This window comes from Tauraco erythrolophus, chromosome 28, assembly GCF_009769465.1.
Source record: "Tauraco erythrolophus isolate bTauEry1 chromosome 28, bTauEry1.pri, whole genome shotgun sequence".
In the NCBI taxonomy this organism is placed as follows: domain Eukaryota; kingdom Metazoa; phylum Chordata; class Aves; order Musophagiformes; family Musophagidae; genus Tauraco; species Tauraco erythrolophus.
This window is the reverse complement of record NC_141492.1, coordinates 680808-818641: the sequence shown is the minus strand read 5'-3', so window position 1 is coordinate 818641 and position 137834 is coordinate 680808. Positions and strand designations below refer to the sequence as shown.

Genomic DNA, 137834 nt, shown 5'->3' with positions numbered 1-137834 from the left:
CGAGGCTTTGCCAGGGTGTGGGTCAAACTGGGGCTGCCCCAATGCTTGCAGCGTCCCCTCCCCATACTGCAGTAGGATGAGGTTGGCATCAACCAAGGGAATGCCACTGATCCTGAGCTGAGTTGCACTTGTCAGAGACACTGCATCTGTGACCCCGATCCTGCCATGCCCCGGGACTCACTTCGGTCTTTCTTTTGTGGCCCAAAGCCCTAAGCAAAGAGTGCTGAGCAAAACCCCGCAGCTGCCGTCTCCCACTGCTCCTGGAGACTCACCTGCCTGCGCCAACGGGGCCGGACCGCCGTGGCAATAGTGGCCATCGTCCCCTGTTGCTGTCACCCAACACCTCTGATGCCCATGGTGCACCTGGGCTGTTCTGCACCCGCAGCAAATCCAAGCAAACCCTGGATGGAGCGAGAGCATCCCCGCAGACATGGGGACGAGGTGTCACCCCTCACCCTCCCCCAGCCTTAGCCCACATGGGACACCGAGAAGCTGGCCCGGGTGGCAAAGCTTCCACCCTGCCCAGCCTTGCCCCCACGGCGCCATCCCCCAGCCCAGCTGCGCTTGTGGTCGCTGGCTGCCATCGCGGAGTTGGCACTGCTGAGCATCGTGCACTCGGGCTCCGCGGTGCGGGTGGGGAGGTGTCCCCGCGCCCCCGATTCGTGGCGCTGAGCCCTCGCCGTGCTCACCCCGCACCTGCTTGGGGCTGCACGGCCAGAATCCGTGCCACGCAGAGCAGGGCACGGCGACGGCCCGGGCTGGCAGCGGGGCTGAGCGCGGGGCCGAGCCGCTTTGCTCCCACGGCCGCGAGCGGCTGTGGTTTCCCCGAAGATGCGGCTCTGTCCTTACAAGGTGATGCGCTGCTCCGGGCAGGGTGACGCGGCCGCCCTCCCCGCTCTGTCGGCAGTCCTGGGGCTTTCGGTGTGTTTAGGGGTTGGCTTTTTTTTTTTTTTTCTGATGTTTGGGAGGACAAAAATACCCCACACAGCTTCTTTCTTCCTTTTTTTTTGTGCTGCCGTGCACAAGGGGCCCCGTCCAGCCATGACTCAACGCCCCATGCTTCTGCATTTCCCAGAAAAGCCCCTCTCTTCCTGCCTTTCAGCTGCTCTTTCCCCTCCCCTGCTGTCAGGTGGGCCAAAAATAGGACATTGAGGGTTTGGGGTACACTGACACTGCTCTGGCACCAACCTCCACCTCCCCAGCTCCTGCCCGGGGGTGCTGGGGGCTCATCCCCATCCTGCTGCTGTGTCATTTCCAGGCACAGTTCCCGGCTTTTCCATTCCCCTGCCCACCCCCAGCTGACCCGGGGATGCTGCAGGCAGGGGCCAAGGGAGGTGGAGTGGCCGAGGAAAGGCAGGAGCCAGCAGTTTCTCCCCTCTCTGTGCCTCAGTTTCCCTGGTTGTAAAATGGAGATGGGCTTCTGCTGCAAAATTCATGAATGGAGTGTGGGCAGCTGAGGACAGAGAGGCTGTGAGGTGCTGGAAATGATGCTTTTGGAGCCGATCCTCAGCTGGAGTAAGGCCGCAGGCACAAAGCCAGGGAGCTGAGCCCTGCTCCTGCTGTGCCCTGCACCGGTCACACTGGAGGTGCCACACCAGGGCTGGGGAGTGAAGCACTGAGACCCAGTGGCTGGGAGATCACCAAGCCATGACAGTGTCTCTGCCTGCATCCAAGCTGGAAATCTTTGAGGTATTCCTCATGCAGCTTCCAGGGAGAGGCAGGGACCCCCCGACCACCTTCCTGCCCTTGCTCACACTGACACTGCCTCCCGACCCGGGGAGTGGGGCAGGAAGGGACAGTGGGACGTGGGAAAGGATGCACGGACCTTAACGTGCCACTCAGACCTACATCGGGCCGGTGCTCATCTCCGTCAACCCCTTCAAGCAGATGCCGTATTTCACCGACCGGGAGATCGAGCTGTACCAGGGGGCGGTGAGGCTGCTGCGTGCCAGGGGGTTTTTTTGGGTTTAATTGGGTGCAAAACACCTCGGGGGGTGTCCCATGAGTGTCCCCTTGGGGTTGCCGCAGAGGTCAGTGTTTCCAAACATATCGATGGAGAGTCAGTAATGAGTCTCGGGAGCAAATCTACATTCCTGGGAAATCCAGCTCATAAATACACCCCGAAGCGACCCAAACATGGTAAAATTCAGCCTGAGCGACCAGCTCTGCCACAGTGAGCTTCCCGAGGAGGGGGGAGAGTCGAAAAATCATCTGACCTGCTGCTGCCAATGAGCTCATGTTTGTGGCAAGAGGCTAATTCCCCATCGCCGCCGTGTGCTGCTGCCTCCGGCAACAAGCGGGCAGAGTTACGGGGATTCGGGGAGGGGGCTCAGGGCGGGGGGGCTCATGGCTGCTCTGTGCTCAGCGCTGCTGTCCTCGTCCCCGGTTTAGGCTCAGTATGAAAATCCCCCCCATATCTACGCCCTGACCGACAACATGTACCGCAACATGATGATCGATGGGGAGAACCAGTGCGTCATCATCAGGTAGGGGGTACACGGGGCACAGTCGGGGACCTCATGCCACCAGTGTGGGGCCGGCTGCCCCCGTCACTCCTTCTCCCCACACCCCGGGGACATCCTGGCTAAACACAGCAGCTGGGCAAGGGGCAGCTGAAGCCCAGCGGTGGATCCTGGGGGACCCAGAGCATGGGGGTGGCTGGAGGGACCCCGACATCCTGGGCCATGAGCACCAGCCAGGGCAGGGATGGAGCCTTGTGCAACGTGCTTTTCCGGCTGAGTGTTGCAAAGGACATGGTCAGGATGTGGGGCAAGGCTGGAGACTTCCCCTTGAGGCTCCCAAGTCTCCCTCCTCCCCTCCAAAATCCAGCAACAAGAAACTCAACATCTCCTCCGGGAGCAGGTCCTCACTCAGCCTTGCTCCGACCCCGCTTATAGCCCAGAGCAGCCCCGTCCCCAGCATTAGCGCTGCCACACAGCAGGAGGGGGACCCCAGCCCCTGTCACCTGCCATCACCCCCCAACCCTGCTCCAGCAGCCCACCCCGAAGCAGCCAGGACGAGTGATGGGTGAAGCCGTTTCACATCTCCTCTGCTTTGCCGTTTGCGCAGCGGAGAAAGCGGGGCCGGGAAAACGGTGGCAGCGAAATACATCATGGGCTACATCTCCAAAGTGTCCGGGGGTGGCGAGAAAGTGCAGGTATGGCTAACCCCCACCCCACAGCCCCTCATGGCATCACCTCCCGACCCAACCATGCCCCACCGCCCCGGCCCCCCGCTCCCTCTGTCCGATGGCGGCGCACGGAGCAGCCCCAGCTCCGAGGCTGGGGACACACAAAGCCCCGGCTCTGTCCCCAGCCCCAAGGCAGGGCTGCTGCAGTGGGACGCAGGTGGTGGCCACCCCTGCTCAGCCCTCTCTCCTCCTCTGCCCCCAGCACGTGAAGGACATCATCCTGCAGTCCAACCCGCTGCTGGAAGCGTTTGGGAACGCCAAAACCGTCCGGAACAACAACTCCAGCCGTTTTGTAAGTCTCCAGGGCAGGTGTAGAGGGTCCAGGATCCGTCCCAGCAATGGTCCTGGCGTGGTGGGAGAAGGGGGAGGGAAGCCAGGGCCGGGGGGAGCAAGGAGTCCCACCAGCCGGCGGCTCTGAGCGGGAGCTGTGCCGGGGCAGGGGAAGTACTTCGAGATCCAGTTCAGCCGGGGTGGTGAGCCTGACGGGGGCAAGATCTCCAACTTCCTGCTGGAGAAGTCACGGGTGGTGAGCCAGAACGAGTGCGAGAGGAATTTCCACATCTACTACCAGGTACGGGGGGGCATGGGGCCGGCCGGGCTGCTGCAGGGGCCAGGGGCCGGGTGACCACAGCCCCATTTCTCTCCCAGCTCATTGAAGGGGCATCCCAAGAGCAGCGGCAGAACCTGGGAATCATGAGCCCGGACTATTACTACTACCTGAACCAGTCGGACACTTACCAGGTGGAGGGCACAGATGACCGCAGCGACTTCCATGAAACTATGGTGAGTGCCCAAGGGAGGGGGTCCCCAAGGCCACCTGCAGCTGGGTGGGGGCTGACGGGCCCCCCCGCGCCCCCAGAACGCCATGCAGGTCATTGGCATCCGCGGCGAGGACCAGCAGCTGGTGCTACAGATCGTGGCAGGGATCCTCCATCTGGGAAACATCAGCTTTCGGGAAGAAGGCAACTACGCTCGGGTGGAAAATGCTGACTGTGAGTGGCTGACCCCCCCCTGCTCCAGGGGGGTGAGCAGGGATGCTTGCGGAGACCCTTGGCCAGTTTGGATGAGGCCCTGAGCAACCTGATCTAGTTGGAGATATCCCTGTTCCTTGCAGGGGGGTTGGACTAGATGACCTTTGAATGTCCCTTCCAGCCCTAACCATTCTATGATTCTATGATTCTATGATTCTATGAATTGCAAACTGCCCGTAGCACAAATCCCTCGGCAGAGGAGAGAGGAACCATCAGCGTCTTCCCCACATCAGACATGGGGAAACTGAGGCAGCAAGCAAATGGCACAACCAGAGCTTAATTAGCAAGGGGAAAGATGCCAGGAGTGGCTTGCTGTGATTTAGCAGAGGGAGGACCGTGTCCCACGGCCCCGGTCACTGCACCGCCGTTGTCCCTTGCACTCAGATGGGGGGTCTGGCAACGGCTGCAGGCAGCGCGCCGGGGGCGTTCGGGGAGCAGGCAGCATTGATCACCCACCCTACTCCCTGCCTCTGCCCAGCCCTGGCCTTCCCTGCCTACCTGCTGGGCATCGACCAGGACCGCCTCAACGAGAAGGTCACCAGCAGGAAAATGGACAGCAAGTGGGGCGGCCGCTCCGAGTCCATCACCGTCACCCTCAACGTGGAGCAGGCGGCTTACACCCGGGACGCCCTGGCCAAGGGGCTCTACGCGCGCGTCTTCGACTTCCTGGTGGAGGTGCGTGGTCCTGGCGGGCTGCGCCGCGGGCGGCCGTGGGGCGGAGGGGATGGTCGCCATCCGCTCCCGCGTGCAGGCGGCTCTGCTGCCGTACACCCGCCGTGAAGGTGGCTCGTCCCATCTCTCCTGCAGTCTATCAACCGGGCTATGCAGAAGCCGTACGAGGAGTACAGCATCGGGGTGCTGGACATCTACGGCTTTGAAATATTCCAGGTATGTGTTGCTTTGGGATAGGAGACCAGCTGGAAAATGGCCTTCCCTGCTTCTGCAGCCAGAAAGGTGACTGGAGCCGATAGCGGTCCATGGCCTCAAGAAGGGTCCCTGGAGCAGCACGCAAAGGCTCTGCTGTTTGGGGTCCCCTCCGAGGCAGTGAGAGGAGTAGAAGCCGACTGAGCCCCATCTTCTCTTCCATCTTTTGTCTTTTCGCAGAAAAATGGCTTTGAGCAATTCTGCATTAATTTTGTGAACGAGAAGCTGCAGCAGATCTTCATAGAGCTGACCCTGAAGGCAGAGCAGGTATGGGGGGGTGCTGGATTGGGGGAGGCCTGGCACCAGTGCCCCGATTCCTGCACACCCATCACCAGCCAGTCCCGGTGCCATGGCTGGAGAAAGGGTGGGCTGCAGCAGCTCCCACGGGTCCTGGGTCCATCCAGCTGTCTCTGCGCTTCCCCAGGAGGAATATGTGCAGGAGGGGATCAAGTGGACCCAGATCCAGTACTTCAATAACAAGGTGGTGTGCGACCTGATAGAGAACAAGCTGGTGAGTGGGGGTCCCCTCCTCCAGCGGAGGGTCTCCTGGGGACACAAGGCACTCAGGGAGGGGGTGTTGGATGGACTGGGTGCTGTCCAGAAGCTGGTCCTGCCGGGGAGCATCCCTGGGAGAGCAGCAGCTCGGCATCCTTAACCTAAGCTACGGTTCAGCACAAAGCAGCTTTGACCAGTGCAGGGCACCTGGGCACAGCCAGGTGCAGGATTAGGCCTTTGGGCACCCATGGCTTCGCTATCCCCCTCCAGAACCCCCCGGGGATCATGAGCGTCCTGGACGATGTCTGTGCCACCATGCATGCCACCGGTGAGGGCGCAGACCAGACCCTGCTGCAGAAGCTGCAGGCGGCCGTGGGCACCCACGAGCACTTCAACAGCTGGAGCTCGGGCTTCGTCATCCACCACTACGCAGGCAAGGTATGGCACCGCGCACCCGGCACCGCGCACCCTGCACCCCACACACCGCACTGTGCACCCTGCACCCCACACCATGCACCCTGCACCCCGCACCTCCCACCCTGCACCCCAACACCACGCACCCTGCACCGCACACCCACATCCCGCACCTCCCACCCCGCATCCTGCACCCCACACCGTGCACCACACACCCCGCGCCCCACGCCCCGCACCCCGCACCCCACGGCCCTGGCCGCAGCGGCACGGGGCTGAGTTCTCCCCCTGCCCCCAGGTCTCCTACGACGTGAGCGGCTTCTGCGAGCGCAACCGGGACGTGCTCTTCACCGACTTGATCGAGCTCATGCAGAGCAGCGAACAGTGAGTCCCAGCAGCGCTGCGGTCCCGGGGCCAGCCCGGAAGGGCTGGGGCAGAGGGCAGCATCCTCAACATCCAGACCATAAAGCTTTGCTGGTCCTGCCCCTGCCCAAGCCACAGCTCGGGGTGCTCAGCGTCCTGCATCGCCCCGCGGGCGCCAGCAGCCAAGCTGGGTGAGCCTGGCAGCTCTCACCCACGGACTGTCACCTGCCTTTCAGCTCTTTCATCCGGATGCTTTTCCCAGAAAAGCTCGATTCTGACAAAAAGGGACGACCAACCACTGCGGGCTCCAAAATCAAGGTACGTCCCGGAGGCTGCAGGACGGTAGGTGCCCCTGGGGCAGCAGCAGGGTGATGGGCTCCCACCAACACCTTTAATGCTACAGAAGTCGGTCCTTGCGACAGAAACAGGCCAACGACCTGGTGAACACGCTAATGAAGTGCACCCCACACTACATCCGCTGCATCAAGCCCAATGAGACCAAGAAGCCGCGGGACTGGGAGGAGAGCAGGTAACGGAGGACCCTCGCCATGTATCAGGGAGCCCACAGAGCCTGGGGAACAGGACCCAATGATGGACATGTGGCCAGGACCGGCTTTCCTCCAAAAACTGCACCCCTGGGCTGGTCCCTCTGTGCTGTCCACAGACCCAGAGGAGCACGAGGCGGGTGCTGAGGAGCGTGCGGGGACACCCGTGGTCCTCTACATGCTCCGTCTGAGCCCCAAGAGGCTCTCACACAGCCAAGGGCATCCCCGTGCAAAGCAATGGCCAAAGGGCCGGGGCACGTCCCCCACCGACCTGCCGTCCCACACCAAGCGTGTCCCACACCGAGCGTGTCCCTCCCGGCTCCGCAGGGTGAAGCACCAAGTCGAGTACCTGGGGCTGAAGGAGAACATCCGGGTGCGCCGGGCGGGATTCGCCTACCGCCGCCTCTTCCACAAATTCCTGCAACGGTGAGCGACCACCGGCTCGGGGGGACGGCGGGTCCCCGCAGCCCGGCCGCAACTCACGGCCCCTCTCCCCGCAGCTACGCCATCCTCACCCCCGAGACGTGGCCGTCCTGGCGCGGGGACGAGCGCCAAGGGGTGCAGCACTTGCTGTGCTCCGTCAACATGGACCCAGACCAGTACCAGATGGGTCGGAGCAAGGTGTTTGTCAAGAACCCCGAGTCGGTAGGTGCCCCAGCTCTGCCCCTCGCCCCATGGGACGCAGCCGAGCACCGCTTTGGGCAGCGCTGGGGAGGGTGTGGGGTGCCGATGTGCGAGAGAAGCCATGCAGCAAGGGGGCTGGGGGACGCCCCGCCAGCCGCGCTCAGGACCCCGTGTGTCCCCCAGCTCTTCCTCCTCGAAGAGATGCGGGAGAGAAAATTCGACAGCTTTGCCCGGGTGATCCAGAAGGCCTGGCGCCGGCACATCGCTGTCCGGAAGTACGAGCAGATGCGGGAGGAGGGTAAGGCTGAGCAAGGACGGGGACACTGCCACCCCGGCACCCCTTTTGGGGTGCCCTTTGCTGGGGACGGCCCAGCTGCCAGAGCGGCAGCAGAGTGGCAACCCGGCTCCAAATTGCGGCGTTAAGATGGGGGATGAGGAGGTACCGGGTCACAAGATGCCCGAGGTGCACACCTTAAAGGAGTGCATGAATTTCCTGCTCCGATTTCCAGCCCTGCCAGGGGCTGCAGGGCAGAAACCGGCACCTCTCGCTGTCTCGCTCTGCATTTCACTGCCTGCCCCGAGGTGGAGAGGAGCAGCTGAGAGTCAGCACTTGCAGCGGGTGGGAAAGGCCGGCGGTCACCACCGGACCCCATCGCACATGTTCTCCCACCCTGCCAAGCGTGCAGCGAAATATCAAGGGGAAAAGCCCAGAAAGCAGCTGGGTCCCTCTCTCCCTCCCACAGCATCCCACAGGGTTTTTGGGGGCGATTAATGGCTTTCAAAGCCAGCCAAGCTCAAGCAGCTCAGATTCCTTCTGTGGCACAAAACGAGCCCCACTTCGTGCTGCCGCAGCCCGTGCGATGGCTCCCGCGGCTCCCGCAGCCGCTTTGGGAGGGCAGGGAGGGGCCGCGGGCTGAGCCACCGGCAGGCACGGAGCCCTGCCTGACCGGCGTCGCTTCGGGGTCCAACGCAGCCTCCAACATCCTCTACAACTTCAAAGAGCGGAGGAGGAACAGCATCAACAGGAATTTCGTGGGCGATTACCTGGGCATGGATGAGCGGCCGGAGCTGCGCCAGTTCCTGGCCAAGCGGGAGCGGATCGACTTCGCCGACTCCGTCACTAAGTACGACCGGAGGTTCAAGGTAGGCAGACCTGCCCTGGGCTTGGGACAGGCCAAGCCATGGGTCACGGTGGCTACCCTTGGGTGGGATGCATGTTGCGGGGCTTGTGCCCCCCTGCAAACACCCCCCACCCCCTGCATCTGCCCTTTCCCAGCCCATCAAGCGGGACTTCATCCTCACCCCCAAGTACTTCTACCTGATCGGGCGGGAGAAGGTGAAGAAAGGTCCCGAGAAGGGGCAGATCAAGGAGGTGCTCAAGAAGAAGGTGGAGCTCCAGGCGGTGAGCGGCGTCTCGCTGAGGTGCGTCCCTTAGCACGGGCTCCTCGGGGGGTCCCTGTGGTCGGGCTTCACCCATCAGCCCCACCAGCCTCTCCACCCACCGGTGCCCCCAGGCCCCTCGCCCATGGAGGCAGCAGGGCACGGGGCCATGGAGCTCCCAGCTGCCCCCCACTGACACACCTCACCGGGGTTGCTCCCTCAGCACCAGGCAGGATGACTTCTTCATCCTTCACGAGAACAATGCCGACAATTTCTTGGAGTCCATCTTCAAGACAGAGCTGATCAGCCTGCTGTGCAAACGCTACGAGGAGCTCACCCATGCCAAGCTGCAGCTCTCCTTCAAGGACACGTAAGGGTGGGGGCTGGGAGAGGTGACAAAGGACAACAGGATCCTGTCACCGTGGCCTCACGGCCTCTCTCCCCCCTAGACTACAGTTTCGGGTGAAGAAGGAGGGCTGGGGCGGTGGTGGCACCCGCAACATCACCTTCGTCAGAGGACAGGGCGACGTGGCCACCCTCAAAGCCGGAGGCAAAACCCTTACAGTCAGCATCGGGGATGGGCTCCCCAGGAATGCCAGTGAGTGCCGGGCTGTGGTGGGGGTGAGGGGGGGACAGGAACGCCGGGATGGTGGGGCACAACTGCAGGACTGAGAACACCGCTGGGAGCCAGCGTGTGCCCTGGCCCTGCGAGGTTCACCCAGGAGGAAACTGCTTCTGCTCGGGCGATGGGGCAGCATGGAGCGTTTTAGGGAAAAACTGTGGGGACAGTCCCCCCCCAGCCAGCTCTGAGGACTGTCACCTAACGGGGGGGGCTCGTGTCCCCCCAGAGCCCACAAGAAAAGGGATGACGCAGAGCAGAGGGGGCAGCAGGTGTCCAGCGCCCTCCCGAAGTGCCCCGCCGGCACCCAGAGGTGAGGAGGGCAGTGCCAAGGGGGGTGCTGGGGAGGGGGTCCCCAGCCTGGACCCAGCCAGCACTGCGCTCTTGGGGGGTGCAGGCTGAGCGTGGGCCCCTGTAATGTACCACCCCCGGGGCGGGGGGGGCTTTCCAGGTGCCTGCAGGAACGGGGCACCCCAGTTCCCACGCAGCGATGGCGGGGCTCAGCGGGCCACCTACACGGTGCCCCAGAAGCAGGCACGGGGGCCACCAGCCGCGGTGCTTCCCTCCCGAAATGCCAGCCGCCAGCTGAAGACGCGACCCCCATCCAAGCAGAACATGGATTTCCTCAACGTGCCTGACCAAGGGGTTGCTGGGTAGGTCCTGCCCGATCCCCCCCTCCATTCTCCCATCCCACCGTGCTGGTCCCAGGGGATGCTCGTTTCCTTCTCAGCAGCTCGACTGCCCAACCGAGCCACAGCTCGAGCAGGTCCGGGCTATCCAACCTTGCTGGTAGGACAACACCTCCCAGGCTCTTGCACATCCCAGTTCTCCCAGTCCGTGCCCTGGGAGGACCCACCTGAGCCGCAGGCACAGACCATCCCATCGGTGGGGGAGAGCAGGGAGGGAAGGAGGGTGCAGAGCATCCCGTGTCCTCCCGCCCTCCCCGGTGCGAACGCCGTTCCTCCCCGGTCCTGCAGCATGCAGCGCCGGCAAAGCCTGAGCCAGCGGCCGCCACCAGCCAGGCGCCCCAAGCCGCAGCCCACGGCGGCCGTGCCGCGCTGCCAGGCGCTCTACCAGTACATCGGGCAGGACACGGATGAGCTCAGCTTCAACGTGGGGGACATCATTGACATCCTGCTGGAAGGTACCACCGGGCTCCTGCCCTGCCCAGCTTCTCCCTGCCGTGTCCCGCGGCAGCACCGTGCCTGATCCGGCTCTTTTTCTGCCCCCCCTTCCCAGATATCTCCGGCTGGTGGAAAGGCCGGCTGCACGGCAAGGAAGGGCTTTTCCCTGGGAACTACGTGCAGAAGATCTGAGTTGGGTGCAGCAGCCGCGTGGCCAGAGGTGAGGAGGGGGTCACCGTCCTCCCACCGCGCTTCCGTCAAGGCTGAGCCGAAGGGACTGGTGGCGGCTCCGCGGCGGTTCTCCACCGATGCTGGTGATGAGGGAGCACTTCCTCACGAGCCCCCAGCCTGTGCTGGCTGCCGGGCTGTGCCAGTGCCAACCACCGAATCCCGCAGCTGCTTTAGATGGTGGCCTCTGCAGCAAGGACTGGCCCTGTGCTGCTTGTTCAGGGACTGGAACTGCTCTGTCGATGCTGGTGTATAAATAGGATTATTGTCAATAATTATGGTAAACGAGCAGACTCAACGAACCTGAGTCTGACTCAAAAATTGATCCTGGAGTTTGCATTTCACCCTGGTGCTCGCCCGTGGCTCCTGCTGGCCCCATGGCAAAGAGCCCTGCACCCCCATGACCCCACGTGGAGACGTGGGCAGAGGCACAACGAAGGCAGCTCTGGTCCCCCCACCTTGAACCCTCCAGAAGATGCTGAATTCAGAAACCCGACGCCTCCAAGAACTCAGCTCTGGTGTCTACACATCCCGGCACGGCTCCGGACCGCTCGGCATGGCCGGGAGCTGCTGGGCCAGCGGCGACAGGACAACGGGGCGCAGCAGGATCAGGGTGCCGTGGCCTTTCCCTCGTTTCCCGCAGGAAAAGCTGCGAGGACCACCTGGCCAAAGCCCACCAAGCTGTGGCAGCTTTTCCTGGCGGGGGTCAAAGGGCTGCTGGGGCCCTCCCTGGTTTGCCAGGTTGGGGGTGGGGGGGCTCGCCCATGGGGTGCCAGGGCCAACGCACAGGGTGGAAACCACCATCCTCAGCTGCACCAGCTCTGGGCTTCAGGGGACCCCCTCTGCCCCGACCCTGAGACAGGTGAAGCTGCGTTGGGGGGCGTTGGGGGGGGGTGACTGAGCCCATCCCGGCTTGTTCTGGGAGGTTTGCAGCAGGGAGAGGGACGGACGGTGCCGACATGTCAGGCCTTGTCCCTGCCTGCCCCCCCTCCCGCTCCCCGCTCCCCGCACCGAGCCCTGCGCCAGGCGGCGGAGGAAGTGACGACAGCCGCTCCCGTGGGGCCCTGCCTCAGCCTCGCGTCCCAGCCCTCCTCTTCCTCCTTCCTGCAGCCCCCCCCGGGCCTGCCCCCCGCCCCCCCAGCAAGCAGATCCCCTGCCCCAGAGATGGGGGGTCTGTAGGGGGGTTCAGGGGACCCTGTTTCCTCCAGGGTGGGGGCGGCACACGGCAGGAGGCTGCTGGGATGTGGAGTCCTCCCCAGCCCCACGCTGCAGAAGGTGGTTGGGGTGGTTGGGCCACCCCCTCACGGGCTTTTACCCCCCTCCCCGCAGTTCTTGGGGTGATTTTTCCTGTAAATCACAGATTTTTAAGAGTCCTTGCACTGCGGAGCCTGGGGGGGAGGCAAACAGACAGAACCTCTGTTTCGATTTTAATGAAAAAAATAGGCTTTGGAAACTCTGGGGGTTTAGGAAATTCCTTTCTGCACCTTCCAGCCCTTCCTTGGGGCTGGGCGGGGGGAGCAGCACCCTGGCAGTGGGTGGGGGGAGCAGCACCCTGGCAGTGGGTGGGGGGAGCAGCACCCTGGCAGTGGGTGCTGCGCAAGTGGGATGTTCCCACGCAGCCCTGCGAGTGAGTGGGAGCTGGGCCCCCTCAGGCACTTACTGGGGGGCTCTGAGGAGCTCCGGGTGCTCCAAGGGGCTCCATTTTTTTTGAGGGGCTTGGGGGTCTCTGAGGGGCTCCAGTTGCTCTGAGGGTCCTGGGAGGCTCCAAGGGGTTTGGGCTGCATTTAGGGGCCAGGCATGATCTGATGGGCTCGGGATGCTCCGTGGAGTCCAGGATGCTCCAAGGAACTTGGGGTGCTCAGAGGGCCCTGGGGTGCCTTAAGGGGTGCAGGGCGCTCCGAGGGGTTTGGGGAGCTCCAAAAGGCTCGGGGTGCCCGGGAACGCTCTACGGGCTCCAGGGCTTCCCAAGGGTCTCGGGTTGCTCCGAGGACCCCAGGACACCCCGAAGGCACCAGGATGCTTTGAGGGCCCCTGGGATGATGTGGGGACCCTGGGGTGCTCGGCGGACCCCGGGATGCTCCAAGGGCCCGGGATGCTCCGCAGGCCCCCGGGATGCTCCAGCCGCCGCAGGCGCTGGGGTGCGGAGCGCTCCTGCGAAAACACCCGGGAAAAACCGCCGTGGCGAACCGAACCGGGCCGGGCCCCCACCCTGCGGCCCCCGCCCCCCCTTCCGCACCGCTCCTTCCTCCTCCGCCCCCCTCCTCCTCCTCCTCCCCCCCGCCCCCCCCGCTCTCGCGACAGCTCCGCGCAGAAAATGGCCCCGCGGCCGCGCCGCCGCTGATGCGCGCTCCGGGCGGCGCCGGCCCCGCCGCAGCCCCGGTACGTGCGGGGACGGGCCGGGCGGGCACCGGGGCGCGGCCCCGGCAGGGGGGGCACCGGCAGCGGGGGGTAGCGGAGGGGGTGCCGGGGCTTTGCCGGGAGCCGGGACGAGCTCCGGGGGCTGCGGGCGGCGGGAGCGGGGGGGCTCCGGGCAAAGCCCGTGGAGGGGCACCAGCCGTGGGACTGCTGCCCACGGGGGGCTCCAGGGTACGGGGGCCACTAGCCGTGGGGCGATTAGCCGTGGCGGGTGCTAGCCATGGCTGTGCTGCTGTCCGCAGGGGTTAGTAGCCATGGGTGTATTCCCCATGGGGGGCTGCTAGCCACAGAAACCACTAGCCATAGGGGTGCTGCCTATGGGGGGCTGCTAGCCACAGAAACCACTAGCCATAGGGGTGCTGCCTATGGGGGGCTGCTAGCCACAGAAACCACTAGCCATAGGGGTGCTGCCTATGGGGGGCTGCTAGCCACAGAAACCACTAGCCATAGGGGTGCTGCCTATGGGGGACTGCTGGCCATGGGGGTTGCTACCTGTGGGGCTAGTAGCACAGGGGCAGCTAGCCACGGGAGCTGTTAGCCCAGGTCTTTGCAGGCATGTGTGGTCCGTGGGAGCATTGGGACCCGCTTGGCCCCCCCACCCCCACTGCGCGAGCCGGGGTCTCCCCCCGGTCCCTTCGTCCTCCCGCACACGTGGGAGCCGCTTTGTTGCTGTCAGGGGCTGCGGCTGCTCCGCGGCTGGGAGCCAAGGGGCTCCCGCTCCTCGGCCATGGCGTGAACTTGACCGTGGTCAGGGCTGCTTGGTCAGAGGGCAGCTTTGTCCGGGCTTGGGGAGGAAGGGCCGTCCTCCCCAAATGGCTCCTGAAAGGAAAGAGGGATTTTTTTTTTTTTTTTTCCAGCTGATGTAGCCCTATGGATCAGCCGACCGTGGGCAGCCACGTAAAGGTGGGCACCAGGATGGTGCGGGGATGTGGGGAAGTGGCGGCACGGCTCTTACCCGGGCACGTGCCACCAGGGTCACCGATGGCTTGGAGCAAGGCCAGGGGATGGCAGGGACCCCCGGGCTGCCGAGGGCGGCTCTGCGGAGAAGGCCGAAAGAAGAGATGTTCCCCAAGGAACTGCCGAAGGGCCTCGGCCGAGCTGCCCCCATGTCTGCCCTGGGGACACGGCACAGCGGCTGTGTGCGAGATGGTGCCTGGGATGCCCACGGTGCCACTGGCAGCAGGTTCGGGGTGGGCTCTGCAGGGCTCTCCAGGCAGATTTTTCTGAAAAGTGGGAAGCCTGCCCTTGGAGTGAGGCAGAGGGGACAAACGTTGAGGCAACAGCTTTGCTCCAGCCCAAATTGGGATTAGGGCACCCAAGCTGTGGTGGCCATGGCAAAGCCCAGGGCGACAGAGATGCCTGGAGCATCTTCCCCCACTCCCCAGCTCTTGCAGGGCTCCCTGTGATGTCCGAAGGCACCAGGAGAATTTACGACGTGCGTTTTAATTTATGACGCGCGTTTTAACCCCGTGACCGGTGGCTGGAGCGTGCCGGGGCGGGCGGGGGGCTCGCCGCGCTGGCGGCAGCCGTGCTGCTGTCACTGCCTGGGCGTCCTCCCTCCGCGCGCTCGGCGCTCACCGATCACATGAGCCCCCTTGTTCGGAGCCTTTGTCTCTCATCTCCTACGCCGAGGAGCTGCGTTTCGGGAAGCCTCTGCAACCTCTGGCCCTAGACCAGGCAGAGATGCTCAAATGGGATTATTTGTCCCATTTATCCTCCCTGGGAGGATTGTGAAAGTCTTCTGTGCTTGACGATACGTATAAACCTCCTGGTTCATTTGAGGGAGATGAGCCGTATTAATTATTAACTGAATCAGCACCGGAGGCTGCTCTGGGTGACCGGCAGCTGCAAACCCTCCTGCTCACCCCCGTCACCGTCAGCCCCCTGAAAGGATTTTTCCAGGGTCTCCATTCACTGCCGGAGTGATCGAGTTTGGTGCCAGCAGGTTTTCAGGGAGACTGAACCTGCGGCAGGAAAACCCTGCGAAAAGCGATGCCAAATTTGCGGGGGACTTCAGGATTCGGATTTCCAGGGCAGGATTTGCACCGGCACCGGAGGAGTCACATCTCTGGTGGCCGTGCGGGGTCACTGGGGATGGGGCCGGTGGCGGGTCAGCAGCACCTGGGTTGGAGCATCGCGCTCAGGGTTGTGGAATGGAGGGTCCTGGAAATTAGAAGTGTTGGACGTCGTCCCACGGGAGGTGACAAATGACGGCAAAATGAGACAGGTGCCACCAGCTCCCCGAAAACCAGGGCCTGGGCCGAGCATACGGTGATGCTGCGGTGCTGCCATCACGTCCGCTGCCGAACGAGCACCCGCGTTGAACGGCTTGGCTCCAACGGGACGTTGGCGGGGCTGCGAGCCGGGCACAGGCACACTGGCTGCAATGTGCACCCACGTCTGCCTGCCCTCGCCGTATCTGCCCATTAGTATCTGCTCAAGAGGCGTTTTCCCAGCTTTTCCAGAGGAAAATCAGCTTAAAACTCATCTCTGGGGTACCACCTGCAACCAGGGAATGGAGAGCAGCATCCAAGAGGGAGAGGAGGGAGGTTTCAGCCCGAGCTGCGACATCCGAAGGCCCCACTGGGTTTGACCCTGGAGCACTGGGAGCTCTGCCCTGGGAGCCCTGGCCCTGCTGCGATGCTGTTGAGGAAGAATTCCCTGATTTCTTGAAAAAAAATCACCTGTTCTCCTGCCGAGCTGTTGGTGCAGTGAACGCAGGCGTCCTGCTCCCTCCTGGCCTCGTTGGAGGCTGTCGGAGACTGTCGGTGCCCAGGGGACCCTCGGCAGGCCCTGGGGACAGGCGGTGGCACCCAGGATTCCTCTGGAGTCGGTGTAACCAGCGAGGACCTGGGGCCCTTCACTGCAGTCTCGTGGGCTCACACTACCAGGAAACGCTCCGGCGGCACCGAAGCTCCGCGGCTTCATGACGGCCACCGAAAGGCGACGGTGCCACGCGGATGCTGCCCTGCCTCGACCCTTCGGACGCATTGTGTTCTCCCTCAAGACAAGAATTCCTGACGTTTTTTCCCCAGCGGAACTGCGTTTCCCCCTCCTGATACCCCAAGCCTCCACCGAAGCCGCCGCGAACTTTCTGCGCGGTGTTTCCCCCCGCCGCGCCGGCCGCTTCGCGCAGACCGAGCGCACCCACCCCTCCAGCCGGGGCTGAATTTCCCCTCCCGGGACACAATCAGCCCCAAACCTGCCCCAAACCCCCCGCTCTGGGGCTGACCCCCCCTCTCCAACCACTGCAGGTTCCATCCCGCAGCACCGGCAGAAGCCGTTGAGCTGAAAAAAAGAAAAAACAAACGAAAAAAAGCAACGCACCCTCCAAGCAAAGCCACAAGCCTGGGGGCAGCCAGAGAAATAATCCCGCACGGATTTGCCCCCCCATCCCGCTCTGATTTACTGCCCGGGGTGTTGCCCGGGCAGTGACAGCTGCTGAGCCCGCCTGTGCCGGGCTAAAGCCACGCCGCGTGTGGCTGGGAGCCGGGCTGGAGCGGAAAAGCTGGAAAAATGCCTCTTGAGCAGATGCTAACGGGGAGGTCCGGGGAGGGCAGGAGGGGTGGGATGGGTACGGATGCACCCCGTGGCACCCAGCGAGCCCGATCCCCAGGGAGATTCCCCAGGGACATTTGCTTTGGGAGTCGCTTTTGGGCTGCTCCACAGCCCCAGCACTGAGTAAAAACAAATTATTTTTTATTTTTAGTAATAGTGGTAGTATTGGTGGTGACATTATTATTATTATTATTATTATTATTATTATTATTATTATTATTATTATTATTATTATTATATTTTATTTTTAACTTTGGCGTTAAGACACTGTTGAGGAATTTCCCAAAGCGAAGGACTTTTTGGATGTCTTTTTGCTGGGAGTTACTGGTGGCTTTTGGCGTGCAGAAGCCTCGTGCCGAGACTCCGTGAGGCCAAGCCGATGGAATTTTGGGGACCATCTGCTGTAGCTTGTGTGAAGGAGCCGTCCCGGCAGCGTCGGGCCCTGCTGCCAGTGCTCCCAGTCACACGATGGGACCTGCTGCTCCTCTTGGCTGGAAAACCCCTCGAAACTGGGGGTGGGTGCATCCAGCGAGACCCCTGAGCCTGGCTGGGAGCAAGAGAGGCTGGAGCGGCTCCGTGATGCCGGCGTCGGCGGTGCCAGGGCTGCATCACCTTGGTGGGGTGGGGGGTCCTGTGGTTTGAGGGAGGGGCAGATTTTCTGCCATAGATGCCGTGGGCTGGACCTTATCCCAAGGCAAGAGTCTGGCCATGCGTGGGGCAGGCTGTGCCGGATGGCAGCTGGGGGGGGACACAACTTTTGGGGGATTTGTGGACCATCCCTGGTGTGGGAGAAGCAGGAAGGGATGGCAGTGGCTCTGGCTTCAGAGCCTGGCAGCTGCTCGCCACGGGGGGCGGGGCACACACAGAGCCCCTGGGGCAGAGGTGCCCCAAAGCCCCGTGAAACCGGGACCTCCTGCCAGCTTGGCCCTGGAGGTCCCTGAGTGGGAGGGTCGGTCTCACAGCCACGGGGCACCGAGGAGGAGAAGGAGGAGGAGGAGGAGGAGGAGGCTGTCGACATCACCCTGTGCTGGCGTTTAACCTCTCGTCCTTGCGCTCGGTGTAGCGTCGGCGGGAGAAGACGCCGCTGGCGGTGTGTGTCTCGCCTCGTGCCCACCACCGAGCAGGCCATGAAGACGGAGAAGGACGAGGCTGTGCCCACCTTCTCCCTGGGGGGTAAATACACTGGAGAGGGGGCAGGTGAGTCCTTCATGCCATGGGGAGGATGGAGGGAGACTCACAGAATTCTAGAATGGGTTGGGTTGGGTTGGAAGGGACCTTCATGATCATCTGCAGGGACACCTTCCACTAGACCAGGTTGCTCAAAACCTCATCCAACCCGGCTTTGAACATCTCCAGGGATGGGGCAGCCACAAGTTCTCTGTGAGGTCCCTTTGGCAGAATCCCACCCCAGAGGGGTGGCTGGGAGCACCCTGAGGGTGTGGGTGGGTGCACACACGTGTGCAGGTGGCATCACCCACCATGTTCAAGACACCAACAAGTTTTGCCTTCATCACCGGCAGCTTTTTCCAGAGTGAAGACCCTCCTGTCTCGAACCACCCTGGAGGGCTCCTGTCTCTCCAGCCCCTTCCAAGCCAGACCCCACCAGACCCCCCACAATTGCCTGAGCCCCTGCCTGTAATGGGGGGGGAGGAGGGCAAAGAGAGGGTGGTTTAGGCAGGGGCTGGGCGCTGCCCACTCTGCCCGTGGCACCCAGCGCCCGCAGCCTCATGGGCTCACCCGGCAGGTTGCAGCGAAGCGGCTCTGCCCGGCGGCCCGATGCCAGTGGCCGGGAGCGGAGGGACCCCGGGGCAGGACCTGCGACCGCTGAAGCGCAGAGCTGCGGCAGGTGAGCCGGGCCCCAGCCCTGCCCCGGGGGGTGGCAGCGCCGGGCAGGGCAGGGATGGAGCCAATGGATCTGTCTCCTTCCAGGGAAACACTACCCATGCTCGAGCTATGGCTGCAAACTGGCCTTCCCCAGCATGCAGGAGCTGATGGACCACCTGAAGGTCCACTACAGACCCACGCAGTCCCTCGAGGGTAAGGCCGGGGCTCCGGGGTGCCTTTGTTTTGGCTGGGAGGGTGGCAAAGCGAGGCTCGAAGCTCCGGCAGGGCAGGTGGTGCCCGATACCTCCGGGAGATGCTGGAGACCCACTGGTGGGGCTGCCCCCACCCCGGGGGTGCAGCGGGGCTGGTGCTGACTCTCTACCCCATTTCTTTGCTCAGGCAAAACCTTCCAGTGCCCCACGCTGGGGTGCACGGAGACCTTCCCCAGCATGCAGGACCTCATGGCGCACATGAAGGTGCACTACAAACCCAACCGCTACTTCAAGTGAGTCCCGCTGGTCCCCGTCTCCATCCCGTGCCACCCACCACCTCCCTGCAGACACCCGGGGGCATCGCGCAGCTCCCAAACAGCCCCGAGCACAGCGGCTCCCACCTTTGCAGAACCCCCCTACCCAAATCTCGGTGGCAGACCCCATGCTGTAGGGGAGGGGGTGGTGGCAGATGGTGCTGACGCCGCTTCCCTGGCCCCGCAGGTGCGAGAACTGCCTGCTGCGCTTCCGGACGCACCGCTCCCTCTTCAAGCACCTGCACGTCTGCTCCGACAGCACCAGCAGCCCCGCGCCGCCCCCCAAAGCCGACAAGCCCGTCCTGCCCGCTACCTCCGCCCCGGAGAAGGAGCCCCCGGCCAAGCCGCCCGAGGGGCTGCCCAAACTCCCGAGCGTTATCCAGCCCCTGGAGAAAGAAGCCATCGTCCCCGGCACGGACTCTGTCCCGGCGGCCCCCGCCGCGCTCCCCACCAGCCTCCCCGAGCTGCCCGGCTCGCTGGAGGCCGTGCCGCGGGTCTCGCCGGCCCCCCACCCCTTCCCGCTGCTGGAGCCCAGCCTTTTCGGGCCGTCGTCCTTGACTCGGTTCTCGGGGCCACCACCCCCTTCCTCGGTGGCGGGGCCGTTCCTGTCCTACGTGCACCCGTCGCCCTACAGCTTGCCCCAGCCCCCGGCGCAGCATCGCCTCCGGCCCTACGTGCCGGGCCACGGCCCCCCCGTCTCCAACGCCGTCTGGAAGAAAAGCCAAGGTGAGCGCGCGGGGCCGTTCGGGCAAACCTTCTTCTGCTCCCGCCTTCACCAGCAGCTCCCGGAGCAGGACCCGCCGTCGGCCAGCTGAGGATCCCCCCCCCTCCTCCCGGCCCCGCGTGGTGCCACCCTGGACCCCCTGCCAGCCCCGTCCCACCTCCGCCCTCTCCCCCCCCATCCCACTCGCAGGGATGCTCGATTGAAGAAAGCACCAGCAAGCACCGAGAAACAAGCTGCCAAATTTTCCCAGCCCTGCTGCTCCCCGGCGTGCTGGGGGTGCGAGGCGGGGGGGCCGGGCCAGGCCTACCCTCCAGCGTGTCCGTTCCCCCCCCAAGGGAGGGGAAGACCTAATGCTTGTCTTGCCCCTCGATTCCCTCCGCAGGTGTGAGTGTCAGCCCACTCCTCCCATGCTTTGGCTCAGGAGTGACTCCAGGTTAGTTTGGCACCTACTGGTGGGGGGCTGCTTTCTGTCACTGGGGGGGTGGGGGGTGGCAAGTGGGGAGGGGGCACAGGGGATGGGAAAGGCCCTACAGGGCACCACGATGCTCCCCAGAGAGCAGAGGGGGAGGGCGGGCGCCCTCATTTTTGGGAGTTGTATGGAGAGGGGATGCCGCCCAGGTAGGCTTGGAGATGGGGGGGGTCACCAGCTGTGCCCCCCCAGTGAAGCACCCAGCTGGGTTCCTCTGGCACTCAAGGGCGGAAGCAGCAGGAGAAGGAGCTGCAGCAGCTGTCTGGGAGCTCGAGTCCCCCCCTCCAGTCACCCCAGCCCCGATGCCAGGCTGGAAACCACTGGCCTTTGCTCCATGGGGTGCGGAGAGGCGATGGGCAAAGGGAGGTCAGGGCTTGGGGGGGGGGCACAGCCTCGCTCCCTTCTCCCACGTTTGGGGTTCCTCCCCCTTGGGACAGGGACCTCCGTGTATGTGGGGCTCAGAGCCGGGGGGGCTCCAGCCCCCGTAGCTCCAGCCGGTCTGAGCCCCACAGCACCCGGGGCCGCCCGCTCTGCACCCCGCGCTGCTGCTTCGCATGGCTCCCGCTGCCGGGTGGGGGGGGGCTCCTGGGCACAGCCCCCCCCGGCTTTGCGCTGGGCTTCCCTCCTCGCCCGTCCTTGCAGGGCACGCGTCCAACAGCCGCATCGTGTGGGAGCACACGCGGGGCCGCTACACCTGCACGCAGTGCCCCTACTCCACGGCCTCGCGGGAGGAGATGACCCTGCACATCGAGGACCACCGCAAGAACCCCCCGCCACCCCCTGGGCGCCTGGACACGGAGATGGGTACGGGCCCGGGGGGGCGATGGGACGGACCCCGACTGCTGGGATGCTCACAGGGAACGGGCTCAAAGTGCCCCGCACAGACACGTACCCCACTGCTGTGGGGCGGGGGGTGACCCAGCTGGGTGCTGGGCACCCGCTCCCCAGGCCACTGCCCACAGCAGTGCCCCTGGGGCGGGGGGAGCGTTTGCCCTCCCTGCACGCTCCGTGCTGGGTGCCAGCCCCCGCACCGCCTCCCACGGGAGTCGGGGTGCAAGGGGCTCGGCCACCATGCTGACAGCTCTCTTCCCTCTTCCTCCAGATTTTGGGGTGGGCCTCACCTCCTTCCACGCCAAGCTGACGCCGGAGATGGAGAACTCCCTGTACTCCCAGCTCTGAGGCTTCTGGCTCCCACGGGACTGCTCCTGCATCTCCCCATCCTTCCCCCCCCACCTCCCCGCAGCCGGGCGGGGGGCACCGCACAGCCCCGTGCCACTGCGCTGGGACAGGGACCCCTTCCTGGGTACCGGGGGCATTGTCCAGCCCCGGCACGGGGTGGCAAAAGGGCAGATTTATTTTTTTTCTTCTTGACTTTCTACCCTCCCTCTTATTTTTGGAAGTGGCACCCAGAACCCTGCATCTCTCTCTCCTAAAGGTTTCATTGTTTTGGCTCCGGGGGGAGCCCGGTAGGTTGCTCAGGAGTTAGTGGACATCTCTGGAATGAGGTCTCGGAATAATAAATGGGAATTGTACAGGAGCGGCGGCCAGGAGAGCCTCTGTCAGTCCCCGCGGCGGCTGGGGGCCATGGGGGAGCAGTGCCACCCTTAAGGATTCCCACCCCCCCCACCCAAAGGAGAGGGCAGATGGGGGTGCAGGGGGTGTGTGTCACATCCCAAACCATGAAGGGCTCCCCAGGTCCCGCTTTTCCCGTGCAGGTGCCAGCCTCATCCGAGTGAAGCGAAAAGTTTGCTCCAAACCGGTTTGAGTGCAGATGTGCCGCTGCATGCCGGTGCCTACACCACTGCGCTCGCCAGGCACCAGCTGCCGCTGGAGCAAGGGACAGGAGCACCAGCACCCCACTGCTCAGCACCCCGGGGTCAGGTGCTGCCACCAGCCCCAGGAGGGGACAGAAACCCCAGGGGAACATTCCCCCCCGCCCCAGCTCAGCCCTGGAGCTGCCCCTTTCCTAGAAACACCCCAAAGCCCCATGGGGGGGGGGGGTTGACCCTCCCACCTCCCCTGCCCAGCCCTGGAGCTGCCCCTTTCCTAGAAACACCCCAAAGCCCCATGGGGGGGGGGTTCACCCTCCCATCTCCCCTGCCCAGCCCTGCTTTCTGCTGGCAGCACGTGCACAACCTGCTGCAGGTACGCCAAGCAGGGGGGCTCAGGGCAGAGCCCCAGCACCCGCAGCTCTGCCCTGTGATGAGGGCTCAGGAGGGGACACGTGCCTTCCTCCCGCCGCAGCCCCCGCACGTGCCGGGCAAGGTCATGGACCACCACGGATCACTGCTGCCTGCAGCCCTGTGCTGGGCAGCCTTGCCACGCTGCCGTCGCCAACCCACCGGGGAGGGCTGAACGCTGGGGAGCCACTGGCAGCATCAGCCCTGGAGGAGGTTGATGAGGATGGAAAGAAACTGGGGGAAGCGGAGAGCTGGCTGGACAGAGTGAGGCACAGCTCCAGTGCTGCTGCCTCCACGCACGAGAGGGCTCCCCACTGCAGTGGGGCGGCCCCACAGGCACCTGTCTCGGTGGGGAGAGGGTGGCACTGGGGCACAGCAGCCCCCCGAGCTGGCAGCGGCCGCAGCACCGCTCTGCCTCCTGGCTCTGGTGCTCGCAGGGCCTGGGGCTGCCCCCACCTCCCCTGTCCAGCACAGGCCCCCCTGCCCCCCACCAGCCCTGAGCGGGGGGGACAGACACATGGAAGTGACAAGTCTGAAGCCCCTGGTCGCTGAGACCTGATGGAGCAGCAACTCGTTACAGAGCCAGGGCAGGACCACGCGGCCCCAGGAAGGTGAGGGACCCCTGCAGCCCCCAGCAAGGGGGAAGCACTGCAGCATCGAGCACAGCTTGGGTGCCCCCGGCCCCAGCAGGCACAGGCAGCTGCCCCGACCACCCCAGCACAGCCAGCAGTGGGGCTCCTCCTCCCTGGCATACCCCAACACCCAGCTTCCGCCTCCAGGGCAGGACGCCGATGCCCACCCTAAAACCCAGCAGCAGGACCCTTCCCCAACCTCGCCGACCCTGCGAGGGGCTGCACGGTCCCATGCAGGTCCTGCAGCCGCATTCATGGCGAGTCTCCTCTGCAGTGGTACAGTCTGTGCTGCTCCTCCACCCCACGCCAGAGCCCCCTCTCCGTCCCCATCCCCCCCACCCCTGACATGCCCCTATCAGCCCCCCCCAGCCCCGCTGCACTTACCGAGCATCCACCCAGCGAAGCTCAGAGCAAATCCAGGCCGTGCTGGGGGCACGGGGCAGTCACCACTCCGAGGAGAGATTCGACAAAAATCACCCCAAAACTTGGGCCCAGCATTCCTGAAGGTTGGCTGCAGCTCCGATGTTCTTACCGCGGAGGCAGCGACGAGGACGACGTTCATTGCAATGGATTTTTACAAACTGAAGTCTTTATTAAAAGTTTTATCCAAATTTTGTAACAAAAGATACAAAAGGGCTGGAGATCCTTATTTCTGGGACTAGTCTGACCAATCAAACCCTGACAGTTACTAGGCTAATATAAAATCCATACAATCTGCTAAAAATGCAGGGAAAAATTAGAAGTAACTGCTGCTCTGAAACTTCTTTTAAAAATTCCTTTAACATTTATAACTTACTCAGTTTGCATTTTACAGGACTAGTTCTTCTCCGAATGGTTACAGCTACTGTACAATGCAAGAGACAACAGCAAGAACAGCACAAAGCAACAGAAAACTCGGATGTGCTGCAACACACACCCCTCCTCTGAAGGAACCGCCGCGGGTCCGCGCCTCCGAGCGCCGGGTGCCGACACATCGCCCACAGCAGCCACCGGCCACGCCACAAAGTGCCAGTGCGTCTGCACCCGCCGAGAGCCCCAGCAGCAGGAGGACCAGCAGTTACTCCCGTCCCAGCACGGCTCTCCGGCACCCAGCACCGAGCAGTTACCACCCCTCTGGTGCCACAGGGCCAGTTCTCCCCAGAAGCGAACGGACGCGCCGGGTGAACACCTCCAGGTAGAGGAAGGGCGGGCGAGGGGCCAGAGACCCTCCGGCGGAGAGCTACACCTGCCTGACTCCCCCCCCCGAGCCTTCCTCCTTCCAGCCACCGCAGCGTCGGGGGGACACGTGCTCTGCAGCACCGTCTGCGTTCCCGCAGCTATCAACACGAGTGGGAGAGAACTGGATTTCTGATCAACGCGTTGCTCTCCATGCTGGAAAGGGAAAGAGGAGGAGGAGGAGGGAGGAGGAGGAGGAGGAGGAGAAGGAGGACGTGTGCACCAGGCTGGCGCTGAGGCAAGTGTCCCGAGCTGGTACTGGCTAGCAGAAGGACCCTGAGAATATACAGGCTAACACGGTCTCCCGGGGAACGCCGAGTTAGGTGCATCACAGTGATACTGGTTGAACGTGTTCTGTACAGTGCGAAATGGAGTTTGACGGGAGCGCAGTATCCCTGCGCCTGCTCTTTCCTACCTCGTCCTAAAGGCAGAGGCGGCTACGGGGGTGACGAGAAGCCTCATCACAGCACAGACACTCGCAGCCGCAAAAATCAAGGCTTACTTGGGCATCCAAGTGAAAGCCGTCAGGGGGCCACCGGGAAAAATATTCCAGTTTATAAAAAAAAAAAAATAGGAAAGCGAGTGCAGGGCTACTGCAAGGTGCATCGTCAGAGGTACCAGGTCTTGCGAGCAGCCAACCCCCACTCCCCAAGACCCCAGGCACCCCACATCCCCAGCACTAAAGTATCTTCAAGCATCTCCAGAGATCACATCACCGTTATTTCTGCTCAGAGACCTCAGTGATCATCCGCTTTGAGTCCGTTTAGATGAACCAGATTTGCACCCACTGCTCAAGATGGCTCAAGCGTCTTCGGAAAGCTGCTCTGAGGGCACGCGGAGAGCAACAAGCCTTCTTTGCTGGCAGGCAGGGTGGCGAGCTGGAGCTGTGGATCCAGTGTGGCAAGGCTGATTTCAGACACAAAAGATACCCTAGGAGGAAATTATTTTCTTTTTTTTTTTTTCTTTTTTTTTTTTTTTTTTTTTTGCAAACTGCTGCACAAACCACAGAACGGAGAAAGCCTTTGGTCATGAGATACTTGTGAGAAAGTGAGCCTTGTATGGAAGATTCCCCTGAATGCCTACAGTATTCTACATCTTAAAAAAATATATTGTTGACGCTGCAGCCATACAAAGGGAGGAGGAGTGGGAGACGGGGATTTACAGTCTCACATAGACACAACGGGGAGGTTAAGACAAGCACAGTCATAGTCTGTAAAACTGATTGGCTCGCTCGGATCAGTCATCCTCATCATCCTCTTCGTCTTCTGGATCTTCCTCTCCTTCATCCTCTAGATTTCGTTTTCTCTTTTCCCCTCGCGGAAGGTCTGCAAAAAGAGGCGAAGCGTGAAGCTGTGCTCAGTCTCGCGGAACAGCATTTGAACTGCGTCAGCCGCCGCGTGCTGGGGGACACGCACGGACCGGGCTGGCACCATTACGGAGCGGAGATCACGGCACTCCGAAAAGCCTCAACTAGCATGAGACATGAACTATTTTCTCCGCCCTCCAAGCATCCCACGTTTCAACGGCTGCTTGAAAACGGGCTCTTTTGTTGAGCGCCCCTAAAAACGTGGCATCTGCAGAATTCAGTCATTCTGATCAAGCTCATACAAGGTCCTGCCAAGTCAGGCCAGCCACTGGCTTCTGTCAACATTCATTCAGGCGTTTGTTACGACCAGGAGTCTGGACTCAACTCAAGCAGCTCAGGTCTATTCTCCCTACAGCTCAGAGGAGAGAGGAACGCGTCTCTCCAAAAGCATTTCCTCACGCACGCTGCCAACATGAGCTTCTGCGACAGAAGCCCTGCTCCTGCACGGACTCTCCGTTCAAGCTACTTAGAACTGCTTTTCTAGGCAATTTCTCTCTCTAATATTGGGCAGACTTGCCCGGTTTGGTGGGTACTAACAGGCGCTGAAGGCTGTTTCCCCACCACCACTGTGCGACCCCTTGTTTCTAATCGCTACTCAGTAGTCAACTTAGGCACAAGCAACAGCTTCGGTGGTGCCCGTAGGCAGAAACGCTGCACCTTCTACCCGGGAAAAGCTGCAGGCAACAACAGCACTGCACCAAAGCTGGGGAAGCTCCACAAAACCAGCAAATGCATGAGACCGTGGAGGCAGCTTTGCAAGCGCTTAGTCTGTTAGGATTCGACTCACCATCATCAGCTTCATCTTCTTCATCATCCTCACCATCTTCCTCCTCATCTTCCTCCTGGAGTCAAAACAAGACGCTTTGTTGCAAGAACTACAATCCCACGAGCAAGGTCTAATTCAACAGCAACATCTTCCCTCGCCTCCGCTTCCGCCCTACTCTAGGCTCGGGGTGGCAGGTATGAGCCGAGCAGGGAGAAGCTGTTGGTTCCTAAATAGCTTCTTGCAACCCTACGAAGGGGCTCTATGGCTTTCTCACTTGGCAGTGATCATGGGAAGTACAAAGTCTGAACTGGCAGACTCTGTGGACGAGTCAAAGGTGTACAGGAAAAGCCAGAGCGCACGGTGGCTCCTCTGATCTGCCCACAGAGAGACTTCTGTGACACGTGGTCAGATGGGTCACCAGATTAAGGGAGAGATGTTCGACCAAACATACCAACACGGCGCTGCAGATTGATACCGATGACAGAAAGCCTCACCTCATCATCTACTCCATCCTCCTCCTCTTCACCTTCCAGATCATCATCTTCATCTTCTTCATCATCAATGACTTCTTCATCCAAATCATCTTCCTCTTCATCATCATCCTCTTCCTCACCTTCTACCAAAAGAAAAGGGAGGTGTTACGGTTCTCAAACACTCGCTACTCCCAGACAACACGCTCACATCTCCAAACCCAGTGCTAGGTGAACAAGCGCGCACAAAGAGTGCCAGCAACAAGCCCCGTCGGTGTGCAGCAAGTCACCTCTTAGCAGCCTGCCAAAGGAGGGAGCAGGGTTGTCCAGATAGCCCCTACTTTAATGGCAAGGGATAATCACCATTTGTTTAGCAACATGACCATGCAGAAGGCGAAAAGGGGTTGTTCTCCAGCAAGAAAACCAAGAGGAGAAAATCCTCACCTTCCCCATTCTCATACTCGTCTTCCAGTCCATCCCCATCTGCTTCAGGGTCCGAGTCAGGGGCTTCCTGGTCATCAGCATCAAATCCATCTAGGTAGGTGAGCTGGGGCAGAAGGGTGAACACGCTCTCCCGGTAGTTGATGAGCATCGTCACCTCACAGTTGAAGAGGTCCAGACTATGCAGGTTTGGCAACTTTTTCTGCAAAGATCAATCCGTTAGATTATTCACGAGTTGACACTGTTTGAAGATCAGGCAGCCATCAGAGGACAGCTGGTTTGCTACCCAGATCTAGTACAGAAGTGTCTTTGCACGCATTATTTGCGCCACGTGCTCCTCAGATGGAGAGAAGTTATCCTCTTGCTAACTGTAGGCAAAGATTTCTTTTCAGCTCCCCTGTCTAGTTTCTCCTCCTTGGAGCCAGCTCCCTGTGAAACCGTTTGCAAATCTTACTCCCTTCTGAACGGGTGGGCAACAAGCACAAAAGTCCAGCCCCCCAGGCAGGAGGGATCACTGAGCCGGACTCGTCCTGCCCAAAACATCAGGCAAAATACCCGAGAGCACAACGCGGGGAGACCCGCAGGCTGCGCCTGCGTGCCCGTCGGCACAGCCACAGCAGCTCTCCCGCTCAGACCACCGCACCGTGCACCAGGTCAAGTGAAGGAGGACTAGAAGAGTTTCAATCTCTTTCTGGAGGGGATGGCGGGACCAGAAGCAACACCTAATGAGGCAAATGCCCCAAATCAGACCTTTCAGCCACAGAGCCAGAGCCTTCTTCAGCACAGCTCAGATGCAACGGGAACCCCCTGCAACATGTGCTGCGAGAGCACCCAGGGTGAGAGGGTCCCAGCCCAGCACAACTGGGCTGATGGAATGGACACCTTCACTGGTGTCCAAGCAACTCATCTCCATGACACCCCAGGTGCCACCTACCTCAAACTGCATCCGACCCATTAACGGTCCTTTCTTAGATGGACACTGAGCACTGCATCCACAGTATTACTCATCCAGCCCAATTCCATGCTTCTTTTAGCAACTGGCTGCTGGTTTTCCAGACAGAGGAGCCATTAACTATTAGCCCAGCCTCAAACTGGACCCACTCATCTGTTCCCATCAGAACCACGAACTGCTGTTGGAACAGTTACCAAGACATTGGACTTCTGCTGCACAGACACGCTCCCCCAAGGAAACAAAGTCATCCCTTAGATTTCAGCACAGCCTTCCACTCACCAAGGGCTCCAGGGTATTGATGTCTTTGATCTTGTTGCCACTTAGATTCAAGTGTGTCAGGTTAGGAGTTCTCTCTGCTAGAACTTCAAGGCCACCAGAAATCCTGTTATCACTCAGCTCCAGCTGCCAGGAGGGAATATCACACGGTCACAAAGTGTCTTGGCTTGCGACATGGTGAATAAAATTGCCCTTAGAACCGGACTACAATGGGCACCCAAGTTCCAGACCCTGTTCGTTAGGCCACGCCACAGAGCAGCACTTCAAATTTTCACTTGAAACACCTTTCCCGTGGTAACGCAGCACTCGCAGCCACCCCCGTACCGCAGGACACAGGGCTACATGCTCTAAAATCCAAACATTTCTGATGTTACTGAAGCTTCCGACAGTAGCACAACAGCAAAAGCAAGAGAGAAAGGATGCTAAACATATAATGAACTCAAAAGCATTTCATTGTATGCTAAAACACAGCCTCTCTCACTTGCTCAGACTGTAGGCTACAGAGAAAGCAAAAGCAAATGGCCTTTTCTGGCAAATACAGGAAAAAACTGTCACCGGGGCCAGGACGCCTCAGAGCAAGGACTGCTGGAGATGGGACTACTGGTCTGACTCACCTTCCGGAGTTTGTTGAGTTTGGGGAGATTGGAGACGGACAGCAAGTTGATGTTGATCATGCTGAGGAACTCCAAGTTCTCAAAATCTGAAGAGAGACCAACGATCTTCCCATCGTCCGAACGGCAGTTATCAAGAACCAGCTCCTTCACCTGCCAACAGAGACACCCAGCAGCTGTCATCACGCCCGGCTAAGCCTCACCTCGAGTCTGTCAAACTGACGTCAGGCGCAGCGACCGACACTTCAGAGCAGCAGGTGTGTCTGAAGGCCCTCTTTGCTCACATTTAAGGGACGCACAGGATCTTAAAGCCAAATAACTTTTGTGAGGGCGCAAGGCAAGAATCCCTCACGGGAGTTAGGACTTCACCCTTTAAGCAAAAGCCAAGCAACACGCAACCACTGCACCACTCCACACCCTGTAGCTCCAGCCAAGGTCCACCTTCTCCGCTAAGAAGCATTAAGGGGTTGAACTGTGAGGCTGCATCAAAACATTTCATGCACAAGGGATCAGAGAGCTTTCAGAGTCAGGCTTCGCTACCAAGAGGCCAAACAAGGTCATCTGGTTTTGTCCCCTTCAACGTTTTCCCCCACGCCACTGGGGGTGCTGGAAAACCTGCCTCCAGAGGATTCGTTTCCCTGTGACAGTCTCCTTGCAGGGGTGACACATCTGCCTAGGCAGGTCTCCAAGCAGATGAGCTCAACCTCAGGTTCGTAGGGCACAACCACTGATGACAACTTATATTTTGCCCAGCACAGACTACACACAGAGAAGCCATCGCTACCCCGTAATTCGGCACAAAAATCAACCCCCCCTGTGGCATCAGGACCATGAAGCACCAGCACAGAACTGCTCCCCCCCAAATACCTGGAGGGTAAACCTGCCTGGCATCCCCCTCTCCCCCAGAGCACAGCTCCAACTCCAGCTCTCACAGGCCACTTCCAAAACTTGCTTTTACCCAGCACGTACTTCACAGCAAGATACAAAAAAATCAGCCTTGGCCAGAAGGCTCGTGGTGCTCTCCAAATTCCTCCTTCGCAGCACTCCCATTTCACCTCTCTTGCTCAGATCAGCCAACTCTTAGGGAATCATTTTAAAATCACTTTGCCTTACTGCCAGCAGAGCTCCTGGGCTGCCGTGCCAGCTTTGCAACAGAAGCTCCCAACAAATTAACGCTTAAAAACGGCGTCGCGGGTCAGGGCTCCGCGCTGCGACGAGTTTTGTGGCCGAGCCCGTTTTGCTCCCAACACCCCGGACAAGCCTCCAACTCCCACGAGACTCCGTCCCCGCGGTGGGGGCGAAGCCGGCTCTCCGCCGCTGTCGTTTTGTGGGTGCGGGCACGGAGACGAGCCTGGACGTTCATCAGGTTATGAACCAACCTGGCGCGGAGCCCTGCCCTGGGTGGCGGCGCAAGGGCTGCAGCGGGACGCAGCAGCCAGAAGAGTTTCTTCCAGCAGCATCGCCGGCCGGCACCGGTCCCTCCGCAGCGCCAGCGGCTCGTGTTCCCGGTGGCACACCGGCAGACCGCCGCGGGCGCCTCCTCAGACCGTTCCCGTCCTGCAAGTCCCCCTGCCGCGCACGAAGCGTCTTTCGTCTCTCCCAACAGCGGCACTTCCAGCCCGTGTCCCCCACGCTCGGTTTTAAGCCGCCGCCCGCGGCCGAGACGCGGCGACCCGTCCCCGGGGCGAGTGACAGCCACCGGCTATCCCGGCGCGGGGCGGCGAGCGGGGCCGCCGGCCCGGCCCGGGCAAGGGGCGGCCGCCGCGCCAAGCCCTTCGGGAGGGTGGGAAGCGCCGGGCCCGGCCCGTGGCGGCCGGCGGAGGGGGGCGGGCAGCGCCGGGCGGGACGGGCTCACCGTGAGGCGGCGGGGCCAGGGCTCTTCGTGCCCGCTCCGCGCCCGCGCCCCGCTCCCCCGCGGGAGGCCCCGCTCGGGCCTCGCCCGGCCGCCACACTCGGGGCCCGCCCGGCGCCGAGGCGGCGCTGACAGCGCGACCCCCAGAGCCCCGCGGCGGGGGGAAGCCGCGGGCCCGGGCCGCCGCCCCCCGCCCACGGGCAGCCCGCGCCCCGGCGCGGCGCGCCGCAGCAGGCCCGGGCGGCCGCTAACATGGCCGAGCCGCCATGGCTGCGCGGAGCCGCGCCGGCCTCGCTCGGCGGCCCCGGCGCGGCAGAAGGCAGCGGGAGCCAGCGCGGCCCGGCCGCCCCCCGCCGCCCAACGCCCCCCGCCGCGGGGCCGGGACGCGACGGGACGGGCCGGGACCGGCCGCCGCCGCCCCGGGCCGGGCCCCGCCGCGCACGTGCGCGCCGCCATGCCGGGGCAGGGCGGGGGGGGGGGGAGGGGGGAGTGGGGCTTCCCGCCGCCGCGCTCAGCGCCCGCAACCGCCCCCGCCTCGAGTCCCCCCTCGCCGCGCCGGACCCCCGCGGGCCGCCACCCTCCCTCCCCCCGCCGCTGCCCCCGCAGCACGTGCCGGCCCGGTTCCCCTCCCGCCCCGCCGCACGCCCTGCGGCCGCGGTACCTCGCCCGGCTTCTTGTTGCGCAGCTCCAGCGTCAGCCGCTTCTTCATCTCCATCCTCCCGCCGCCCCGAGCCGAGCCCGCCGCGCCGCCCCGAGCTCCCCGCGCCGCGCCGCTCCGCGCCCACCGCCCCGCCCCGCCCCGCGCCGCGCGCGCCGCCGCCGCCCCGGCAGAGGAAGGCGCCAACGGCAACAAAGGCGGCGCGCGCCGCGCCCCCTGCCGGCCGCGCGCGCTGAGCCGGGCGGGGCCGCGCGCTGGGGGGGCCCCGGTGCCGTCCGCATCCCCGTGCCCATCCCCGTGCCCATCCCACCATCCCCGGGCACCACGTTCCCGTCTCCAGCGCCATGGTCCTGTCCTCAGAACCACATTCCCACCCCCAGCACCACGTTCCCATCTCCCAGCACCACATTCTCATCCCCAGTACCATATTCCCATCCTAAGCACCACATTCCCATCTCCCAGCACCACTTTCCCATCCCCAAACACCACATTTCCGTCTCCCAGCACCATGTTCCCATCTCCCAGCACCACATTCTCATCCCCAGTACCATATTCCCGTCCTCAAGCACCACGTTCCCATCTCCCAGCACCACTTTCCCATCCCCAAACACCACATTCCCATCTCCCAGCACCATGTTCCCATCTCCCAGCACCACACTCCCACCCCCAGCACCACGTTCCCATCTCCCAACACCACATTCCCACCCCCAGCACCACGTTCCCACCCCCAGCACCACATTCCCATCCCCGTGCCAGGCCTCCTCTGTCGGCCAGGGCTGAGGCTACGCCTGCCCGCGGTGCGGCAGCCGGGGCGGCGGATAAAGCCGGGGTGTTGGTCGGGCTTTCTGCTAACGGCAGGACGAGATAACGGCGGGAACTCCCTCATTACTGTGAGGGTTACAGTGATGTTTGTCCTTTCTCTCATCTGATGGGCAGCCTGCAGAGGCCGGCGGCTCGCCCTGCTCGCGGCTGTGCTCTGGATGAGCTGGGAATCCTGCCGTCATGAGGCGGACGAGGTGAGGGTCGGCAGGGTGGCTGCAGCCTGGGAGGTCCATGGCTGCAGGAGGGCCTGACCCAAGCAGTGCTGTCGGGCCCGGCTGCGCTTCCAGGGTGCAACGGAGCCGGTGGGACTCGCTGCACGGAGCTCGGGAAGGTCCCTCACTGGGACACGGTGCCCCGTCCCAGGGACCCCACAAAGGAGGAGGATCCCTGCAGGATGTGGACACTGTTACTGATGACTTCATTAAAAACGATCTTAAAAAATATCCAGAGAAATCTCTCTGATCGACGACCAAGCCTCCCAGCAAACAGGAACACGAGGGCTGGCAGGACCAGGCTCAGAGCCCCTCATTGTCCCCTTTGGCAGCAGGCCACTGGCTTGCCTTGTGTGGGAGGAAATGGCTCTCTGGTACATCGCGGTTAATTTTTGCCCGTTGGCTCTAACATGAACCTTGTTTTATGAGGAGCAGAAAAACGAAGCAGTGATGTTCCGCAGAAGGGTCTGAACTCCGAAGGGGCCAAACCCGGGGTGGGTTTTTTAAGAGCAGATAAGAGACATCTCCAGGGAGAAAAACTGCATTTAATGTTGGTGCATTTTTTGCATCTCTCTGATCTCCCTCGCTCCACAGCTCGGTTCCTCCAGCCCAGCCGCACGTCAGAGAGCTCCCAGTGCTAACAGGGCACTGTGCCAGCCATAGAATCATCGAATCATGGAATGGTTTGGGTTGGAAGGGACCTCAAAGATCATCCAGTTCCAACCCCTCCACTACACCAGGTTGCCCAAAGTCTCATCCAACCTGGCCTTGAACACTGCCAGGGATGGGGCAGCCACAGCTTCTCTGGGCAACCTGCTCCAGTGCCTCAGCACCCTCAGAGGGAAGAATTTCTTCCTTAGATCCCATCGAAATCTCCCCTCTTTCAGTTCAAAGCCATTGCCCCGTGTCCTGTCACTACACGCCCTTGTAAAAAGTCCCTCTCCAGCTTTCCTGTAGGCCCCCTTTAAGTACTGGAAGGCTCCTTGGTGTGCCCCTAAGGAGCTCCCCCTGAAACGCCCAGCACTGAGGCTGCGTGGAGGTGGGCAGGTGCTGGGGAGGACAAAGCGTGTTGGGGGGGCACTGGGCACTAGAGGAGCCAGGAGAGTGCCCACTGCCGGGATGGGCCTGGCTGTAAGGCCCAGAGCATCCTCTTCCTGCCCTGTCCGGGTTAATCACATCCCCACGGGTGAAGCAGCAAGTGGGTCATAAAATCATGGAATCATTTAGGTTGGAAAAGACCTTTGAGATCCTCGAGTCCAACCATAAGATCATTGAGTCCAACTGTAACCAGGTGTCTCCTTTGCAGGGTGAATCCAGGCTCCTCTGGCCCTTTTCACCTTCACCGGGACCTACTCGGGAGGGCAGAGCAGGTCGCAGCCTCCGAGGGGTCCCCGAATCTCTCCCCTCCGAGACACCCCCCCCCCCCCCAGCTGGCTACAGCAGCAGCTTCTGCGGGCTGCCCCTGGGCAGAGCAGCTGGGAGATGAGCCCAGCGGACCCCCCTTGCTGATCTGCATTTGTTTTAAGGTCTCTTTCATGTCCTCTTTGAGGCTCGTTTCCTGTTCTTTGTAGAAAACAATGCTTCCCCCCCTCCCTGCCCATCCCAGGGTGGCTTTATCTCCCCTCCCGTGGGCTGCCCTCCCTCGGGAGCTGGGCTTTATGTTTGCCTTAAAACACAAAACACCGCTCTGCTGGAACCGAGTTGATTTTAAAGCCGCGGCTGGTATTTGATGTCTGGTGGATGATGCATGTAAACCGATGTAGATTTTCTGTGTTGGGGCAGATCGACGTGGAGCCGGTAATTTACTGTGCGAGGGACACAACTGGAAGGCTGGACCCTAAAGCTGACCCGGGTTGAAAGTCAGGTCTGGAGCTTTTCACTCAAGCTGGAGCACAGATGCTCGGAATGATGTATTGTCCGACTGTTACACAACGCAATATTATCTGCTCGGTATCGCACTGCTTTTTAACTGCTTCATTCCTAGCCCAGTGCCTCCTGAGAGCGAATCCTATAAAAACACACCATTACTGCTGTCTGGGCCACAAGGACCTTCTCACCACGCTGTGCTTTCCTGTCCTCAGAACAGGGACAAGATTCCCCCAGATCTCCCGACAGCTATAGATCCTCAACAGCTGATCCTGCCGGGACATACTGGGATCCAGCCACCAAAGCAGCTGCAACAGCTTCTCCTGTGGGACCCAGGAGCTGCACAATCATAGAACCATAGAATGGTTTGGTTGGAAGAGATTTTAAAGGTCATCTAGTTCCAACCCCCCTGCCACGGGCGGGGACACCTTCCACTACACCAGGTTGCTCAAAGCCTCATCCAACCTGGCCTTGAACACTGCCAGGGATGGGGCAGCCACAACTTCTCTGGGCAAGCTGGTCCAGTGCCTCAGCACCCTCTGGGTGAAGAATTTCTTCCTTAGATCCCATCGAAATCGCCCCTCTCAATTTAAATCCATTGCCCCCGACAAGCCCCCAATGAGAGCTGGTCCCTGCATAGCTGAGCTGTTCCACCGAGGCGACTTGCTCCAGAGAGAATTTCTGGGGCAGTTTGGGGATATTCAGTGATCTCCTCTAGCTGAAGGATGTGACCAGGCGATTTCACTGCAGATTTACAAGCCAATAAGGCATCTGCTGCGGGACCAAAAAAACCAGTGCCCACATGCACCCCACCTACCCCTGAAGAGGAGGCGAATAAGGCTAACACAGTCCTCGGTAGCTTTTAGAAGACATTTCCATGATTTTTGTTTGTTTCGCTAGTGGAAACCGGGGATCTAAGACTTGCCGGGCCCGATGTGCTGGGCCCCCGGTGTCCTCCCCCTCCCTCGGCTTCCCGGCCGGCCCTGCCCCGCGGCTCTCCCGCTGCAGAGCGGCTCCGGTGCCGGCAGAGGGAAGCATCCCCCCGGCCATGGGCAGCGGCGGCCCCGGCAGCCCGGCCAAGGCCCCCCGGGGGCTGGAGCCCGGCCCTGAAGGGTCCGGGGGGGCCCGGTGGTGTGAAGGGGAGGTGGGAGCCGGAGCAAACGCTCTGCAGAAGAAGAGCCCGAGCGTGGCTGGAATCCCCGAGGTGCAGCCGGGCAAAGGGTGCTGATCTGGGGTAAAGCCAGTGCTGGTGCCTCCCGCCAGGCTCTGCACCTCTTATCCATAGAATCACAGAATCATAGAATGGTTAGGGCTGCAAGGGACCTTCAAAGGTCATCTAGTCCAACCCCCCTGCAAGGAACAGGGATATCTCCAACTAGATCAGGTTGCTCAGGGCCTCGTCCAACCTGGCCTTGAACGTCTCCAGGGATGGAGCATCCACCACCTCTCTGGGCAACCTGTTCCAGTGTTCTACAACTCTCATGGTAAAACATTTTTTCCTAATATCCAACCTGAATCTACCTCCCTCTATTTTAAAACCATTACCCCTTGTCCTATCACAACAGGCCCTCCTGAACAGCCTCTCCCCATCTTTCCTGTAGGCCCCCTTGAGGTACTGGAAGACCGCTATAAGGTCACCCCGGAGCCTCCTCTTCTCCAGGCTGAACAGCCCCAACTCTTTCAGCCTGTCCTCACAGGAAAGGTGCTCCAGCCCTCTTATCATCTTCGTGGCCCTCCTCTGGACCCTCTCCAACTGGTCCATGTCCTTCTTATGTTGGGGACTCCAGAACTGGACGCAGTACTCCAGGTGAGGTCTCACGAGGGCAGAGTAGAGGGGGAGAATCACCTCTCTCAACCTGCTGGCCACGCTCCTCTTGATGCAGCCCAGGACGTGGTTGGCCTTCTGGGCCGCAAGAGCACATTGCCGGCTCATATTGAGCTTCTCGTCCACCAGTACTCCCAAGTCCTTCTCCTCAGGGCTGCTCTCAATCCATTCTCCACCCAGTCTGTATTTGTGCCTGGGATTGCCACGACCCAGATGTAGGACCTTGCACTTGGCCTGGTTAAACTTCATGAGGTTGGTACGGGCCCACCTCTCCAGCCTGTCGAGGTCCCTCTGGATGGCATCCCTCCCTTCCAGCGTGTCGACGGCACCATGTGACCTCCAGGCGGCTTTTTGTATTTTTGGGCAAGACGAAGGTGTCCGAAGGCTTTGGACGCTGCCAGCCTCCCTCCAGGCACTTGGCAGAAGCGCCTGAAACAGTCGTTTTTTGGGGTCTCCAGAAAGACAGCAGGGAGGAGGAGGCACTTCCAGAAAGAGATGACCCGGGTTTGCCTCCGACCTGGACACCGTCCTTCCGAGAGCACGCAGGAGTAGTACCCAGGCAGAGAGGGAGGCATGGGGCTGGCACTCCAGTTCACACACAGGATTTCCCCAGTGTAGGACAAACTCATGATTCTCTCATATTTGCAGCGTTTCTCCTTTAACAGTGTGGTGGGGGTATCAGCCTGTCCCCCTTGAGCTTGCTGCACCGCAAGGGCCTTGGCAGGCTGTGCAGTTTGCGCCTTGATATTTTACCAGCCAGTCAGTGATTGAAAAAGAAAATTCAACCATTTTCCCTGGAATGTACCTGTCATGTCCTGCCCTTCATGACAGTCTGTACCTGGTTTGAAACACCCAGGCAGCACCCAGGCTCCTTTGGACTCCAATAGGGAAGCTGAGCCATGTAGCAGGGAAGGTATTTATCCACCATCACCCTGTAGAGAGCCAGTGCCCTTCAGACCAGCTTCTCCCAGCAAACACAGTGTCATTTCCATCACAATCACTGCCTTGGAAACACAGGGTGGGAATGGGCCCAGAGAGGTGGTAGATGCCTCACCCATGGAAACATTCAAGGTCAGGTTGGACGGGGCTCTGAGCAACCTGATCTAGTTGAAAATGTCCCTGCTGATTGCAGAGGGCTTGGATTAAGTGACATTTAAAGGTCCCTTCCCACCCAAATTATTCTATGATTCTACAGCCCCAAGGAGAACAGAGAGACACAGGAGGGATATAGCTCAGGTGAGATTTAGGGAGACAAGGCTGCCTTCGGCCAGGGGGGCACCATCCCCATGTCACTCCACACAAGGATTTATCACCTCCAAGCTGACCCAGCACCACCCAGGCTGTTTGCAATATTTGGTAAAAAAAGAAGGAGGGTGGTGGATAATTACTATTTTTACCAACTCTGCGATGTTTCCCAGCTCAGCTGGACCAAGCAATAACACCAGGAACTGTCATCACGACTATTGCTGCTTTGTGCTACCACAGGATTTTGGGTTCCCTGTAAAGGGGCCAACACCCAGAGAGACCGCAGAGAAAACCTGTCCCAAAGAGGTTACAAAAGGCATGAGACACAGTCAGGAAAGGGACTTCAGGTGCTTCAGGCCCCAAGATGCACCCCTGATGTTAGGGTTAAGTAATCATAGAATCATGGAATGGTTTGGGTTGGAAGGGACCTCAAAGATCATCCATGGGCAGGGACACCCTCCACTACACCAGGTTGCTCAAAGCCTCATCCAGCCTGGCCTTGAACACTTCCAGGGATGGGGCATCTACAACCTCCCTGGGCAACCTGGTCCAGTGCCTCACCACCCTCAGAGGGAAGAATTTCTTCCTTATATCCAATCTAAATCTCCCCTCTTTCAGTTTAAATCCATTGCCCCTTGTCCTGTCACTACACGCCCTTGTAAAAAGTCCCTCTCCAGCTTTCCTGTAGCCCCTTTAAGTACTGGGAGGCTGCAATAAGATCACCCCGGAGCCTTCTCTGCTCCAGGCTGAACAGCCCCAACTCTCCCAGCCTGTCTCCATAGCAGAGGTGCTCCAGCCCTCGCATCATCTTCATGGCCTCCTCTGGCCCCGCTCCAGCAGCTCCATGTCCTTCTGATGTTGGGGACTCCAGAGCTGAATGCAGTATTCCAGGTGGGGTCTCATGAGAGCAGACACAGTTTGACTCCAACATAGCTCTGAGGTGTAAAATCGGAGGTGTAAATCATCCTGTGTCTGCTGGGATGGACACCTCCAGGGGACCCCATGAAACACCTGTTGTCCCCCTCAAGAGCTGCAGCGGACACTTAGTCCAGAAGGACGACACACGCAAGCAAACAGGCACGAAGTCTGTGTGTAGGATTCCCAAATGCCGCCGCTCTTTGCTTCATACCTCAAAAATACAGGGTTGAAGCAATTCCTGCCTCCTCCTTCAGCACAGCACCAAGACCCACGACATCCCTGTCCCTGTACCATTTTCCTGCCACCTGGATCATGCTTCAACCCCCCCCAGTCTCAGCCAGCTGCTGGCATTTCTGTGCAGCATGAGCATCGATGGGTGAACCCCGAGGTCTTTCCTTTCTCTGGCGCTCAGCTCTGATCCAGCCAAATTTCCTGCCTCCAGGCTCAAAACCCCTGCCTCTCCACCTCTTTGTCTTGACTAGAGAATTCCTGTGAAGGGGTGGAGAAAATCAGGATTTCTCCCTTTATCACACTGCCGCTCAGTCAGAGCTGCACTTGCCCCTAATTTGCAAAGTTTGTGCTAATATTCTGGTTACTTGCAGGAGTAACATTGCAACAAGAGCATCACTGGATGAACTGGAGTTCATCCTCATCACCTCCACCATGCCAGAGCACGAGAGGGTTTGCTGTGCTCCGCTCACAGGCTGCGGTGAGATTTCAGGACATGAAGACAGGGTTTGGGAAACTCTGCTCTTTGGGAAACAGTCTCACGGGTGCCATGGGGAGAGGTGTGCTGCAGGCGGGATGGCTCCATCTCCCAGTTCCCATCCCAGTTTCCCAGTCTCAACAAGGCTGCGCTGGGGAGATAGGCAAGGACCTAGCCTGGAGGCTGGGTTCCCAGAGCAACCTCCTCCTCCATCACCAACCGTTGTGCAACCCTCTCGCCCTCCCTGCAAAGGGTGCTGGCAGAAACCCTCGCAAGCGGGTGCTGCTCGGGGTGCAACTGAGCTTGGGAACCAGCCCCGCACTGGCACCGGAGCACGGGAGAGCCTGCAGGCTCCCTGCTTCGCGCCACGCCGGATGGCACACGCTCCAGGCTCACACGTCCCGGCTGCGGCTGCGCGACGGCACAGCGTTGGCCCCTCACACGTCACACGTGCCTTTGGAGATGGGACGGGGTGGCCGGATCGGGCCGGAGGCAGGCAGGGCTGATTTTACACCTCGGAGCTGTTTTGGAGCCAAACTCAGCCCTGATGCAAGCAGGAAGTGAACTGCACCAACCTGGCGTTATTTTGGGCCCTTCGGATTTACCTCTTCATTTACCTAGCGAGTTGCCTGCAGGCTCAGGACTAGTTGGTTTTATTATTTAGAGATGGTTTTCGCTGCTCCCAAGGATAGCCAGAAATTAAAAAAGCAAAAACACAGTCAAGACGTAGGGAGTTACTAAACGAATAAAGGAAATGACTACGCTGGCGAGGGTGGCGTGGGATGGATGTTCAATGGAAAGCGCGTTCCCAACCAGCTTCTCCCCATCGGTCGGCCGTGTTTGGTGACCGCCAGCAGTGACCCTGCGGCAGCTTCTGAGAGAAGAGCAGCACACGCTTGCCAACAGATCAGGGCTGGCACAACCTGGAAAACAGCATCTGGAGCTTCCTATGGAGCGTGCACAGAGGGGCACCTGTCTTCAGGGGTGCATCCAGCTCCACGTTAAGGCCACCAAGCACAGGATCTGCAGAAGAGTGGTGTGGTCTTGATGTGAACGTGTTTTATTGTGCAGGCAGCTGCGCTCAGACCATCGCCTGGGCACGGGCACACACACAGAGGCTGTTAAATAGCTCGCAGGGGGACACAAGCATTGCTTGTTACTGTCGGGGTTGAGTCTGAATCACAAAGGATGCTCTCTGCTATGAGGGGATCTCATTGCTTTTGGAAATGAGAGGGAGGTTTGTACCAGGCAGTGGTTGCAGGGGGTGGAGAGAGTCTTCCTTCTGGTCTCAGAGCCCAGGCACCACACTGGGAATGAAGAGAGTGGGACATGGCCCCTGCTCACACTCCTGCCGGATCTGCTCTGTGGCCGCTGGTGGCATTTGTGTGCCCTTCTCAGGCTTTGCTATTTCAGGTGACTGACTCTTCCAAGAAGTTTATCTAGTGGTGCTTCTAAGTGTCACCATGTTCTCATTATAAGAACCCCTCTTGTCTGCCCATGAGGCACTCACACCAAATTTCTGTTTTCGAAACAATGCACAAAGGGAGACTGTGTTAAATATTAGTCTCCCTCTATTTTTGTAGGCAGACAGAGGTTTTGGAGCATCTGGGATGGGATGTGCTTCTTTGAACAGAGATGAGAAACTAGACATGGCACAGGGATATGCACTGGGAATGACTGGGGTGGGATGGGGAGGTAGCAGGGAGGTGCAGTAAAGGGCCCTGGAGGACAGGAGCAAGGAACAGCTACACGTTATTTCCTCCTCCAGAAGTGACCCAGCTGGAGGCCACCCAATGCAGCCATCAGGCAGCAAATAAGCAAAATGAGGAACTTTTTCACCCAGCACCTAATTAAACTGGACCTCGTTGCCACAGGATATGACCTCAAAAACTAACCTTTAAAAGCTTGAGATAAACATATGCAGGATTGGTCTGTTCTGACCAGTTAAACGTGATGGTCCAGGACCTCCAGCTAAGGAAGTATTAAGTCACTGACCACCAGAAGATGGGGCAGGATTCTTTCCTGCTTGCCTGCTTTCTTTATTCCTTCCAACAGACCAACACTGCTGCTGACAGGGTCAGCCAGGTCAGGCAAACCTGTGGTCTGCCTTCTTAAGCACTTACGGAGTTTTAACGAAGGCATTAATTCCTCGGGCTTTACCCCATCCTTCACCACGAACCAAGATGCAGCTTCTCCCTTCCTAAAATAGAGACAGCAGCTCCCGCTCTCTGCCCCAGGGGAGCAGAGAGAAAAGAGGGGCTGGGGGGTCTCCCCTTGCAGTACCCAGAGACGACCCTGGCTGAAGAAGCCTCTGGTTCCCAGAGCCTGTTGCGGACTCTGCGGCTCAGTCTCTCACAGACCTTGCACAAACCATCACTGGCTCCTCCTGCCAAGCTTTGCGCCACTCCGAGAAAGGATTGCAATGTTAGATAAACAGATCTACCTGGGCACGGAGCACTGCCAAGCTTCTGCCAGCTGTGATGTAAAGCTGCGGGCTCAGCCTAAGCAAAAAGGAACTTTCTCTTCATCACCTTCCATTTTCACACCTCTTCAGAGTCGAGATTCCTGCAAGTTAGAAAGGAGGCAAGCTTGCTAGATGCAGGGTTCTGGTTTGGCAAGAGGTGCCTCCCTGCTCGGTATCTGCTGAATTGGAAACCTTCAGGGACTCAAGGCAGCCCTTGCTGTGTCTGTGGCCCACGTCTAACTGGGAGAGCCCTGGTTGTGCTGTTACAGCACTGCTGACAATAAGGCGATTTTACTCTCTCCTGGTTTGGATAACAGATTTTCATCTACAGGGAAAGGAAAACGAGGGAAGTCCCCACTTAGCCCCTGCATGTCCAGCAGCTCCTGCCGAGTTACAGGAGCCGCAGTCTCTGCAGCGCACACACAACTCAGTAGAAGCAGCACATGACAGATGACAGCACTGGGAGAACTTCCTTTAATTATCACTGTTATTGTTGTTACAATTAGCAATTAAGGCATTTGTTTTAAACCTCTCTGTATTTCAAAACAAGCATGAGGTGGTCAGATTGGCAAAGACTATTGGGATAACTGGTATGGCATCCTGCCTGGAGTAAAGATAATAGAGTGCCTGGGTGATTGCTCAATGATGATAGATTGATAGGGAATTTCTCTTAGACCCTGACAGCAACCCTGTAGGGCCTGGCAAGGCTTGTGCTGGGCTGCTCTGGAGGCTGACTTGCACAAGTACCAGGGCCACGGTGTTGTCAAAAGCAGGTGTTTCAGACATTTGAGGCTTTAAAGCCACACCTCGTGTGGGGTGCAATCTGTCTCTGCTGTTGCTACTGATGCTTTTTGCTTGCCTGGAGCCCCTGCCCTACCTGGTGAAGAAACACAGCTATTTCCAGCTCTGCAGAGGTGACTAAGAACCAGTACATCGCTCCCGGTAGGCTACGCAGCAGCGATGGAGACGAATGCTTTCATTTGGCTGTGGAAAGCACATCCAGCTTCAGCATGCCTCCTGCTGCTGGTAGTATTTCTTCCAGACTGCAATTTGCTAAACAGCTTCCAAACCAAGCAGAGGACGTGATTCCTGCCCTGTGGAGCCATGAATGACAGGGATTATCTAACTATTCAGCGTTAGCAAGGCTCCCAGCTCACCTGCCTAGGTTTTTATACCTGGAAGCATGAAATTGAGCCCCGAAGCTAAAGACGTGTACCAAAAGCAAAGGAGCTGGCAGCAGGACGGAGCCTGTTCATGGTGCTTCAGGGCCTTCCTGGACACAGGCAGAGCATGGAAGCAGGGCACTGGTGAGCCAAAATGCCTGGGTTCCCTTCCCGACTCACTCACTGCCTTGCTGTGAGAAGGGAGCTAAGGCATGTCGTCTCCTTCCACCCCAGTGCTCTGACTCACGCTTGCTGAGCAAACAGCAGAGGGGATGTGGGATGCCAGCACTCCCACCTCACCTTCCCTGCCCCCGCTGTTTGTTACTGCCCCTTTGCCAACAGTCACAGCCTCACACCAGCCAAGGCAATAAAAAAAGACACGTGCCTCTGAGCCACAGTTTCTCCAAATGGGCTTTTTTAAAAAAATCCTTCATTATCAGCAATTCAGGTGGAAGCCTCCGAGATGCCATAGGACAAGGCAGGTAGGACCAGCCTCAGGTTAAGCCACTGGATTCTCCTAAGCTTGCCCATCAGAGTCCCCATATCCCTGTTTTGGTGGCACCAGCCGTGGAACTGCTTCCTCACCATGAGTTGTGAGTACACAGTTATAAAACACTCGCAGCTGGGCACTGAGGTTTCAGCTTGGCTCTTGTGAAAGCCTCTGCCCCTTCCACTGCCCGCTGTCAGCTGTTTGGTGCAATACCCTCGGACCCTGCAGCCTGTCCAAGGAGTGACAGACGAGCTGGGATGAGGCTTTGCAGGTTAAAGCATGTCCCGTATCACAAAATCTGGGACGTTGCCTGGGATGTGGGGTCTTGTAAGACAGCATCGGTCCCAGTGAGCAGGAAGGGAACCGCTAAGGGGGCAGGATGAGAAACAAACCTCGTCCATGAGGTTCCCTTGCAAACCCTGGTGCAGAAGAGACACATCTGAGCGAGCCAAGATGTCACATGTTAGAAGAAAGGCAGAGAGGATGCAGCAAGTCTTAGCAAGGAAGTGAGGACTTTGGGTGAAGCTTTGAGAGAAAGAAGTCTCAAGTACAGGAAGGATTAGGGGAGTCTCTCTACGTAACTCTCACATGAGACCCTGGGCACCCCCATCTTCCCAGCCCACTCCCATGCCAGCATGTTCAGCATCCCAGGCCCTTCTGACCACAGGCAGGAGAATGTAATCATTAAGAGGAGCTGGAAAGGAGGACTCACCAGGAAATCTGCCTCTCTCTTTACGACCTGAATGCTACTTATTGATGAATCAGGGAACCTGCAGATTTGTGACATCCTCAGCAGTAATTTATTCATTATGTGGCACAGGATGTATCGGCGATGCTTGGGTGCTTTGTTCATCTCAAGGATGCCAGAGGTTTTGGGATGGGAAAAACTCATTCTTTTCAAAGATGTTCATATAGGCCAGGCATCACGTGTCTGGGCAACGATCTGTTTTATTTTCAAATCCATCTCTGCCACCTTCTCTGGCCAACACTGTACCTCACCTGCCTCCCTTCACTGTGGGATGGGCAAGTCACCACTTGTTTCTCACCGAGATCCCCTGGGGAGCTGGGTACCTTCTTTCAGCATGTGCACTCAGCCTCCCATTCGCACGGTCCAGTCGGGAGTTGTAAGTGAATAAGAAGCAAATTCGGCCCAGACTTCCTCAACGCAAACCCCGCAGTGCAGCCACCCGGGCGGTGAGAGCAGCTCGCCGAGGATTGCCTCTGAGCTCCTGCTTCAAGTCGCATCGTCTGTCCTCGAAAGACACCCAGCCTTGACTTAGTCGCGTGTAACGGAGGCTCCACCGTGTTGTAACAGAAGCTGCTTCGGTGGTTAATTATCCTTTCATTTCAAAATGTGTGTGGATTTGTGAGGCTTTTGTAAGCCCCAGCATCTTTAGGAGGTGTTGCTCAGGTCTCCCAGGTACAGTCCTTTTAATAGAGTTATTAAAATAAACAGCTAAGCTTTCCAAAGAGCCATTCTCCAGGGCAAATCTGAAGTGCCACAGCAAAGGCTGCTGTCTGATCCTACTCTTCAGGGAGCACACGGGCAGGGACAGGGACACCTTGGATCTTGGTCTGACCCTGCCCTGTGATGCTGAATGTGGTGTCTCTCCTGCTCCAACAGGAAGAACCAACCAAACAATAAGCTTTTATGTTTGAGAAAGGAACATATTTCTTCTTTCCCCAGCCCTACGTGGAGGAAAAAATGTTGATTTGGGGGAAAAGTTTAATTGCTGCCAGTTTTCTTGACATCCTGAATGGGATTCAGGAGGAAAATGTTTGCAAAGCAGTCACCCTAAAGTGTCCTACTCAGCCAATTCTTTAACTAGATGACAAAGAAAACTAGCTAGAAGAAGTGTGACTTGATAACGAAATTATTTTTGATAATAAAGCAGTAGTTGGGGGAAAGTTGAAAAGTGGCTTGAATTTAACCCCTGGAAACGAAGCAGCATCAGCTGCCGTGTGCTCTTTGGTTCCAACTGTTTTCCCATTTTTAAACCAGCTCTGCAAAGGAGGCTGTATGGATCAGTCCCTCCCCTGGGAAGAACAGGGTTAGGATTGGGGTGTGTGCGCGTGCGCAGGTAACCTGCCTAGGGGCACACCGATGATTTCAGCCTGCATTTCTACCCACTCTTCCAACCTTTCCAGCTCACGCTTCTCTGCCCTCCCTCTCTGCCCCTGCCCATTTGGGTGCACAGATATAAACCCTCCAGCCAATATGTTTCCTCTGGGGGACTGGAAGGTTTGCCTGGAGGGTGCGCATGGCTCTTGTCTCATCCCAATGCTTTACCTAGGAACGGAGCAAGGGTATTTCCTGGCAGCTGTTCCCGGTGAGCTCACACCGTGGGCACTCCTTCTGAGCTAGAGCGGCAGGGCAGGTTACTGCTCCAGCTTTGCTGGAAACCTTGAAGATCCCGACACTTCACCTCACCGCGTGGAAGTAGTGCTGATCCGTCTCAAGGGAACACAGGTAAGCCAGCCAGGCCGGGATGAGAGGCAAGCAGCAAGCCAGCAGCCGCTGGGCACTCTGATCACTGCTTTGATTTTTCTGTTCCCTTTTGCTTCTTCTGTCTCATGTCTCCTCCATCCTTTCACCATCTCTCAACCGAGGTCTGTTCAGCTAGGAGATGGGATTTACCGTCTCCAGTCTGATTATTTTTTACCCTATGCAACCACTTGCGTTGCTCTAAAAGCATAACGCAGAGCACTGGGGATCAGGTGACGATCACCGTGCTGCCAAAGAGCACATGGAAATCCAAGATCATGAAGTGTCAGACCTCAAACCAATCTGCCTGCCATCTATTTTCTTTTTCTTCTGTAGCTGTGATCTCACCTGCTCTGGGGGAAGCAGCCAGGCTGGATTAAAGAGAGGGCATCGTTAACTTGCAATTGTAAAAGAATGGTGGAGGTTTATCCGCAAGTCAGCTTATCTGGTTGGAGCAGGAGGTTACAGAAGAGCTTGTTTATATTAGTGCTACACTCCTGTGTTTTCTCCCTTTGAACTTCTTCTTGGGAAGAGGAGCAGAGGAAGCTGTGGTAGCTTCACACCACTGCACACCTACAGTAACTGCTGAACTTGCTGGTATCATTCAGCTGACACTGGTGTAAACAGGGACTTGATCGTCCCTCTGCAAGAACGTGATCAACTGATGAGTGGTTTTAAGATAAACTTCCCTTCCCTGGGTTAGACTCAAAGCTGAGCAGATTTTCAAAGAAAAGAAAGCTCTGTTTTCCACCGGTGCCTCGGGTGCTCGGAGATGCTACTGAAGTGCTTGGTGCCACCTTGGTACCTGCTCATTCTGCAGAGCTAGAAAAGCACAGCCGGATGGGTTAGTTCAATGCTGCATCCAGGGACTTCTCTGCACAGCTCCAGGGAATTTCTGGGGCTTTTGCGCACCAAATGTCCAGCTGCTAGGGTTTGGATGGTGCTTCCAAACACACCTAAGGTTGGCACCCACCTATCAGTTTCTAAAATAGCTCCAAAGTCTCAAGGATCTAAAACGAAATATACCAAATAGGAAATTTGATCAGAACTTTTACTTTTTCAAATTAATAAAAGAGAGCAGAGAAATGATGCTCACACTGAGGATAGGAAAGTCTTTAGCATGGAGAAGAAAAACAGGCAAAGGGTTAGATTTTTCTTGAGAATCCCTCTTGTAACTGCAGCTTCTGCCATTGCCAGATGGAGAGCCCACTCGAGGTGTGAAGCTCTGATGCCATTCACTGGAAAACAAGGACAGAGCTTGCACAGGAGTGCAGTGAAAGTGAAATCACTGGCACTGAAGAGACACCTCCCAATGCCTTTGCTCTGTGTCCCCAGGACTTCAGTGATACCCAGGGTTTGTGCTCGTGCTCCAGGGCTGAGCTTGGATAAGGTGAGCTCCAGCCCTCAGGAAGGTGCTGAGAAACAACTAAGAGCAGAGCCAATGAGCAATAAACCCCATGGAGTTGTCCACTCCCAAAAGGTAGCTCACAGCCCACAAAGTACAGGGAAGTCCTCTTGGCAGAAAAATCTGAGTCATAAAGAAAGTGAAGAGAAGTGAGAAGACAGGGTGACAAGGACAAGGCTGAAATGGGGAAGCATCATGCGGCAACGACGACCCCTGATGAGAGATGGACAGGGCTGTGGTGACCATTCCCAGGCTCAGAGTTCAAGAACATTTCCTAGGGTGATTTGTCACTCCTGCGTTGTGGGGAGAGAGAGGAAACATTCTGCAATATGATGCATGCTGGGAGGAGGATGAATCTTTCATAGGAGGGTAAGGATGCTGTGCTTGAGCAGGCTGGTGCAACACAAGCACGCGTGTGTGCAAGGGGCAGGCAGGCAGAGCGTGCTTTTCCCCTTTCCCTTTGGGTGTGCAGCACGCTCCTTCCCTGGGTGCAAAACTAACCCACTCTTCTCCCTTTTGCAAAGGTGGCCTAACGATGCCGAGCATCTTTTCCTACCAGAGTGCTGAGGTCGACTGGTGTGAAGGCAACTTTGAGCGCTCAACGGTCATCGCAGAGTACTACAACACCGTGAGTGCGGGCACTTCCGAAGGGCAGGCTGGGGCGTGAAGGCAGCCAGCTCCAGGCACCCAGGAGCTGCTTTTAGGAGACGAGCCGGGACAACCTTATTTTCTCTCCTCCTGCTCACTCCTGCTCACTCCTTGAACTTCCTGGTGTTGGAGGGTGTTGGTATGGGGAACGTTTTCGGAGCTTCAAGTAAATCATGGGACTTTTATTGCTTACAACAGCCAGTTGCTCACAAAACGAGCTGGGGTCAGGGGTACTTCTGGCATGTGTGGGGCTGAGTTCCCAGTGAGAAAACCCTGGCGATGCTCCTTAGCCCAGATCTGTGAGATCCTGTTATACCAGTCCTGCAGCTCTCCTGCCAACTGGGCTAAGTCCCACACAGGGCTCATATACTCCAGCTAAACGTACAGGAGTGGCAAAATGAGAGACAGCACTTGCATGAACCATGTCGGGCAGGTTGGGAATCCGGAACTCAAGCCAGAGGAGAGCTGATGCAGGAGCCAGTTTCACCTCCTATGATCCTTTATAATTCCGACTTCATCCAGCGCCAGTCCCTTGAATACAGCCTCCTGGCTTAAGCGTGGCTGGAAGCATCCCTGTCTCTGCAGAGGACTCGGTAGATAACCAGTCTCTGCAAGTGTGTCCTTCTGCCTCGCCGCAATTACAGGCTAGCAGGGGTGTGAGGCATGCGGATTTACAGCCTTCCAAAGGCTGTGTTTACAACTTTTAGCAATCACCATCTAACACTAGAAGTTCTTGTTCTCATGGAAATGTCTCTTCCTCTTTTTTAAAAGCATTTCCTGCTTTTAATAAATTGCCTATAATAACGATAATTCCCTCACCAGGGTTCCGCAGCTCCCAAGCTCTAATTGCCCAGCCAGGGTCTCAGAGGAGGAATGCTCAGGCTGTATATAGTCACTTCTCTGTGAGACAGTCAACAAACAACGATCTGCCAGTCCAGACCAAATCCTTCTTCCCCTGCCATCCAGCTGAATGTGTTGTGCTGTTGCCCGTTTGCTGGCGCTGCATCCCTGTCGGACGGGCTGAGAGCTGCAGAGCACGGCATGACGAGCAAGGAGGTAAAGAACTCACTTCTGCTCACACCAGCATTTCAAATGTGGCTGGAGATGCTGAAGGCCTCTGCGTTTTGGAGTGTCACTGGCAACACTGCAGAGGGGCTCGTTTCCACAAAGAGCAGGAAGTCTGAAAGTTATGTTTTTAATTAGAATTCATTCTGGGAGATAAATGTGCCTAACCTCCCAGTTTAGTCCATAGGCAGCACATTTCAAAGGTGTCTTTGGAGCTGAGACTTCATTTTCAGAAGGATCCTGATTTACACCCAGACTGTCACAGTGGCTCGGCATCCTTAACACACCAACAAGTAGCTCAGGAGTTCTCCAAAAGCACTTACGCATCTGACTTCTCTGCGGCACACTGCTAGGCACCCGTTGGTGTGCCCAGGTGCATAACTCTCTTTCTTAGGACCCAAAGCCCTCTAATTCCCTCAAAACATTAACTCTTAGCTGCCTAGGTTACTTTGTGGCACAGGTTTCTGAACTATGTAGCTATTCCTGAAAATCTTACCCAGGTGCCTAGTTCCAGACCGAGGTCCCTACTAGCCACAGCCATCTCCCATGTTTCCATATCAGGCCACCTTCGAGGCACTGAGCTTGTCTGGATGAATTCGGTGAGGTAGGACCGAGACACAGCTTTCCTCCAGGAGAGGAAAACTTCTCCAATGCACATTTCCACACAGATGCAAACTAGCGCGAGACTGAGGAACACAGAGAGACGTGGCCAGAGCAAACCCTCCAGGATTTTTTCCAGTGATTAAACCAGCCCTTGTTCCTCTCTATATGTGAACACAGGGCAACCCTCTCCCAGCAGAGAAAGTGAGTTTTTTGGTCCCCGCACTGATCTCCTTGCCAGGCTTGCTTTTACCCATCCATGGAGGTCAGCAGAGCGCCTGTGCAGGCGCAGGGTACCACTTCTGCAGTTTCTGCCTTAAGATTCGATTCCCATTTAGAGAAAGCAGCAGCGACCTGAACCTGCCTTGACAGCTGTCTGTGTCAGGGCTGGCATGTGATCTCCTGCCCAAACAAGGGGAGACAAAAGAGCAAGCCCTCCTAAAAACTGCTGCTGTCTAAGCATCTGACCACAGCCCCAAAGGCTGCACCACCAGGGCCAGACCTTGTAAAAAAGAGTGGGCAGGAGCAATGTTTACATGGGCATCACCCCTTCCTCAGTCTGCACAAGCTGGTCAGCATTGCCTGACCTTCACCCGGCAGCACTGGGGAGCCCTCTTCATGCTCTGGGCTCTCTCACAGGGTTAGGCTCCTTGTGATGTGCTCTAAAGGGGGGACTATAGTAACCGGACCAGACTGAGATGTCTAGCTGTCCCTGCTGGCTGGCAGCATGCTGCAGATCCAGCTGGGGCTCAGACACTATCTCAGATGCAATCCAAACAGCCTGCATCTCCTTCTCTTCTCCCCTTTATTCATTTGCTCCCCATGTTCACGTTGCTTCGTCCCTGCAGCAAGCTTTATGGGCCTTATCTCACTGGCCTGCTCTCAGATAATTATATTACTATCGACTTCAGTGTCAGTTTGCCAGAGTTTTAGACTAGCTGGGAATCCCGCCAGCTCCTGCCCAAGACTCCTGCTCCACTAAATCAGCAGGGCTTCCTAATGGAGCATCCTCTTCAACATCTTCTTCCTAACACTGCCTGAGGCTCAGGCAGGGTAGTTTTGTGCCAGTAGCAGCAATGTGCTACTGAGAATTGCTCTGTGCCAGCTGCACTCTCCTCAGGTCTGCTTGGGTTGGCTGCTTTTTATTAGAAATAAGCACCAAGGGTATGAGCAAGGAATGTAAACAGTATCTTTAAGTACCTAATAATACATGGCGGCTCGTGATGGGATGCAGTTCAGCAACAAAGCGCTGACTATTTATAGTGACTCAGTGACCCAGAAATTTATTGTCTTCTGGCTGTTCGTAGGAGAACAGTATTGTTCTACATGAGGGTCATCAGTCAGGGACTTGCCTTTCTACCCTCATTTTTTTCCTGAAATGACTGATCCAGGATGCTGGTAACGACAGCCAGACCCTCAGCAGTCTCTCTGGCAAAGCAGCGGGAGCTCTGACACTACTGTAAATCCAGAGCTCCCAGATGCTTCACAGATTGGTGGAGATAAGCTCAGCTGCAGGTGCAAATTACCCAGACATGCCCAGAGAAGTGCTCACAGTCAGAGTGTGTCAGAGCTGTGGCGTGTGCCCCAGTCCTCCGCACGGGCTCGGTAACCCTGCGGCATCACAGACCCATCGCTCTCTTGTCTGCCCAGAAAGTCCAGCACAGGAGTAGTGCAGCTCCTCCCCTGGCACTCTGCTAACACTAGACAAACAGCCGTTTCCTGCCCCAAAGCACTGGCATGACACTGTGATGTCAGGACACACAGCCACATCTGCTGCACAAATCTGGCCATTAGGAACTAGCTATACAGGTCTGGAGAGCCTCTGAGGTATTCGCTTCTGTCTCTGGCCCCGTGGGCTCTTCTGTCAGCTACAGCTGGTTCGTTCGCTGGCCTTGGAGTGAACGGATGCACTGCAATGAGTCTTGCAGAAACCCCCTTTCACTGCAGAAAACGCCTATCCTGAGTAAGGACCAGCACATGCCTTGGCAGCTATTGCACCGTTGCCATGCTCACGGAGCCCGGCACAGCTCTGCAAATCAGCATCTCCTGTCCCGATCCGTATCACAGGCTTGTTCTCACCCCATCATGGATGGAGATGCAAACAGGTTCACTGCAGGTCTCTCTCTCCATCTTAGGTTGCAAAATGCTGAGTTGCACAAACTCTGGTGCCTTTCCCATGATCCCGCTAATGCACCAGGATTAGGGCCACGTTGCTGATCCCAGTCTCACTTTTCTTCTAGGGAAAGAAGTAAACTCCAGTATAGGCAGGCTCGGCTTAGGCCCCTGGCGCAATAACTCACACTTGTTAGGAAGCGGGACATTGATGTGACCACAGGACTGAGTCACTCTCACAGGTCAATTCACACCTCCATCACTACACTCCTATCTCCCTGGCACCCAGGGCAGAGGGGGCTGGTGTCTCCTGACCAGTATGACCCAGCTAGGTATAAGTAGAAGCTATGCTGGGGGTATTCAGCGTGAGTCCAATAGACTCTGGAAAAACTTCCTAATGGGAGTACTGGGAGCAAAACCCTCCTAACCACATTTGAGATGAAGCTTGCCACATCTTAAAGGGAAGACACAAGACAGCACTTGCAACTCAGGGCTCGGATCTGATGAGCGATGACGAGCCTGTGTCCCCCGCAGCCGTGCCTTTGTAGCGGCTCTCCCCTGAGTTTGGCTGCTCTGCAAGGAATCAGTCTATTTTTTCGACCCTGTTGGCACAGTTCCCTGGATTATCCCTCCCCTCTGATATCTGATCTTGCACATCTCGTACTGAATTAATGAAGTGATAACACTGCTATCAGGTAACGAATCGCACTGTTGCAATGTCCACTGCAGCAGGGATTCGGCTCTCTCCATACGCAATCCCAGCCTCCTGTGTTTCCTCCCTTCCATGTGCATGCTGGCACTCGCATGCTGCTGCCATTTCTGGAAGCATTTTCTCTCTTCTTGCTATTCCTGCCTGCCTTCCAAAAGCCTCTTGAACCATTTCACAGGAAAAAAAAGTGTTTGCGACACAGTCGTTACTTTAACGCATGGCTTTGTTTCTCGATCGTTTCCAAACAGTTTGACCTCAAGTGTGCAAGTGGGACCAGCACTTCTCTTTTCATAGCTGGTTTGGGAACAGGCCTGGATTTGGCTCTAAGCACCTATAGAAAACCAATACACTTGGCCAGAGAATTGCTGTTAATGGGAGCATCAGCTTGTTTCCTGAAAGCCTTAGTGAAATTCAGGATTAATCTCCAGGTGTTAAAGGGAATAGAGACCTTACATTAAGGGTGAATTGTGTTTCCCTCTGGAATATGGGAGGGTGTGTTTCATACACATGACAACATCCCTGTGATTTGCAGCCCTGTTACCATAAACTCAGATCCCACTGGACATCACAGGCCATGTGTCGATTTTGCAGTTTACCTGGTGCATGTAAGGGCTGCTGAGGGGTGAGACTCCAGCTGTGGAGGTCAGATTCCAGGCGTGGGGTCTGGGTCAGCATCTAGCTGGAAGATGAAAGGAAAAGGCTTGTTAGGGTGAGATAAAAGTCACCCAGTGGCTTGCCAAATGGCATTTGGCAGATGGCTGTGCCCTGCTCTTCCCAAAGAGCTATCTGGCAGGTAAAATGTGACGCCATGGTCCCAACCTTTCATAACCAAGAAAGATTTTCCCTGGGGAGGCTTTGCTTCCCCATGATATCCCTTTACTGAGTTTGCAAATCAGGTGGAAAAGCCAGGGTAAGAACCCATAAAGGGTAAGGATTACTTCAAACTTCATGGGCCCATAGCAGCAGGGTAGAGTGGGCCTGATCCAGCAGGCAGGTCCAGGCTTTGGGCACTCGCTGCTCCTCCCCAGCTCCCATGTTTTGCCCATCAGCATCTGCCATTCCCTGAAGCGCTGGCACCTTCCAATACCCCAGGCAGCAGCAACAGGCTGAGCCCCAGAACCATCCCCTCCTCCTCAGACAAATCGAAGTCTGTCAGTGGAGCAATTTGGCAGAGTTGGAAATCAGGGCAGAATAATTTTGCTGCCTTCATTTTCTAGGTATGTATAAAGGAGGTTTATGACTTCATGTAATTACTGGTGTCCAGAACACCTTCCCCCACCCCACCCCAGGCCAAGTGGATTTCCACATGACACTACAGGATGTCACCTCAGTCCTGTTCCCACTTACCAACATCCTGCTTGTCCTGCTGCTCTCCACTGCACCCGCTCCCCAGTTAGCAATGGTTTTCCCGACTGTGGCTTGCTGCAGTGGCCTGGCTCCTCACACTCACCCAGCCCCTCGCAGGGGGCTGCTGGCTGGCCGAAGGGGCGGAAGCCATCCACGGAGTTTTTGGCAGGTCTGGGTTGACAGGAGAGGGAGACAGCTGCAAAAAGAAGAGCTTTGGAAGCTTGCTTGAGGATACTGGGCAGCTGAAGCTAAACCATCACCCAAAAGGGGCCCGCCAGCTTACCCTGGGCTTACTGGCCCCAGAGGTGTCTGCAGGGAGAGCACCGATGTCTGCAGCCATTGCTGTCACAGCAATAGCTGTCCTTCCAGTTCCAGCCTCGCTTCTCGAGAAACGCCTCTGCCCTCTCCCTGTGCCAAGAGCAATACCTTGCCTCCACGCGACGCTTTCCCCTAGAGATCAGTATCCTCTTCACACACGGAGATACTGAGGCATGTGGTGGGACAGGACTTGCTCAAGATCGTGCAATAAGCTAAACGTGCCTCTTGTTTTTCAGATCAGCAATGTAAGCTTCTTTGTCCTTTCTCCTGCCCTGCTCTACCTGAACCGGCAGTACTGTCAGCAGCGCGCCTTGCCCTTGTACTTCGTCTCTGGCCTGCTCTTGTGCGTAGGTGGGTGCCAAGATTGCGAGAAGACCAGACAGGTTGCCAGAGTACCCACTATTTGTCCATGACACCTTTGGCTTTGGAGGCTGGTTCTTAGTGGTCAAAGCCAGGCAAGCTGGGGTGGGAAACCAAACAGCCGCATCTGAAGCCCTGCAGCTCACAGTTCCTGCTGGCTGTGGATGCACAGCGTCCAGCCCAGTAAATCCCCATGGTGCTGTGTGGACTGACTCATCCATTAACACCAAGGTCCATGCCCTGCTCTGCAGGAACGGTGTGTGTTTAGGATTCCCAGGCCAGACGGACTTGCGCGAGGCTGGAGCTTTGCTGACACAAGCTGTCCTTGCTTCTCACAGGTATCTTCTCCATGTACTTTCACATGACCTTGAGCTACGTGGGACAACTCTTGGATGAGCTCTCCATCCTCTGGACGCTGGCTGTGGCTTATTCCTTTTGGTACCCAAAGGTTTACTTCCCCAGGTGCATCAAGAGCAGGTATGACCCACAGGGACACAGTGGTGCAGGCTCTGAGGGGAGGGCTGGAATTCTGACATTGGTACGTGTGACACACAGATCCAGCCCACAGACAGCTCCCCTGCAAGGGGTCAGCGTTGAGGTTACCAGTTTGCTCTGGGACCAGACCCTCCATCACTCAATGGTGGATGTGCTGGCAGAGGAAGAGTAAGAAACCCTCTCTCAGGCAAGGGCTGCACTGGCCTTCTGTTGACTGGAGCTGCTTGTCTTTGTGAAGCTGCAGAGGAAACTTTGCATGGAGAATTTCAAAATTAATTAGGAAATTAATTAGTGTTCCTGAGCACTGACATTCAATTAGCCATGCCGTGAAGCTGTCACAGCATCCCCTGCCGTCCACAGAAAGCTATCCCTGAAGGCTGATGGGGTTTCGCACAGGACAAGCTGGTCCAAGTTAACACCCCACATTTCAAAGGTTGTTTGCAGCAGGGCTGGCTGGGCTGGAGGAGCTCAGCAGAAAGGATCAGGAGACCAGGTCAGCATGGATCAGCAGAAAGAGGAAGCCAATGGGGCTTTGCTCAAAGTATGGTCCCACCCTGGCAGGCTTGCTGGAGTCCTCTGAGCCAGTCCAGTTAGAAGCCTTGCAAAGGCCTGCTCCAAGTCACTCTTCCCAAGTCAAAGAGGAGGTCACCAGGAGTTCACTGTGGAGACGTCGTTGGGGAAGAGGGGAAGGGACTTGGGAAAGGATTTGCATGTGAAAGGCCCCTCTGAGCCCTATTGTTGTTCAGCTCACCCAAATCTGCGTGTTTGCAGGGCTCAAGCCCCCGCCTGCCACCGCTGGGACTCCTGCTTTGCAGCCCTTCCCTGCGCAAAGCTCTCCATGCCTTTGCCTCTCCATGCTTTGGTATCACCATGGAAGCACACGAGTTACCTTCTGGGCTGTGTTTCCCGCTCTGTCATGGACTAACTGGGGGGCTTTTGGCAAAGCACACATATAAACAGATACTCCAGCAGGACTACTGCAGAGGCTGAGGTCAGCCATGTGCAAAGAGGCTGGAGGTGCTGGAGAAGGGTTTCCTCTCTCAGGCAATGAGCAAGACCGCTCCCATCCTTATCCTTCCATACTGTGAACCTTGCGAGCACTGACACTCACTCCCAACTCCCTTTAGGAAGCATTTCTACTGGTTGAGCGGTGTCACCACCGTGATCTGTACCTTGATGTCCTTCGTCAAACCAGCATTCAATGCCTACATGCTCAACTGCATCGCCTTCCACCTGCTGTACCTGACATGGCGTGAGCTGAAAAAGTAAGGAGGGGGCTGAGAGGGGTTATCTGCGGGTCCATTGCATGCTCCTGGCAGGCTCACGTGTGGAAATGACTCTGTGCACAACGGTGAATCGAGCCCAAGTCTTCCTCAGCCACGTGTTGGACTATCAGCTCTGCAAAGAATTAGGGCAGCCTGGGAGGGACCAGCGCAGGCAGGACTGTGGGAAGTGGGATACAAGAAGGCTGTCTGGTCCAGGTGCCGCGCAGAATGAGGACAATCCATGGGACAAATGTATCTTCTTCTCCTCAGCTCCCATCTCTGCAGCTCTTTCCTTTTGTGGGGTATTTGGGAACCAGTGTGGGGTTGGGAGAAACCACTAGGATCTGAGGAGAAAGATAGGAGTGCCTTGGCATCTCCTAGCATCATCTTCACCCACAGAAAGGCAGAAACTCTCTCTACAGAGCCACAGTTCTCCAGTTCTTGTGGTCTGGTGAATACCCTCCGGAAGAAACTCACTGGGTTTTGCCCTGTTGCATTAGCCTTTGCAGACAGGCACCAGCCCTCTTTAAAACTCACTTTCCTTTCAATACCTTACTCCGCTCCCTCTTCCTCCCTGTGTCTTCCAGGTGCAACGACAAAAGGGTTCACCGGATGGCTGCAGTCATGGTCATGTGGTGGGTACTGGCCATCAGCAGCTGGATAAGTGACAGGTGGCTCTGTGGGCTCTGGCAGGCGATCAACTTCCCCTACCTGCACAGCTTCTGGTAAGGGCTCCAGCGCAGAGGCAGGAACCCCAGCCCAAACATTTCAGGGGCTGAAGGGCCACAGCTAAGGAGAAATGGCAGCCAGGATGTGATACTCGGGCAGGGAGCAGCCACATGTCTGTCCTCTCTCCCTTTCCTCGGTCGCTATTTATGCTGCTCCTCACCCTGGCCCCAGCCCAAGGATTTGGTCATAATCACTGCTTGATATCCCTCACCTCCTCCACACCAGCCAAATGGCATTTTGCAAGTGAAATTGTTCTGGAAGTCCCTCCAGGTGAGCAGCTCACTTTCAAAGGGCCGCGTCTGCTCCCAGGGAGCTGCATGAAGTGCAATGTTCCTCGAGCTGTTTGAACAGCCAAACTGAAAGAGAGTGATTTGCTCGGGCAAGACATTTCTGTGCCTGGCCAAGTGTGGCTGTAAGTGCCGCACACAGTGCGCGTTCTCAGATTCATCCTCACAGATCACTGGGATGACTGGGACAGACACCCAGCGCTGCTGGGCTAGGCCAGGCAAGGTGGAATGGGTGGTTTGGTTTGAGGCTTAAGTCCCCTATATCACCTCATGGCCTCTGTGCAAGGAATTGCCCCCTCCCCAGCTCACAGAGCTCTTCTAGAATTTCCCCACAGACACAAACCCTGCAGGACCCTCACTCCCCGCAGCCCTCATGCACCACGGGACTGGGATCTTTGCCTGTCAGTGCCGCACCCCTTGGCTCTAGCCTCACGGTGACAAGGCCAGCCACACACTGCTACAAGGTGCAGGAGGAGCAGATGGAGTTACCTCTGTCCAACACCTGTCCCTTTGGTTTCCTTGCCAGGCATGTGCTGATAGCCATGTCGCTCCTATACTGCTGCCCACTGGTCATCTACTTTGATGTCAGCTACGAGATGCCATCGTTCAAGCCAAAGCTGCAATACTGGCCCAGCGACTCTTGGCCTCTTGTGGTGCCTTACGTTGCCCTGGAGGAACCTCACAAGCAGTGTTAGAGCCGGTTGCCGTTCAGGCATCCCTCAGGCACGGGGTGTGTGATGCACACGCGTGCGTCTGCATGGGGAACACCTCGGCTGCGCGCCTGCTCCTTGGACAAGGGCAACGCAGCTAGCAGTTGGGGCAGGGAGCAGCTGAGGCCTCATGATGCTGGGCATGAAGCAGGGTGGGAGCCCACAGGTGCCTTGGAAGACTCTGCCCAGACTAGCATCCAGGGAACTGAAGATCTCCTCCAGCAGCTGCCCACTGAGAAGGGGAGGGAGACAGTGCTTCTTCTGTGTCTTCTGCACTAGTCAAGTGGCAGCACCCCTTGCTGACAAGGGCACAACGGAGAACGCAGAAGGCAAACTGGTGACAGCTGGGTTTGTTGGGGCTGCTCTGATTATTATTATTGATTTTATTTATTGATGTAAATGGTCTTGCTCAGGAGAGCTGCGCATTAAAGCTACGGACACTGACTTGCACTGAGCCGCTTTCTTTCCCTTGACTGCACCACATCTTCCATTATCTGCCAGTCACTCCCACAGACATGGTGGCCAAAGCTCTCTCTGACCTAGGGAGAGCTGTTTATAAAAAGAAAACCTCCTGGGTGACAGCCCAAAAGAGGTTCTGCTGGCCCAGCTCCTGGAATTCTCTACCCCAGACCACCCCTTCTTCAGCCCCCAGTGCTCCTTGTTCCTCCCCAGCCCTGGCAGTCTCCGATGGCCGTGTGTAACTTGGACTCCTCTGCTTGCTGTAAGGGCCAGCTGGTGGGGGGCGTGAGGCAAGGAGCCTGTACGCCAGATCGACGCATCAGTACCTTTGCAAGAACAACGAGGAGCTGTAAAGCCTCAGAGAAAGAACGCTCCCGTGCCCCAGGTACGAAGCGATGCTTTCCAGGTTCTCCCCGCAGTGTTAACAGTGAAGAAGTTGCTCTCACAGCCGTGGGACACGCTCCTGTTCTCTGAGCCCTGCTGCATTCCAGAGATGAGCGGAACCATGTTGTGGGGTCTGGGTCCTGGCATAACCAGTGCGCGCTGTCTCCGGAGAGCAGCAGGAGGCTGGCAGAGCAGCTGAGGTTGGCTCCCTGCAATGCCGCCAGAACAAGGTAACGTCACTCCAGGGACCACAGGCTTTTTAGACCCCTGCGAGTAAAGCAAAAGCAGAAGCACTCTGGGCTCAGCCTCTGAGGCAGCCTGCCACGCAGCGCCTGTGCCGTGGCTCTCCCGTGGCCATCGCTCCCTCTGCAATGGTCCCCAGAGCCACTAGATGGCAAATTTGGCTCATGAACCCCGAGCAATATTTCATCTTGGGAAAGGGGCGTCTTGCGCAAGGTCTGAACCCCCAGGCCTGGTCTCCCTGCCCTCTCCGTCTCCTGACACTGGGGTCAGACACCTCTCCTCCAGCATGGCCAGCGATGAGAGACCTGCACAAGATGCAGGACAAGGGGGACTCAGAGCCCCAGCCCTTGTATGCCCTTGCCTCCCCGTGCTGGTGCCCATCTCCTCCTCTGTTTGCCCCTTTGTCTCTCCTGCATGCCATCACTCTTGCCTCTCCCCCCATCACCCCATCTCCCTTTCGCTGACCCTCCCCGTTTCGCTCCCCTCCTGCTCTCCCCCCGCCTCACCCCTTCCCCAGCCCGTCACATTCCTCCGCAGCCTATTAATAACTTCTGGGCAATTGCACCGGGTCCCCGCTGGGCTCGGCCCCTCCGCCGGCGCGGCCCCGCGCAGCCGCTGAGCGTGCCGGCAGCAAGTTCAAAAGTGCAGCGGGGCTTTCACAGCCCCTCTCCCCGTCAGGGGGTGGAGGAGGCCGCTCGCGAAGAAAGGCCGCGTTGCCAGGGAGCCTGGCGTAGGAAAAGGGGGTCACCTTCACCTCCGATGGGGCCGTCAGAGATGGACAGGCGCCAGCAGCCCCGTGGGCCGGAGGTGCCGAGCGAGCCACGGAGGGCCGGGGGCCGGGGCGTGGGCGAGGAGGGCTAATCGGTCGCCTCCGGCCGCGGTGCCGGTGTGATGCTCAGCCGGGAAACCCAGCGGCAAAGTCTCCCGAGCGGTATGGAAATAAGGGAGGTGTCCCAGGCGCCGCTGCCTCGAGAACAATGTTGCTGCAGTTGAGTGACTGTAACAGGCCCCGATGACAGCCGGGGCCGCGTTAAAAATGCCTATTCAAGCAGATCAAGACATTGAGAGGCCTCGTGGGGATCTGAAACCCTCAGGGATTTCTGGATGAAGCCAGAAGCTGAATCCCCAGCCCTGGGAACCTGGGTGGGGGGGTGGGGGGAGAAAGAGAGGAAAGAAAAGAAACCCACAAAGCAGCTTTAAAAGGGCTGCAGCGCCTGAGGCAGGGCCTCCTGCTCCAGCGGGCTGTAGCCTGGGAGAGCGAAGCAGCCCCGACACCAGCGTGTGACCGTGGTCCGGGAGTCCCCGGGGCCGCGCCGGGCTGTCTGAGGCCGGAGTCACACCTCCAGAAGGTCCCTGAGCTGCTGGGGATGCTCTGTCCCTCCCGCCAGGGAGCCGCGGCTCCAGCTCAGGCGGCGCAGCCTGCACCAGGGAGCTGGCAAACACCGCGCCAAAGCCAGCGTCAGGGCACTTCTGCCTTGAGCCGAGCGGGGTCTGCAGGGATACCCGGCATGCTGAACGGGTACAGCTGGGAGCCCTCAGGGGCGAAAGGAAGCACTGGCTCCTTCCCAACCCCGCCAGGCCCTGGGGAGCTCTGATGGTGCCTTCTGCACCGGCACCCTTGGCCGCACGAGCGCCTCTTCGGGGGGAACCCGGCAGCCCGCGCAGCGGAGCAGCACAGGAAAACGGGCAGGGCAGGAAGGGCTGCAAACCCGCGCTCAGGGATCTGAGTGAGGACTGGTCAAAATTAAACCTTTCCTTCTTTTTGCCAGATGAGCCTTAACCCGATCACTTCTCTGATTTGGTTCCCATGTGGCTGCCTAAACCACAAGAAAAAAGGCAAGAGAAGGAGCAGGAATGAGGAAGAGGATAGAGGCTGCTGCTTTCAACTGATGCCAGATGAAAGAGGTTGTGAAACAGCAGCATCAGTTGAGTTTATTTGATGCAATTGCGACACAAGTGAAATAATAATGTTGATAACGCACCAGTTAGGGCAGCATCAAGGATTAACACTTACCTGTTCTGCTGCACCGAGTGGCTTCTGCTGTTGCGGGTCTACACCGCGGGATTCGGCTCGCAGGCTGGAAACTTTCCAAGGCCGAGTGATTTATCTGTAAAGGAGATTGCACATTCATAGACCTGCATAAATAATGCAAAAGTAATTAATAATAACCTGGCCTCTGCTCTTAACAATGTCAGGAGAAGAAATTGCTTCACTGGAGTGTCTCTTATGCCTTTTGCAAAAGATCTTTGTTTGTTAACTGTCTCAAAGAGAAAGGAAGGTCATAGTTTTGAAACACGGAATGGATGTCGCTAGGTCCTGAGATGTTATTGCCAGCCGGGCAATCTTTACGATTGATTTAAAGAACCCTCTGCTGGAGTCACATTAAAACAACATTGATTCAGCTTTGATTTTTTTTTTTGTTTTAATTTCTTAGCTCTGCAGTCAAAAGTTTGAAACCATGAATGCAAAGGGCTAAGAAACCCAGGAAGGAAAGAGATAAGCTTCAAGAATTATTACCTTTAGAAATCTTGTCCTTTCAACTTTACTTTTGAGGTTTGACACAGGATTTCCAGCTCAGGGGCTGGCAATTCTGTTACACTCACCTCACAACTGCTGGGAAACCTGTTTCATTTTCTTTCCACTGTTTTACCTACATCCTTGCTATCCACTTTTCATATAAATTATCCGTAGGGACATAAACAAATGACAGAATTTTCCAGATATGATGGCTAGTCCGGACATATGAAAGGTATCAGGTCCTGATTAGCTGGAAGTCGTATTTCAGTGAATAATCTGTCACCGTGTTCACAGCCGTCAGGGTCTCGAGGTCCCCTGCCTATGTTTTTCTGTATTAGCTCACACAGTGGCTGCACACATAATCAGGGCCAGTTTTGACCAGTGATCATAGAGGAGATACGGGTAAAAGTCGTTCCTCAGTAAGGAGAAGCACAGTCATTACATGGTCAAATAAATCAGTTGACAAAAAAAGATTTTTAATCGAAAGAGCAAATGATCTCCTCAGCTGTTTCCATAAAACCCCGTGATTCGGTTCCACTTAGCGAGACATTCTCACTGCTGCTTTCAGAAGAAAAACAAGCAGTTCACATGTATCTGACAAAGTGGCTCGAATAACTTCAACTCTCTAGTAATGGCTGCTATCAAAATACCTAAAATGGAAGGATTAATTTTTCTGTGCCTTCACATTCCAGCTCAGAACGTGGTTTCAATTAGGACTGCGCTTTCACTTTTTATTCCTTCACTTTCTATGAACATTCAGTCACTTGAGTCCCAATTCATGAGCTCGTTTAAGCACATGGTTTTTGATAAACGTGTTTCAATGTAAAACTGAATCAGGTTGTTCTGAAATGGCACACTTAGTCTCACTGTCACAAATATTTAACAAAAGGCAAAGATTTATCTCAAACGCTGAAGTATTCACCAAAAGCAACATTCAATTGTGCATCGGGTTATAAAATTCACAATCTGCAATCGATGTTGCATTGATTTAGATAGGCCTTCCAGAAGAGACCAGCTGTCTCAGTTCCCTAAAATGCTTAAGCATATGTTTAGTTTTAAGAATATGAATAATTCCATTGATATCAATGGCACTTGCTCATACTTAAGAATATATTTTGCTGGGCTGGAGCCAGAAACAGTGCCATGTAATGCCAAGAAAGTGCAAACTGCAATATTTCTCTAAGTGCTTTCTGGGACCAATTTAAAAATTAATCAATGAAGAACTGTAATGTGAAAATGCAAAAATTAATATATGTGAGATTTTGCTGTTTACTATCCTAATATTGCCAAGTATTAACATCCACGAGAGCACTGCCAAGTGAAATCAAAACCAAATCTGTGAAAGAGAGCAAAAATGGCAACAAGTTGAACTCGTTATTCGTCATGAATCATCCTATCAGACTTAAAGATTTACTCACGTAATATTGAATAGCATTTACCATCCTTACAGAAGGACACACACACATTAAAAACAGGGTCTGACCCCATTTGTACTGTTCCCAGTGTGTACTCAGGCCAGAGAGCCAGTCCAGTTCATAGAATCATAGAATCATGGAATGGGTTGGGATGGAAGGGACCTCAAAGATCATTTGGTTCCAACCCCCCTGCCATGGACAGGGACACCTTCCACTATATCAGGTTGCCCAAAGCCTCATCCAACCTGGAAAGGTTGTTCAAAAGTGGATGTCAGTTCAAAGTGGATGCTCAAAAGAGAGAACAGGACCCGACCTGTAACGCTCCGTACAGCAGAGAAGTGCCTTGAACAAGGATGACTTTCAATGATCAAGATATCATCGAGCACAAGGTCACTAAAAACATGATTTTGCTCTCCTGCTTACTGTACCTCACCTTCCCCAAAACTCCTGTTATGAGAAACGGATGAAAATTTCCAGGCACCAAAGGCTTTAGCTCTTTGTATCTGCTCTCGTAACTTTGCCCATCACGAGCCCAACAGTTCTGATGTTGCCAGTGACCCGCACGGGCCTGGGCCACACCTCTTGTTCCCCCATGATGGCATCATCACACGAACAGCTGTATATCCTTATGCAAATGATTGCTGTTTTCAAGCTGTTCCGGAGCGACCTTACCCACTGCCCATACGGAACAGTAACGTGTTTTGCACATATATCAGATGTTCCATGACACATTTCACGCATCTATTTAAAATAGATTTCATTGCATCTAAAAATGCACGGGCAGTGGAAGAAAACGGCCTGCACCTGCAATGTTTACATAATGCATTTCAAAATGGCATGAAATGTGTCCAGATTGATTGTATTCTCCATCTAACTAAAATATTGATGGCATAGAGAATGTGTGCGGAATGGATTCCTCACGAGCATGTGGTACATGCCTTATCCTGATGCCTGAATAACAAAGGGAAAGAATTTCTTCCAGCTCTGCCTCCACAGTGTCGCTACAGAGACAAGTCTCAATTCTCTCTGTGTTGGTCAAAACGGTATTTTTCACCCACATATGTCACTTTATATTCCAACCTGACTCCCTTGAAACTTCCCTGTCTGGGCTTTTATGCAACAAAATCAAGTGTCGAGGCGTTTGGGACGTGCCACACTGCTGAGATATGACTTTGCTGCCATCAGGTGCACTGTTGTCTCACGGGTAGCGATATCAGTGATAACGATTAAGTTTCAGTGAGACAAATTTCAGCACAGTAGGGCCAGTCAAATTCCCTGAGTTTGCATAGCCCCTGCTGCAGCGTGGGGGATTATCTGAGCTGCTATCGTACCTAAGATAGGGAAATTAGAGATGGTTTGCATAGATTTACGTATGTGGCAACCTCCAGTTGCTGTGTAGACAGGTGAAAGCTCATTTCATACCATTCCAGCAAAAACACAGCGTAGTTTTGCTGGAATCTGACACGAGAGCAGCTGACCCAGAATCCACAAAAATCAGAAATTCATACTGGTCTGAACGTTACAGGCTCTGGAACGCTGCTCCACCAGCTCTGGGATGTCTCACAACCTGCTCTGAGTATAGAGAGGACGAAGCCACCAGGCTGGGTGTCTGCTGGTGTTGGAAATGGCCAGTTGCTCTGAAAACCACTAAGCTGAATTACTGGGGTTGGAAACAGCAGAAACACCAGTCCCGAGAGGACAGGGCACCGCACAAGGTAAGCCAGAGCTCAGGATGCTCAGAAATGTGGCAAGCATGCGTGTGCAGCGCTGAACTGCGACATCAGAGCCCTGGGAAACTCCAACACCGGGAATGCCTTGCGAGAGATTATGTCCCAGGCGGTGTGTTTGCCTCGGGTGGTAATTCCTATGCCCTTTTTGGGCTCTTCAATCCAGAAAACAATTTGGAACAGGCTTTTTGGTGCTGTTGGGACTCTCCTACCGACCTCCTCCTGTCACGTCCTATTTTTCAAGCTGTTTTTTCCCCCATACGGTATTTTTCAGTGGCCTGAAGGTTATCCCATCTAGGGTGACAGTCACCAGTCAGAGGTGGCCTCTCTCCGAGCGTGCAGACAAGCACCTCTCAATGACTTTGGCATCAACCAAAAGAAACCCCATGCAAAGCAGACACAAATTTCGGCAGTGAATCTCATTCCCTCCTATTGTATCCTGATTGTGTTTGCTCCAACGGGCACATAAGGTGCCTGGGCCCGAGTTCTCCAGCCGGCACTTCTGCCAGGAGCTCCTATTCAGTGTTGGACAAATCCCGCCTGTGAAACGCTCTTGGTGGCAGGTCCGGCCGGCTGGCGGGTTTGGCACGGCACACACCGTTACATCACTTGGCCAAACCTGACCTCTGTCTGGAGAGTAGGAGAGAAAGGTACCGTCACCCGCTGGCTGCTCCATAGCCGGGCGAAACGAAGGGATAGGTGCCAGTTCAGCCTGCAGTGGACCAGTAGCTACATTAGAATGCCAACCTCACCTTTGGTGTTAATGAGGCTCCTTCATTAGCAGCCTGGAGCAGAGGGGTCAGGGCCTGAATAGAGGCAGACTCCTTTCTCACCCAGAAAGCTGCTCCTTCTCATTCAGAATTGAAGCACGTTGGCGGGGCAGTTTGAGGAGCTTGTGTTGCCCGTGTTGCATCTGCAAGGGACATGACGTGTTTGTGACTATTCAGCTGCCTCTTTTCACCAGCACTAAATACACAGAGAGAATAAAATAAATTGTCATTGTGTTCCTGCTTACTAAGAAAATTTTCCCTCTTCCTTCTGGTTTGGAGGGTTATTGTACGTTAAAAGCCTTTTGCATTTTTCAGTAGCTGTAGTATGCTATAATTTAGATTTTCCTCAGGCACAAAAGAACTTGGTTAAGCTAAACTGTATTACAGTGTGATTTTTTTTTTCTACTAAGTCCTTCACTAATAAAGGAACTAAAGAATTTCCAAGCTGTCTGTAATTTTTCCCAGATGCAGCTAGTAGTTGCTAGGAGTATCTTTTTGGCAATAAGAGTTTCTGGCTATTAACAATCTGGACTTTCGCTATACTACTCCGGTGTTAAATATGTGCTGTGAATACTGCAGTGTGGAGTGTGAATTGGAGAAGGAGGGGAAGGCAGAGAACAGGCAAAGCAAAATCATTTTTTAGAAGAACAAATTTTGCTAGGATTAACTGCTGATTTGAACGCACACAGTTCCCTACAGGGATTCCAACACTTATTAGAAAACCAGGAGCCCTGCTACACCAGAACGAGCATCACCGCAGAAATCCCTCACTCCTCCTCACTCAGCTTCTCTCTGCCACTACCTGTTCTGTTTTCTCCCTGGCAGCCACCACACACGTGCCCTGCAGTGAGCTCGTGCCGTGAGCTACAGACAACACAGGCCATGGCCAGCCGTCCACAAACCAAAGCAACGTCCGGCTCCCCTCGGTGCCGCCAGAGAAACCGAATCCTCTTTTGACTTCAGGTTTGGGATGTTTTCTGAGGCTGTAAGAAAGAACATGACACCGTTGTTGGCAAAGCCATGGTAAGTACCAGCAGAAATATGTCAGCCCCTTATTACCTAAAATGTCATCGGTTCTTAGTTTCACAGGATGATTTTACACCTCTGATTTTACACCTCAGAGCTATTTTTGGGCCAAACTGTGTCTGCTCTCGTGAGACCTCACCTGGAATACTGCATTCAGCTCTGGAGTCCCCAACACAAGAAGGACATGGAGCTGCTGGAGCAGGTCCAGAGGAGGCCACGAAGATGATCAGAGGGCTGGAGCACCTCTGCTATGGAGACAGGCTGAGAGATTTGGGGCTGTTCAGCCTGGAGAAGAGAAGGCTCCAGGGTGATCTTATAGCAGCCTTCCAGTACCTATAGGGGGCCTACAAGAAAGCTGGAGAGGGACTTTTTACAAGGACATGTACTGATAGGACAAGGGGCAATGGCTTTAAACTGAAAGAGGGGAGATTTAGATTAAATATAAGGAAGAAATTTTTTCACTCTGAGGGTGGTGAGGCACTGGAACAGGTTGCCCAGAGAAGCTGTGGCCGCCCCATCCCTGGAAGTGTTCCAGGCCAGGTTGGATGAGGCTTTGGGCAACCTGGTGCAGTGGAAGGTGTCCCTGCCCATGGCAGGGGGGTTGGAACTGGATGATCTTTGAGGTGCCTTCCAACCCAAACCATTCTGTGATTCTATGACTGCAGGTATGTTCATCTTGGAAACTCCACAGAGTACTTGGCTCATTGGATGTGCTTCACAAAAATAGGCTACGAGCACTATAATCATTTTCCAGCTGGTAAGAGAAGGCAGTGAAACGACTTACGCACGTCCAGGAGAGAACTTTGGGCTCTTCCCACTCAGTCATGTTACACATGGATACAAAGTGGAGGCACGTATTTTCTCAGAGAAACCCTGCTCAAATGCAAGGTTCGTGTCTTAATTTTTAAGCCTGTGGCACTAATACAAGATCATCATTTTTCTACACTGCCTGAAATCTTTAAGTGCTGGAGACAGCCTTGCTTGTTGGCTGGCTGGTGCCCACGCCACTCAAAGCACAGACTGACCACAGAAGATGTGGTCTTCAGTTCCGGAGTGGAAACAGGGAAGACGCAACTAAATTAGTAATGAGAAAACAATAATGAATGACAAAACTCAGTGAAACAAACCTGTTTCTCCAGGGATGGGAAGGGCACACCGCAAGCAGACAGACACACGTATATAAATTGGCGATAGGGCCGTGCAGTGGATGTGCACCCCAACGAGTGATGCCAAGTCTACAGGAAAGTACTTCTGCTGCGAAATGAGAGATGCTGAGTAAGCAATTTGGGCGTCCTGGGTTGCATGGCAATTGTGATTGTCTGAGGGGGCTGCCAGGGTGGGGGGCTGCCTGTGTTCGGGGGAACAGTGTTGTGTTCCTGCAGAGAAGGGGAGCCAGGAGGAGGGAGGAGAGGTGCCTCGAGGAGCAGTGCTGACGGACGTTGCCCGCTCCCCAGACAGAGCCTCAGAAAAGCTGGGGTGGGCACTGTGGGAGCACAGGGCCTGCCGGTCAGTCCTCTCCCAGGAGGAGCTGTGGACACCGGAGCGTGGGCTGCGCTGCCCCGGCTCGCACACGACATGGCTTTCCCCACCAAAGCACTGGGACACTGGGACTCATCTCTTCTCAAACACCCCGGCCGTTGCCTCCTTCACTCGAGCTCCCCACGAACAGCAGGGTTTGGCCTGTAAAGCAGCTGTGGTGTGTACAGGCAGGAAAGAGAAGGGATGTGTTGTACCTTCCCAGGACTGTAGATTAGCTTGTGATGGGAGAAACACCCAGAAATCTTTCCTGTCCCTGGGTTTACCTGGCCAAGACAGGGACAAGTGCAGCACAAATTCTTTTTTCCACCTTATTGTCCACTGTCCCCAACTCTCATGGGACAGATCCACTCCTCAGATAGTCCCCTACAATGGGCCAAGCCTGATTAAACACACACCTTTCAGTGCAAGACAAGGCTCTTTGAAGCAAGGCTCTGGGAAGAAAAACAAAAAGCCCAATCAAAAATTAGGGAGAGTTGTAATGCTTCATTTGCATATTTGAATATGCAAATAAGATCTGTTTCTTATCCATTGGCACTAGCCCTACTGTAGATGGCAGCAACACGGCAGATCTCTGCCAGCACACAGTGCCACAGAGAAAGATGCTAATTGGATTTGCAGACGCTGATTGCAGAACTCAGAAGCTGCTGGAATAGATGTAAAGACAGAGGAGCGCAGCCCACGGCTGCCTTGGGTGCGAAGGCACTCCGCTGACAGCTCGTTAGCTTGAGACGTCCCCGCACAATTAGAAGTTTGGAGAAGCCTGGATGGCTGCTGGCTCCACCTTCCCCAGCACTTCCCGGCACCTGAAACTCCCAACGCGCTCCCACAGAGCCCGGCCAATTTTCTACCCTTGGCTGTGATCTTTTTTTGAGGGGGAGGGAGCTTGAAAAGGGAAGCGGGGATAAGCTTGATCAGTCATTGAGCTGGAAGCTGTTCAGAACTGGGAGCTACCAGTGGAGCAAAGGCTGGTTATGGGAATTTCTCTCGAGTATTTTCGCAGTTGGATGTAAAGAGCTACCCTAGCACATTTTAATTTAATCCACTCACACTACTGGTCCCAGCGCAGCGTGCTGGGGTGCTGGCTTGGAGCAGGTGTCAATGTAACGATGGGCTTGCTCTGAACGGGGCACCCCAACCTCTTCAGTATAACTTCATGGCCATACAGTGGGCTGCCCACCGGAGCTGCTGTGGAAGCTGAGGTGCCTCACTCAGGGTTTCCCGTCCCTGACTTTGAAATGCTGAAGTTCTTGCTCGGATCCCACCCCAGGCCACAGAGCAACTGAAAGCTGGAGGAGAGACTTGTGTCCAAACCAGCAGAAATAAATATGGACGTGCTGAGGTGGGAGGGCAGTCTAGGTCCTGCACTGGAAGAGAATGAAAACAACCATTAACACTAGGCTGTGTGCAAATAAAGGCACAGAAAAATTGTCATCAATGGGAATTAAGATAAAAAGCAAATTATGATCATGTTTCAGAGGAAGTAATAGACAACTTTTCAGGAAAGGGAAAAGTTCAGGGTCTTGTGTATCTGAGCAACATCTGTTGCACAAGGACGAAATTCAACAGAGCAAGAGTAGAGACAAACTTGGGAAAAGACAGAGACGTTTCCAGAAAAGATTCAGGCCTGGGATTGTGATGAGGCTGTGAGTGAATAGCCAGGACTGGGAGTTAGAAAATAAAAGATTTAGACCTAAGAGTCATGTGCATGGGAATAATGTCCACAATTAAAGATCTCAATGAGAACCCTGAGAGAAAGAGGCCCTGTCTCAATGGAGAAGAAAAGAGACTGTCCGAGGAGATGTCTCTTGGGTCTGCGTCAGACAGAAACATGGAAAATTAAAACTGGAGCACTAAAAAGAATCCAAATCAGGCTCTTTTTTTGTTGTTGTTGTTGTTAACTGAAGCGATTAAGCATTTTGCTTCACTAATATCCTCTATCAGGTTGATGAGGTAAACTGGCTCTTTAGAAAGATTTGGGAACCGACTAATCCTTGCCTGTGGCTATCGGTCAGCAACACACCCAACGTCATTGGCTAACACGCATTTCTCTGCTGCCTCACACGGATCAACAAACGACTTCCAACAAGAAAGTTGCACGAAGAAAGAATTCCGCCCTGCACCTAGAAGAAAACTTGTTCCAAAAGAGTCACAAATTGCGGTTGTAACGACGGCACTGCGGTAATTTAAGGCTCACGGAACGGAGCGCAGTGACTCGCCATTTAGAGCTCTGGGGAAAGGCGAACGACCCCGCTTTTCCGATGGAAATGTCGTGCTGGGAGCCGGCGGCGGTGCGGAGAACCCCGCGTTACCCCGGGGTAACGCTGCCCGGCCGCAGCCACAGCGCCTTCCCCAGCCGAGACAGCGGCCGCTGGGCCACCACCAGCCGAGCCCCGGCGGGTAATGCTGCCGCACCGAAGGAATCCCCGGGTGCCATTTGCATTGCAGGTGCCCCTCACTACACACCCCAACACCAGGCATGGTTTCTGCGGCCGCGAACGCGCCTCGGCCCCGGGGAAGGAGCCACCGCGGCCCGGGCTGAGAGCGGCGGCGGCCGGAGGGGCTGGGGGGGAGCGGGAGGGAATGCGGGAACGTGAGAGAAACTGTGGGAGAATGAAGGGAACGCGAGGGACAAAGAGGAGAAAGGAGAGAAAGTGAGGGAGGCCGAGGGGGAATGAGGGGAAACCGAGGGGAAAAAGAGGGAAACCAAGTGAAACCGAGAGGGAAATGGGGGAAGGACGGGGGAAGGACGGGGGAAGGACGGGGGAAGGATGGGGAAACAGGAGAAAATGAGGGAGAGCGAGGGGAAATGAGAGAAAACGTGGGAAAACCAAGGGGAAAATGAGAAAAACATAAAGAAAATTAGGGAGAGTGATGGAGAGCAAGGGAGAATGAAGGAGAGTGAGGGTAAACAAGGGAGAACAGGAGAAAATTAGAGAAATTGAGTGTGAGGGAAAAAGAGGGAACACAAGGAAGGAGGGCATCGACGGAAAATGAAGGACAGCGAGAGGAAAAATGAGACCGGGGGAAACCGAGGGGGGGAGAGATGGAGGGAAAAGGAGAAGGAAGCAGCGAGGCTGAGGGAGCGCACGGAGAGCCGAGGGGGCGCCGCGCCCCCCGCTTCCTCCCAGCCAAAGCTGCTCCAGGCGGCCGTGCCCGCGAGCGCCGGGAGCTGCGGTCTCCCTTGATCCCGACTCGTTCGTGCAGGAAACTGTAACAACCGGGTGCGCCTCGCCGCCGCCAGCGGCGCGGAATCCTGGGCCGAGGGAGGGACAGGGGCGGGCCGGCGCGGCCGCGACGCGCGGCCAGGCCCAAGCGCTTGACCCCGGCACCGGCTGGCGGCTGCGGCGCGCCGCCCTGGGCCGCCGGGAGCGGGACGCGGGCCCCAGCGCGGCCACGCCGCGCCCGCCGCGGGGGAAGCGGGGCGGGGGGCGGCAGAGGCGGCGAGGCCCCGCTCCCGCCCCGCCTCCTACTCCCCGCTTGACCCAGCGCAGGCCCCGCCCCCAGCCCCGCCCCCTCAGCAGCTCGCCCGCCGCCGATTGGGGCTGGCTGCTGCCCATCAGGCGGAGGCGGGGGAGGCCGGCGGCGCCCGGGCGGAAGCCCCGCCTCCAGGCGTGAGGCGGCGCCGCTATTGGCGGCGGGCGGGTGCCTCTCTGCTGGCGTCGGTTTCCGGTTCCGCGGGGCGGGCGCCGGGGGGGTGGCGGGGCTGCTGCCTGTGAGTGACACACAATGAGGCGAGCGGCGGTGGCGGGGCCGTGAGGGGCCGCGACCGAGGAGGCGGCGGCGGCGGCCGAGGCGGCGGGGAGGGGGGTGGGGGGGCCGGAGAGCGGCTTCGCTCGGAGAGGGGGGGGAGGAGAGGGGGGGGAAGAGACCCCCTCCCGCCGACCGGCCAGCGAAACCGCCGCGGCGGGAGCGAGCGAGCGAGCGGGGCCCGCGGCGCTGCGCCCAGCCATGGACAATCAGGTGAGGAGAGCGGCGCCGCGCCGCCGCGGGGGTGGGGCCCCTCGGAGCCGCCCCTCCCCCCCGCGCGGGGGGCACGCGTGGGGAGGGGCCGCGGCCCCCCCTGCGCCGAGGGAGGGGGCTGCGCGTCGGGGGGGGGGCCGCCCCCCGTCCTGCAAGCGGGAGGGGGTTGATTTCCTCCGGCGGTGCTGGGGGGCATCGCCCCCCTTCGGGCAGGCACACCTCCTCCCCACGCCCCCTTTTTGGTTTTTGGGGGGGGGGGGGGGCGCCTTGCTCAGCCCGCGCCCCTTCATGGGCGGCCGCGCCGCAGCCTCGCCCGCGGCGGGGGGTGGCAGCAGCGTTTCCCGCAAATTCCTGCCCGGGCTTATTTACGGGGGAGGGGGGGGTAGTGCCGGCGTTGGCACCCCCATCAGGCGCGGTGCAAAGGGTTAATGCCACCGGGAGAGTTATTACCGCTGCGGGGAGGCGGGGGGAGCCGCGTCGGGCGGGGAGGGGGGTGGAAGTTTACCTGGGGTGGTGGGGCCGCCCGGCTCCCGGCTTTTGTGTGCGAGGGCGGGGGGCTGCGAGCGGGCCCCCCAGGCCGAGGTGAGCCCCGCTGCCCGCATGATCCGCCGGAGGAAGGAGGCGAAGGGAAGCGGGGTCTGGCTCGCAGGCCATTAGCACATCAAACAAAAAGCCGGAGCCGCCTTCAGAGTGTTTGCTGAGAAGTGGGAAAGCGGAGCCCTTTGTGTTATTACAAATTGTTTGAATAGCATCCCGAGTCCCCTTTGTTGAGAGACACGCTTGGGAAAAAACCCCTCCGTTTTCAGGGGAGCAACTCGGGGTGTTTGTTGTGTTGGGAGATGTTGTTTTCAAACGCCTTTCGACTTCTGGCTGGATTCATAAGGACTGTTAATGGGGCCGATGTGTGAGGAGTACAGCAAGTACAACTTTCACTCTCAGTTAAACAGTTTTATGTTTAATTTTGTTCTCTTCCACACAGTCCCATCTGTTTCTCAGCTAAAATCTCTCAGCCGCTTCAACTAGAGAGGAAAATTCTGTAGACTGCCAGTCATCTGCACACCTCTCTGGAGAGGGGTGGTAACTGGCAACAGTAGCACGATTTAAAGGGTGATTATGGGATCGATAAGGTGAAGCTGCAGAACGGAGTGGAGCAGTTGATGCGAGCGCTGTGGGAAGCACCCAGAGAAAGCAGACCTGCTTTCCTCTGTGAGCAGGTGGTCTCCACGTAATCCTCTTCCGCTGTAGGAGAAGTTGCTGTGCTTGGAGTGAAGCACACCTTGCCTTTTTCGCTTCTTCCTCACACAACATGAAAGAGCAGACGGCCACGTATGTTCGTTTTTAGCACAGCAGCGAGGCGGAGCCGGTGTAGATAAGCCCTAAAGTGCAGAATGGGAAAAGATGCCCTGCCCAGGGAACTTGCGGAGAAAGGTAACCTAGAGAGGTGTTGTAGCAGAACAGGTGAAGCAATTAATTAGATGAGTTTGTCCCCGAGTCGTAGGATTAATGTGTTGGATGGAAGCTGAAGGTATTATTATGCTATAAAGAGTGTGTTAAGGTTTATAGTTGAAATTAGAACTGGACTGCGATTCGGGAGGTCAGCCTTTGATGCCTGGTACTCTGGAAGACCTCCCGTGTGATCTTTTTACAAAGAAAAGAACACTGAGATTGAGCGACCTGGGGCTTTTTCAGAAAGTGTTAAGCATGCTCTGAAAACCACACTCTGATAAAACGTCAGGTAGGATATGCAAAGTATTTTTGGAGCATTAATTGTGATCGTACTCTTTGTTGCAGTTCCTCAGTGGTCCTAAACATTCATCTAGAGCTGGGGAAGCTTTCTCTTTACGTGTTCATTGTCTGACATCATGCTCTCAGTTTGTGTGTCCACCTGTGCTATAGGTAGTGACAAATATTGTTGCCTCTCCCAGTGGCAACTGGGAACTGCCAGAAAGAACAAGGTGTTTCTTTTCATGTCTTAGGTGAAGAAAGAACTAAAAGCTGCCCCGTTTTTAGAAGTTTCCAGTTGCTGAAGCTGGGTTTTGTTGGGTTTAGTTTGACAGAGCTGTGCTGCTGATCTAGTTTGTATCATGGATATGCACAAAATCAGTAAATAGCCGGATGCCTTAGGTGTTATTCCCTGTCTCTACAGTTCTTGCTGTAAGATTTGCCTGCTTTAACTTGTGTCTGAATCACGTTTGCCTTTCCTGTGTCACATTTGTTTAATTCGTTTGCTTTCTTCTGACTGTGCAGTCTGCAACAATATGTGGATCTGTACAATTAATTTAATCTGGTGTTTAAGACCAGATTTTTTGCTTCAAGTGAGACACTGAATACACCTTCTCTTTTATATCCTTTGGTTAGAGTAGGATTCAAGAGTGCAAATCAGAATTGGGTCATTTTAGTGTTGGATATTATGCTGCATGTTAGACTTGGTCTTTGACAGTGTGTTAATAAAATATATTTAAAAGAACCCAAGGAGCATCATAGCTGTGTTCGAATGGATGACATATTCCAGAGAGTATAATAAACCACCAATTCATGATCTGATTTTTCCTGGTTTAAGATGAGTTTTCTGTCAGTGCTGTGAATTTGGTAAGCTGTGAACATCAAGCTCTGTCTCTCACGCTTTCTAGAAATAAAGATTCCACAATTAGGACTTTGCTGACGATTTAGGTGATAAGTGAGGCAGATAAACCTGTCCCTCTTCCAAAACTGTTTTCTCTGCAACGCTAATATTAGGAAGAAAATAGGTGTGGAATGGTGCTAGGAGCTATTTTTGTGATACGATTTCTGTTGAGAACACTACAGTTTTCAGTCTGAGACTAATCTTTCTGTGAAGGCCGTGGTCTTCCTCCCCTGCGGTGAGGCAGCGTCTTCTGTCGGTGGGGCTCAGCGTTATGCGTAACACGTGAGCTATTCCATTTTGCTTATGGTCTTACCTCTGTCCTAAACCAGTGCACGGTCCAAGTAAAACTGGAGCTGGGGCACCGAGCCCAACTGCGGAAGAAGCCCACAACCGAAGGGTTTACTCATGACTGGATGGTGTTTGTCCGTGGCCCGGAGCAGTGTGACATCCAGCATTTTGTGGAAAAGGTGGTCTTTCGGCTACATGAGAGCTTCCCAAAGCCCAAGCGAGGTGAGTGTGGTTTTGAAGGTGTGGTATGAGGTCTTCTCTGTGGGAAAGAGCATTGTGCGAGTCAAGGATGTCTTGGACTGTGGCTTTTCTGTAAGATATCTCCTTAAAGAGGAACAAAACGTGCACTTCAGCTTTAACCTTTACCATCTTTGTTGGAGGAAGGTCAGGGAGAGTGGGACCTTTCTTCTGATGAAAGGGCTGGCGGTGAGATGCTTTCTTCTCTTATTTAAGCACTGGCACATACAGATTCTCAAGACAGTGACAGCAGGAGACAATTCATGTTACAAAATGGGAAAGATGGGTCTGATTTGTTAATATTTGCCAACACCAGCTGAAAGCATGTGATTGGTGAGAGATGCTGAAATACTGGGCTCGTAGACATACTGGAGTGTGTAGAATTTTGCATTGGCCGTTAAGGATTCTTGCAGTTTCTAGTCTCATGTGCCGATTCAGGCAACATTTAAGCCAGCAGAAATCACTGATGCCAAAGGGATGGTGATCTTGCCACTGACTGTGTGCATGTGTGCAAGCACTGTGCAGTCAGCAAGCCTGGGAAGAGTACGGATTGTAGTGTTATTTTCTGCTGGATCTGTTCCTTGCTCTTCCTGACTGTGCAGCAACGTGAACCTCGCTCTTGGCACAGGGCAGCAGGAACGCATGGCTGAGGTGGAGGAGCCAGAATCGCCCTTTTCGGCAGCAGCGCAGACTTAGATCTGCCTAAGACCGTGTAACCGCATCCGCGGTGTTATTTCGATGTGGTGCTACAAGGAATGCTGAGAGTATTGCTGTGAGCTACTTCGTAATGGGCACTCTTGGAAATGCTTCTTTAGAAGGCTGCTGGTCACACGGGATGCCTTAGGACTACCTGCTCCATTGATTATTTGTGAGAGTCCAGAGTGGAAAGGAACTCAAAGGTGTTCTGCTCGTAAGGATGTAGTCTGTGTGTTAATAATATCTTTCAAACTGATGTAGTAAAACATCAATCCAATGCTTATCATCCGTCCATCTGATGGATGATGAGCAAGTGCAGCACTGAGCTGGAAGCTAATTCATAGAATCACAGGTACAATCTGCTGTGCCACCATTCTTGTCATCTGATGTAATTTATTACCAAGAACTGTGTTGGGATGGTACATGGGCTTTGCTGGGTCAGTTGCCATATCATCTGCATTGAAAGAACCTTCACAGAGAGAATTTTTCTGATCTCTGGGTTTTGCACGCTTTCTGAAGCTTGCTCGTAACGCCAGGGTGCTTTTGCCCAGAGTGTGGCTGGTTATACCTAAATGCTGTGGCACATCACACTGTTCCTAGGTTTGTTTGAAGGGTTTCTTCAGGTGATTTGCTCTTCCTTGGAGCAAAACCTCCTGCTGAAGGTGGACTTGTGCTGCTAGCAGATTGCTTATGTAGTAATTTTGATTTGCTAGAATAGAGCGGTGAAGGAACAAAGGCTGCTTGGCAGATAGTCCTAAGATTCCTGCTGCCATATTGGCACTGTTCTTTGGATTTAGGCTTTTTTCCCTAAATGATGGGGTTCTTACATGAAAGTCAAGTTAAAGCAAGTCTAGAGATTGTTGTTATTTTTAGATACACTATTTTTTCACTGTTCAATTTTGAGTACTGCTTTCTAGCACCTTAATGATGATAGAAGTGCTTAGAGCTGGGGATAATACATCTACATTAAAAGAAAGGAATTCCTGTGCTTTTCAAGTTTGAGGTACTATTTCCTAATCATATTAATTACTTGGAATTCTTTAGAGTAAGTAAAAAGATTTGCACGGAATTCCTCCAGTTACTTAATTGACTTTATTTACATATATTGTAGTGCATAAATTATATGCAAGTGCATCCAGTTCCTGAGAGGGAGAACATCTTTGTTCGTCTCGTGTTTCTTCTGACAGCCATTATATATAGCTATGTCATGGCCAAATAAATCATGGAATGGTTTGAGTTGGAAGGGACCTCAAAGACCATCCAGTTCCAACCCCCCTGCCATGGGCAGGGACACCCTCCACTACACCAGGTTGCCCAAAGCCTCATCCAAGCTGGCCTGGAACACTGCCAGGGATGGGGCAGCCACAGCTTCTCTGGGCAACCTGGTCCAGTGCCTCGCCACCCTCAGAGGGAAGAATTTCTTCCTTATATCTGATCTAAATCTCCCCTCTTTCAGTTTAAAGCCATTGCCCCGTGTCCTGTCACTACACGCCCTTGTCCCTCTCCAGCTTTCTTGTAGCCCCTTTAGGTACTGGAAGGTGCTGGAAGGTCTCCCCGGAGCCTTCTCTTCTCCAGGCTGAACAGCCCCAACTCTCTCAGCCTGTCTCCATAGCAGAGGTGTTCCAGCCTTCGGAGCATCCTCGTGGCCTCCTCTGGACCTGCTCCAGCAGCTCCATGTCCTCTTGATGTTGGGGACCCCAGAGCTGAACGCAGCACTGCAGGGGGGTCTCACGAGAGCAGAGGGGCAGAATCCCCTCCCTCAACCCCTGTACACTGAAATGCAGTGGTACAGTAGATTTTAAGAAGGATACAACAGGTAATGTGCCAGCGGGAAGCACGTAGATTAATTTCTTGGAAGCGATGGAGTTCCGTAATGGATGTTTCCGCAGGAAGCAGCGCCGTGCCCTCAGCAGCAAACCGTTTGACCTCTCTCCGTTCCCCTGTGTGGAACAAGCAGCAGTGCTTACCTGCCCGGCAGGTTCGTCCCAGCTCTGGGTGAAGCAGCTCCTGGTGTGGCTCTTATGTAATCCTGAAGATCCAGCATTGCAGGAGAACGTTTCGAGGAAGAAAAAAAAAAAGTGCTCACACGGTGTAGTGTTTTGATTAATAAATATGGGCATCAAAGAAGATTTTGCCTTTCTGTGCTGTTCGAATTCCCACCGTTTGGGTCTTGGCCTTTTTTTGCAAGACAGCTTTAACTGGCAGTCTGCATTGTTGAGGAACAGCACAGAAACGTAATTGTATCCCACTGCAAAAGGGGGAAGAATGTCACAGAGACTCCGGCATGGAGTGTTTTATGTTTCCTTTCCATGGGAGGAGCTAAGAGGAGATTTTCGTGTTCCTATCTAAGCCCGTGACCACCATCTTACTTTGGTTTTTTCCACAAAGGTCAGTGTTTTAAATGTGTCCTGAGTTGTCAGAGGCTCGTTTCTCATCTTGCAACTCCTTTTTGGCTCAGATTAAGTTACGTTATATTCAAAGCTGACATCTGTCTGTTCTCTTTTCAGTGTGCAAGGAGCCCCCTTACAAAGTGGAGGAGTCTGGCTACGCAGGCTTCATTATGCCCATTGAAGTGCACTTCAAAAATAAGGTAGAATCTGATTTCTGCTCTTCTAATTGTTTTGAGCTGTGCCAGAGCCTGAAACGGCCTGACAGAAAGGCTCTCAATTATGTGACTGTTTTATGTGTGTGTTTTTTATTAGTCTAATAAATAGAATTTAACTGGGAGTTGGAAGCTCCTGCCAGACTTCAAAAGAAAGCTTTTGGCAGAAATGGAATTGTATAGAAAGGTAATGTCAGGACAGTGTGATGGTCCTAGAGATTCTGAACAGAGATTGTGCCTCTGTAACAAGCTTCTCTAGCATGCATAATGTTAAAGCAGTATATTTTACGCAAATAGGGAAGTAAATAAACATAAACAACTGACTTTATGGGCATTTGTAAATGCTGCGATGACTGGCAACATATTAAAAACCGATTTTTTTTTTAAATTTGCAATCTTATTAAATTAACTATACAAGTATAAAATTTGTATGGACCCCAAAAAAATCATTTATGTAGGACAGGTATTTACAGCCATGTTAAATATACTGTTGTTCTGATTCAGTACTCGTCCAAAAAGAAAACACTAAATATTGTAAATCTTAAGATGCGTTGCCAACAAGTATATGAAAGTTAAAATTTGGGATTTATTGCTCGCTTTAAGACTTACCACAGAGGTCACGTGCTACGTGACTTGAAGAAGGTTATGAAAACAGGGGTTTGGGCACTGGCGTTCGTGTTAACTCGGTTTCAGTTAAATTGTTTTGTTAAACATGAATACTGAACCTTTCTGGTTTTGATTACTACTTAAGTCAAAAAAAAATATCAAAATGTTCTACTTATTCCTGAGAGGGAACCTAGATAAACTAAAATTTGACTGTTAAGCTACATCACTATAATGCGTGCTCTCACCTTCCTCAGCCCTTCAAGCTCAAGCCATTACCCCAGGTTTCACGACAGCAGACCACGTATAACAACCTAATTCTATTTAGCTTCCCAGCATCCTTTCCATCATATCTCCCACAAATGTATCTGTCCATCGTTTCCTCCTCGCTCCAGTCTGGCACAGTGTACTCACCTGGCAGTGTCGTTTGTGAATAATTAATGTTTTAGTTTGTGTTTTGGCCCACTGCGTTGCTCTTACCCCGCTTTACAAGCCTGAGTAATAAACCAAATAATGAGACTGAACCACAAGACGACTCGTCTTCTAAACCCGGGAGCGTTTTGCCCACAGGCTTCTTTTGGGTGAGCGGGGCAAGCCGAAAGGATGTGAGGAGAGATGGCAGTTAGAGGGTAGGGGTGGGAGTTGGTGATAGAAGCAGCTCTTTTGGCAAACACTGCCTGCTACGACTCGAATGCAAAGAAAAAAACCAACTTCAGAAGCTTAAAAGTAGTTTGACTTCTGGTGGCTTTTCTGAGGTTTCGGATGGAAATCAGGAAACCCTTCATCTGCACTGTGCGTTGGTTTAATTCAGATTCAAAATCTACCTTTATGTTCCTGACCAAAAAATGTTCACTTCACCACACCGACTTCTTGTAACGGCAATCTCTAACGACTGCGGTGGGGGAACTATGTTTTGTTTCTCCTCTTACCTTCTACTTTTCCTTCCTTCCTTCCTTCCTTCACCTGGTCTTTTCTCACACTTGCCTTTCCTTGCTGGTCTCTGCTGGCTTTGTCTTTCACGAGTGTCAGATCCTTCTCTGTCATTTCTAGATCTCCTGTACTTTTTTGTAGGTGCACTTGTTTGCGTTGGCTGTTGTCCGCATTTGTGTTCTTTTTTTCTGTCCATCCCTTCTGTTTGTGTGACCCTCACGAAATATGGAACCGGCTGCTTTTCTGAGTGTAACTTGGTTTCCCACCCGTCGGGGTCATCACTTCTCATTGTTTCTATGAGCACGTGGCTGCATAGCTGCTCTTTCTAGCATTAGGGGTAGGATGGCTTTTGTAACTAAGGGAAATGGGTGGTCTCTGCTCTTAGTGGAAACAATGGAAGCAGCAGTTCGTTTAAGAGTAGGCGGTTTGTTTCTGGCATTTTGGTCTTCAGAAACATGAAAAGTTAATAGGAAAACACGTTTAGTTGCAGACTTGTTTTCAAAACTGTAAACCTTCAAAATACTTTGCCCTGTTTTTCGGAGGTGTGCACTCTGGAGAAGTTCTTTTCCACTTTTAAGCTGATGAACGAATTGGCTAGTTAAGGAGTTTGAGGCAGCACCCCCGTTACTAACTTGGGGCAAGCAGTGCTTGAGGGAGAACGTGACAGCGTCTGTCTTGCGGCACGTTGTTTGAGCAGAGAGGTGTTCCCGGGTTCAGCTGTGAACTTGAAATATGTGAGCTACACTGAAGTTGTTTGCAGTTTGCTTTTACGGCTTAAAAGTAATTTTTCCATCCTTATGCCAGCAAATGTTACATTCTCTGCACATCTGGACATTAGGCATGGTACTTTGGGTTGCTGAAAGCTTCGAAGCTGCCTGACGATGTGAAGAATTTGGCTCCTCTGACCACCGTTGCCTGATGATGATGCCATCTTAAGAGCTGTGCTTGTTTTCAGTAGTGGAGTTGAAGGAAATGTGAGAGGTACATACTTCTGCAAAGATGAAAGATAAGCAGTCTGGGATATAGCAGAAATTAAAAAGATTGGGAAAGAGGAGGAATGGCAGAGGCACAGTACAGCTTGTTTTATCCTGCGTTAAAGAATGGGACATTGAAGCCCCAAATGAGTAAGTCTTCACGACTTCAAGACCATGTGTTGCTCTGATCTCTGTGAACCTGTTGGCTCTGGTGGGGACCAGCTGGGTGTGTGGAGCATATATCGTTCTGAATTTGCCAGAACTGGTTACAGCCTTTTGGGGCTCATTCTTGAGTAACTCTTTTCAAGTAGATGAAAACTACTTGATCCCAGACTGATCCTGGGATTGGGTGGAAAACACTTTCGTAGGTGGCTGGGCCGGAGGGGTCGAGTGGGTCTTTCTGGCCAGACGCTCCCTCTGTTGCAGCATGGGTTTTTAATGGGTGCCCTCTCAGTTGAAACAAGGCTTGCAAAGGCTTTGGGATTTGTTTATCGAGGCGTGTTTAGCTTTGTGAAGGTGAGAAGAGAAAGGATTTAAGGAGTGAGTGAACTCATCTGTGGAGGCTGGTCTTTGCCATGGTTGGCTGAAATTTTTTTCCGCAGTTTTAAGCCTCCTTCCTTAGCAGTTTCCTTTCCCTGTTCTACTTTGTTACTGGGATGGTAAACAGTGGTTGCCAGAGCCAGTGTACTCTTTGCTTTGGCTGAAGAAACATGGGCCTGCTCACTGCTAAGGAACAGTTTTACTAAGAGTGGCTTAAGAATGTTTTTAATGAACTTCACTGGGGATTATTTTAGGCAACTTTGCATAAAACTGCCCATTCTGTTGTCGTTGTTTTCTGTTTGGAGTAGGAGAGCCAGTGCTCTTTGCCTCACTGAAGCTTTTGGTGCCTTTCTGCCAGACAGGGAAGTGTCAGCAGAGTTCTAGAGTTTCTAGAGTTGTAGTGGACCACAGGACTTGCAGCCTCATTTGCTACTTGTGGCCTCTGTGGCTGAACCTGAAAAACACACGGCAGTGTCTTGGCAGGTGGAATGATAGAATCATCGAATCACAGAATGGTTTGGGTTGGAAGGGGCCTCAAAGACCATCCAGTTCCAACCGCCCTGCCATGGGCAGGGACACCCTCCACTACACCAGGTTGCTCAAAGCCCCATCCAACCTGGCCTTGAACACTCCCAGGGATTGGGGCAGCCACAGCTTCTCTGGGCAACCTGGTCCAGTTCCTCACCACCCTCAGAGGGGAAAATTTCTTCCTTATATCTGATCTAAATCTCCCCTCTTTCAGTTTGAAGCCATTGCCCCATGTCCTGTCACTCCACACCCTTGTCCAAAGCCCCTCTCCAGCTTTCCTGTAGCCCCATTAGGCACTGGAAGGTGCTGGAAGGTCTCCCCGGAGCCTCCTCTTCTCCAGGCTGAACAGCCCCAACTCTCTCAGCCTGTCTCCATAGCAGAGATGTTCCAGCCCTTGGATCATCTTTGTGGCCCTCCTAAAAATGAAATGATAAAGCTTTTGAAAGCACCGTTGGCTGATGAGAGTGGATCATTTGGGACTGTAGGACTGAAAATGTTCGTGTGCTGGTTTTGGTTTTCAGTCCTTTGTGTTCCTTCCTGTCATGAGGGCTGGTTAGTGGCTTCTGGTGCTTCAGTCCATACAACCTGGGTACAATAATTCTACTGCTCTTCCCCTTCCCTCTCCCCCACTCAACAGTCTTGAGGCTTTTATCATGGCCTCATTGTCTCCAAATACATCTCTTACAGTGGCGTTTTGTAATCTGGGGGCTGTAATACACGTGTGACTGTGATATCTATCCCGTTGCGTCCTAATCAAATTAGATCAGTCCTCCCCCCCGAAAAGCTCAAAGTCTGGTGTACTTTCATGCTGTTCTGATATCAGGCAGGTGATGTTACTGCAACATGGATAAGATGTTGTATTAAAGTCTCTCTAAAGATACCACCTGCCAATTTCAGTGCTAGAGATAAAAGGCTTCCAGTATCTACGTAATGGATACACATAACTTGGGCTTTTTCTGTTAGTGGAAAGGAAGATCAGTGAAGAAAGCAGAGAAGTCTGCTTGATTTTTTTCAGTTAAGTTCAAAACAAAAGCATGCATGTTTTACCCCTTCTGCAGTATTCAGGGGTGTGATAAAATACATAGGAAAACATGGGAGAAGGGAAAAAATAGTCATGTTTCAGAGGAGGAACTCAGTAGAGACGTTGTACCTGGGTGCACATGTGGCACGGTGGGGGAAGCTGGGGATCAGTTACAACTACGTGTAAGGACTGTGCCATCAGGAAGGGATCGGCTTGCGGAATATTCGCAGGGAAGGTTGCCGAGAGCCTGCGTTTGGGTGAGATGTTTGATTGTCACTTAACAAACCGCCGTTCCTGGGGCAGGCTGTGTGCAGGCTGGAGGAAGGAAGGAGTGACTTAGCCTGTTAGTGTTTGTTCGGGGCTGCCGAAAGCTGTGGAAGGAGGAGTAGAACTTGTCGCTGTGTCTGCCTTTCAGCAGAAGCATTTGTTGTTGGTGATTTTTAGGTCTGTTCTGTATCATCTCACCAAACCTGCAGCGCTGTCTTTCGTGCTGCTGCTGAGTGGAGAATCTTCTTTTTTAACCTTTTTCTGTCATAATTGAAGACGTGTTATCAGTTTACCCATTCTTCTATCTGAGCAGACTCTTTCCATGGCCAAAACACCCGGCTGTGTGTTTCAGTGTGGCACAGTGATGGGCATCTCCGTGTGCTGAATAGATGGCAGTGCCTGGCGAGGGCACCTTGTCAAACATGGCAGCTTTGCATAGCCATGCCAGCATCTTATCTGGTGTTTTAATTTAAGAGCTCATAGATTATTAAGTGCTTGCTTTTGAGCAGTAAGTGTATTTTCCTTATTTTCAAACTGAGTAATAGGCTTCAGATGGGGGAGAGTTCCAAAATGCTGTTCTCTGTTATTTTACTTCACCCTGCAGAATCTCAGAAAAAAAGATGAAGGTTAGCAGAGTGTAACATACGGCTACGGGCTTTAAAAAATGAATATTGGGCCACTCACTTCGAAACGTCCTGTCTCGAAGCGGAGTGGAAGACTAGTCAAACGGGTTGTACGAGCCTGGAAAGGGGTTCCATTTGTACAGAACTGGTTACGGATAAATGGCTCTGTTGAGCTGGATCTATGGAAAAGGGAAGTAGTGTTAGATGTTGTAGTTATTGAATAACCAGGAGTCTCCTTCCTTGGTGTGCTAGATTTTTGTAGATAGTTTTGGTTTATGGCTTTCTAAAAGTGATTTATGAGCTTTATGCGCACGTCACCAGTGAAGTTCTTTTGATTTGTGTTTAAGTGGCAAAGGGCACACCCTGCCTGAAAAACAGGACAAGGAAATTTTAACAAAAGTCTTGAAAATTTCCTCCTTTTACGAAAAGTGCCAGAAGAACTTTAACCCGTTACTTCAGAACTCGGAAGAAAAATAAAGCGGTTCCAGTGTTCGTGGCAGTGCAGTGGCCATCAGTGCAGACAGGAAGCTGGAAACCAGTAAAAATAAAGCATCAGGTACTCAGCTGTGGAGGTGGAGTAGGGGGAACCACTGGGTGTAGGGGAATTTACGGCGGCTGCAAATAAAGCTTGGCCATAGCTTTGTGGCACACGCTTCTAGTTTACTTCTGGCATCTGAGATTTAAGGGGCAGATGTAAACTGAGGTTCTAAGGTGACTTGTTCAGAGATCCCATACCAGGTTAACCATTTCATGTCCAAATTGACCATGGAATTTTACTCTAACCGCCATATTTACCAGTTAGAAATGGATGTGATCCATCCTTTCTAAAGTCTTTCTTGGAAGTAAGGCCTGTTAGAAGAGCTTACGGTCTCAGAAAGCAACAACATATCCACAGAAAGTAAGTCTCCCCTTTACTAAGTAAGTAAAACTCTTTTCAGTTTTACTTTTTGGCATTGAGGGTTGAATATCAGAAGGTGGATTCATCTAAGACCAGGGCTTGGTTTGCACCCATAGTTGCTCCTCGGGCAGGAGTACGTAAGGTGGTGTTGCACTGTGAGAACAGTTTGCAGGATGGAAGAAGCACCTACTCTCCATTGCAACCCCAAGCAGCAAGACGTGTAGATTGCAACGTGTTGTTCAGAAAGGCTTTGAAGTGTGGCACTGTGGATTCAGGGTGACTTTCCATTTAAAGCTAGAGGATGTGGAGGTCCGTGTCAATTGAGAGTGATTTTCCTTGGTTTTCTTTTTTTTTTTTTTTTTCCTTACCCACCCCCCTTGATGGCTGTTTGAAAGGAAGAAAAGAACCTTTTAGGGAGGACCGGATGGGTTAAGCTGTGCAGTGTCCTGAGCTGTAATCATTAGCTGTCAGTGAAGGCAGTAAAGGAAAGAATGTTTATTTGCAGCTTTTTTCTTGGAGACTTTTGTACTCGTTCTTTTAGGAGTGCTGTAATCTTAACTGTTCACTTGTGTCCCCCCCCCAAGTGGCTTCTGATGGCCTGAGATACAAAAGGATATTTTAATGGGCATGGTACTGGGCTAGGGCTCGGTTCCCAGGGCAGTCATGATCTGGGAGTTGGAGAAAAATCAAGTTGAAAAACTGTCTTAATTTTACAAAAAGTGGAAGCTCATCAACAGAGGTACGATAAATACTTGGGAGATTCCCTGATGCTTTTGAGTCTATATGAAAAATGGGATGCCTCAGATAAAAGGGAAACTCATGTGCTGCCCCTCTCCTGCTCTGCAAGCAAGAGCTCTGGTGATGTGACAGCATAACAGCTTTTGACTAAAGCTTTTTTTGCTAATACATCCAAGATCAATTTATTCTATGTCGTAAACTAGGAACATAATTTTAGGAATCATTCTTAGGCCACGTTTGGATTTCCATTTGTCCCTCATTTAAGTTTATTAGACTTTGAGGGACCGTCTCCAGCTGCTGCTTTAGCTCCGGCGTGAGCGCGCGCATGCAGAGCTCGCTAATGACTCGGTTAATGAGAAAGGTCGTAGGAAAGAGGCGAATGGCAGGGCAGTGTGTTTTGCAAGTATTTTTCTTCTTCCCGTTCATCTGTTTCAGTAGCCATTGGACCCTTTCATGTGTGCATGGATTTGTCAGGACTTTTCCAAAAGAGGGTCCGAAGACCCTTGTGTTGGTGGTATGCTCTTGCTCGTTAATGGGAGACAATTCCATTGTGTGTGTCTGCTTTGATGTCTGCCTGCCCCTGTCTGGGGAGTTGGGATCCAAGCCCTCGACTCCCAGGTGGGCTTAGGGTGCTGATTCTGATGTAAACCAGGTGTGGTTATCACACTTTTTGTTATTAGAGGTACAGTTTGTACAAGAAATGGCTTCTTCAGGGACGTTAGGGACCAGGCAAACAGCAGGAATCAGTGTGGTCTGAAGCCGTTTGACGCTTCAACCTATTTTCAGCAAATCTAATGGCTCGAGCTGGAAGCCTGCGGCGTCTGTTCCCAGACAACAATGCAGCTACGCCAGGAAATGGAGCTGCTGGATGTGAATTGTGGAAAAGACTGCTGTGCAGCCACTCGACGTTGCGCGGTGAATGAGGCATGTGGGAGGCATTCATGTAAATACTGGATGTACTGGAAGGCTCCGTGTGGCTTGCAGGAGAGCCTCTTTTGCCACGTTCTGAGTTTTCATCTTGCAGAGCAGAGTACGAGATCCTACCAGGAAATGTCGCATCGCTACGTGCAACACGCGAGTCGTGTGCAATATTTGCAATTTCGGGAGTTAAGGGAAGAGATTTTTCATTTTGTGGGTTTGCTGTGCTTCTGCAGCAGGTGGAGGAAAACCAGTGAGGCGCAGATGATCCCCAAAATGCATACAAACTCCGGATTTCTTCAGTGCAAGTGCCCTTGGAAAGTTCAAAAGCCTCAGGCTATCTTCCCATTCAGCCCCTGCAAGATGCATATTGAAAGGGTTTTACAAAACAAGTCATCCTTTACCGTCGCGTTTTTAATCTTTTTCTCAGGACCCGCAGAGATCCCGCAAGTTCAGGAGCTGTTCCTTCTCTGAAGAAAGGATTACGCTTTTCTCAATATTGATACTTGTAGTTCAGTTGCTTCCCAAAGGAGGTGGGAGCTGAATTCCGGTGCAAACAGAATAGTGGCTAAAGCTTGGGAAGCTGCTCTCCCAGGGAGACGAGAGCGGCTTTAAGCAGAACGTTGTCAGTCAGTGTCCTTATCCGTGCCTTGCTTCTGCAGGGAAGAGCCATGCCTGAGTTTCTGGTGAATGGTATGTGAATTCAGGCATTTCAGGCACAAGTAGTTTGTTTTCTAGTGCTCTGATCTCGTGATGAAAAGCTCTATGAAGGCAGAACTTACTCGGTGGTTTATGTGGGGTTTTCAGGAGAGGCTGTTTCAATCCTCTGACTTAGTGTGCGTGCCAAACTTCTTCCGTTTTCCCAAAGTCTTTCTTGTTTTTAGGAGGAGCCGAAAAAGGTTTGTTTCACATACGACCTGTTCTTAAATTTGGAGGGAAACCCACCTGTGAACCACCTTCGTTGTGAGAAACTGACTTTCAACAACCCCACCAAGGAATTCAGGCGCAAACTCATCAAGGCAGGAGGGGTAAGTGCCGAAGGGACCGGAGATCTGAGGAGGTCCTGCTAGACGTGTAGTGATCTCGTTTTGCTCTGAGGTTTCTTTTTAGCTGCAGCCCAGCAGGCTACAGACTGCTACATCCATCTAAAGGATGACCCAGCCAGTTTTCACTCCTGGTTATACAACCACAGCACTTGAAGCAGAACTAAACCATTGCTGGTGTGATTGGTGGCACTTAATTTTCAATTTAAATGTCACCATTAATATCAAAGCAGTAAAACCCCCGTGGAAATGAAGATCTTTTGTAGATGTTACATGCTGTCCAGCAGGCAGTTACGGTTACCTGTGACCTTCCCAGTGTTGTGAACTGTATCAGTGTAGAAAAGCTCAAGAAAAGGGAGAGGCTTCCAGTCTATTCCTTACTCATTTTTGCCACAGGAAAGCTTAATACTTAGCGCTTCCTGGTCAATAAATGTCCTCTAAACCTGAGGTCAGCTGCTTGTAGCTTAGATAATAAAAAAAATAAGGAAAAGTGGTAGGATATAGGGTGAAAATGGGTGTGGGAGGAAAAAAATAGATCTACTCTTGAAGGCACAATAAGATACGGGTTGCTACAGTGGATGAACTTCTGGGAAAGTACTGTGCAGTGGTAGACTAAAGAAATGATCCTCAAATAACTGCAAGATCTAGGCAAATTAGTGCAAGCCACAAAGTGCCTGAAGTTTTTAACCAGACAGAGGGTGTCATGACTGTATTTGGAGACACCCTCGTATCTAGTAATGTATCGTTGTGTTCTGTTCAAGGACTTGATTAAAGATGGTCTTAATTGCTGGCAACGTTTTCTTCTGAAAAAGCATGCTTCTAGTCTAATTAAACAAGTAAAAAAGCTGTGGGGAAGTTTATCAATAATAAATCTCACGAGTGGCAAGTGTTCCAAGCTGAACTGTCCGGGTCTTGCTCAGTGTGCCAGTGCTTTTCCGTATCGGGCACAAAGAGGAGGGAGCTTATTTCAGCCACAGGATGGCTGGAACGTCACTGGCTTTCTAGGATTTTCGTGGCACATTACTGTATTCCTGATGTGTTGAGGTGTTTCATCTGTGAGTCGCTTTTGATGCTGTTTATCTAGTGGAAATTTTCCACAGGATTATTCTGGCAGAATGTAGGGCAGGTAAGAAGGAAAGTGTTTCTTGGAGCTCAGTGCTTGGTGTTAAGATCTTGTCAAGCAAGAGACCCAAGGCCTGCTTTTTTTTAATTATTTTGTTCTGAATAAGTGAATTCAGCTTCTCCTAAATCGATGAAGCGTCGCTCGTTCCTTTCGGATTTACCTTGCCACCCTTTGGCAGGGTAAGAGCTTTTCCAGCAGAACACGCAGTTCTCATCCGGAGCTTTATTGCCTGCTTGTGCGCAGAGTATTGGCCTTCCCTTTGGGAAAGATCCTTGATATTGCATGTTGCCTTTCATTGGTTTTTGTGGTTTTAGTGTTCTGTATTTGAGGAGCTGCCTTGAAACTGAACACTACCTAGACAATATCTTTTTGTGGCCTTTAAGCAGGGGAAAAACATCCCAAAGATGAATAATAGGGTGTTAATTGAGCAAGTGACCTAACACGATCATGTGTTAACAGGCCATGCGACTTTATTCATACGTAATTTTTCTCCTCTTTATTACTAGGTGATGGTAATGCCAGAAGGAGCAGAAACTGTTTCAAGACCGAGTCCTGACTATCCTATGTTACCCACAATACCACTCTCTGCCTTCTCTGATCCCAAGAAGACCAAACCATCCCATGGGTCAAAGGTCAGTGGAGTGTGCTTTTGTGTCGTTCTCAGGTGAAGAAGTTTTTCAGGACTTGCTAGTAGCAAGTAAACTGGCTTGTTTAGCAGCTGTCTCTGGCTACTTCTAATTCTGAAAGCATCTTGCTTGTACTCTGCAGTGCACTAGCCAATGATCTGGAACTCATCATAATTTAGGAGGCCTTTTTATGATTTGCCAGACTTCTCTACAGGGAAATGTTGAAAAGAAAACTAAATGTCCAAGACTGGGATTTTTCGGTGAACCATATCTTCCTCCTGGCCTGCCATAGCACATCAAGTTGAAGGAAGTCCTCTCTGGTTGTTCTGACTGGTATCTTTGATGCTGAGGAATGAATTGTGTGGCTCTTTCACTGTCTGTCACGTAAAGCTGTGCTCTGAGGCGCTGCGTCTCTTGGCAGCAAGGCTGAGTAGAGAGTCAGCACTTCCTCTGTCGTTACGACTACTTCAGGTCATGGTGTAAAGACCTTCTGGTGGGAGGTCCAGAACATAAAACATACTGTGCTTGGTCAAACTAGTGATTTCAAGATTTGATGTTTGTATCCACCAGTATCTAGTTCTTGAGACTTCAGAAGAAGCTTAAGTGTTTTTGTTTGTTTTTTTCACTTGTGTGATGAAGCTATTTTTGTGTAATTCTACATAGGAGAAAAAAATCCATGGGCAATGTGTTCTGGAGCAGATTACATACAGCTTGAACAGTCACAAATATTAACAGTCATTCATTTTATAGTGTAATTCAGTTCTGATATCCATTTTGTTCAGGGCTCTAAACGCTTCTGGCATTTTGGTCACATCTTCTGGTATTTGAAACTGAAGATGACTTCTCTGTTGGTGGCTTATTTAGTTTCGGTCAGGAATTAAGCATCAGATAGCATAGAAGACAGAAATGATGGGCTCTGACACAAGCCCCGGTGAAAGTTGCCAGGAGCTAAAGAGATGATAGTCTCCCGCTTCTCTTCCTCCAGGTTGCCCTCAGAGGTGCATGTGTGTTTGCATCTCAGCGTGTCCGGTTCATACTCCAGTGTCTCCTCACAAGACCCACTTCTATAAGTGTTTTGAGTTCACATGTAGTTCACAAAGGGAAGTTCTCCTTTGCCTTCGTGCTTACCGGACTCTTAGGGCAGGCAGAGTCCTGATGATTGGTGTCTTAAAGCTCTTACTAAAAGTCATGAAATGCCTGCTGATACCAGAGGTTGTGGCTCTCCTAGGGTTGTGGGGACATGGAGTACTTGTGTCGAGTTGCCGTGTTGTTGATGTGGTGAGTTGGGGTTGGGCTGTGACTGTAACTTGTGTTTGCCATGGATGTGATTTAACCTCAAAAAAATCTCTTTAGTTGCTGGGTTTTTGGTGTTTTTTTTTTTTTCCCCCCCAAAATGTGATGTGAAGTATAACTTTGTGTAACACAGCTTAAGTGGGATTCCTCTCACTTGGCTTCAGATGTTACCCCTGCAGATTAAACCTAAACCAAACATCTCTAGGTGTTTGTAGACCTCCTTTTGTAGGGCAGGGAAAGGAACAGGCGTATGTGAAACATGTTTCATCCTGTCCTAATGTAGATGTTTAAGTGCCTGCTGTCAGTTTCTGTCCTTCAGCTTCAGGGAAATCTAGATGCCTACCTCTGAGGTAGACAAGTGCATTAGGCCTGTGTGGGTGGATGTCTACATGAAATAAATGCTTCAGTGTGATTTATGAGAATGTGTTTTATAATTCTGTGCAGAGCTTCAATTTCATACCTTGCTTGCATGTTTCTGTTGCTGCATTTTAGGATGCAAACAAGGAGAGTAGCAAGGCATCTAAGCCACACAAAGTAACCAAGGAGCACAGAGAGAGGCCAAGAAAAGACTCTGAGAGTAAAAACTCCTCCAAAGACCTTGAAAGAGAACAAAACAAGCCTTTGAAGGACTCCTCCAGAAAACCAACTGAGAACAAACTGCCTAAGGAGGAGAAGGCACCTCCAAAAGCTGCTTTCAAGGAACCAAAACTGGCCGTGAAGGAGACCAAACTGGAGAACACTTCTCCAAAGGGTGGGCCACAGCCGGAGTTAAAGTCTTCCAGCAAGAGGCCCTCCAATGTGGAGTCACCAAAGCCTAGTGCCAAAAAACAAAAAAAGAGTAGCTCCAAAGGGGTAAAGAATATCTTAGGGACATCTCCCAGAACCTCGTCTTCCTCATACCCAGAGAAGAAACAAACCAAGGAGAAGATGAATGCCAAAGTGGAAAAGGTAAAATCTGAAAGTGAGGCCAAGGAGATCAAAAAGCCTGTGGAAATGGAGGAGTCAAACTCAGAGGATGAAACTTCTTTCAAGTCAGAGGTGAGCGGGCATTTGTCCTTGACGTGCTGCTTAAATCGCTGCGTGAAAACAATGGTGAAAAATACTTGTTCAGATGAGAGAACCACCTTGGCAAATGCTTAGGCTGGGTTAGTTAAATAAAACTGCTCTCTGAACCATCCTGTCAGCACTAATGGCTGCTGCTGCTGCTTTGCTCTTGTTCCAGATGCACAGTTCTACTCAGATTTACCTCCGGCAGGGTCACCTGCAAGTCGGAGTCGAAGGTTACGGTCACTCGTTCATCCCGTGTAGTGGCATTTGTAGAGCTAGAGTAGACGTAGATACACCTTCTACCTGCTTATGAGAACATGTTTTTGAACGTGGTCTTAATTCAGAAAAGGAGGAAATAATTTCAGTTTTGTTTCTGGCAAAAAAAAAACAGTGTTAAAATGTAAATAAAACCCCTATTCCTGACATGGCCTGTAAGAAATGTACTGTTGGCTGAAGCTCAGAATGCAACCACATGCCACTAAACCTAAATGAGTTGTGTTGTAAAATATAAACCAAATTATTTTATTGTACTACTATTTTTAAAAGCCTGAATATTTTTTTTCCTTTTTACAACTAAGAAAATTCCTCATCCTCTGTCTTCTAAAACTCATTTTTCCAAAGGAAGGGGGGGAAAAAAAAGGTAGGAGGGGAAAGACACAACTTAAATCCAAACTGTCACTAGTTTTTGCTTGTATATTTTGTGTTTGCTATGAAGAAGCCATATATGTTCTAACAGGATTCACAGGATAATATCACATGAATTTTTGAACTTCTTCCTACTGACCACTTTTAGAAAGATTTGTTTTACTAGAATAAATCTTCTAGGGATGACTGGTATGATGGTTTAATCCACACCATGATACAGTAAGTATTGGTATGCTTACTTCAGAAAACACTTTTTTTTTTGCAAAAGATTCTCAGTGGAAGAGTTTATTGGGGAAGTGTTAATTCAAGTCACTCGGCAAAGATTTTTTTTTTTTTCCTCAGATTGATTAAATGTGGAGCTTGTGCATTAAAAAGCAGCAGCCCCTCTCCACTTCCAGCCTTACAGCCGAAGCGCAGCAGTGTGTAGCCAGCCTGTCGTTTCTGTGCCAGATGCACGGCCCTCGCTGCCAGCTCCTGAGTCCTGGGTGCCTTGTAGCTCGCTGTGCCGTAGGTGCCATCCCTCCCCTCGGGCCTCGCGCGCAGCCGTAAGCTGGTGGTGCTGTTCGGACCGTTGGGTGGAACCACGAGCCCTGGCTGTGGTTCCGCAGTGTCCTGCCCTGCCCCCGCCGAGCTTGGTGTGCCTCCGTGGCCTCCCTGCACCAGCTCTCCTGTCTGCTGGGCCCTTGGCAGAGGTGTTTGAGCGCGAGCCCAGGAGGAGGGCAGGAATGCTCCGTGTGATGGAGGGGGAGCCATGGCAGCTGCCAGTCGGATCAGCTTAGGTTTCTGTGGAACTTGAAGCTTAAGGGTATAACTGCATAATGCATTGGCATCAGCAGAGCAAACTGTTGGAGTTCCTTCTCCACCCTGGGGGGTTCCTTTTGCTCCCGTACTGGTGCAGCTGGTTGTGGATCCGTGTGGTAAAGCCACATCACTGGAGCGAACGAGCAGCTGGAGGTGGACCGGAGCCCGGAAACTCTTAAATCAGCTTTGCTGCTGCAGCCAACGTGTTGTGCAACATCTTCTGAGGCTGCAACGCCGCGGCTGCTTGGAGCTGTCATCTTTGCAGGCTGCTGTTGAAAGGAACAGTCCTGCTCTCCTTCGTGCTGCTGGCATGCGAGCTGGTGTGGCTGCAGCGGCCCGGAGGAGTTTCTCCTTCCTTTTCACTCCTGCTGGAAGTTAGTTGTCCTTTCTTCTGTCCTTTTTTTTTTTTTTTTTTCCCCTTCCCCCGTCAAGTCCAGTTCCCTGAACCGGCCTCACGCTTGGCTGCCTGAAGGCTGGTGCTGACAAAAGGGAGAGGCTGGGATGTGCAGGCAGGATGGCTTTTTTCCATTGTCCCGTCCCGGTGACAGTAGCTGCAGGCGGAGCGTGCGGAGCGTGTCCAGCTGGACGCCTCCTCAATGGTTGAAATAGTGGAGAGGGTTAATGGCAAAAGGAGAGATGGAGGCCTGTACAACTTCCAACTTCCAACTGCTGCTTTTCGGTGCTGTTAAGTCATTTTAAAGGAAACCTGCGAGATTATCGGGAGTGAAGGATGTGTCTTACCCACAGATTCAGCCCTAACAAGAGCCGTGCTCCCTTATCTTGGAAATACTGCTCTTTACTTTCACGTTGTCATTTTTCTGAACAAATAGAGCTGCTGCACTGTGCTGATATATCAGATATTGGAATTGTTAAATTATTCTCCTTGGCTGCTGGATAATTCACAAGGGTTGCAATACCCCTTTTTGACGTTTTCCCCACGTCCTTACAGTTGAATAAATTAAACTCTCAGCAATGCTTGAGTGATAAATTGTAAGGAAGAGTGGTATTGGGATGAAAATCCTGCTGCTGCTTTCTCTTATTAATGCCCAAAGCTGCTCATGTGCCTCTTTCTACCCATTTACAGTGTTTTTATAGTATTACCACTTTCTGTAATAAAGTTTATTGATCAGTGAGAACGTGTGATCTTTCTGGCATCTGGATTCGGTGGTGGAAGTAATAGGTGGATTCCCAAAAATAGTGCAATGAAATTGAAGTGCTAAATTTCCAGGGAATTACTTTTAAAAAGGCAAGATAATCTTACCGTACATTGAGAATCTTTAAACTAGATCCTGCTGAGTACCAAAAAAAACCCCAAAAAACCCCCCAAAAAAAACCCCAAAACCAAGAAACGTTTTAAGATTATTGTGGCAGTTGATGCTGCTGTTGGGGGCGAAGTAGTTGATTTATCCTTCACTGCCACCTGGTGGGCCTTCAGCTGGAGCACACCATTGCTGCACGATGCCTGGGTTTGTTAAAAACGTGTTTTGTTTCTCCAGCTTTGTTTCTGGATGCTGTTAGCAGCAGGAGTTGGTTGTGTCCTGCCCCGTGCGCTTGCTGCACAGTGTGCTCCTGGCCCTTCTGCTGAACACTGCCGGTCAGCGGAGTTAGGAGTCAGCTGAACTCCAGTGGAACCATTACGTTTTCACACTAAACTGGAAACAGTACAGTGGATCACTCAAATTGATTTAGAAACAGCTGTTTTGAGGGTATGGGAATAAATTAGAACTACTTTTGGACTCGAGTGAGCTCGTTGGGGTAGGCCTTCCCATCTTTGATGGTCAGTAGGAGGCATTGACAAGGACCGTTGGTGGGTTTTGCTGAACACGCTCTGTAAGAGGGCTGTGGTAGTTGTTCCAGGCTGTGTGCCAGTCGCCTTTCACATCTCCAAGGGAGGGTTTTTTCACTCCGACGTTGTTCAGATGCTGTTTCCTCACTTGAGGCTGTTGGAAGCTTGTGGCATGAAGGGTTTTGGTGGAGCTGTTGATGCTGCTGCCCAGGAGCGCTGAGCTACAGCGTGCCAAAGCTTTCCTAAATGTTTTTATTCACTTTGCATTTTGTGTATTTCTGTAATTCCAAGAACTGCATTCAGTGATGTACGATGTTATTGAGTGCTCAAATGCATCTGTCTCACTGTCCTTTGTGCTCTGCGCTAGTTTCCTGGATTAGAAAGGTTAAGATTCTTTTTCTTTTTTTTTTTTCCCTTTTATGGGGGGTTAAGTCTGTCCAGTCCAGCCCTTCCAACTCCAGCTCCAGCTCCGACTCCAGCTCTGACTCTGATTTCGAGCCATCTCAGAACCACAGTCAAGGTGTGTTGCAAGAATAAAATTTGTTAAAATCTTCCTTGCATGACCTCAAAAGGCTCGTGAGAATTAGATCTGTTTTCCCAGCACCATATATAAGGCTAATACAGCGTCTCGTGTGCAGCCATGTGTTGAAGCTGTGATGCTTCAGCAAGAGAAGGCAATAATGTCGTAGTGCAACCGTGAACAAGGATTTTTCTTGTTTTGGCAGTTAATACACCAGTAGAATTATCTCTCTGGGTTCAGTTCTTTCCCTGCTGACTTTGGTTTCTGCCTCAGTTTATAAATGTGTTTGCTGCTGCTTTATCTCTAGTGTCACCAGAATATTTCTCTTCTGATCTCATATATGTTTTATTAAAAATTATAAATGTGACATTCATCTCTCTGCTAGTGCGTAACATAGCTTCTTTAGATTCCTCCACTGATACTCCAAAGAGATGTACTGTGGCAGTAGTAAATGCTCTAACTTAGCAAGTGCTGCGTTGCCACAAACACTGTCTCTTGAGTGACGTTTAAAATAGTCCCCAAACGCATGAAAAATGTGTCCTTTTGTTTTCATTTCAGAAGAGGACTGGGGGGGCTGGGACGGCTTGATGGCAGTTGTAAAGTTTCTCAACTCTGCTTTAGCTTTGAGACTAAAATGCAGTGTCTTTTCGCAGTATCTTTGTGCAAAATGAAAATACCAGTGACATCTCTTTGAGAAACCTTGATGTATGTTAACGATATCTAATCCAGTTGGGATCAGAGCTCCGATGGAGTTCTGCTGCACATGTCCTGGTGTTGAATGGCTTTCTCCCCTCTCATCCCAGGCCCGCTGCGCTCCATGGTGGAAGATCTGCAGTCAGAGGAGTCAGATGACGATGACAGCTCCTCTGGAGAAGAGGCAGCAGTCAAAGCAAACCCAGTCAACCGGGATTCCAGGTGGTAACAAATCAGGAAGACAGACGTTTGCCGTCTGTTTGCCCTCCGTGTTTGGTATTTTTGTGTGCCCCCCGTTTGGAGGGAGGAAGCGAAGCGATGGGGCTGTGCGTGAGAGAAGTGTGAGAGGAGAGAAAGGGCAGATGTGTGGAGTGCTCAGCGTGGGGTGGGGACAGAGTCGATGAAAACAGCAGGGTGAGAACAGGATTGGGAGAGAGCACCGGAGCTCAAAGAGAGGAAGCCACTGGGAAGCAGAAGTGTTTGAGCTTGCAGGTGTCAGCGACTGAGCCCCTTAGATAGTCACCTAATTGTCACCTTCAGATCTCTGCTGAGCTGATGCGTGTGACACCTTTGGTCTGCAGAGATCAGAGAAGTGGCGTGGGGGCCGTCGGCGTGTGCGTGCTCTTCCCGCTGCGTACCACTGATACAGAGCTGAGAAGTCTCAGTCTTTGCTGGTGGCACGTGCTGACAGTTGGTTACTTGGCTCCTGTGGGACTCGGTTAACAGCTGTTTCCTGCTTTAGTCAGTGGAAATAGTTGAATTTCGTCCTTCCCTCAGGAAACACTGTTGTAGCCAAACCCTGGAGTCGCAGGCTGAATGTTTGAAGCCAAATGCTTGGCCCAGATTGCAGCTGCAAATTTCAAATGATGCTTGTGTTCACCAAAACCAACCAACCAAATCCAGTGTTGCACTCTGTCGCTATCAACTAACCAAGAATGGAGAGACTTGGAAAGATATTTTTAAACCTTTAGGGGACAGGTGATAAACAGTTTTCCAGCCCATCAAAAGCAGGATACCTGCCGTAATACATCTGTAGGGCCACAAGAAGAATGAGGATAAATAGGAAACCTTGAAGGTCACAACAGAAGCACTAAATGCATTTTTTTGTGCCTGCGTTCTCAGTGGAGGTGGTGGTAAGCCTCTCATGGAGGTACTCAGTGATCTTGGAATGAGTCCCCAAAATGGACAGCTGCCGTTGTGAAAATTAGGTGGTGCTTACTCAGTTGTTCTCAGGGGACTTGTGTACAAAAGAGTTGAAAAGAAAGAAGTGAAACGCGTAAACTAAAACTCTTTGCTCTGCCTGCCCAGGGAATGGAAGATGGCAAAGGCGACATCGGCTGCGTGAAAGGAATTCTTGGAAGTTACAGACTGACCGTTTCTCTCAGACAACTTAGTAGTCTGCAATAGCAAAGAGAATTTCAGTTAACTGTGGTGTCCAGTTGATGAGCATCACCTGGTGGTGCTAATTCTCTGCGGCTTGTTTTTCAGACTGAGCCTTAGTGACAGCGACAGTGACAACAGTGCCGATTCCTGCCTGCCGAGTCGAGAGCCGCCTCCGGGGCAGAAACTGCCCCCAGCAAACAATAAGGTATCACATCCTACGCGCCCATACAGTGCCACTTTCCACCACTCCTGCTTCCTGCATTGTGTTTGGCCCGTGCTTTTAGTTCCAACTTGCACCAGTTTCCCAGTTTCACTGTCTTCATCAGATGGGTAGTTTCTCTCTGTTCAGTGCTCTGCCTCCAGACTGTTACATCCCCATGTTGTCTGAACTAATTTTGGTCCCTAATGTTGATTTCTTTTACCCTCAGGCATCTGGAAGGAAAAGCCCAGAGTCTTGTAACAAGCCAGAGAAGATCCTGAAGAAGGGAACATACGACAAGGTATGTCTGAGGATTTGCATACTGGAACTGTCGGGTGCTCGCTAACGTTTCTGTGTAGAAAACAATTTGGATCAGCGTAGCCCATTCGGATCGTTCCGTTTTGGCAGGTTAAAGGCTTGAGTATAATGCAAGCAGGTATTGAAAGGACAGACTGGAGATTGACACGGCAGAAATTGTGTATGTTAAATAGATGGGAACGGCCTGGGGGTCCGTACACAACACGTTACAACTGGTTTATTTGTCTTTCCCTTTGTCTGAACCAACGGTCTGGCCACTGCTGCAGTGGCAGGTGCCTCTTCTTTGAAAGGCAGTTTTCATCTGTCTTTGATTGTACAAATTAAAGACTGTTTGATGCTCTGCTTTGCTGGTTTACTTGAAACCTTTGTTTCTTCAATGACATTCCCTTTTTTCTTGCCTCCAAGGAAAGCTGAGCCGTGCACATGCTCCAAAAGCACGGCTAACTTGCAAGCAAATAGCCAAACCCCAAGTTGTCCAGAAAGTTCTCCCACTGTGACTTTTTTTTTTTTCATAACGAAATCAATCGAATGGGAGCTTAACACTTTTCCTTAGTCTAATTGTTGAGGTCCTTACAGTAATCAGAGAGTGAGTCTGTAGCTCTCACTTGTGCGTTTTAACACTTTTTCAACAGGAGAATACAGCACAGGTTAATCACTTCATGTTGGGTGTAAGTGTCATCTTGGAGGTGCTTGCATCTGAGCCTCCTGCTAGCTTCAAAATCTTCCCTGGGTAACCATAGCTGAGCTGGCTTGTCTGAGGCAAGGTTTGTAGGTGACAGTACCTGTTATTAGACCACTTAATACACCCTCAAGACCACTGAAGAGAGTGCCTTGAATAACATCAGCTTTTCCAGCTGTCAGAGCTTTTATAAAAGACACTAGCTCTCCCAGCAGGCATAGCAATTCAGTACTGTTTGGGTTTTTGGGGAAAAATGCTTTTCTCTTTGTCAGTGTGCTGGGGAGGGGTATATTTCACAACCTTTTTTGGGGGGAGTTTGGGATTTTATTTTTTTTTGCCTTGGTACAGTTACTTAAATGAGGTCAGTTTTGCTGATACGGACATGAACAACTCTGGGGCAGCTTTACAGAGGAAGAATCTATCTGTGAGCAATTGTGTGCCAACAGAAACTTGCCTTATTAGCTGCCTAATTATTTTTTTTTTTTAAAAAAAAACCCAAACCACTCTTATATAAGAGCAGTTAACATGTTGAGCTTGTAAACAATCCTGCATTTCCCATTGTGATGTGTGTAAAACTACCTGGGAATAGAGTGCCCAAGGATTTTTGCTTACCTAAACACAAATGTTGTTCAGCAGATCGCTGGGGTGCTGGTCACTGGTGCAGGTATTTTCAGGTAACGAGTAGTTTTTCATCAACTCAGTGATGAGTAACTCACCCTGACGTTCACCAAGACGAACCTCACCTTGCTTAGGTCCTCTGAGGACAAAGGTCCTGGCAGCTCCTTAAACCTTGTTACAGGTGTTTGTTTCATGGTGTCATTCCATAGTCTTGCTGATGGTCTCCAGACCATCCATGTTTGCGTGAAGTCTGCAGTCTCCCAGTACTTGGTAAGGGCAGAAGAGGCAGTTAAAAATGTAGGGAAAAGTGTGAACAGGAACGTGTCTGGAAGGGCCTCAAGTCCCTCTGATCCTGGCTAGGAGAGTCACTTTGGCAGCGGTAGGAACATGCCGCGTGTGTCACTGTTTCTGTTCGTGTCTCCTTTACAGGCCTACACCGATGAATTGGTGGAGCTTCACAGGCGACTCATGGCACTACGAGAGCGCAATGTGCTACAGCAGGTAGGGATCACCCCTCAGCTTCTGGTACTCTTTGTGTCTGAGGGTCTCAGCCTGACCCCTGGCATGCTTGACCTTCCACTTGCCTCTCCTTCCTGAGAGGGTCTGCCTCACTTTGAAAGCAAAGATATGTAGAATAAAAAAAAAAAAAAAACACAAAACAAAAAAACCCAACAGATGTGCATGCAGTGTTTTTGCTGGAAAAGATACAGACGTGTGGTTTGTGTGTCTTTAATCCACTCTCCTGGTAGCAGTCCCAAAGCTGGGCGCTCTCGCTCGGATTGAAAAGGAAGGAAACGTGTCCACATCACTTTCCAGACTGAGCTAGTCAGGCATGCAGGAGGAGCTGGTTTGCTTTTTTGGGGAAAGGATTCCCTTCATGTTGGGAGACGCTCTCATCCCTGAGGCTACTCGAAAGGGATGAGAAAGGCACTGGTTGCTCTGTGTCTGCTGCCCTTTCTGCTGTCCCTAATCTTCGTGGGGTCCCTGTGTACATCCTTGCTTGTCTTCTTTCTGTGCAGATTGTCAATCTCATTGAGGAAACCGGGCATTTTAACGTTACCAACACAACCTTTGACTTTGACCTCTTCTCCTTGGATGAGACAACCGTCCGTAAGCTGCAGAGCTACTTGGAAGCAGTAGCGACATGACGCTTGGCCGTGGAAGCAGGCTGCTTTTGAAACCAGAAATCCCCGTCATTGGTACCAGGACACGAACCCATGGAACTAGGCCTTCTCACTCTCTTGATTCACCCGAAGCACTGCCTTAGAGAACAGCCATGCTCTATGAATGCACAGCCAGCTGCACTTTCTTGTAGGCTTCAAACAAGCACCCACCTTGCTGAGTCTGTCCTCCCCAGCTTCATAAGTGTGCTTGGGCACAGGTCCCGAGCAGAGCGAGAGACGTGCTGCGCTTAGCCGCACGGTGCGACCTTTTTGGTTTCACTTCAAGAAACTGTGTTTTAAGAGCACGTTTTCAGGTGTCTCTTGAGATCTGAAGAAGTGTGGACGATGTTTTCTTCACCAAATCTAGGGACCAGCCTGCCTGCGGAGAGCTCCAGCGAATCCCGTTTCCCCCAGCTCTGCGAAGAAGCGTTCGTGCTGCGTGAGCGAGATCGGCTTTTACAAAGCTGGCCGAGGGCCTGGTGGCCGAGGAGGCTGCCCGGGGGTCCTGCTGGTCTGCTGCAGAGGAAAGTGCACAGATCCCAGTTTTGATCACTTGCAAGTGAGTTCTGCGCGGTTCGGTCCAGAGCACTGCTGTAATTGGGCTCCCGACTCCTACAGGGCGCCGTTCCGCACGCCAGGACCTGCCGCTTCCTGCAGAGGCGGTTCGTGCTCTTTGAAGAGGCCTCCAGAATCTGCTGTCTCCCGCTGGGGTTTTGAGATGTCTTGTTTGTTGATCCGAGCTCCTAAACAAAGTCTCACTCCTTTCAGTCTGCTTTAACTGTAATAGGACTACAAAACTGTAAGCTGTATATTTTATATATATATTATATATATGTATGTACTGTATGTATAAGAAGGGCCTAGTTGGGTCTAACGATCTTAAGGGTGTGTTTTTCTGTTGTTTTTTAACGGCTCTGGCAGGGGAAGGGCGCTTAATAAGATTTGACTTGTTTGTTAAAATGCCTCTCGTGGACAATTTTTAGTGTGTGAAAGCTGAACAGCAATCTTCAAAGCATTTTGTGCTCTGGAAGGGACTCACCTGTCGTCTTTTCATTTGTCAGTGTTTAATAACTTTGCCAAAATACGTGATTGGTTTTGTTCTGTGTTCTCAAAGAGGAATCTCCTACAGTGGCCCCTATAGTAGTGGCTGTACTTTGGGAAAACCAAAACAAGGGAGAATTTTATTTTTGGATGCACCTGGAAAACGCTGAGGTAAAAACCAGGTGAGGTCAGGTTTATTCCCTCCTCCCTCTCCCGCCCTGCTGCCTGTTCAAGAAATAGCAGAAAACAGTAAACACTAATCCAGAATCTTTCATATATTTCTAGTTAAACTAGTCCTGACTTCCAGGTGTTGTCTGGGTGGCTGTGAGGAAGGTCCCGTGGCTTTCCTCAAACCTATTACACTCCTGTTCCCTAAATTCAGTAATTTTTTTTGTTTTTGTTAGAAGAATTGCTCAGTTTTTTCCAATCAGCATGTAAGCTTTTGCCAAATGTTAAGTGGGCTGCAGGCGGTGAGGAGGAGAGCAGCGGTCCGGAGGAGCCCTCTGCTCACGAGTGGACCTCCCGTATCCGTGCAAGCCCCGTGTGGGAGCTGAGGGGCTGCATCACTCCAGGGTTTGCTGTCCCTTCTCCATTCTGAAATTGCAGTCCCTTGTTTTGGGTTACCCCTTTCTTTATCATGGAAATGTTGCAACTAATCAACTTAAGTGGCAATATGATGATAAGCTTGTTTGAGTTGGGTCATGTTGACCCGATTCCCATTAATTTTGTCTTTGTACCATCTTTCATGTGTCTCGTGTGTGTGTGTGTGTGTGTATATATATATATATATATATATAAAAAAAAAATCAAGCTCATGCCAGGTGCAAACCCTGTCACGACAGTGATCTCAGCTCTTTTCTTTCTCGATGGACCTTGCCAAGCCTGGATAGGAGCCCTGTGCGCAAACGTGCGCTGAGAAGGCGGAGGACGGAAGAGGAGGAGCTGCAGTCCCGCCTCGGCCGGCAGCGCGGCGCGCCGCGGTGGAGAACGGCAGACGCTCCGCCGGTGTCACGGACTGGCCCGTGTGCCGTGTGGGGCGCGGTCGGTACGTGCGAACTCTGCGTTGGTCCCCGTTGGGCCGGTGGCCTGGAGGAGGCAAGCCTTGCGCGGTCGCTGCAGACCCAGACTTGGCTCCCTGGGCGTGTGGAGCGGTCCCTGGTGCCTCCTGCTCGCTGCCCCCGCTGAGGGGTGGGGTTGGTGACATTGTCCTGTCCTGGAAGCAGTGGGAGCAGCAGTGGTAGCCAGCCTGAGCCCGAGATCCCCCCAGGGCCTTGCCTCCTCTCTCCACACGGGTAACTTAACTCCTGCCGCCCTTGCATCCACGTCACCGTTGCTCCTGGGACTATCAGTAGCCTCCAGAGTTAACCCCACAGGGATCAGAGGTGCCACCTCCCTTCTGCCCCCTTCTCATGTTAAGATCCGAATGATCACGCTGCTCCCAGCCAGTCCAAGAACATGTGTGGGAGGGTGTTCCTGAACTTGGCTGGAAGTGCCCGGGGCTCCCGCCCGTGGTTGTGGCATCGTCCTGTCCTGGAACCGACTTTATTTGTGAAGTCTGATGAGCGTTGATAGGAATTTTGTTTGGTTTTTATAAGAAGTATTTTACACATGGATTTTTTTAGACTGTTTATAATCTCCTTGAAAACCTGAAATAGGATTGTTCCCCCAGCAATAGTTCTTTTCCAGTGTGTGCACATGCTGATTTGTTACTAAAAGGATTCTTGCAAGTACTTAGTTGTTCTACAGAGTTGTTGTTTTTTGGGGTATGTGGTAGCGTCGGGGACCACAGGAGGAATGACTGCAAACAAAGAATGGTCAAATTTGGGCCTCGTCTTGTGTCCCCTTCTAGTCCCATATGAACGCGTTCCCTGTGTAGATTCTCTCTAGGCTGGCTGAGTGCTGTTCTGAACATGCCGTGTACAGGTATTTGTGGATAAAGTGTTTGTTCTTGTGTCACTCTTGAGAGCATGGATGGGTTATTGTACTCTAGGAAGGAGGTGGCAGTGCTGCCGTCAGCATTGCTTCAGGTCTTCGAGGATGTGTAGTAGCTTGCGTTGTTAAAAAAAGGAGAAAAGAAAAAAAAAAAAATACCCAAACTATGACTTCTAGCCATAATGGTTTTTCCAAGGAAAATGGACAGAACTCTGTTACTTTTCAGTGTCCTTCACCTTGTAGCTGAGGGCATGAACGAGTGCTGATCAGTCTGAAGGCTTTCAGAGTTGCGTTGAGTCGTGTTGGAGGTAAGATCAGGACACAGCTTTTCCTTTGTCCTTGGCCTTTGTATTAAAGGGCAAAAGAGGGGTCGGGAGTGTTTTCCTGTTGTCTTGGTCTGCGTGTGTATTAAGCCTTGAGGCTTTGATTACTGACATTTACTATTAAAAAAAAAAAAAAGGAAAAAAAAAAAGGATAGCAAGGCTGGCTGGGTCGCGGAGCAGCAGCTGAGGAGTGTTGGACACACAGGTAACGAGACTGGCTGTGCCGTGGTCAGGCTGGATCCATGGAAGTGCAATGATTTTTGCCACCAGTTCCATTGCCGTGTGCGGCGGTAGCATCAGGCGCAGCAAAGCGACTGGTGCAACAATCCAGAAGCAGTTTTTTGTCAGGTCTTGAACGTGTTTGATGGTGAGAGAGGTTCCGCCTTCCTGGCGGAGCTCGCCCTGTCCCGTTCTGTGCCAGCAGAGACCCGAGTCCCTCTGGCTCTGCACATGGCAGCTGCCGCGGCGGCGAACGCACCGGAGCGCGGTCGGTGCGCTCGGACAGAGCTTCCCGCCGTCGGCATCGCTCGTGCCGACGCCGCAGCCAACCGTTGTGCACCTTGTACGAGTATTCCTTCTAAAAAAGACAAAAATCCATCGGTATTTGCTTTCCTGGGGGCGTGAAATAGCCATCAAAAACTGACAAGATGAGTTTGCACTCCTAAAGAGATAAAAAAAGAAATGTAAGTACTTCAACTTCTAGATAATTTTTAATTGTATTTCTGCCTAGAGCCGAGGTATTAAATACCTTGTCACTTGAGGATTTTAAAAGTTGTGTTGGGAAATGAATTCTTCACTCAGCTGTAAGAAATTCAGCTGGCCCAAGACTAACTTCAAGATTTAAAAAAAAAAAAAAAAAATTAAAAAAAAAAATCATGTTTGTAATATGTTACAGGATTGTTTGTCCTGAATTTTAAACTTTTTGTTAAATTTGTGGAACCATGGAGGAATTTTCTAGAAAAAGTGAAATAAAGTAAGATGGAAAAGTAAAACTTCAAGCGTTTTTTGTTTGTTGTGTTGCTTCTCCATGGGCAGCAGTGAGGCTTTCCCGAAGCACCTCGTTACCAGAAATGTTTTCCATGAGAAATACAGAGGGCAATAACACCACGGGCTGCTCTGCAGCTCTGCCGGCAGCCCCGTGCCGGGGCACGGGTGGAAAGCAAAGGAGAAGGAAGCTGTTGGAAGCGCAGGCAGTGGGGGGGTGCTGCCCATGTCCGTCTGCACGTGGGAGTTCAGTTGGTTGCTTCAGCCCTGCGGCAGCGTCGGGTTTGGTTCCCGGTTTGCCGGCGGCAGGACGGAGCAGGCGGAACGGCGGTTTGCTGAAGGGGGGTGCAAACCCTCCCTCTGCTTCCCTGGGGCTGAAGCTGCTGCCCCCTTCTCCGCTGCTCCCAACACACGTCGTGGCTGGGGGCAGAGGTTACCGCCAGGAGCTGAGTTCCCCTCCAGATGTTGGGGGGGTTTGTGCACATCAGCCTCCTCCCTCCATCCTCAGCCGCGAGCGAGGAGCCAGCCCTGGCTGCAGCTCTGCCTGCCACAGGGAAAATGGACCTTGTTGCTGCCTCAGACCCTGACCTTCACCCTGACCTTCAGGCGGAGGCCAGTGTCACTTTGCAGAAATCACTGAGGCGTTAAGAGACGCAAACAGCAGTTTGTTTATTAGCCATTCCTCTGAACACTGGGGGCAAACTCACACAGCTGGGAACACCAGCGTCTGCCCGAGATCCGCAGCGGTTACAACAGCGCAGCCATCACTCGCCCTTCCCCGGGGGTGCTGGAGGCACCTGTGCAAGTGGGATTTCGCTGAGCCCCCCCCAGACACAACGTTTTAGGTTCGAACCCCCCAGGTTATTGCCCACCACAGTGAGGTTGGGACACCCAGCAGCGTGCTTGAGCTGTTTGTGACTCTCCCCTGCAGGATGCATCCCCCTCGCAGCACCCGACACCTCCTGGTGCTCCTCCTCAGGCCATGGGAAAAGCCACCCAGAACCAGAGAGCACGGCAGTTCCACTCGTATGCAGACAGCGATGTGTCGTGCAAAATAAGCCGTTTCACAAGAATAAGCCATTTTACAAGCGATCCTTCATTTGCCGCTGGGATTAACAGTCCCTCCAGGCATTGGGCAGAATGGAAGAAGCTTTGCAGAACCATTTAGAAGAGCCCTTCCTTCAGGAGCTACTGGTGTTTGGGTGCTTTCCCACAGCTTTGGAGGCAGCTGTCCCGTGTCCTACATCCAACCAGTTCAATGTAAAGGGCCTTTACAGTTGCTGGAACAGTTGATTGCAGACTTTAAAAGAACCACCCTTTGCACAACTGGGTTCCCAACACTCTCTACTGGTGCAGGTACAAACCCTCTGGAGTTCCACCTGTTTCGGGAAGCTCTAATCAGCATTTCCATGATTCAGAGTACAGACATTTCACACAACACTTATACACAGCCTTATAAATAGTCCCGTGCCTAAAACACGTCTCAGAACTTGGGGCATGGATCCTATTTGAACACCACAATTTATGGCTTCCTTATAACTCGAGAAGGAAAAACAGACTCAAAATATTGCACAGACAAACCCAGCAAACGTGAGGTTCCCCCACACAGACCGAGCCCGTGTGTGCCGTCACACGCTGTCGTCTTGGACAGAAGACAGTTTGTGGGTAAAGAGACTTGAAACGATTCAGGCGTCATCAGCATGCAGGCAAACGTGCGTCGGTGGGGGAGCCAAGTGCACCACTATGGAAAGAAACCTGCCTCTCTCCTGCAGCAGGAAAATTGCAGTTCCCAATGGTTTTACATTCAGCTCAGGAAAAGAAAACTTTGGTTAAAACATAACATGTAATATGGACTTAAGGTAAACATCGTTTTGCCCTTCGGAAAACAGAAAGACGAACACACGAAGCAGAGATATTCAGGAACACCTCAGCATTGTGGCAGACTTGGGAAAACACTGGGCACGAACACGCTCACCACGCTGCAGCACGAGGGCCAAAGACTGTACAGCGGCGCGAGGCAGAAGGGCCGTGTCACGACGGACCCTCGTTTATTTCAACAGAATCATCCTCCGGCCCTGCTGCGAGCCCGTGGCACGGAGCCCCCGCCCTACGGCTGCAGCGGGCTCTCTGCTGTGGTCGGCGTGTCCGCGTCCGCGTAAAACTGGGCGATTTGGTCTTTGTACTTCTGGGCCACCGCTGGTCTCTTCAGCTTCATTGTTGGGCCTGTGGAAAAAATACAGCACAAGGTTTTCCAGGTGATGTCAGTCAGTGTCAGAGTGGAGCCGGCCTGGAGCGAGATTCGGAACACGCACACGGACGTTGACTTCTCAGTTACTCTTTGTGGTTAATAAAAATCTCTCTTCCTTCCCCTGCGAATAGACACAGCACAACCATCCTGCCACAGGCAACACAGAGCCCAGGGTGAGCGCTGCTCAGCTCAGTCCTGCCAGGCAGAAGTGGGAATTCATCCCATCCTCCCCAAAACTGAGACATGGAAAAGCCACAGCGAGGCAGGGCCGTGGGTAGCTCTGTGTGCTGGGGGTCCTGGGTGTGTGGTCTGTGCCATATCCACGGAAGGGGTGACAGGGTAACCCCAAATGCCCCACCCACCCACCACTCACCGAGCTCTCCACCAGCAAGAGAAAAGTCCTTCTCCAGAAGGACCCACTTCTGGACTTTCTGAGCGTTTGAGACCGCTCCCTCGTTGACTGCCGAAATTCCCTTCTGGATAGCCGCGTAGACAGCCCTGTCTCTGCTGCTGATGATTTCGGAGACTGTCGTAGCCTTGCTGCCCAGCTTCTGACAGTACTCGACAGCCTCAGGAGTGAGGTCATCTCCTGGCTCACCCGTTTCTACATCGACGTTGCACTGCAAGACAAGTCAGAGAAGGTCACTCCATCGTGCAAGACACTCGATTCCCTTCATATTCCTGAGCCTTCCAGGCACGGGGAGCTGCCCCGTCTCCCTCCCCACCCCGGTGCCAACTGTCTGATAACCAACCACTGTAATTCTCAGACACTTGATACAAACCACTGCTTCCAACGAAAACGCCTTCAGATCTCTGCCTGCTCAACAGCTGTGGCAATACCAAGGAGCAAGCTGGGTACAGAGCTCATCTTCCACACTCCTCCTGTGCTATCCCAAGCTGATGCCTTTTTTCGGGACCGCAGTTTACTTCCCTGCATCCCCCAGCAGCACAACAGTCCGTTGGAAGTCACTGCAGTCGACACCCAGCTGCGACAAGCGCAGCACCACCACCTCCAGGGCCTGGCACGGCGGCTCCGAGTGCCAACCTGCTCGCCCTCGCGTGAGTCTCGCTCACCAGCGATGACCACCGTCCTGAAACCCCCCCGCCTGCAGGGGCTCTGGCCAGAAGGCACCACAGCTGCACCGCTGTGGAGATTAAAGCCAGTGTCTTAAAAAGAAATCCCTGCCAGCTCGCTACGGCCCCGGCCGCTCTGGGAGATACTCAAACTGAGTGAGAAAAGCAGAGGGTGTCTTTTTTCAGCCTCACTTTTAGGTCTTTCGGATTTGTTTCTTTCTGCCCTACATGGTACAGAGAGAAAGAGCTGCCCTGAACAACCTGAACCTGCTCATTCTTCTGTACAGTTACACCTGCTGTTTGCAACTCAGCTGCAAGTCGGACTCCACCACACCTCCTGTCTCTAGAATGTACTGTAAAAACGCGTAACAATTATCTTCCTCACTGGAATAAAACACATTCAGCAACAAAGGTGGATTCTCATCCTCTTTTCCATTACCTTCAGCGTTAGAAGCATAGCAAGGAATTTTGCTTTGTCTCCAACCAACATGGCATTGCTGATGATGGGAACAGCATCTTTCACAGCATCTTCGATTGGAACGGGAGGAACGTTCTCGCCTCCCGCGGTGATGATGAGCTCTGGAAAACAGTCAAATCTGGATTAACACTCAGAGCTTTTCCCCTTTCCTTCACAATCTGAAATTACTTTTTTAGCTCCTTTGTGTCTGCCAGATCAAACAATGAGTCTGTGTCCCAAAATCTGGAGAATGCAGCAAACCAGGAGGACTCCGGTCAGGCCAGGAGAGGCGAGACTGAAGCGTGCACACAAACGGCATTGCAAAAGCTGCTTTGATGCTTCAGAGGCGTTTGCAGTTTGGGAACGTGGCATGTTGGCATACGAGCACCTCAGTACCCTGCCACAGTCACCCCAGACTCTAAAGCATGTGAAGTTGGTACCCAAGTTGTTCAGAAACTGAACAGTGAAGTGAAGTCACACACCCCTTTGTGTGACCATTTATCTCTTCTCGATGGTGAAGCCTTGCAGGAAATCTGATTTGTCTGGGGTTAGTCAAGGCAGCGCCCCAAGAGCTGCGTTGCTGCGAGCCGTTTTCACAACAGCGTTGAGCTGTTGGTTTTTCTCAGCAAAGCCAGCTGAGGGCGGCGAGAGTCCACACAGCTGGACAGGTCCAGCACCAAAAAAATCAAGCCAGCAAAGCACTGACTACTGGTTCTGGAATCACAGAGCATTTCTTCCTCACTCCGCAAACACACAGTGGTTTCAGAGGTCAGCCTGCCCTCCCGTCACACACCACGTCACTGTGCAGTGGCAGGACACACTGCAGCCATATTCATACTAAAAGCTTCAGAAGAGAAGTATTTAAATACTCTTCTGTGCAAGCCACAACCACGTAACCAGCAGGGTCTCATGCATCATGTCATAGTACTGTGCAAGCTCGAGACATTGAAGTCAGGGGACGCGTTACCTTTAATTCTGCCAGTGATGTAGAGGAATCCATCTTTATCATGTTTGCCGAGGTCACCTGAGTGCAGCCAGCCGTCTTCATCAATCGCCTCTTTGGTTTTTTCTTCCATGTTCAAATAGCCCATGAAGATGTGCCTCCCCGAGAAGCAGATCTCCCCGTTGCCATCTGCATCGGGCTTATGAATCAGCGTCCGGCAGCCTGTGACCTCCTTTCCACAGCTTAGAGGGAACACAAACACAAACCCACGGCATTTCTGGTTGGGTTTGTTGGTTTTTTTTTTTAAATTCAATAGCTGAGCAGCAGAGTGAGATTATAGCAGCACCTTCTCAAGCAAAAGTGTTTGAACAATGCCAGGCAGCTTTTTTATTACAACTGCTTCAGCAAGGAACTTATAAACTTAAGACATCTGCTTATGTAAGGGGAACAACAGAAAAAGTTGTTATTGCAGAGAGATCAGTGCTCACACACCTGGTGTTTTCCACCCATTGTTCTTAAACACCTGAGCTTTGAATTAGGAGATTTATGCCCTTGGCAGCAAGTTTTCGCTGACGGTGGTATTTACTCTGCAGACTGAGCCCACGGGGACTGAACAAGCCAGTCAAAGCAGCAGCAGAGTCTTACTGCATTTATTAATTTGACACTGAAGCAAACCAGAGGCTAGAGTTACTAATTCTTCCCAGGAATCCTTTGCTTCCTCCTCAAGTTCCTAGAGGATCCAGGCCAAGCTAAATTTAAGTAACACGGCTGTTGCTCTTGGCAGATCTCTTCATCTGCAAGATGTGACCAAAGGAACTGGCCCACCAGTGACTTCTAACTGGCAACAAGACTCAGGACGAGCTGCATCAGGTGAGATGGACATGCCAGATGCAGGAGAAACCTTACAGCAACTCCTCCTCCCAGCCAGCAGCACTCTGCTGGCGGAAAGATGTTTTTACCTGGTAAGCTTGAACGCGTGAGGTAGAGACATGGTGTGGGGCCCGGAGCTCTCGCTCATGCCGTACAGCTCCAACACAGGAATGTTCAGACTTAAGAAAAATTCCAGCGTCTCTCTGGTAATGGGAGCAGCCCCTGTGTAGCACTTTGTGCACCGGTCCAGCCCAATGGCCTTTCGCACTTTCTTGTACACCAGGTGCCTGGCTAAGCGGAAGTTCACCGGCACTTCGGAATACCTACAGGAGAAAAACGGTTAGCAGATCTCAGTCACCAAGGAGAACTTCTCCCCCTTCCTCCGTTCATCTTCCTCCCATTTTACTTTATCCAGTAAAAAATTAACTGCTTCCCCCCCACCCAGCCCTTGCTGCTCACCCTCTGGTCCAACCGCGACGTTTGGCTTTCACTGCCCCTAAGTCTGGCCTTGTTACACGGGATATAATTCCTGACCTGACAGTAAAGTTCTCCCAATATTCTCCCTTAAGTGTGGCTCATAATTACCCGTTCATCCGCTTCAGGTTTGTCTGCAGCCCGACTCCCTTGGCCCATGATGCCACTTTTCTTCTGAGTGTTGATGATTTTGCACCTACGGATTTCATTTTCTCTTCCATTTTTTCCCAGACACGCGGAACTCCCAAAAAAGCAGTTGGCCTCACTTCCCGCAGGGTGTCCACCAAGGAGCCCTGAGCAAAGCAGAATTTAATACAGCTTTCAAAAGACCACACAGACATGTACACTGTAGACTTTGGGTCAGCGCTGGGCAGTAACTGAAGCTCAGGACTCTGCCATCGATTTGGAGGAATTGCTCATTTTTAACGGCAGTGCCACCAAGAGAAAAGAACCCCAGGAGCATTCAAATTCAGTTGTTTTGAGAAGACAGGAGGGGCTGATGCCTTCAGCACCACCACTGAGAGAAGAATCGTTCCCTCCTCAGGACGCAGATTTAGCAGTGGTGGCATTGTGCAATGTGGACAGAGCAAATAAAGTCGTTGCTCAACCAAGCTGTTGGCGTGGAGAACTGTGTCAGGTGAGACACCAAGAAGCATCTAGTTCTGAAGTGCGTGGTCACCCTACCCCAGTGTGCAACACCGAGTCAAAAGGCAAAGGTCGGAGTGGCTGTATTTGTCAAACCAACAGACCCTTCAACAGGAGCGGCTGGTCTCTCTGCAGATAACCCGAGTTAGCACAGCTTCCAGAATCAGGAGACAAGTCACCGCGCTCGTTTTAAAGCGCCCACCCCAGCTCCAAGCAGGTAGACGGGTGTAGGTTTTTTTATTATCTTATGTTTTTACCTTTAATGCATCTGGTTGAGCAAAGAAAACTTGCACACCGAACGTCATTGCCAACCAAATATCTGACATCTGTGCAGCGATGTGGCTGAGGGGCAGGTAGCTGACCACGAGCTCCTGCTTTTCTTTAGCGTCCGCCAGCCTCGTGAACCGCCCGGCCGCCGCCGCCGTCCATGTCAGCTGTAAGGAGAGCCCAGGTCAGGCTTGAGCAGCAGCTCTTCCGAGCAGGCACGCGCAGAACGCGCAGCTCACAACAAGTCCATGACGTCCCGTGATCTCAACACCAGGCATGTTTTTCAGCTGATCTCTGCCCTCCCTCAGCACCCACCCGAGGCCACAGGACGGGCGTTTATACACAGATACTTGCGTTGTCATGACTGAGCATCACTCCCTTGGGCTGTCCGGTTGTCCCCGAGGTATAGATCAGTGTACAGCACTGGTTGGGCTTCTGCGACTCAATGATTTCATGGAGCTGAGTATCTGGAACATCTTTGCCAAGGTCCATGAACTCACTCCACTGTGTACAGAAGAGAAGCGCTCAGTCACTTTGTCAGGTTATCGTTCACACGTGAAATTAAACCTTTTGCTACACACGAAGAGAAGGAAACTGTTTCCTACATCCAAACCTCTGGCAGAATCTGGAAGAGGTTGTAAATATGCACCGTCAGCCCCACAATGTCTTCTTGCTGCTGCAAGAGGCATGGTGAGAAGCAGAAACGGAGCCAGACCCACCCTGAGGAAGCTTACTAGCTCTGTAGCAACCCTGGTTCGTGCTCACTGGGAGTGCCACGCTGGAGTACCCGTGGGACCCAAGGCTGCCTGGCAGAGGTCAGCACGCCAACACCCTCCCTTGCAACGTGGATTATCGAGGTCTGAACAACAGTAGACATCTACTGCTTCAGCGAGGCAAGCAATCCCTCGCTAAAACCAGCCTACGGCCACGTGCTGACAGTCCCATGGAAGGTGATGGCTGCTGGCCAGCCACCAGCCAAACACGGCGGGGATTTACAAGCCACTCCGATGCCCGGTACTTACAGAGTACAGATTTGGCCTCTTCTCTTTTAGCTCTTCCCCGTACTGGACAACAGCTTTCAGATGAGGTAGTTTATGCTGAATCTGTGTCAAGAAGGGAGACTCGTGAGGAGGAGCAAACCCTGCCTGTCCCTTTTAAGCCTGAGTAACCCACCACTTCCCATGCTACTGCTACTTGCCATTTTAAGCAAAGCCAATAGAATCTCATCTGTGTTACCAAAAGGAACGGGGAAGCCTCACTAGAGACAGTAATTGTTTGCACTGGAGTGTTGCCACACAACACAGGAGATGCTCAATTGCTCATTTTGGCTTCTCATATTTTAAGCCAAGGCTTTGCTAAGCTGTGGAACCACTATTTAACCTCTGGTGAGATTCAGCACTAGTGCCTACTAGTGCACACCAACTAGGCTCGAGCAGTTCACCTCTGCTTTCAGATCCAGCACTTCCCTCAAGTTTTACCCTCCCACCACATTTACCATCCCACATCTGTCAACAGGATGCTGTAGCCCCCAAGCATTTAAAAAGTGTATTTACTTCTAAGATTTTCTGCAGCTGTTTATGGTTTTCCACAACCAGAACGTTAGCACTAGAGTTCTCTGCTACATAATGGCAGGCCTCAGGAGAGTTTGTAGTGTAGATACCAACAGCAAATCCACTACAAAAGAAGAGGGGGGAAAAGAAAACAACAAAAAAACAGAAAAGCAAACCACAGAATTAAGAGGATAAGCAGAGTTACTGGCAAAAGTCAGACTATTTCAAACTTTAACAGAGAAAAAACTTTAGGAAGAACATCCCATTAAACAACAACAAGAAGTGGAGGGCTTAATTCCAAGAGCAAAGGCTCTGTTCTGGGGCATGGGAAATGTCAGAATGGTGTAAGGAACCATAAGTCTCAGGTGGAAGGCGGCTATCAAAATCCAGTGCTGGGATTCCCTGGCATTTCCCATCATATTTTTAATTACAGTGTAAGTAAGCATGCTTTTGGATGAACTTACTGTTCAACTTATTTTGAGAGTAGGACCTGGCTAAAAAAAAAAATAATTTAATTTTTGTCTTATTAACTCATAATGAAGTAAAGAGTTTAAGATCTAGCTATCTTCATTAAATTAAAATATAAGTAGTTGGTTTTGTTCTGGGTTTTTTTGTTGGTTGTGCTGTTGGTTGTTTTTGTTGTTGTGTCGTTGGGTTTTTTTAATAAAAAACTGCTTCTCACATGAATACTGAAATTATTATCTGAATGCTAAAGCAAAACGCACGTGAAGAGACAACACCTCTTACCCTGCAAGGATAGCTCCAATGTCAGCAATAAACCACTCCGCAGAATTAAATCCCAAGATGCACACTCCATGGAAACGCTCTAGTCCCAGCTGGAAACAAGAGATGAGATTACAGCAATCTTGTTTTTCCTTTGAAGAATGCTTAGAGTTAAATTACAGATCTCTTGCTGTGAGCACAATGTCAAGGGAAAAGTTCCTGCTATTATATACGGTAATTCACAGCTGAAAAACTTTCCAAGACCTAACATGGAACCAGTTAAGTTTCAGATCAGACACTGTCTCACTTCACCAGCAGTCTGGGACAAAAAGGCTTTGCTTGGGTCTGCGCTCGGTATGACTGGCTCGCTGGCACTGACGGGGTTACAGAAATGCAGTCCAGGTCGTTACCAGTGCCCTTTGGGCTGAGAATGAGAAGGTAAGAGGGTAAGTTAGACACCACCTACTGAGACATTTAGGACAGGTTAGATATCAACTAGTGAAGGGTTTGGAGAACTTGTCCTATGAGGAGCAGCTGAGGGAGCTGGGACTGGTCAGTCTGGAGAAGAGGGGGCTCAGGGGGGACCTTCTCGCTCTCTACAATTACCTGAAAGGGAGTTGCAGGGAGATGGGGGTCGGTCTCTTCTCCCACGTTATGAATGACAGGATGAGAGGGAATGGCCTCAAGTTACGCCAGTGGAAATTTAGGTTGGATATCAGGAAAATTTCTTTCCAGAGAGGGTTGTGAAGTATTGGAACAGGCTGCCCAGGGAGGTGGTGGAGTCCCCATCCCTGGAGGTGTTTAAAAACCGTGTGGATTTGGTGCTGAGGAACATGTTTTAGGGACCCTGACAGTGCAGGGTGAATGGTTGGACTCAATGATCTTGAGGGTCTCTCCCAACCAGATGATTCTATGATATGTCAGATATCAATAATGACAAGAGCAACAAGCTCCAGTGAACGTCAGAGGCACTTTGCTATGAAATTCCAGCTGTTTAAGTCTCAGTCTTTAATCCTTCAGCTGTTCCCTGGTTTTGTCCCAGAGTGGGAGTGAATCCCACCATAGCAGCGAAAACAGAGCGGCCTTCACAAGAAATAGAACTTCATAAAGGTAACAGTAAGTACATGTAATGTTGGTTTCTCTGAGCATCTTAACTCCCAACAGCACAGGCAAAAGGCTTGGCCAGTTTGGACATTTAAATCTGATTCATAAGCATCCCTTCTAGTTTTTGTTCTTAGAAAGATTAAAATTTACATGCCTCATGAGGGGCATTGTCCAGGTTTGACATATACCTCAAACCCCTCTCTTTAAATGTTTCCTTACACACTTTTTGTTAGTTGCATGTGGAAGCAACTTGCAAGAAATTCAAACAAAACCAGTGCTGTAATCACCAGGCTGTTGATTTCCCTGTCACTTTGAGACTCACTCAGAGAATTTGCAGGTTTAAGAGACAGTTGGCCACAGCCATTTCAGCAGCTAAACTGACTGAACGTGAAGGAGGAGCAGGATTCATCAAACACTTACCTTCAGAAAGCTTTTTGCTGCTTTCCAGCACTCATCATAGTACATCTTATACGTTAGTTTGATCCACTCGCCTCCCTTCTTGGATGCAAGGGCGTAATAGTCACCGTATTTACGAGCTGCTTCCTGGAACAGCTCGTGAACAGTCTTTGGTGCCTCACTGCCTATGCCCTGCTCATCCATCCTCAGCCTGACCTCTCCATCTCGTCGCGTTGTCCACACGCTGGAGGGAGGAGGTGAAGAGGCTGCTTTGAAAGAAAAGTGTTCAGCATCTCATATTTAGAAACCACTTGCTGCCGTAACAGAAGGATAAATACAAGTATCAAACACACCAAAGCAAATGCTGTTACACCCCCTCCCACTCCCCTTTTTGACCTTTTCTTCTCTGCAAGTCTGCCATGTGACTCCCAGTGTTTCAGACCAGGACTAGCAGATGAAGCCTCCAAAAGCCCTTCCAAAATTTTGTTAAACATTTCCCCATTGACATCCCCCTCTAACCTGCTTTGCTGTCCTGAAGCTCCTCCGTTGGTGAGGTGGCAGCTTCCCGCGACAATCATGTACACTGTGCTTTTTTTTTTTACTTGTTGTTTAAGGAGGACTGAAAGTATGTCATTACCTGGTAGACAGGCATTAGGCAGTGACATTACTTTTTCTACTCCTTGAAGCACACCCCAGCTTTAAAGTCTAAGTTCAAGAGGCTTCTGGACCGACCACCCTGCAATTTGAGTTTCTTCTTCCGTTGTTGTAGATTGCTCAATTCCTCTCTCATTTCAATGCTCGTTTTATGCACACCGCGCTAACGAAAAATTATTTCCACTTACCTTGGAAACCAAGCGTGTCTGTCTGACATCCCTCCTTCTTAGCATCTTCAGCTGCCTCAGTGCTGGGGACCTCACCAGTTCTGCAAGGCAAAAGCAGTCAGCCCTGGACCGGCCTCAGCACACCGGCTGCAGAACGCCTTGGGCACGCCTGCTCCATTGCTTAATCACACCAGTCCTTGGTGTCAAAGCGGTTCCTGATGTTCTGCAAGTGACTTTATTAATTTTACTAGCCTGCAAGGCTACAGCAACGAAACAGGTCCCTCTCGGAGCGTGCAAGCTTTGCCTGCCCTGCTTTTAAACACACGTACGTCGTCCTACTTGTAGCTAGCATTTCAGATAAGCTGCAGAGGAATCCATAAACACGTCATCCAGAAATCAAGGATAACTTCATACCACGGGTCTGCTCTAGAAACAGAATCTACAGCAGTGAGGAGGGAGGGGGGCAGGAAGGGGCACAGGCTTATCTCCTGTTGGCAATATGGGAGCCTAAGGAAGGGGGGCGGGGGGCTCCCAGCAGCCTCTCCCCTAGGCAGGACAGCCACCCCCCTGGCTGGAAATCCAGAGAGATTTCCTGCAGGAGGCCAGGCCAGCTGAAGAGCAGGAAATTGATTCAACAGGAAATCTTGTTCTTAGATATTCCTAAGGAAATCGGTGCCTCAGGCTCCCACCAGATGTTTGTGAAGAAATGGAAACGGGCAAATCCTCCGCCTGCTCCAGCTGTGCTCCTCACCAGGAACGCGTCCTGCGGCGCCAGCTGAAAGGTGCCCCTTTCACTTTCACCCTTGCAAGACATGGTGAGACATCACCTGCCTGCATTTGTAGAAGAGTGTTTTGCTCTGTCCCTTTCCAAGAGAGAGGGACCTTCTCACAAGTGATGAGGATAAGTAACAATCAAGCCGCAGACCCCGAGCTGGAAGTCAGACCCTGCAAAATTCAGTATTCTGTGCTCTGCTCCCTAGAAGGAAATTCCACCCTCAAACCTACAGGCAGATGACATGTCATATTCCAGAAAACCAGTATTTCCATCTTGCCTTGCCACACAGCCGTCCCGGGGCCCTGCACTCCGGGCCATCACAAAGGTGTTTGTTTCTTCATGTCAGTGGTAGGTGCTCACTCTTCCCCACGGCCACGTTTGGTGCAAGGTTTCTCTCTAACACCTGCTCCCAGGTGATCCAGCAGGGCTGCACGCCTCTGACATCACAACAGCCCCTCCGCAGGGGCAGCTTTGGGGCAAAAAGAAGCCCCGACATCTCTGCCTGGCAGGACCAGACCACACCTGCACACAGCAGAAGCTCCTCTGGTCCCATGCAAACTCCTCAGCCCAATCCAGGCAGGGTTCCCACCGAGCCCCGCATTTCCTTCTCTTTCTACTAGACCAAACAGAAGACAAGTCTGTACAAAGCACTGCCTGAATTTCAGTGTAAGGGGTAAATCGCTTCCCTCTGTTTTACATTTTCTCTGAATTTCCAGGGAATAGTCAATCATTATTGCTTTGGGCATTTGATGAGGTTTAAGACAGAAGATTTGACATGGCTACTCCCATGTACTATCCAAAAGCAGAATTGCTTCTCCTATCTAATCTGCAAGCCAGGAATCACAGGGAAGTAAATCAATTTTTTTCTTTATTTCTCCCAAAAAGATTACAAGATATTCCCTACCACACATTTCCTCCTCATTATTGAGAGCATTTTTCAGTACAGATTAATCCTCAATTGCAATAGTTCTGCACCATTTCTCCACCAGCTTTTATGATCAAAGCATGCAAATGACACAATAAGACGAGCAAAAAAGCCCCAGCTATTTCCCTTCTAGTGAGTCACATCATATTTTTCTCCCCCTTACTACACGTAATTCAATTGCAGCCTAAAAAAAAAAAACCTAGGTAAAGAGTTTTTTGTCAGCTATATCCCATCACTCTGTGGTGAGATACAAACTCTTAGATACTGACCTGCTCTTTAGTAAGAGGCTGCCTAGATTTACAGACAGACTAACAGGAGTTTGATAAAAATCAGCATAGGTACTGCACACAAACCATCCCTCCAGAGGCACACCTCTCTGTTTACACTGCAGCAACACTTCACAAACAATGCAGTACTTGCAACGTGTTCTAAGTGTTTGGTCAGTGCCCTCCCAATTACATCGGTTAACAATTACACAAAGTTCCTTTTTAAGAGGTGATCGTCTGACTACGCAGAATATTCCACCATTCCTGTGCTTCAAGTTTCTATTAAATGCAGGCTAGTTCACACTCCATACTCTGTGTGGTAGCTATGCACAGCAAATTTAATCATCTCTCTCTTCTTTTGAGAGGGTGAGCCTGTAGATTTAGCTTTTTGGATTTTGAAAGTCATAACAGATGTTTGACATTTCTTCAAAAAAAAAAAAATTTTAATTAATCTAAGTAAACATGACAGAATACAAACTATATGTATACAGGTCAAATATACAGAGATATATATATATGTATGCAGTCAAATATACAAATTTCTACAGAGAAAATAAATCTTAAATGAGACAAACCTAGCTGAAGAGTCGAGCCGCACATCATCCAGCGACACCTCACAGTTCCCTTGAGGATCCGAATTCAAATAAGCCACGGGGACCGGTTCTGCAAGTGCCATGCGTGCATCTGACTCACACAGCATCGTCCCTGTAAAAACAGGTTGGAAAAAACGAAAATACAATCAAACACTACAGTAAAACCAGCTTCCATTAATGAAGCAATCTGGCCGAGGCAACCCCGAAGCAGGCACGACTCCAGACTGCTGAATTTGTGTGAGACACGGTGAATTCCGACCGCGGACGCGGCGTGCTCGGTTCATTCGAAAAAAAACGATCCAAGGTAGGTGATCCCTCCATTCCCACACCCCAGAGAGCAGGACAATTACAGCCTTGACAGAGCACCGCCAGCCTGACAATTTAAATTTGACACCCCCTTTGCCCCAGACGTTCCCACCCGGCTCTCAGACACAGCCCCCCCACCCCAACCCCCACCCCAGGGCTCCGGGTCCGGCCGTACAGCGCATCGCCTCCGCCCTCGTGCAGCCGCTCCGGCCCGGCGCCGCCGATGACGCCGTGCAATATCCTTTATTTTTAAACTAGCGCCCAGGAGGCAGAGCTGCAGCATCTCGTGTCATGCGCTGCCTGCCTCGCAATTGGAAGCCGCTCGTCACCCCACACCGCCGCCTCTTACGGAAGCCCTGGCCCCACACCTGCCCACAGCCTCGGGCACTCCAGGGTGCCGGGGTGCCCCGCAGGGGGCACAGCTCCTGGGTACCTGGCAGATTTCACCTATTCTGATAAAAACCAGCGCTTGTGCAGCCGTTGTGGCTTTGCTGACTCCCACGCTGCTCTCAGCACTTTGTCGTTGGGGGTTTTGTCCCCCAGAGCAAAGGTTTTCCAGCACCCAACGCCGTGGTAGCTTTCTTTAAGGTTCACATTCTCATTTGATGCTCACGACTTCACAGGCTGAGTTTTAATCGTTTCAGGGGATTTCTGATTGGAGATAAACTTCCTTATCCTTCATCTTTTTCAAAAGTGGGGTTCAGCGTGCTGGTCTGTGCCTGCTTCAGACAGAAGCGACGTACAGCAGCAGCGTGAGGAGCACGTTGGGAGCAGAAGGAAGAGCCCTTCTATCTAACGAATCCAACACAGCCGAGCCACAGCCTTCGGCCTCCGAGGAGTGGGCAAAGCCACCGTCAGCCGCAGCCCAGACTTGCCTCCAGCCCAGCAAAGCACAGCCCCCCCTCGCTCCTCACCCACGCAGGGACACGCTGCTGCTCACGCCACCCTCCGCTCCCGGCTACAACGGACGGCACGGCACCGGGCCAAGGCACGGCACGGCACCGGGCCAAGGCACAAGCAGCTGGTGTCTCCAGAGATCCCATCTCTGAAGCAGGGTGACAATCAGCAGGCGTCGCTCGACACCCCGTTCCAGGCCGTTGATGGAGGGTTTGGTTTTTCAGTAAGACAGCTGTGAGAAAAGGGGCATTATCTGTACAGAGACAGAGCCCAGTGCCGGGAGCAGCCAGCCAGACCTGGGAAACCTGGCTTGAGCTCCCTCCCCAGCCTGGAGGAACTCAAACCCACACCTACAAGAGCATGCTGGTTACCAGCCCGCACGGTGCCTGCTGGGGCTGCCACCATCACCCCTCTTGCTCAAGGAAAGACCCAGGCACAAGGCAAGGAAAAACCCACCATAGAAGCTGTCATCAAGCCTGGCCCCCTTTCACAACACCGCACCCACGTTCCTTCCCAGCTCCCCACAATCAGCAGCTTAAGTCTCCCTGCGTCCCTGAAGGAAGCTTTTCCCTCTGCACTAATTGCAGCCTGTCTCTTGCCATCTGCTCTTCAGTGCAGTAAGAAAGTTCAAGGGGTGAAGGTGTCCTCACGCCAGCCGTCCTGCAGCACAGCCCAGCAAGCTCGTGGCTGGCAGAGGCTGGTTGGAGACACGTTCGGCAAAGAAAGGCCAAAGTCTCATTTCCCAGACAAGCACCTCGATGGCAGGCTGCGGGTTTGTGCCTCATCCCGAGTCATTCCAGAGGAAAAAGCATTTTGCAGTGGAGACCACACCTGCGCGCTGCCCTCGCTGCACTGTGCACATTGCGCTTCATCGAGACGCCCCGTACAGGGCACAACCCTGACAACAGGATCTCCTGCTGACAGGTGCTTGGTGCCCAAGCACGGGCACACCAGGGACGGCACAAAGATCAAGGACACGAGGCTGCACGACTTGGAAGTTCAGGGAGGACATCACTGTCACCATCACATCCAGTGGGATGGGCTCTTTGAGGAGAATCGGGATGTTGATGCCATATGGCTCTCAACACCCGGAGAACGGCAGCAGAACTTCTGGAGCAGCCCAGGCACACCTGCACCACGGAAGAGAAGCATGCAAGCAGAACTCCTTGTGAACACAGGCCACTGGAATCCCGAGTCAGCCATGCGTTTTATACAACAAATTTAGGTTAGAAACGAGTTTGATGAGCTATATACTCTCCCTAGCTCTGCTAAGCACTGCAGCCAGCCCCCTCCTTCTCTGATGCTCAGTTCCCAACACAGCGTGCCACACTGGAACACACACACGCTCACCAGAGCCACGCTTACGCGCGGTAGGTCACCGGGGGCGAGTGGGATCACCACGACCCTCTCCTGCCACACGCTCTTTCCAGAGCATTTAACACACCGCGACACACCACGAGGGATTCAGGACCGCGAAGAACACAAAAACCTGCGGAAAAAAACTTCCCTTTCCATTAAGCCTGTTTGACAACTTCGGTCGTTTAAATGTAAAGCGCCTTCTGCTTGAGGGAGCGCTGCGTCCTAGAAGAACTGGAAGGTGGTGAACGATTCCAGCAAAACCACTGCGGAGCTTCACTGACAAACCAAAATAGAAGGTGGACTACGTGCAAACTCATGACAGCCAACGGGACCCGAGCAAAGGTTTCATTTAGAATAGGCTCTGAACACACCTTTACTTAAAACACACGCAGAGCTTCAAAAACATCACTTCAAATCCAAATTACTGAGTAATGAACTTTCTTGACATTTTTCCAGCACTGTCCACTTTGCTTCCTGTTGCTGATTTATTTTCTTTTCACTGGTTAAAGACACCACGTCTGATCTGATCCGATTATTACTCATCAGCTTCAGGAGATCGTCACGTCATCTCACTGCCTTTCCACGCTTCCACCAGAAGTGAAACGTGGCCTTTTTTGTTCCTTTGTTTGCTTTAAAGATTTATTAAATGAGGAAACAGAAGCTGAGCAACTCACTCTTCCTCTTTGAGATAAATTCCATTTTTAAAAAGGGCAGTGATGCACTAAAGGTTTTCTGCTGGGCAGTACCATGACTGCAGGTCAGCGTTCAGCTGTGCTGGGAAATGATCCGATGTCCTCCTGACGCAACAGCGGAGAGAACATGAGGGAAAACAACCCTAGCCTCTGTAGGGATGACACCACGCCGAAGATCTCGAACGAACAACACAACTGCAGGCAGGCATTCGACCCCACCGCAGTGGAGCTCAACTCTGCCTGAACAAAGGTGCCCGCGGACCATCACGTTGCCAGCTGGACCCACGCACAGCGTGCCCACCCCGAGAAGGGCGCTGGCAGGAGCTGACAGCGAGCGCTGGAGGCACCGGCACCGCGCGGTTCCTCAGCCACGGAGGCCACAACATAACTTGTTATTCTAAATTTATGCAGATTGCTTCTCCAGGACACCGGGATGGTTTAGGTGAATTCCCCAGCAATGTGACTCACAGGAGGCTGGTGTAAGTTTCTCTTTCCTAAACCGCTATTCGCTTTACCCCATCTGCGCTCGTTTGCGCGTGGGTGGGAAATCCCGTCCCCGAGAGGAAGAACGGGGACACGTTTCCAGAGACACATCACCCGTGTCTGCTCCCAGCTTCCACCGCCAAGGCTTCATCTGTTCAGCGGCCAGAGCCGGGAGCGCAGGCGGCACCGGCGCATCCCCGGTGGCTTTGGTCACCTCACGTTATTCCGCCGTCTCTGCCGGGGCGGACCGGGGACGGCTGCCCACCGGGACGGGTCAGGTGTTCTCCCGGGATCAGCCTCGGCCCGCGGCGCTGCCCCGACGGGGCGGGCCAGCCCCGAACGGACCGCGGCTTTATTTAACCAAAACCTCGCAACATCCCGCGCCGCCCCGCCGGCGGAAGGAGCGGCAGGAGAAGCTGCCGTAAAGATGAACCTCCCGGCGGCAGAGCGAGCCCCCCGCGACGAGCGGCTCCGCCACCCGCACCAGCCCCGCCCGCAGCCGCTCGGGACACGCGGCGCTCCCCGCCCCCCCCCCCCCCGGCCGCGGCGGGCCCGCCACGGCTCGCGTGGGCGCCCGCGGGATTCCCGCGCTGCGTTTCGTTTCCCGCGCTGCGAGGGGCCGACGGGCGCGGAACCGGAACCGGCCCCGCCACGCGCGGCCGCGAGGGGAAGGCGGGACCGCGCGCGCGCGCCGTTACCTCAGGAGCCGGCGGGCGCGCGGCAAGCCCCACGCGGCACGACAGCAGCTGCCGCGCGCCGCCACGAGGGGCCCTTTAGAGCGCTCGTGGGAGGGGGCGGGGCCTCCGCCCGGAAACGGGCGGGGCGCTCCCCTCCGCCCCGCCCCCGCCCCGCTCGAAAGACCCGCGCGGCCGCGCCATTGGGCCAGGCGGCTGTCGGCAGGCGGCGAGGCCCCGCCCACCCCCGCCCACTCCCGCCGCGGGTCACGCGCGGTCGTTGCCCCGGCGCCGCGCCGGGAGGCTCCGCGCGCAGCGGGCGCCGGCCCCGCGCCCAGCCCCGCGGCCCCTTCGGGAGCGCCGGCGCCCCCGCGGGCCGGAGGCGAGATGGGCTGAGCCAGCGCCGCGCCTGGGGGGGCGCGGGGGGTGCGAGTCCCTCACGGCCACCCCGAACCCGGTGAGCAGCCGCGAGCGAGAGGTGCTGCGGCCCGCCAAGGAGAAGGAACAGCGGGAGGAAGAGGAGGAGAAGCGGGAGGAAGAGAAGCGGTGCGGTGGTTGCTCCCCGCGGAGGTGCTGCCGCGGCCCCGCGCTGGTGTTTTCCGACGGGCCCCAGCGCACAGCGGGCCGGATCGGTGCTGCACCGCGGCGCGGGCACGAGCGCCGGGCGGTTCTCGGGCACGACGTTACCGACCTGGGCGGAATCTGTGCTCTCGTGCCCGCTCCACCATCTCCTGCCCTCCCTGGGGCTTGATTATTTAAACGAAGTCCAATGGCACTTTTTTTTTTTTTTTTTTAAAAGCTTATGGTCCTATGGAGACAGGCTGGGAGAGCTGGGGCTGTTCAGCCTGGAGAAGAGAAGGCTCCGGGGAGACCTTCCAGCACCTCCCAGTGCCTAAAGGGGCTACAGGAAAGCTGGAGAGGGGCTTTGGACAAGAGTGTGGGGTGATGGGACATGGAACAATGGATTTAAATTGAAAGAGGAGAGATTTCGATGGGATCTGAGGAAGAAATTCTTCCCTCTGAGGGTGGTGAGGCACTGGCACAGGTTGCCCAGAGAAGCTGTGGCTGCCCCATCCCTGGCAGTGTTCAAGGCCAGGTTGGATGGGGCTTTGGGCAACCTGGTGTAGTGGAAGGTGTCCCTGCCCATGGCAGGGGGGTTGGAACTGGATGATCTTTGAGGTCCCTTCCAACCCAAACCATTCTATGATTCTGTGATCAGTTAGATCATCTAACTGTCCTCAGTTGTTTCTACCTGATAAAGTTGCAGAAAAGCCAGAGTTTTGTTGATGCTGTTAGCACAACAGCTGCATCTGTCAAATGAATTATTGCTGCTATTTTGCTAGTGCAGACCAAGAATTCCTAAGCATTGTTTTTTTCCTGCAAATTCTTTTTTCCCTCCCCCAACCATCCAGACGTATTCCCCACTCACACGGGGTGGGGAGAAGATAGTTCATGCCATTTAGTCAATGAGCAAACCTAAGGAACATGTCATGAGACGAGCTCCTGCCAGAAGGTTAGGGCTACAGCTGGAGCAGCAGCAGGTCCAGAGGACAGAACAGTGCTGAGGATATTGCAGCTGCAAAACAGCAACAGCACAGTGAGATGGCGACTGCCAAGTCAGCCCCAGGAGCCCTGCACCGTGCCGTCCGCAGGTCCGGGCACCCACGAGTTCTTGCGTTGTCAGCTGTTTGCCATCTCGTGGGGGCTGAGCCCTCCCTTGCAGCTCCGTGCAGTCCCCTGGGACAGGTCCCAGCTGTCTCATCTGCTCCTCTTTGCAGCCTGTCCACATCCCTTGCGTGGCTCCATTTCGATTCAGATGGCAAATTTATTCTGAAGAGCAAGGATACAAACAGCATCTGGAAAGTCAGAAAGATCCGTAAACGTAGCAGACCGCTAACCCTCTTACTCCAGTCATGCCTTGGTCATCAGCCAGTACTGCTGTGCTGGCAAAGGGCACGCAGTTCTCAGTGGACCAAGAAAAGATCTGGTGGCTCAGCCCAAAGGTTAACTGAAGTGGCAGAAATAACCAGTTCTATTTTTGGTGATACCCTGAGCCAAAAAATTACCTTGGGCAAGCTGCTTTTTGTGCGCCCAGCGTCCCTGTCTATCAAACTGAGGTTGCATCACTACCAAGGTAGATGCCATGGTGTTTGCAAAACTCCCATCAGTTCTGGGACCAGAGAGGACCACGTTACTGGTGAATGACCAGATAAGGGCAAAGATAAGTCCGGATGGTCCTCAGGCAACTCTGCCACAGGCAGGAGTGGAACTGTTCTTAGTGCCTGCAGGGGATCAGCTCATACCTTGGCGTAACTACAAGAACTGTGGTAATCGATTGGTGATAGCACAGCCATTTGTAAACAAACATGGACTAGTAGTTTGGAGGAGGCTCCAGGGAGACCTTCTAGCAGCCTTCCAGTGCTTAAAAGGGGCCTACAAGAAAGCTCGATAGAGACTTTTCGCAAGGGCATGTAGTGATAGGACAAGGGCTCCTGAACAAGGGTAGCTTTAGATTAGATCTACGGAAGAAATTCTTCCCTCTGAGGGTGGTGAGGCACTGGAACGGGTTGCCCAGAGAAGCTGTGGCTGCCCCATCCCTGGCAGTGTTCCAGGCCAGGTTGGATGGGGCTTTGGGCAACCTGGTATAGTGGAGGGTGTCCCTGCCCATGGCAGGGGGGTTGGAACTGGATGATATTTGAGGTCCCTTCCAACCCAAACCGTTCTGTGATTCTGTAATAGTTAAGCTTGAATTAGCTGATGCACCAGAGTAACTGCACCCTGTGTCAAGCATCTTCTTTGCTGACTCTGTATTTACTAGCAATTAACTTGAATAGCGTCCCAGGGTTCTCACTTTCCGAGGCACCAAGAGCAGCGTGGCCCAAGCAGCTCCAGGAAATATTAACACAGTACAGAATCACTTGCCTGGGGTGAATTTTAGCAATGACTGGTTAGGCTGGGAAAGACTGGAAAGTCTTTGCAGGTATCACTTGTTCCCGTCACCAGCTCGTGATTGATCTTATTGAATTCTCATGCCATGAAAATTGCAACCAGCAAGAGTTACATACATTGGCACGTAGGAAAACAAAAAAGGAAAAAAAAAAAAGCATTAAATATGTGTCTTAGTCCTGCATTTGTTGGCTACAGGGAGGAGAGAGGCGAGTGAAGAAAAGTATCATAGTATCTACTGTCTGCGTGGATGTTTTTGGCCTCTGGGACTTGAAAGGGAGTAAAGGCCAGTTTCTCATCTGATGCCAATCAGCACGGCTCTGCCGAAGCCGTGTGCCGTGGCACTCCTCCTGCCAAGACCAACGTCCAAAGCACAGCTGTGTGTTCTGCAGTGCAGCAGCAGATGAGCAAACACAGTGCCTCGTGCTGGGCTCTGTACAGCTGCCCCAGCAATCGAAACGTGTTGTCTGAATGATCAGCCCACACTGGAGTGTTAATAGACATCATCCAAATAAATTGTCAAATACTAGTATAAAGCTTTAATTTTAGGTTGACACGAGTTTGAAGAGCTGTCACGTCCGGTGCCCGTAGAAAAGGCAGGACACAAAGTGTGAGAGCTGGGGAAGAGCTCTCTTCCACAGCCTGACTGTGGGCCAAGCTCCCAGAAGGTACCGGGCAAATGTGGAGTAATCAAGAAATGCTAAAAAAGCGTCCCCTTTGCAGATGCCTTTCTGTTACAGAGTAACTCTTAACAGCCAGAGTTAAGAGATTGTGGGACGGCGAGATGGCTGCAGGTTAAGCAGCCTCCAGCTCTGTTGATAACACAGGTCCGACCTCGAAGGGAGGGCCAAAAACTCCACAGGATCCACTTTGTTCCTGTTGGTAAATTTTTTGGTGAGGGTACTCAGACCCTGCAGCAAGTTGAAAATGCAAATAGATGCATTATTTTGGTAAAACCTCCAGTTAATGGTCTGCTTGGATCGCTTACGGTAGGACAGCAGCATCTTGGTTGTCTATGCCTAAGACATTATAGTTGACTACTGTGATGTACGTCACCTTTTCCTGAGTGTAGACACTCTCCTGGAGATGTTTAAAAGATGTGTAGACCTGGTGCTTAGGGACATGGTTTAGTGGTGGACTTGGTAGTGTTAGGTTAACAGTTGGCCCCAGTGATCTTAAGGGTCTTTTCCAATCTAAATGCTATGATTCCTTCATGGTTTTTGACATTCGCAGGTATTTAACATGCTGCAGCAGAAGACTAAGGTGGAGGAAGATGCCGTCAAAGACGGAGGCATCTCTCACAAGGCAAGAGCAGTAGGATAACTGCTTTGACAAGGCCCAGGATAAATGCAGAGTGGGGCCACGGTACTTTAGACTTGTGCAAGTCAAATCGCCCGGCTGTGGTTAGAAACGCTCGCGTGCAGAGAGCACACTTCTTCCTGACAGGGGTTAGTTTGGTGAGGCACAGGCTGGCTGCTGCCGAGAGATGCCTTCTTCATCTTGGCCACAGGTTTCCTGTGACCTACAGAACATCACTCTGCTTTCTGGTGAAGAAGAAGAAATTCCATTTGCAAGTTTTTTCCTATCTCAAGCAAAGAAATGTCTCCTCATAAGCTGTGGACACAGGGAGAAAGTGGAAATGAGTTTTTTCTTTAGCTTAATCACTCTCCATATGGAAAAAGTTGTATCTGCCCACCTAAATCATAGAATCATGGAATGGTTTGGGTTGGAAGGGACCTCAAAGATCATCCAGTTCCAACCCCCCTGCCATGGGCAGGGACTCCTTCCCCTAGATCAGGTTGCTCAAAGCCCCATCCAACCTGGCCTTGAACACTTCCAGGGATGGGGCAGCCACAACTTCTCTGGGCAACCTGTGCCAGTGCCTCAGCACCCTCAGAGGGAACAATTTCTTCCTTAGATCTCATGGAAATCTCCCCTCTTTCAGTGTAAAGCCATTGCCCCTTGTCTTGTCACTACATGCCCTTATAAAAAGCCCCTCTCCAGCTTTCTTGTAGGTCCCCTTTAAGTACTGGAAGGCTGCTAGAAGGTCCCTCTGGAGCCTTCTCTAATGAACCAAGACAGTTTACACAGCTTTTCACTCTTACCACCCTTCCCGTCCAACCCTGACACTGGATCCGTAAGCTATTCTGGGCTAGCATTCCTCCGATAACACTCACAAATTTCCAACTCCGGAGTCACTGGGAGCAAGTAACTCAACCCAAGATGTAGTTGCACCTCAGGACATTGACTTGAAAGATTATGGGGTGAGGGGCAATACACTTAGTTCACCAATTTCCACATGAAGCTCCACAAGAGGGGAATGAATGCACTGAGAAAACATGCTGGTAAACACGGGGTCACAAGGAAGGAAGCGAGACAGAAGAGTCTGTTTATAGCAGAGTTGTTTCCAAACTTAGACTGGTCATGTTATCGTTCCCACCAAGGACTTGCAACATCTTTCTGGTCATGTGAAAGGATCTGCAGCAAGACCTGCAGCAAGAGGTGTAAGCCTCTTTGGAAAAAAATAACAATAAACCAGAACCCCAAAAACCCACCCACACATCAAAAGAAGAGACACACACACACATTAAAATCCCACACTAAATGAAGTTCTAGATCATATCCAACTCTCAGCTGTCCCAAATCAACATAGCTTCAACAGAGGCAAGGAGTTTTCACCAGAACACACCAGCTGATAACTGACCTTTATCCGCCTCTGTCTGCGGTGTCATTACACTTCTGCAGCTTTGTTCTCAGAAATAAACCTGGAGCAAAAGGTATTTGCCCTGCCCGTCATAGCTACAAACACCTTTTAATTTTTTTTAATACTCACTAAAATCTACACACCAGTGGATTTTGAAGCACCACAATACAGGCAAATGTTGTCCATTGTTTTACGCAAAGCTCGAAGTGGTGTATGTCGCATATGCATTTACAAAGCATGAAAGGCAGAGGGGAATTTGAATTTCTGGACTATATAATAATTTAGCTCGATGATAGATATCATATCTCTTTGGAGGTCTTGCCTACATCCTCTGAACGTTAAAGCTAAAACCATGCCCACAGGTAATTCTACTTTTGAAAAAGAATTCGATAGAAAGCCATTTGCTCCAAAATGAGATGCATACAGAAGTTAGAAGAGTTGTGGCTCAGAAAAAAACCCAGTTGTGTCTCCAGAACTTCAATAAACAAAAGAATTAGATTTTTCTCTCGCTGCTGTAGGAGGAGAACAGCCACCTTGCTTCCCCATTCGCAAACGGAGGGACTTTGTTGCAATGGTGTCACAAGGTTTGCCAGGCAGGGCTGGCCCAAAGCAGAACAAGGCTGTGCCCTGTCTGTCCTCCTGGTTTAACCTGTGTTGTAACCAGGAAAGGGATGAATGTGTAACCAGAGTAAGAGCGAGCAACACGGAAACAGGCGTTATCGCTTGGTTACACAGAGTCCAGATCCCGTTCTGTGTGCTGGGAGACCGGCAGAGAAGTTGCTGGTGATGGTTGACTGCAGCTGGAGAGCGGTGCAAGACCTGTGCACCTGTAATTCGGTCTGAAAAGTTATTAATCCACAGGGCCACCTAATATTTTTCTGTGGTTTTCAGACAAAAACTGACACTGTAGTAAAAAAGTTACAGGACTTTAAAATGCTCACAGTCATGAGCATGTTGAACTTCCCCCTACGAACAAGCTGAACCTTTCTGGTTTAATAGTCAGGTTCCAAACTTCCATAAGACTTCAACACTTTGTCCCAGTTAAGGATGGAAGAAGTGACCTGAAACATTGAAAACATTCTCAAGGTGGGCAGATAGAAAGTAGTTGTCCTCCCACGGTCTGATTTTCAGAGTAATTCTGCCCCAGCCTACCTGGTCAGCGCGTGAGTTACACCATATCCAGCTGGGTGGTCGTTGCCCTTGCTCGTCCGTCCCGCAGGACTGCCAGCTCTGCCCATACAGCCACTGCAGCACAATTCCCAACGGTGATTTTGTTTTGTAGAAAAAACCTAATTGTCCCTCATCTGACGGCTCAAGGAAATCCTGCTATAGCAGTCGAAGCAGTTCTTGCCTCTCATTGTCCACCATTTACTTTAGGTGCTGCAGTTGTCGCAGCTCAGACTCGTTTTGCTGCTGGTCGAGGCTGCAAAGCCAGGCTTTGCGTGGAGGTGGCCAAAGCAAAGGCACATGTACCTTTTTCTTGGCACTGCTGGGCGGATGATGGCTTTTGGCAGAGAGCTGCAACAGAAAGGTGAGGACAGACTTGGTGGTTCACTACCACTTGCCCATCAAAACCTTAAAGACTCGGCTACACCTCCCTTAAGTACAGCTGAAGCTCTTTGCTGCGATCCTTCTTCTAGCAGGTCACTAGTACGGAAACCCAACAGCTCTTCCCACCTACCTGAGCACAGTCAGAGATCTTAAACAGCAGATCACACCGCTGAGATCACACCGCTGTCGGATCTGGCAGGTGAGGACAGAAGGAGGTGATTCTCCCCCTCTACTCTACCCTTGTGAGACCTCACTTGGAGTATTGTGTCCAGTTCTGGAGTCCCCAACATAAGAAGGACATGGACCAGTTGGAGAGGGTCCAGAGGAGGGCCACGAAGATGATAAGAGGGCTGGAGCACCTTTCCTATGAGGACAGGCTGAAAGAGTTGGGGCTGTTCAGCCTGGAGAAGAGGAGGCTCCGGGGTGACCTTATAGCGGTCTTCCAGTACCTCAAGGGGGCCTACAAGAAAGATGGGGAGAGGCTGTTCAGGAGGGCCAGTTGTGATAGGACAAGGGGTAACGGTTTTAAAATAGAGGGAGGTAGGTTCAGGTTGGATATTAGGAAAAAATTTTTTACCATGAGAGTGGTAGAACACTGGAACAGGTTGCCCAGAGAGGTGGTGGATGCTCCATCCCTGGAGACGTTCAAGGCCAGGTTGGACGAGGCCCTGAGCAACCTGATCTAGTTGGAGATATCCCTGTTCCTTGCAGGGGGGCTGGACTAGATGACCTTTGAAGGTCCCTTCCAGCCCTAACCATTCTATGATTCTATGATTCTATGTTCTCATCCCAGGCCGTTACCCACGCCTGCTGCTTGTCAGCCCTGTGGATTTGCCGACACACAAAGGTTTGCTGAATCGTTGCAGGCAAAAGCACCTGCTACGGCTTAAATCGTGTGAACAGCCTGTCTCAAGCAGAGTACCTGATTTTGCCTGGTAGCAACTGCAGTGGCTGTTTCTCAACTTCCCTGCTGGGAACGTTCCTCTCCATAACGCACGAGAAGGTGGTGCGAGTTTAGGGCCATGATCTTTCCACCAGGATATCTGGATCTGGGAGGCAAAGAGCCTTAGAGTAAACCACAGAAAGAGGTGGGTTGAGCTCGTGACTGGTTTTGCATGGCTGCAGACTGGCAGTGGTCACAGATGCTGCTCTGCCAGGAGGCACATGGGGAAAATAACCCTACCTATTAGGAGACAACAAACTGATGAAGGTGTAACATCTTCAACCAGAAGTGTCTGTTGCTGATATTAAATAGCAAAAAGAACTCCAGAACAAGACTTTTTTTTTGCCAGCAAAGCTGCATTCATGCAGTGCGTTTTTGGAGGCAGTTGTAATAGCTTGGAGGTAAGGGGTTTGTGTTTGGGGTTTCTTTTTCTGCACTCCCAGAGAACATCACTGCACAGACTAAACATGGAAATAGAAACTAGGTCCTCCTTGGCCTCACTCCGAGCAGGTATCATTGATGATGATCTAGAGGAACCTCCTGGATTGCTTGTGCCCTCCTGTGCTGTCCCTCCAGCAGCTCTCAGGACAGTTGAAGTCCTCAGTGAGGACCAGGACCGGATCCTACCTGTCTGCGGAGGTCCTCAGCCCCTTGTTTCTTCTGGTCAGGCAACCTGTAACAAACACCTACTACAATGCCACCCTTACCTATCTCCTCTTTAATCCTCACCCTTCCCCAGGTGAGCTCCTTCCTAAAAAGTCTGTATCCCCTCATTGCAGCACTCTGGTCATGGGATCCATCCCGCCACATCTTCTTGATCTCAACCAGATGGTAGCTCTGTAGCTGCACACAGGTCTCCAGCTCCTCACATTTATTCCCCATGCTGCCAGCATGACTGCACAGGCACTTCAGAGAGACACCCCAGCATGTTCACTTCATAGAATCACAGAATGGGTTGGGTTGGAAGGGACCTCAAAGACCATCTAGTTCCAACCCCCCTGCCATGGGCAGGGACACCTTCCACTACACCAGATTGCTCAAAGCCTCATCCAACCTGGCCTTGAACACTTCCAGGGATGGGGCAGCCACAGCTTCTCTGGGCAACCTGGTCCAGTGCTTAACCACTTTTAGAATGAACAATTTCTTCCTTAGATCTGATCTAAATCTGCCCTCTTTCAGTTTAAAGCCATTGCCCCTTGTCCTATCACTCCATGCCCTTGTAAAAAGCCCCTCTCCAGCTTTCTTGTAGCCCCTTTAGGTACTGGAAGGCTGCTAGAAGGTCTTCTAGACTTCTATCTAGACTTCCTAGAAATTATTTTGGAGATTTCTCTATGACGGTGCCTTATAAGCACTTCTTTGTTCACATGCAGTTGCTGAAGGTGACCCCACTTAAGCCATTTTGTTGATTTTGTGATCCCTTCCCGTCTCATCACCCAGACCTTTTGCTTGTTGAGTCCATCCGTCACTCCCTCCTGGCTGCTGGTTACTCTGTCCCTCTCACAGTTCTTAGTGCCTGTGGTTATCTGGGAAACAGGAGGAGTTCAAACACTGGAACTCACTGCACTAGGAAAGGAGTTCTGCATTGTACAAACCTTCCACTGAAACCTTATGCCAGGGCTGTTCAGTCCTTGAGAGTTGAATTGCAGGGACATTGCCTCCACACAAAAGGTGTGTTGGCATAAGCCATATTGATTTAGTTGTATCAATATGACTGTCTTTGATTACGCCCAAGTTGGGGACACATCCTCCTCTAGCTTCTGCAAGCTGAGAAGGCTACAGCTCCCCGCAGGGAGTGGCACACAAACCCCACATACGCTGGTTTTTCCATGACTGTACCCAGTGTTTCTGCGGCGTTTCCAGACAGCTGTGGCCAAACCAAGCAGAGAACCCTCCAGATAAACCCTTAGTCCTTTAATTCTGCTGAAGGGGAATTTCCAGGTTGGGGGGAAGAGAGCATTTGAGTTTCTAGCTGTGCTGAAAGCTTGTTAGGGGAAAGACACAGGGTTGAGAAGCGTAACCTCTTCCAAGTCCACGTCCTCAGAACGGCGAACGGGGAAGCCTTTGGCAGGGGCTGTTGTGGTACTTGCTGCCAGGCGAGGGAGACAGAAGAAAGGGCAAGGGAAGGGCTGAACGCCCTTTCTCCTTTCTCACTGTCTTCAGCACTCACCTGTTTGCTTTCAGACTGGGTAAGGCTGGAAGGAAAGCAGAGCTTTGGTATGCTGCCAGGACAGGACGGAGCAGCGACAGCCTGGATTATCATTTTCCTGCTGAAAAGATGCATGGGCAGAGGGGACATGTGCTACGATGCCACTGGGAAATTCCAGCGTGGCCTTGGCACAACGACACTCAGCAGATTTATCCCCTCAAGCCCAGCCAAAAGCACTGAAGAGGGTTGTTGTCTGGCCAGCAGCAAACTCAGAAATTTGTGATGCAGAAGACGACGCTCCGGGGGCCGTGGCTGGAGCAGGAGCTCACCCAGCATCATGGATACACTGCAGTGCTCGAGGGACGTGGCGGCTCCACGCAGGAGCAGCCACCGCTTCAGTTTGCTCCTGTCCCTCTGAAGAAGTTTCCTCGGGAGTAGCTGGTACGGAGATTTACTCTGTTCTCAAGTGCTTCTCTTGAGCAACTACCTGCCTACAAAACCAGAACCTATTCCACCTGCATCACAGCTTAAAATGATTGCAAAGTTAGATTTTATTTTTTATTAAAAGAAAATCCATTCTCTCCGTTTAGACAATCTTAGCTTGCATGGGACGATGCTGTTTATGCTGTGGTAGAGCGGACAGAGGGTGCCACCGGTTCAGGCTTCTCGTATTTTGCACCAGATGCTCTGAGATCACTCGGCAGTAAAATGCCTCACGGACAGGGGGGAACCTGACACAGAAAACTTTCAGGTAGAAAAGTGGTGTGTGGGTAGGTACCTGTGTAAAACTAGGAATTTCCCCATTAAAACTGGCTGAACACAAGCTAACTCTTTTTTTTTTTTTTTTAAGCAAAAAACTCCAAAGGCAATTTCTTTGTTTGGTTTGGTTTTAATGCCCTGGGAATTTTTTCATTTTTTCAGCAAAACAATCCAAGGGAATAGCTTCATTTAAGGTTTCCTTACCAGCAACCAAACCAACAGTATTTTTCATGGATAAACATGACATTTCAAAGGATCCCACTACTTTTGCTGGGCATTTGCTTCCATCAAAAGACCAGTTGTTGTCAAAATCTCTCTTTAGGGAAGGCCAGTCAAACGGATCCTTTGAGCAGGATCGGATTTTAGCTGAGTTCCAGTTTGCTTTGAGGAACGTGCCCTCCTGTGGGTATCTGCTACAGCTACAGCAAACGTGCTGCTTTGCGAGCAGGCTTGCTTTCTTCTCTGGCTTTACCAGCAGCTTTCTTAAGTAAGACTCCTTCCCCCAGACCCACCCCGATACCGTGCAGGCGGAGAGGGATGAGATCTGGCTTATGCAACAGGTTGCAAGAAACAAAGAAAAATTAATTCCCGTGATCAGCTTGACACAAGAGGTGGCAGACAGGGCCCTAATTAAAAATAACAGCTCTGTGATTACTCCCTGGGCTCCCGGAGGGAACTGGCTAACTTCCAAGGAGGACTTTATCAAAGGTTGTGTGCTGGGCGTTATCAAGAATTTCAATATATTGCTGGCAGGGTAAGGCAAGAGAGGGAACCTCTGCTTTGGGTTTCATACAATAATTGACACTTCCGAAGAAATAAGAGCACATCTGACTGTGTTTCACATTTCTTTTACAGATGCCGTGCGGTGGAGAATCGTGCCCTAAACACTAAAGCGATGACAGATCTGCAACAACACGTTGCAGGTGATACTAAACCGAGAAGGATTGCAGGCACTTCTGAAGGATTTCGTTAAGCTGTTAGTACGCTGGAGTGATGACTCAAAATAAACATGATGCAATGCAACATGGCCAAATGCAAAGCACAGTGCTTCAGCTGCAACAAGCGACCACGGTGTTGCAGGGCCGAAAGTAACCATTTACATAGCGCTTCTGTAGGAAAGGCCTGAATTTTTCTTACAGAAAACGAGAGGGTTGTTTCATTTAGAAAGCAAGACATTGAGGGAAGAAATGAGAACAATCTTCAAACACATCAGCGGGCGCTATTAAGAAAGAGACGTTAATCTGGTCTTCATTTCCCGTGGTAGAGGTGGATGTTTATGGGCATTAGATGACTTATCAAAAACTGTCCCATCTCGCTTTTCTGTTCTACTGTTTATTAAGCAATGACACCCTCACCTAAAAGTTGATCTTTTAAAATATCCTTGGCATAAGGATCTAGAACTCATTAGCAGAGTGACTTATTTTTCTTTAGAGCTTCTTAAAATCTCACCATGCATGTCCTTGGTGCTCAGACACACAACTCTGTGAATTTTTCCAGTATAACTCTCGTAGTAACCTGCCAAAAGCAGGTATACTAACCCCAAATCCTCAGACAGATCAAATGCTAACCAGCAAGTCCAGTCACTCCACTTTATATTGCCTCACTCAGTCACTTTCTCTCTGTCTTTCCCTTTTCCAGAAACTCCTTTCCTGACAGGTAAGAAAACTAATCATCCTGCGGCGTTTGGAGCTGGCTGTGTTACTGGAGTCTCCATGGGTACAAATTCCACACACTTCCTTGGCTTAGGCAAGGACATACTTTTCAGAAAACGTTACAGAAAAATACATCATAAAAGCTTTTTATTACCTGTCAATAAGGTGATCTTCCTTGTTCCTCTCGAAACGTCTGGTGGGGATTTTCAAAGCAATTGAAAAGTGAGCGTGGTGATTCTGGGTTTAACTGGGGAATAAGAACAAACAAACACAAACTCCACAGACAAAAATATTCCATAAAGCTTTATAAAAAATGCCACTTTCCTTGGCAGTACCTGCCTTCAAAAATCATAGAGAAGAACTGAGACCGACCTCGAGCACGAACTGGTTTTCATTACGCAGCCCTTACTGCCAGGATTCAAATAAACAGGAGAGGACGTGGGGAGCTGTGCTGGTTTGGACTGGGATAGAGTTAATTTTCTTCACAGTAGCGGTATGGGGGTATGTTTTGGGTTTGTGCTGAGAACAGTGTTGACAACACAGGGATGTTTTTGTTATTGCTGGGCAGTTCTCACAGAATCAAGACCTTTTCTGCTTCTCATCCCACCCCTCCAGCGAGGAGGCTGGGGTGCACGAGAAGCTGGGAGGGGACCCAGCCGGGAGAGCTGACCCCAACTGACCAAAGGGATATTCCAGACCATATGATGTCATGCTCAATATATAAATCTGGGAGAAGAAGGAAAGGGGAGAACACGTTCAGAGTGATGGCGTTTGTCTTCCCAAGTCACCGTGACGCGTGCTGGAGCCCTGCTCTCCTGGAGATGGCTGACACCCGCCTGCCCATGGGAAGCTGTGACCGGATTCCTTGTTTTGCTTTGCTTGCATGTGTGGCTTTTGCTTTACCTATTAAACTGTCTTTTTCTCAACTGACGAGTTTTCTCACTTTCACCCTGCCGATCCTCTCCCTCGTCCCACCGGGGTTGGGGGAGTGAGCGAGCGGCTGCGTGGGTGTTAGTTTCTGGCCGAGGTTAAATCACAACAGGAGTGGATCACCTCCTCCTGCTGAAAACTCCTGTGATTAAAGCGTCATGGTCATTTTAAACTGGAGAGAAATCCCCAGAATATAGGAACGGGTTAACTCTGGGTGGGTCAGGTCAGCTTGAAGCAGTGAGGTTGATGTGCCATAGTGGGAGATGTAATTACTCTCCATTCATAGTTTCTTCTTTAGGACCAAAACTGTACTTAAACATAACCACAAAGTCACTACCAGGCTCATCAGCATCATAATGCTACCAAGACCCTCTGGTTGCAAAGAGAAACCTCTTAGAATTTGAACGACGAAACCATCTTAGCTTTCAAATATTTTTCATTTGTTACCTATTACAAACGCAAAATAAAAAAGAAAAATCTGCACATTAATAGCAGTGTCAATATTTCTTTCATCATCTCTTTCTTGGGGACAGACACAAAACTCAGCCTGCATGAAATGCCAGAAAACGAGACAATTTGGCTGTTATTTGAAAAAAAAAAAACAAAATCAAAACAAGACGGCTCAGCATGAGTTGGGCTTCTTGCAACTAGTTAACAGTAATTTCCAAGGCGGTTGCTTTAACCACCTGAAACAGTTTGTACATGCTGATCTGTTTTTACAGGAATCTGTATCCAGAGGAGCATCCCAACCCTGCAGGGGCAGAATTTGTGATGCCTACTACCAACAAGTCTTTTTTTCCCT

The 137834-nt window shown here is 52.8% G+C and overlaps 6 protein-coding genes across 7 annotated transcripts in view; 4 read left to right on the top strand and 2 right to left on the bottom strand.

Moving 5' to 3' along the window:
* Window positions 1–10898, top strand: part of MYO1F (myosin IF) — a 12126-nt gene extending 1228 nt beyond the window's left edge. The window contains exons 3-28 of the mRNA XM_086627493.1: window positions 1843–1932; window positions 2392–2486; window positions 3070–3157; window positions 3393–3482; window positions 3630–3761; window positions 3839–3973; window positions 4050–4182; window positions 4700–4896; window positions 5029–5109; window positions 5326–5412; window positions 5570–5656; window positions 5911–6078; window positions 6350–6435; window positions 6651–6732; window positions 6837–6943; window positions 7287–7385; window positions 7460–7604; window positions 7767–7881; window positions 8557–8726; window positions 8860–9005; window positions 9187–9333; window positions 9413–9561; window positions 9812–9895; window positions 10034–10235; window positions 10560–10726; window positions 10822–10898. Of these exons, the coding sequence (XP_086483619.1) occupies window positions 1843–1932; window positions 2392–2486; window positions 3070–3157; window positions 3393–3482; window positions 3630–3761; window positions 3839–3973; window positions 4050–4182; window positions 4700–4896; window positions 5029–5109; window positions 5326–5412; window positions 5570–5656; window positions 5911–6078; window positions 6350–6435; window positions 6651–6732; window positions 6837–6943; window positions 7287–7385; window positions 7460–7604; window positions 7767–7881; window positions 8557–8726; window positions 8860–9005; window positions 9187–9333; window positions 9413–9561; window positions 9812–9895; window positions 10034–10235; window positions 10560–10726; window positions 10822–10898 (3159 nt within the window). The remainder of the gene's footprint in view (window positions 1–1842; window positions 1933–2391; window positions 2487–3069; window positions 3158–3392; window positions 3483–3629; window positions 3762–3838; window positions 3974–4049; window positions 4183–4699; window positions 4897–5028; window positions 5110–5325; window positions 5413–5569; window positions 5657–5910; window positions 6079–6349; window positions 6436–6650; window positions 6733–6836; window positions 6944–7286; window positions 7386–7459; window positions 7605–7766; window positions 7882–8556; window positions 8727–8859; window positions 9006–9186; window positions 9334–9412; window positions 9562–9811; window positions 9896–10033; window positions 10236–10559; window positions 10727–10821) is intronic.
* Window positions 10899–18019: 7121 nt separating this feature from the next.
* Window positions 18020–21629, top strand: ZNF414 (zinc finger protein 414). Its single transcript, XM_086627882.1, has 8 exons — window positions 18020–18104; window positions 18652–18753; window positions 18837–18944; window positions 19131–19236; window positions 19445–19983; window positions 20364–20414; window positions 21093–21254; window positions 21553–21629. The coding sequence occupies exons 1-8, from the start codon at window positions 18035–18037 to the stop codon at window positions 21627–21629; spliced, it is 1215 nt and encodes a 404-aa protein (XP_086484008.1). The 5' UTR covers window positions 18020–18034.
* A 3037-nt stretch (window positions 21630–24666) lies between these two features.
* LOC104384115 (acidic leucine-rich nuclear phosphoprotein 32 family member B) lies at window positions 24667–31962 on the bottom strand. 2 transcript variants are annotated; one of them, XM_086627763.1, is made up of 7 exons: window positions 31873–31962; window positions 29363–29512; window positions 28752–28874; window positions 27524–27722; window positions 27104–27225; window positions 26631–26685; window positions 24667–25802 (listed from the first exon to the last, which is right to left on the bottom strand). In XM_086627763.1, the coding sequence occupies exons 1-7, from the start codon at window positions 31924–31926 to the stop codon at window positions 25714–25716; spliced, it is 792 nt and encodes a 263-aa protein (XP_086483889.1). In that variant the 5' UTR covers window positions 31927–31962; the 3' UTR covers window positions 24667–25713. The 2 variants fall into 2 exon arrangements, with proteins under 2 accessions (XP_086483889.1, XP_086483888.1); XM_086627762.1 differs by having other exon boundaries at window positions 27104–27222; window positions 31873–31954.
* A 16043-nt stretch (window positions 31963–48005) lies between these two features.
* Window positions 48006–58100, top strand: ACER1 (alkaline ceramidase 1). The gene is made up of 6 exons (XM_009977364.1): window positions 48006–48098; window positions 54506–54620; window positions 54968–55106; window positions 56252–56389; window positions 56977–57114; window positions 57932–58100. Exons 1-6 carry the CDS (start codon window positions 48006–48008, stop codon window positions 58098–58100), a joined length of 792 nt encoding a protein of 263 aa, XP_009975666.1.
* A 14044-nt stretch (window positions 58101–72144) lies between these two features.
* On the top strand, window positions 72145–102405 carry MLLT1 (MLLT1 super elongation complex subunit). Its single transcript, XM_086627491.1, has 12 exons — window positions 72145–72156; window positions 75067–75289; window positions 78508–78590; window positions 87527–87670; window positions 89315–89440; window positions 91220–91765; window positions 95439–95526; window positions 96330–96441; window positions 97708–97807; window positions 98031–98102; window positions 99846–99917; window positions 100436–102405. Exons 1-12 carry the CDS (start codon window positions 72145–72147, stop codon window positions 100562–100564), a joined length of 1707 nt encoding a protein of 568 aa, XP_086483617.1. The 3' UTR covers window positions 100565–102405.
* Window positions 102406–106966: 4561 nt separating this feature from the next.
* ACSBG2 (acyl-CoA synthetase bubblegum family member 2) lies at window positions 106967–119478 on the bottom strand. Its single transcript, XM_086627711.1, has 15 exons — window positions 119472–119478; window positions 118973–119102; window positions 116453–116532; window positions 115635–115876; window positions 114135–114262; window positions 113391–113511; window positions 112860–112940; window positions 112192–112341; window positions 111828–112004; window positions 111037–111218; window positions 110541–110774; window positions 109606–109823; window positions 108621–108760; window positions 107481–107727; window positions 106967–107082 (listed from the first exon to the last, which is right to left on the bottom strand). The coding sequence occupies exons 1-15, from the start codon at window positions 119476–119478 to the stop codon at window positions 106967–106969; spliced, it is 2253 nt and encodes a 750-aa protein (XP_086483837.1).
* Window positions 119479–137834: the final 18356 nt, after the last annotated feature.

Excerpts from the sequence above, each read along its gene's own strand:
- ACER1 (XM_009977364.1), top strand. The coding sequence starts at position 48,006 with ATGCCGAGCATCTTTTCCTACCAGAGTGCTGAGGTCGACTGGTGTGAA. Across the intron at positions 54,621-54,967 it reads TGGCCTGCTCTTGTGCGTAG|GTATCTTCTCCATGTACTTT; the intron begins GTGGGTGCCAAG and ends TGCTTCTCACAG. Across the intron at positions 55,107-56,251 it reads CCCAGGTGCATCAAGAGCAG|GAAGCATTTCTACTGGTTGA; the intron begins GTATGACCCACA and ends AACTCCCTTTAG.
- ACSBG2 (XM_086627711.1), bottom strand. Across the intron at positions 115,877-116,452 it reads AGACACGCTTGGTTTCCAAG|CCTCTTCACCTCCTCCCTCC; the intron begins GTAAGTGGAAAT and ends CTTTCAAAGCAG. Across the intron at positions 107,083-107,480 it reads TCTTGCTGGTGGAGAGCTCG|GCCCAACAATGAAGCTGAAG; the intron begins GTGAGTGGTGGG and ends TTTTTTCCACAG.
- LOC104384115 (XM_086627763.1), bottom strand. The coding sequence starts at position 31,926 with ATGGAGATGAAGAAGCGGCTGACGCTGGAGCTGCGCAACAAGAAGCCG. Across the intron at positions 29,513-31,872 it reads GCAACAAGAAGCCGGGCGAG|GTGAAGGAGCTGGTTCTTGA; the intron begins GTACCGCGGCCG and ends CTCTGTTGGCAG. Across the intron at positions 26,686-27,103 it reads AGGATGGAGTAGATGATGAG|GAGGAAGATGAGGAGGAAGA; the intron begins GTGAGGCTTTCT and ends TTTTGACTCCAG.
- ZNF414 (XM_086627882.1), top strand. The coding sequence starts at position 18,035 with ATGAAGACGGAGAAGGACGAGGCTGTGCCCACCTTCTCCCTGGGGGGT. Across the intron at positions 18,754-18,836 it reads GAAGCGCAGAGCTGCGGCAG|GGAAACACTACCCATGCTCG; the intron begins GTGAGCCGGGCC and ends GTCTCCTTCCAG. Across the intron at positions 21,255-21,552 it reads GCGCCTGGACACGGAGATGG|ATTTTGGGGTGGGCCTCACC; the intron begins GTACGGGCCCGG and ends CTCTTCCTCCAG.
- MLLT1 (XM_086627491.1), top strand. Across the intron at positions 89,441-91,219 it reads AACCATCCCATGGGTCAAAG|GATGCAAACAAGGAGAGTAG; the intron begins GTCAGTGGAGTG and ends GCTGCATTTTAG. Across the intron at positions 99,918-100,435 it reads AGCGCAATGTGCTACAGCAG|ATTGTCAATCTCATTGAGGA; the intron begins GTAGGGATCACC and ends CTTTCTGTGCAG.